A 143,176-nucleotide genomic window follows, 5' to 3' on the forward strand; every position below is an offset into this window, starting at 1 on the left:
TCATGTTCACCCCTGTCACCATGACCTTCCCATTTTGTGGATCTCGGAAGATTTATCACTTCTATTGTGAGGTTCTTACTGTGACAAAGCTCTCCTGCTCAGACACCTGGCTCTATGAGACCTTCATGTATGTGTGCTGTGTGATCATGCTTCTCATTCCTGTGACAGTCATTTCAGGATCCTACTCATCCATCCTCCTCACTGTTCTCAGGATGAATTCAACAGAGGGCAGGAAGAAGGCTCTTGCAACCTGCTCCTCCCACATGACTGTGGTCATCATCTTCTATGGCACTGCTATCTATAACTACATGCTCCCTGCCTCCCTCCACACCCCTGAGAAGGACATGTGTTTTACACCATACTCACACCTCTGTTGAACCCACTAATATATAGTTTTAGGAATAAGAATGTCACTGAAGCTATGAGGAAATGGTTGGGTTTGAGCACCCTCTTCTAAGAAATTGTAAAGTAACTCATAATTCATATTCCCTTTCCTTGTCACTATATATCTGTTGATCCAGGTCTCATGCTGAGGTTATTCCTGATCCATTGTCTCATTTCATATTCATCCTTTCTTGTAGAACTCTTTCTCTATTCTTAAATTTCTTTGTTGATATACTTCTTGTCCATTCAGAAATCTTATTGGAGTTGTGCCACTGTTACATTTTATGAAGTTCATAATGACTGTTTAATTTTGTGGGACAAAAGTCTTACCACTTGACATTATGTCATATTGTAAATTAAAGAGTCATGAAGTGTTCAATTTATAAAAGGTAGCGTGAGACAGAAGAACAGTGTTTAACAACATTAACCAGGGGTGACCAGAGATCATTGGCATATTGAAAGAATTCTGTGTATCCTCTCAATAATTAATGTAAAGTTAAAATTATGTAAAAAACAAAGAGCAAGATACAGTTTTCTCTCTTCAGCTCCTGTACTGTGATATAGTAAAGATAATGTTTTAGAGACTTAAATTTGGATAGTACAATTTGCCCCAAGGGTTTCAAATGGTCAGGGTACCTGCACTTGCATATAAAGATATTCCCCAAAACCATTCACACAGTATATTCAGTGGAAATGACAAACCACTTATTCTTGAGTCAAATGTGAATGGCCATGGGCCAGGCACTTGAGTTCATGTTTTTTCCCAGTGGCATGTTTCAAAGTCTCATGGGCTGTTGCAAAGCACAAGCAAGTCATAAGCCATAACTCACAGCATTTTCAACTACACTTGTGGAAACCTCAGGATTCAGGTTGTGGCAAAGTGGCAAAATCTCTGCTGTGGTTCTCAGATACTGTCTGGTGACATGGCAAGCTTTTAGAGTCAGGGAAGCTAGCATTCTAAGAAGTCAATACACTCCAAAGGTGTCACCTGCTGGTCACAGACCTGCTGGCAGAAACCACAGTGGACAATAAATGGCTCCAAAGGACACTGTAGACAGCCCATAGTAAATGGGCTCTGTCACCGTGATGTTCCAAAGCTCCATGTTCACAGGAGCTCCAATCAGTTTGCCAAGTGTAGAGTCTTTAACATGTGTTTAGCATTGTTCTCTGAGATCCTCAGAGCAGTGTCCCGTGTTTTCCAAGCATAATCCTTGGTTCATGAGGAGGCCAACTACTGTCTTATGACCTGTGGTGAAGAAGCCTATTCTCAGGTATCTGGATAAGCAGGGCAGCAGTCCTTGAGAGAGGTGTCTAGTGCAGCCATTCTGATCTGGGTCTGACTTGCTTCCACTCTCTGTTCTGACACTGGGTTTATATGTGACATATTACGGGAGTGTCATTCGTGAAGCTAAATTAGAGAGAAAGCATTGAAGTTGAAAAAAGCAATAGCAGCAAATGAGAGAAATAGGTTTCTGGATCGACCAAAACTGGAATCATCATCAACCGGGCCTCCTGCATGTTTCCTCTCTGTCCTTCCATTACTCTATGAGTTATTTTGTTTAATGCTTAGAATATTAGAGATAATTCACTTTCTTGTAACTTTCCTTTCACTTGGCCATCTTGGCTATTCAGTTGCAATTTCATATAGAATGGCTAGTTCCAATTCTAAGAAAGTTTGTTCTTCAGCTTCTAAATTTATGTAACTCTTATGGATTGTTCAGGTTTGATTTGTTTTGTTGTATTGGTTCTAAACCAAACTACAATCATGGGAACTAAGTACAAATTCACCTTGTAGAAGATGTCAGACAACATGTTATTTTTTTTTTTTACTTCCCTCCTAGCAGACACCTGATTCCTTCTTCTTTCCCAGAATCAATCTCTCCCTCTCCCCCTCTCTCTCCCTCTCCTCCTCCCCTTCCCCCTCCCCTCACTCTCTCTCTCTGTGCCAGATATCCCACGTCTCACCTTATAATTCTTCCTCAGCTTATTGGCTACCAGATTTTATTGACAAGTGATGCTTCCACATAGTACACAAGAAATTATCTCTACAGCTCTCCTTTTAGTCCAATACAAAGATTTTCCCTTAACATCCATAAACTATAACAATAATAATAATTATGAAAGCCATCAGGTAAGACATATATTCATAATGTCCAGTCCTTATGTATTTGGCAACCTTGGAGAAAGGATTCTATCTTTTCTCCTATGTTGCTGAGTTCAGAGTTCTGTATTTAAATCATTTTCAATTTGAAGGTACATTTATCAATCTAGAAATATCCTTAGACTTTAAAACATTTTCTTAAATACTAAACAGCTTAAGGTTAATTATGAAACTATAACTATCTAGTCTTCAACACCATCAGAGACCCGAGAAGGATAAATATTACCTGAGTATATAGAAAGTGCGGAGCAAGCAACTTTCAAAACTATAGAAATGACAAAAGTTACTGGCTACCTAGAAAGTCCACCAAGGTTTCTCTGTGTCATTGGAGCATCATCATTGGCCTTCTGGCCCAGAATATCTGACATATTTTCTATGATACAGGAATATTGAAGGACTAGTTTACCCTGTCTTGGCAAAACTCAGAAACCCACTTCCCTGCATCCTGTTTGACACTTTGGACAGCATACAGTCAGAAGTTGAGGCAAGGGCAGGGTTTTTTGCCCCATGGAAGCTTTGCCACATTAGAAGCCAACTCCACAAGGTGGTTCTTCAATGTCTATCATCTTCTTTGAGTTAGAATAGGGGTGCTCCCAGTAACAGACACGTCTCACTGTCACAAAAGCTTCTTATTAATAAAACATCTTTAAATGCCATACTATCTAGATCTCTGAAGTTTTTCAAGGCCATCTCTATCTATAGTATATCTGTGCTTGTTTCTAGCTATTCGCTATCTGCTTAACTTTAAAAATATCTACGGGAAGCAAAATAAAGCTTATTTCTGCAATAAACTGGTAGGTACCATGACTACAAGTTTGATTGATTGGCTACCAACTTGTTTTTCTTAATTATCCTAAGCAGTTTGTAATAGTAGCTTTCAAGGACTAGAACTTCACATTACATTTTTAAATTAAATGAGTTGCATAGGTATAATACCTAAAACAATGTTGAAACATATGTACAGTATATTGTAGCAAAACATAATGGTAATTTTGAATCAATACACAAAATCCATACCAAATGTGAACTATTTGGCTTGTTGTTGATTTCTAGTCTAAAAGTAGATTCAATAATCTACACTTTTACTCTATCATTACTATAACCCCCTTTCTCATTTCATCCTTTCTCCCCACGTTTACCCCTAACATTAGACAGGAGAGAATCAACAATTTGTAGTCAAGTCCCCTAAAGCAACGACAATCATCCATCCCCCACCAAACCATCCATCCCATTTATTATGGAAAGACTGTTTTTTTATTGTGCGACCACTAACTGCTGTTTTTCAATAAGCAATGTCCCAAGCAAAGGTGTGGGAATTTACAACTTGGTATCCCATTAACTAAGGGGAACACACAAACTATCTCAGGATTCCTCAGAAAAAAAATATATAGACAGTAAGTGGTTTTAAACAAATGTCTTAAAATTAAAATTTCAAATGCTTACTTTTGGCATCTGGCATCATACTTTTTAAAGTTTTACAATAAAATGCCACCATTTGGGAAAGTAATCACATTTCCTAATGACTGACTAATGACTTTACCTGAATTAACACTGATGGAAAGTACACAAGCAATCGATAATTTACCAACAGCTCCTCAATTTCAGAAACACAAGAGTTAAATTTAGCATCTTCAGTGTTTGGCTTCTTGGGCCAACAAACTACTTCTTAAAGAATGTATGTGCACAGTTATCATTCAGATAAGAGGGCTCCTTTGGCACCTGAGTTGAGCATAATACACAAGGAAAGAATATCTAACATGAAGTTGTTTAAAGGCTATATCTTATCTATCTATACATATATATACATACCTGTACACATACACATATGCACACATATATACAAAAGGCAAACAATTTTTCCTTTTAAAATAACAAAGATGTAAAAGGAACTCAATGTTTAGTCAAACAAAGACACCAATGCTCAATTTAAATAGTTTAAAATTCAAAAGAATTTGGAATTTTATTAACATTTTCAAAAATTTACAGGTTATTAGACTAACACCCACATCAAGGTGGAAATACACAGATTTTTAATTTGTTTTGGCAATGGAGTCTAATATAGTAGCATATTTATGAGATCTGTTATCTTAATATGACATTATTATTTATGAAATCTGTTATCTTAACATGATGTTATTACAGTTTAAAGTGGACACCAGTGGGAAATCTCCAAAGCAGTTCCTAGGCACTCCCATCCGGCCTGAACACGGATATTGATCATTGACAACACTGGACTGTCTCATGTGTTGCTTCCAACAGAACACACACACAGGGAGCCTGAAGGTAGCTACATGTCACGCCTCTTCACTCACTAGAATTTCACACAAGAACTCCAGATGTGCCTATGCTCTAAATGATGGGCTTGCATTCTGAGACTTAGGAGACACCCAACACTAAGTCAGGTGCCTGCACTTAACATTTCCCTTTATGAATATGTCTGACTGAAATTAGAACACATTTACTACTACCTAATTCTCCTCTATTCTAATAATTCTAGAGCATGAAGGCCTCTTTTATTTGCATACCGTGCAGATCTTCTAGATCTTACTAGATGAGATATATGATGCATGTACAAAATGCAGGAGTTGGAAATGATGTCGTGCTTTGGCTCAATTTACAGAGAAACAGCCTGGATCAATCTGGCTTCCTCCCTGCTCTGGTTGACTGTGTTCTCTCACAGAGCACATGGCATAAAAGAAAATCTTACAGTTTCAAGCTATTGCTAACTGGAAAGCATTTTCAATTTTAAAATGTCTCTGGAATATTCATAAAGCAGTACATATTATGGTTTACCCTTGACAGCATTTCTCCAAACAAATTCTCTGTTAATAGAGTTCTGGTATAGGGCTTACCTTAGAGAGAACCTATTAAATTCCTATGTTTTCATTTTGTTCAGTCTTTACTAACCATAATATAACCCCTTTTATAAGTTCAACTGAACTTGAATTCTTTCACTTGCATGTGTATCACATGCACAATTTACATTTTTGTCATATACTTAAATATTTTTCTCTGTAAAACACTTTCAGGGCAGGAAATGATATGCTAGCTAATAGAAGGCTAGCATTTGAACTGTTCCTTAAGTTCTTCTAAGCAAAAGTGCATTTATAATATAAACATATTATGTATGAAGCTACAAACACAATCTGACACCAGAGATTTCAAGTTTCCAAGTCAGTCCGGAAGAGTCACAAAGAGAAATGCTAACAAAACAAATCTGGAAAGAGTTTGTGGGGGCTGGGCAACAAGTTGTTGAATGGAAATCTTTTAGAAACTAAGCTGTCATCCTCACAGATGTTCTTGTCCTCTCTGTCTCTACAGCTTCCATTACAGGACTTAGTGGTATTATCTTCAGAGGACCTGAGAGTCAGATCCTGAATTTAAGAGGATCCTGAAGTTTCCTCAAGATGAAACAAGCTTCCAACGTCCCACTGCTGCAGCCATGATTGGGAAAGGCAGGATTCTGCTGTTGGTCTTTTCTCTGGATTCTTCACTAGAAGGTTCTGGATGAAGTCTGTGGCCAGTTGTGAGACTTCTGAACAATCTCAATCACTTGAGAAATATTCAGATATGTTTCTTGGCTATCTTCTCCTACAGATGGTGATGTATGAGTTAACAACATATATGCTATTATGCCAATAGTCCACATATCTGTTGATGTGGTAATGGAATCATAGTTGAGGATTTCTGGAGCTAAGTATTCAGGTGTTCCTATGATTTCCAGAAGCTCATATGCATTCCCGATTTTTCGAGACATTCCAATATCTACAATTTTTATGTCCCCAAGTAGGTATATACTGTTCAAAAGTATATTCTGTAGCTTTAAATCAAGGTGAACAATGTTATTCTGATGTAGATAATGAACTCTTTCAAGGACTTGTTAAATGAGTCTGATAACATCATTTTTCAGATACCATTTCAGCCAACTCAGGTAAACACAGGTTGAAATTTTCTCCCCCTGAAGCATATTCTAACACCAAAATGATTTTGGTTGCATTTCCAAAGACCTCATGCAGATTAATCACGTGGGAACAAGACCTGGCCAGCTCCAGCTATCGCATGCAGAAGAATCTGTGCCCGGCACTCCTGCCCTCTTTTTTCAGGAATTTGGCAGCATACTCCTGTCTAGTTGATTTTGATATACATTGCCTAACCACTGCAAATTTTCCTCTCCCAAGTTCTTTCAGGGTAAGCGTATAGAAATTATTAAAATTCTCTGTTTTCGTTGGCATTTGAGAGGTTGTAGTTAGTAAGCCGAGATACTTCTGCAATCAAATCTCCTAAGAGACATGTTGATGACTACAAGACCTGCTTCCCTAGGCACCAACTTTTACCTCACACTCTTCCCCACAGTGGCTGGTCGTCGTCAGCCAGGTCCCTGTGAGGAGACTTCTGGCAGTGACGCACAGATGCTGACCTACACTTCTTACCCACCATCTCATTTTTGGAAAATGGGGCATTGTTTTCTTAAAATTGCTTCCTGCTGCCTGAGGGTGATGTTCTTTGGGGGCAGGGAGCTATGAAAATTGGGATATTGGCCAAGTCCTAGGAGAGTTAACTGGGTCATTTGCTGTTCAGTCTCCATGTGATGGTAAAGTATAGTGCTCAACTGAAGTCCTGAGTGGAACAATCTGTGTGCTGGACTAGCTACCTAGCTGTATTGACGTCGTCCTTGAGGCAGATTCTTGAGGAAACAGCATTTGAGGCAGTTTGTAAGGTAGGATTACCTGAGCTACTTGCCTTGTCTTCTTTGGTGTCTAATCTTTTCACTCTGCAAACATACAACCTTTCAAACACAATGTGCATTTCTGCATTGTGTATGGGACATGCAGTATGCAGGAACCAGCAAAAGATGATTCTTTGCTCTGTGTTCAAGCAGAAAAAAAAGGCATCTAACTTTATAAGTCCATTTGGACTGTATGTTCAAACTTTGATATAAATTTCTGTCCATGCCATCTTGAGGACTCCGTAACCAACAAGACTTATTAGCTACACAGAGACCCTTTCATGCCTTAGCAGTCTCAAAACTGTCCCCTGTAGAGGGATCAGCATATAGTTTACCTGTTTTGTTTGTCTTGGTTTCTTCCCTCATATCTGCTGCCAACATTTTCAGAAGATCTCCCTGCTCAAATCTAATCTTTGTTAATTTTTATGGAAGACATAGTTCTTCCTCCTGTTGAAGCAAGGGCAAAACCTCTTCTGCAACACATTTCCCTCCTTCCATTCTGAAGTTCAGGCATCTCCAAGTTGATCTAATCCATCGGTCCTTTCAAAAATCCAGTCTATTTCAGCAACTGTCTCATTGACATTTAAAATTGTTAAGCATCAAGCTTCGATCTCTAAAGGCATCTCAAAGATAGCCATCACCTCTAAAAAATGTGCAATCTCAGAATCATCCTTTTCAGAGTTCAAGGCAGAGAGGCCCCTTGGAATTCTAAACATATATCAACCGTATGGTGTATTAACACATGTACAAATTTTAAATTTTTACACTCTACAAAGTAAAACACATAAGCTATTGTATGACATTGTTCCAAGGTGACTTCATTAAACAGAATCTGCGCTTTTAATTCAGCATACAGACCTTCATCTAGTAACTGCTCCTTGGTGATATCAATGCCTCTAGAGTGATTGTGTGGGTTCATAGCTGAAGCCTCTTGGTTTATCATTTCTATGGATTGCCGTTTTGTAATTTCATCACAAGCCGTGGATTCCTCTGAAGATCCTTTATTCTGAGTCAGGATTCTCCAATCTCTTTTCTATTGCCTCCATTCTAGTATTTAATTTTTCAGTCTTTTTTCAATCTCTAAGTTTGCTTTATTCTGATCTCTCTTAAAAAGGATATACAAAATTTCAATCATTATTGTACATATGACTTTTTATGCTAATAATTGTAACAAAGTTATATGAACCCACATTTTTTACAAAAAATACATAAAATATTTTTCTTTTTAATCTCTGACTTTGTCCTTCAGGAGCTCCCAAGTGTCTTATCAAGCCTTTTGACTTTCCAGCTTTTCCCACCATTTTTCTACATGTCTGTAGCAGGCTTCTGCCAAGTCTCTCTGCTACTCAGCTAGCACCAAGCAGGCTGCTAACTAATGGCTCTGCCCCCGTCTTGTAAGTCCTTCTCTCTGCCCAACTCTAAGTAGTTGGAAGTTTATACCAGCCGGTAGTTCCAAGCCCACACACTCCGCCACATTGGGTTGGGCTTGTCCTCTGACCTCTGCCCATTCTGGGTAGGTGATTTCAGGCCACAGTATACTACTGTCTGTTGTGGCTCTTGAGGCTTTTGGTTCCCTCTCATTGGAAGGGATTTAGCCTTTGTCCCTTGCCCATGCCTCCTAAACACACTTACACCTCCACCCCACTTCATCCCACTGCTAGGAAACTGCTTTTGGCTCTGGGAAGTGCTTGTTCCCTGCCTTTCTACCCAGGCTTTTTCTCAGGCTCTAAGCCAGATTCTAAGAGCCCTTATATTTTATGCCATTTGTAGCTGAGGGTTTTTCCATCTGTGTCCCAATTCCTGAATAACAACTCGGAGGTTTACATTTTATTAGTAAATGCCTGGGCCTTAAACTAGGCTTGTTCTCCAACTAGCTCTTAGCTTAATAACAGATTTAAACTAATCTATGTCTGCCACATGGCTGGTTATCACTCCTTAGCTTCATATGTCAGACTTGCTCAGCATCTTCACTGCCAGGAGCCATCCCCATCACTTCTTTCTTGATTCTGTCTTGAAGGTAAGCGTGTATGGAAGCATCCATCGGTGGTGGTAAGACATGGTGTTATGAGATATTAAGGTTGCTGTATAATAATAAAGCATTTACCTGTCTTAAATCTAAGTCACTTTGCTTCTATAGCTGGCCTGTCTGTCTGAGTTGCTCTGAGGCCAGAAGCTGCAGTCTCTGGCTTAGCACCTCATAGTAAAACAGAAAGAGATTAAGTAATGTAGCCTTTGTCTCATCTATCTCTTCAAGAACTCTTATCTCTGCTTTAACTCCCAGCCTGCTAGTTGAAATCACAAGAAGAAAAAGGGATATGTTGAAAAGTGGTTTTAGCTTTTATTTCTAAGTTCTAAAATATTTCCTATGAAGGTTCTCTAAGAAAAGGGGGAAAAGGCCCATCCCTGCTCCTTTTCCGCAGCAGTTATCCATTTTAAAATACATGATCACATGGTAAAATGTTCATCACAAGGTTGCACACAAATTCAAATCACAAATTGAATAAGAAGTTTACAACAGAGAATGTTTACATGCATGTCTACTAGGAGTAATTATCCAGCTAAACATTCATCATCTGTCACTAGCTCTACAGTTTCATGGAAAGTTTATAAAAAAAATAATAATTCTTCTAAGTTATTAGTAAGTTTCGTATAGATAAACCCAGTCAGTGTTTTATCTTCTGTCCTTGCACCTATAGTAAATCCTTAGTTCACTTTTTATGACCTTCGATTGATTATTTTAAAACTTCTAGGAATGTGCTCTAAGTTGTAGTTCTGAACAAAAAACAAAGCTGTCTCTTCTCTCATATATATTCAATATAGTAATTGATGTTGAAGTTAGAACAGTAAGACAACTAAAAGAGATCAAGGGGATACGAATGGAAAGCAAGTCAAAATATTATTATTTGCAGTTGATATGGTGGTAAACATAAGTGATCCTAAAAATTCTACCTTCTGCAAAGTGGCTAGATACAAGATTAACTCAAAAGCAATTAATTCGGGACACATGAAGACTGACAGTCCTCATTGCAGTTTAGATTATCATAGAGGACTTAATAGCAGTCCATTCTATTATAAAAGAGCTTAATAATTACTAATATAATTTTAAGAAATCTTATAGAATCATCATTAAGAATTAAAAAGCCATCTATTTGTCTATATAGCGTCACTACAAAACAGTACAGTACTTTTCTGTTGCTCTACAGATATCTGCTCAAAAGGGTGAGAATCTTTCCTAAAATGAAATTCTCCTCAGCATTGCCTAGAAGAGAAAATTCCTCATGGATTTTAATCCAAGGCAGAACTATCTCAGGAAGATCACCTGCTAGTTTTTCGCTTCTCTTTGATGACATCTGGCACTCAGTGGTGACTTCCTCACACCTGACTCCTTCCCAGAATTCCTCCTCCTCCTCCTCTCCCTCCCCTACCTTCTCCTTCCCCTCTGTCTCTCTTTTTTCTCTCCACACACACACACACACACACACACACACACACACACGCATGTCCCACCTTCTAATCATGCCTCAACTTATTGGCCATCAGTTTTTGTTGACAGGTGATGGCTCCACACAATACACAAGAGATTATCCCTATACCATATGAAGTTTAGTATTGTCCTTTCAAGGTCTGAGAATATTGTCTTAGAATTTTTCTGGGTATTGCTTTGGATCTGTAAATTGATTTTATTAGTATGGTTATTTTCCCTCTGTCGATCCTACTCACTACTCACCCATGAGCATAGGAGATCTTTCTGACTTCTGGTACCATCTTAATTTTTTTTCTTCCAGGTCTTGAAGTTTTTATCATACAAATCTTTCATTTGCTTGGTTAGAATTGCCCCAAGATGGATACCATTTGTGGCTTTTGTGAAGGGTGCTGTTTCCCTGTTTGTTTGGGCTTTTCCTGAGACTGTTTGTTATTTGTGTGCAGTAGGTCTACTGACTTTTTTTTTTTAGTTAATCTTGTATCCAATCACTTCACAGGTGTTTATTAGAATTTTTAGGATCACTTATGTATAATATTATATCATCTGCAAATAGTGATACTTTGACTTGCTCTTCAACTTGTATCTCCTTGATCTCCTTTAGCTGTCTTATTGCTCTAACTAGAATGTAAATTACTATATTGAATATATGGAGAGAAGGGACAGCCTTGTTTTGTTCAGAATTTTAGTGGAATTGCTATGAGCCTTTCTACATTGAACATATTAGCTATAGGCTTGCTGTAAATTGCCTTTATTTGGGTGAGGTATATCCCTTTTATCCCTGATTTCTCTGATATGTTAGCATAAAAGGGGTGTTAGATTGTCAAAAACTTTTCTGAGATCTAATGAGATGTTCATATGGGTTTATTTTTCTTTCTGTCTGTTTATTTGATGGATTACATTGACTCATTTTCTAATATTGAGCCATCCTAATATCTCTGGGAGGCAGCCTACTTGACCACAGTAGATGATCTTTTTGCTGTGTTCTGGGATTCAGTTTGTGAGAATTTTATTGAGTGTGTTTGCATCTATGTTCATAAGGGAAACTGATCAGTAATCCTCTTTCCTTGTTGAATCTTTGTTTGGTTTGGGTATCGAAGTGATTGTAATCTCATAAATTATTCCTCTTATTTCTGTTTGGTAGAACAATTAGAAGAGTATTGGTGTTAGCTCTGCTTTGAAAGTCTAATAGAATTTGGCGCTAAAACCGTCTGGCCATGGGCTGTTGTTACTGTTCTTGTTGAGAAATTTCCAATGACTGCTTCTATTATAGATCTATTTATATTGGTGATCTAACTTTGGTAAGTGGTATCTATCCAGAAAATTATCCATTTCTTTTAGATTTTCTAATTTTGGGGGACTATAGATTTTAAACTATGACCTAATGATTCATTGGGTTTCCTGGTGTCTATTGTTATGTCCCCCTGTTCATTTCTGATTTTGTTAATTTAGTTATTCTGTCTGTGTCTCTTAGTTAAGTTGGATAAGAGTTTGACTTTATTGTGGGATATTTTGTCTTCTCCATGTATGGTGACTGCAAGTTTTGCTGGGCATAGTAGTCTGGGCTGGTAATTGTAGTCTTTTGATATCTTCAGGACATTTGTCCAGGCCCTTCTGGTTTTTAGAATCTTCATTGAGAACTTGGGTGTAATTCTAATAGGTCTGTCTTCCTATGTTCCTTGTTCTTTTCCCCTTGAAGATTGTAACATTGTTTCTTTGTTCTGTGTGTTGAGCATTTTGATTACTATGTGGCAGGAAGACTTTCTTTTCTGCTCCAATCTATCTGTTATTCTGTAAGTTTCTTGTATCCTTATAGGCATCTCTTTCTTTAGGTTAGGAAATTTGTTTTCTATGATTTTGTTGAAAATATTTTCTGGGTCTTTGAGCTAGAATTCTTTTCTATTCCAATTATTCTTAGGTTTAGTCTTTCCTGGACGTTTTGTGTCAGGAATTTTTTGGTTAACATTTTCTGTCACCAATGTATCAATTTCTTCTATCATATCTTCAACACCTGAGATTCTCCCTTCTGTCTCTTGTATTCTGTTGGTGATGCTTACATCTGTAGTTCCTATTCACTTACCTAGATTTTTCATTTCTACAATCTTTCTGTGTTTTCCTTCTTTTTTTATATGTATTTATTTTTTGTGTATAGAGTGTTCAGTCTACATGTATGCCTGTAGGCCAGAAAAGAGCACCAGATCACATTATAGACAGTTATGAACCACCACATGGTTGCTGGGAATTGAATTTAGGACCTCAGGAAGAACATCTGGTTCTCTTAGCCTCTGAGCCATCTCTCCAGTCCTGTTTGTGTTTTCTTTATTGCTTCTATTTCCATTTTTGGTCTTGAACAATTTTATTTATACCCTTCTATTGTTTTGCTTGTTTCTTTGGCTTTCTTGGCTTTCTTTAGGGGATTTATTTATTCCCTCTCTAAGGACCTGTATTGTCTTCTAAAGTTGGTTTTAATGCCTTTTTCTTGAGCTTCAGCTGAATATTCAGGGCTTGCTTATAGCAGTAGGATATCTTTCCTCTGGTGGTGACATATTGCTTTGGCTATTGTTTGTATTCTTATGCTAGCATCTAAGCATCTGGGTTTGGAGTGATTCTAGGTTTAGGTTCAGATTTTTTAGTTTGTCTTTGTCGGATGGGTGTTTTGTTCTTTGGTTTCTGGTTCCTTTCTGGTTTTCTGGTCAGTATGGCCTGTGGTTGAGTATGGTGTCTCTACTCAAGAAGGGAACTGGACTTCTGGTGCCTGGCTTAGAATCTGGTACAACAAGGTCAAAATGTGGGTGTACACTTTAATCTTTTCTCCTGTGAAAAGCCCAGATTATCAGAACTATGTTTAGGCTATTTTTCCTTATCACATATTAGTTATTTCTTCTCTGTTCTTCTTGGATAACAGCTCATCTTTGGTCAGACAGGATCATTGCCACATGAGACCCTGAAGGAGCTTTGATTGTTCAGAGTCTGTTTCCTTCTGCCTCTGCCAAGCTACTTCCTCCCCATCTCCACCAAACAAACACCAAATACTGGACAGTGAGGTTTGCATCAGAGGTTTCTAGGTGTGTGATTAATTGAAGTCTGGGGACAGACTCCCATGAGACTCCCTGATGGCTCCCTAGTTCCATGGCACACAGAAGAATTGGCAGCTCTTGATCTGGCCAGAACACAGCAGTGAGCCAACACACTGCTCTCAGACCTGAGCAAGGTGTGAATCAAAATGTAGGGAGTCTGTTTCCATGGGCTATGAGGTCAAAGGTCAAGGTTCTCTAAACAAGAACTGATTAATTTATTGAAAAGTGTTATGGGACAGGCAAGAAGGGTGATACAGGCTAACCGAGGTTCACACTGCAACACAAAACAGGAAAGTAAAGCGGGAAAGAAGATCACTACTGAGGAAGATTTTGCTCTTCCTGAAGGAAGTTAATTCTGGTTGATGGCTTGTGCTTGAACCATAGTACCAGGGTAGAAACTCTGCAAAAGCAAGAAGAGGTAAGTCTATGACCTGAGAAAAGACAGAATGTTCTTTATGTTGAAGTCATGATCATGTGAATTGCACTTCCTCCACAAGTGAAAAAGATAGGAAGAAAAAAAAAGGCCACCATGCTATAATCAGTAAGTGATTGACTAGAGGTCAAAGCCTGTCTTGACCCAGTGATGAGCCTGGGTCCTCGTGTTACAACAGCCAATAGGTAAAGAATAGCAGGGCTTTCAGGGAAGCTTAAGAGATTCTCTGGAGTGGAGATTGGTAGAAAAGAACACTCAAGAAAGCAATGTGGATGCTGGGAGAGGTAGCTCTGCAGTTTAAAACACTGACTGCTCTTTGCAGAGGACTGAGTTCAATTCCCTGAACTTGCTTGGCCATTAACATCTGTAGTTCCAGTTCCAGGGGGCTCTAACACCCTTTTCTGGCCTCCATGGACACTGCACACATATGGGATACAGACCTGAATGCAGGCAAAACTCCTAAAATGAAATAATTTTAAAGAGAAAGAAATATTCAATAATTTCAAGAGACTGATGTTCACATGAAATATCAAAGATGGGAGGAAAAGAACAATTGGGTTATAGGTTATAATCAAAAAAACTAATTCTTAAACTGTTCTAGTAAGAATAACTGTAGGCTATGATCTTGCTAAGTCCTGGGTAAAGTATACTTCAATTGGGCAAAACCATAAGATGCTTTTGCTGCTGGACAAAAGGAGAAATATCTCGGCCATTGGAGTGGTTCCTTAGAGGTACCCCAGACAAAACCAAGATGGGCAACAGAAGAAAAGTTAAGCAAGCATTTGGGGAGGGAACAGAGAAAGAGCAGCACACCCTGAAAGAGACAAGGCAGGCAGAACAGGAAAAGAATGAAGAGCTAATTCCTTCTCATGGGGTGACTAGAGCTTTTATGATTTGGACATGAAAACTGATCTGCACAGGGCAGCAGGCATCATCTGAGTGCCATGCTCCTGCAGCTCAGGCCAAGCACAGAAGTAATTAGCCACGTTCTGGTGTAGCTAGCAAAAGGCTGTTGTGTGTGGCCCAAAAATTGACCTGTAGGTTTAAGAAAGGAAATAGCCGACCACATCTATTGCCTGACATTTAGCTTCAGGTCAACTGACAGCTGTCTTCTTGAACCTTTCGGATAACTGCAGGCTGTTCTGTTAGTGTTTTGTAACTTGCCCTAGTGACCGGCAACTTGGGATTTTCCATTATAGCTCCTGCTGCCCATCTCCTCCACAATTCCATATCCCCGTCCCTTACCCCAATTCCTCGCCTGTGGAAACCTACCTGCGAGAGTTCCAGCCCCAGAGGTACTGACCGAGAGACTCAAATTATTTCAGCCAAATGCTTTCTCTGTGATAGCTTTCCTTTTACCTTTGTAGGTTTTCAGTTGATATAAAAAAATTTTTTGAATGAAGATATGGACAGGAGGAATAAAACTACAGCCAGTTTCATCCTGCTGGGTCTCTTTCCCAGCTGCAGGTACCCAAACCTCCTCATCTCCCTCATCCTTCTCATCTACGCCCTGGCCTCGGCTGGAAATTCCCTCTTGATACTCCTCATCTGGCTGGACCCCCGTCTCCACACCCCCATGTACTTCCTGCTCAGTCAGCTGTCTCTCATTGACCTGGCTTACATCTCCTGCACAGTGCCCAAGGCAGCCACCAACTACTTCACCGGGAGGCGGAACATCTCCTTCTTTGCCTGTGCCACACAAATGTTTTCTTTCCTCACCCTTGGCCTTGCTGAGTGCATCTTACTGACACTAATGGCCTATGACCGCTATGTGGCAGTCTGTAACCCTCTGAGGTACGCCATTCTCATGAGCCCCAAGGTCTGTCTGAAGATGGCCGCCTCCACCTGGATCGGAGCAGTTGTTGCAGCCCTCGTTCATACCGCCTACCCCATGAATTTTCCTATCTGTGGCTCCAGGGAGATCAATCACTACTTCTGTGAGATGCCGGCTATTCTGAGAATGTCTTGTGTAGACACATCCGTCTACGAGATGGTGAAGTTTGTGTCAACGATTATCTTTCTCCTGGCCCCATTCACTTTGATCCTGACCTCCTATGCCCTCATATTCCTCACTGTCCCCAAGATGAACTCTCCCAAGGGGAGGAGCAAAGCTTTGGCCACCTGCTCCTCCCACCTGACTGTTGTGAGCCTCTATTTCGGTCAGGCCATCTTCATCTACATGACACCCACCTCTTCCCACACACCGGACCAGGACCAGGTAGGTGCTGTGCTGGGCACCATAGTGACCCCCATGCTCAATCCTCTCATCTACAGCCTGAGAAACAAGGAGGTGATAGGAGCCCTGCAGAAGTGCACGGGCAGATGCTGCAGCCGTGACAGAGTCAGATCCCTCCGCTGCTGCACTCAGAAGTATCCTATCCTTCATCTTAAAAGCAGATTTAAGTCTAACTAAATCCAGATTGGAAGCGGAGCCTTGTGAGAAAGAAATGTGTAAGGTGCTCGCATATGAAGTGGAGTTTGATGGAGTATTGTTGCTCTTAGTTCACATCGTGGTGCCTTCAGTAAAGCCTTAGTGAGTGTTACTTATTTGTAAAATCACATGGGTTTTGCCGATGACATCTGTGCGAAGGCAAAGGGTTTTTTAACTCGTCGAGTCACAAGTCCATACCCTATTTGCTGTTCTATCATCCCGAGTTGCTTGACACTGCTAATCTATCATCCTTGACACTGCTATTTATATCATCCTGTCCCTTAGTCCCTTGAAGTAATCTGTGCAATTAAATTCGTCTTTCTTCTAACTGAAGGCATTACTGATTACACTGGGCAGGGAGAGACCTTTTCTTACTACATTTCAATCCTTCCCGTGAGCCCTTAGTCCATCATTCATATTTATCAAAACAATGAAGGAGCACATTCCCAACACAGAAAGGATGCTCGATGTGCTTTCTGGGGCTATGGTAGGTGGAATTTCCACGCAATCGTGTTGTCTTTAAGAGGAACAATACTAAAGGTCCATGTTTCAGAACAGAGACTGGGTATTACAAGCCCCCTTCTCCCATAATCACCTCCTAAAAATAAATGTGGCAAATTAAAAGTTGACGACATTTAAACCGCAAATAAAAAATCGAAAAAAATCAATTCCTGAAATTTTAGCAATGTGTCAGGCTTAGAAAATGATAGCTAAATTTAAACATAACCAGTGACCGTCCTTAAGCACCCCCTCCCCATTCCTTTCCACTCAGACCATTCTCAGACTTGTGTCATGGTTGAGGTTGCTTTATGTCACAGGAATGTATGTTGACAAACTTTCCCCTTCTAGAGAAAGATCACATGATGACATGGGATTCACTATGTGGGGGCTTTAATTCAAATTGTTTTTGAAATGAAGGACCCCAAAGATCATGAACAAGTTAAAACCATAAACTAGGAAATTTTCACTTCAGAAGCCTAGCAACTGTTTTACAATCAAGTCTCATCAGAACGGTTTCACATCTCCGCACTGCTGCAGGGATTTACAAGGACCTTTCAAAGCAGCCAAATAGCCATCCTTTCAGATACCATAGCTTTCTGTTAGAGCTATGATTTCCTTTCATAGAGGCACACTTGGATGAAATTCTGTTTCCCATATATTTTCCGTTTCGTTGGAGAAATTAATTCTTGACATCTTTAAGTTCTTCTCAGAATTTTTCCCAGCTCTACTAAGATATGCATGAAAAAGTGATTTCATATATTTAGCATGAAAACCATAGCATTGATATAAATGCACTTTGTTTTCTGATTCAAGCAACAAAGTATGGAATAGCCATCATCTCACGGTGCCTGTAGTGATTCAAATATAGTCTCTCAGGAAGTTTTATGTGCGGCAATTACCCTCCTGATCTAGTATCTCTTATTAGCTTTCACAATCTATTTTTCCTTACCTACTACTAATCATACCTGACGTCCATGTGTAGCAATCTGTGACTAAAGGCAGGGTGTTACATATAGGAACTGATAATAGATCCAGATGGCTTCGTGTTCCTTCAAAAAAGATTAAACTTGGTTTTTCTTCTGGGAAATATATTCTTTGAATGACAAACTCTATCACAGGAGTCCAGGGGATAATTTGCCCAGCTAGCAATTGTTATGGGCACTATATACACTCACTGTAAGCTACTAAAGTCCAACCAGTGTGTGATTAGTTAGAGTGAGTTTATTTAAGATCACTAAAAGCCAGAAATAAACATCATCATGCTTTTCAGCCACTGTACATTTAAGCAAATTAGTATGTGCTAATAAAATTTTCTTGTTTATTAATCATTTTATTCCTTCACATTTCAAATGGTATCCCCATTCTCAGTTACCCTTCCACAACCCTCTATCCTCTCTCCCCCTTTCCCCACCTCTATGAGGGTGCTCCTCCACCCACTCACTCATTCCTGCCTCACTGATCTAGCATCCCCCTCTGCTGGGGCATCAAACTTCCACAGGACCAAGGGCTTCCCCTTCCATTGATGTCAGATAAGGCCATCCTCTGCTACATATGGAGCTGGAGTCCTGGCTCCCTCCATGGAAACTCTTTGGTTGGTGGTTTAGTCCCTGGGAGATCTGGGTGGCCTAGTTAGGTGATATTGTTCTTCCAATGGGGTTGCAACCTTCTTCAGCTCCTTCAGTCCTTCCCTGAACTCTTCCATTGGGGGTCCCCAGGCTCAGTCTGATGGTTGTCTGTGAGTATCTGCATCTGTAATGGTCAGGTGCTGATAGAACCTTTAAAAAAATTAATGAACAGCAAGAAAAGCTTTCATGTATTTTGCTAAGTGAAAAGGACAAGTCTCAAAAGGCTGCATGTTGTGTGATCCCAAGAACAGGATTTCTGGGGGAAAGAACTTCTGCATACAGAAGATTGGCAATTTCCAAGAGCATGTGAGGGTGGTGTGAGCAGAGGGTCTTTGCCAGCACAGGGGGCAAAGGGTGTTGTTGGTGATGTAACCACAGGTGAGTGTTAGCCACTCTCCAGAAGGTCTGTATATGTTGTGATCCTTCCCAAATAATTCCCCAAATAATGCAGATGCACAGAGGCTGCCAGTGCTTCCTCAGCCAGCCATGAACATGCATAACTGTCTCGCTCATCTCTCTCACACACTGATGTCTGGGTGGGAGATTTCCCCTTTCCTTGTCAGTATCAGCCACGTCTTAGAATGACTTCAACATTTTGTAAGTGATTTTGACTGCTTTCTCAACAAAGAAAGTTTGCAAAACTGCTCTGACCAAGAGAGCAACATCTGGACTCCCTCATCTCATTCACAGAAGGGCGAAATTGAAGTCTAATTTAAAATTAAGTTTAAGAAAGACCAAGGAAGGAAAGCAAAGCCTTGAAAGTTCAGTCAGGAAATAAACCTGTGGTGACAGTAACCAAAAGGAAAAAAAGAGGTGAAGATATGAGAAAAAATGGCCACTACTATACACACAAACACACTCATCTCCTATATTGAAATTGGTGTTGAGGTAATTATAATAAATGACACAATTCAAAGGGGTGAAAATGAGAGACAGGGGCATGGTGGCACATAACTGTAATCCCAAAACTTGGGAGGTAGAGGCAGGAAGAACATGAATCCCAGGTCCTCCTCAGCTATATATCAAGCTTAAAACTCCTCATGGCTACACAAGAACACTGTCCCAATAATATAAGAGCACAGTAAAGTCAAGCAGTAGTAAAACTGTCCATAGCATTTAAAAATACGTGTTTATTTAACAGGCTGTCATTTGAAGAATGCTTTATTATATTCAAATATTACAAGGGAAGGGGAACATGTCAGAGCATGGGGACCCATCCGAGGAAGAGCCTGAGTTAGTCAAGAGGCAGACACCATGGGCAGAGAATTCAAGTAGCAAGCATCTGTGGCTTCTGCAGGATGGGGTGGATTTAGGACTGGATAATCCCAATCGCTTCGGGTGCATGGTGGCTGTACTTAATTTCCACTGTGTGGACCTAAGATGAATAGGGTAGCTAAACTGAACTTAGGGTGAGCAGAGAGCTCTCTTGCATGAGATACCTCATTAAACATGGTGAACAGGAGGATGACTTCTGGATAGGTAGGTTGCAATAATACATGAGTTTACAGGAGAAGCTGTTTACTGACCTTCACCTGTTACCCCACACTGGGTGTCAATGGAACCCAGATGCCAATATACAGCAATATAGACTAGAGAGCCATGAGCTGTGAGTACTAAAGTCTTTCAGTCTGCAGGGCTCAGATGATTTGGTAATGTGTGGACACTCCAGAAATAATCCTCCATGTCTCTAGGCTCTTTGTGTTGAACTCTGGAGTCACACACTCCAGCTTTTCCACCCCTCCCCAAACACTTGATTTACATATAAGTGCCCATCTCCACCTCCTCTGACTGTCCCTTGCCCACCTATGCTGTTCTACAAAGGTCTCACTTCACTTAGTGCTGTCTGTGAGTGTTGATACAAGCTGGGTGACTTCAACCATGACAGTTCTCTTTAAACTTTTGTCAGTTACTCAGAAATAGTGTTGAATCCATTAACATAACTCTACACTATAATCCATTTAGCTCAATCCCCTCTTTACCTTTGAACTTCCTGCAAAGAAACTGTGAGAAATTCTCTTATTTCTTTGAACTCTAATAGCAAAGAAGATGTGCAAAGAAAGCCTTACAGAAGGTGCCTGTCTTACTTTTGTATCTAAGCATGTATTTCTTCCTTATTTGCAAAATCTACTGGGAATGTGGGTCAGTCAGACCTTGAGTCAGTGAGAACTATTCTGTCTCATGAGTAACATCCAGAGATGCAATGGGGAAAATGCACAGTGAAATGAATCTAGGGTTAAACTCTGGACCACAGATGACACACCAGGACACATTTTCAAGGGAAGGCTATCCTTACACGGAAGTTTAAGAGCTGTTCTCCCAACACAGGAACAAACATTAACTGAGAACCAAGGAAAAACTTTTCTTCCAAAAGTTAACAATTTCACAGTAATTGATTTAAGCATTTAAAAGAAAATAAGTGAAATAGCAAAGAACTCCAAGGAATGCTAAGATCCTAGACCCAGAAAACACCAAACATTCCACAAAAGAACACTTGGAAATAATTAATTAATTAATTAATCATCCGTCGAAGAATCAGAATATAAAATGAGCTGGTGTAATAACAAAGGTAAAATAGCAAAGAACTCTAAAGAATACTAAGATCCTAGATCTAGAAGATATTAAACACTCCTTGAAAGAACACTTAGAAATAAATAATGTGTGGGTGGATGAATGAATGGATCGTCAAAGAAGCAGAATATAAAATCTGCATGGAAAAAATTTCCTGAACAAAAACACCCATGAAAAAGATCAAGAATCAAAATGGGATCTCATAAAACTTTCTGTTCAAAGGACACTGTGGTTAGGACAAAAAACAGATTGGGAAAAGATTTTTACCAATCCTACAACAGATAGAGGGCTTATATCCAAAATATACAAAGAACTGAAGAAGTTAGACAGCAGGGAGGCAAATAACCCTATTAAAAAATGGGGTTCAGAGCTAAACAGAGAATTCACAGCTGAGGAATGCCGAATGGCTGAGAAACACCTAAAGAAATGTTCAACATCGTTAGTCATAAGGGAAATGCAAATCAAAACAACCCTGAGATTTCACCCCACACCAGTGAGAAAGATCAAAACTCAGGTGACAGAATATGTGGAGAAAGAGGAACACTCCTCCATTGTTGGTGGGGTTGCAGATCTACAACCATTCTGAAATCAGTCTGGAGGTTCCTCAGAAAATTGGACATTGAACTGCCTGAGGGATCCAAGTACCTCTCCTGGGCATATACCCAAAGATGCCCCAACCTATAAAAAAAGACACGTGACTATGTTCATCGTATTTATTTATAATAGCCAGAAGCTGAAAGAACCCAGATGCCTTCAACAGAGGAATGGATACAGAAAATGTGGTACATCTGCACACAAAATATTACTCAGCTATCAAAAACAATGGCTTTGTGGAAATTCGTAGGCAAATGGTTGGAACTGGAAACCATCATCCTGAGTGAGCTAACCCAATCACAGAAAGACATACATATATACTCTTGATAAGTGGCTATTAGCCCAAATGCTTGAATTACCCTAGATGCCTAGAACAAAATGAAACTCAAGACGGATGATCAAAATGTGAATGCAGATCGCTCATGAGACACAAGAATACAGCAAATACAGAAAGCAGGAAACCACTGAACTGAGAACAGGACCCTGTTGAAGGAATCAGAGAAAGAACTGGAAGAGCTTGAAGGAGCTCGAGACCCCATATATACAGCAATGCCAACCAACCAGAGCTTCCAGGGACTAAGCCACTGCCAAAGACTATATGATGGACTGACCCTGGACTCTGACCTCAGAAAATGAATATCCTAGTAAGAGCACCAGTGGAAGGGGAAGCCATGGGTCCCAGTTAAGATTGAACCCCTAGTGAACTAGACTGTTGGGAGAGGGCATCAATGGGGGGGGTGGGAGGGAACACCCATAAGGAAGGGGAGGGGGAGGGGATGTTTGCGAAAACCGAAAGGGAATAACATTTAAAATGTATATAAGAAATACTCAAGTTAATAAAAAAAAAAAAAAAAAAAAAAAAAAATTATCAACCAGCCCCATCTAAGTAACATTTATAGAACCCTTACTCCTCTGGTATGCATGCATCTTTGAAATAATAAAAAAAAAAAAAAAAAAAAAAAAATCTGCATGGACTCCATGAAAAAGAGACAAGAAGACAATTCTGTTCACAAAAATTTTACTGAGGCATGAGCTTAGCCAGCAATGTTGAGAGCAATGAGAGGACCTCAGTACCAAAAGCTATATGTCACTGAAGAAAGGAATAGTAGGAGGGATGGAAAGACCACCTGTGTTGCTGGATTGGGAAGATTGACATTGTAAATATGGGTCACTCTTCAAAAAGCATCTCATAGGTTCAATGCAATCCCCATCAAAATCCAAAGATATTATTTGCAGACAAAAATCCTGAAAATTAATATGGAAACAGAAAAGGTCCTGAATAGCCAACAAGATCCTGAGCAGAAAGAGCAATACTATGTTTTACTATTTATTCTACTATGATATTCTATTTATCATCACAGAGTCATGGTAACAAAGACAACATGACAGTAACACAAAGGCAGAAGTTTAAGCCAATGAGAGAAAATCATCAAAATACAACCATCTGGTCCTTGACAAAGGTGACAGAAACAGACACCAGAACAAGGACAACCTTCAACAAAAGGTTATTCACACCCAGAAGAATGAAACTAGTTTTTTATGGATATTATTTTATTTACATTTCAAATGCTATCCCCTTTTCCCCAACCCAACCATCTACCCCTTCCTGCCTCCCTGCCCTAACATTCTCCTATACTGGGGGGTTCAGCCTTGGCAGGACAAAGGGCTTTTTCATCCCTTTGGTACCCAACAAGGCCATCCTCTGCTACATACGCACCTAGAGCTATGTGTCTGTCCATGTGTACTCTTTGGGTGGTGGTTTAGTCCCTGGGAGCTCTGGTTGGTTGGTATTGTTGTTCTTATGGGCTGCAAACCCCTTAAGCTCCTTCAATCCTTTCTCTAAATCCTGCAATGGGGACCCTGTTCTCAGTTCAATGATTGGCTACGAGCATTCGCCTCTGTATTTGCCATGCTCTGGCAGAGCCTCTCGGGAGACAGTTATATCAGGCTCCTGTCGGCATGTACTTCTTGGCATCAGCAATATTGTCTGATTTTGGTGGCTGTATATATATGAGCTGGATCTCCAGGTGGGGAAGGTTCTGAATGGCCATTCCTTCAGCCTCTGCTCCAAACTTTATCTCCATATGTCCTCCTATGAATATTTTTGTTCCCCCTTCTCAGACAGACTGAAGCATCCATACTTTGGTTGTCCTTCTTGAGATTCATGTGGTCTGTGGATTCTATCTTGGGCAATCTGAGCTTTTGGGCTAATATCCATCCACTTATCAGTGAGTGCATACCATGTGTGTTTGATTGGGTTAACTCACTTAGGATAATATTTTCTAGTTCCATCTATTTGCCTATGAATTTCATGAAGTCATTTTTTGTAATAGCTGAGTAGTAAGTACTCCATTGTATAGATATACCACATTTTCTGTATCCATTGCTCTGTTGAAGGACATCTGGGTTCTTTCCATGTCAGGAGCCATAACAGGATAAGCTAATAACTAGCAGGTGATCATCCTGAGATGGTCAGCCTCAGATTATTATATAATCTGTGACTGGTTTGCCCTTATTAGGCAAGGCTGTAAGGGATTCATTTTAGGAAAGATTTCTGCTAGTAAAATGCTTTTCCTGTTATTATTATTAAACACATACAACAATCATTAAGTAATAGCACACCCCTTTGGAGCAGATCTCTACAGATCTACAAAGATGTACTGTCTCATAGTGATGCTATACAAACAAATAGATGAATTCTTAAGTCTTAATAATGATCCTATAAGAATTCCTAAAATTAATCAGTGCTTATTAAGCTCTTTTACATTTTCTGATAGTCAAAACTGCAGTGAGAACTCTGCCAGTCTTCCAGGTGTCACCAGTTAAGTGCTCTTAGATAGTAACCAGACTTTCTCCTACTCAGAGCACATTCGAGGAGGTTGTAAAACAATTAACCAAAGGTCATAAAAAGAGAACTAACAATTTATTACAGGTGCTAGGACAGAGGATAAAATATTGACTGGGTTTATCTATACAAAACTTCACTAATAACTTAGTTATGGTTTTAAACCTTCAGTGAACCTGTGGAGCTGTCACAGGTGATGGATGCTTAGCCAGATAATTACTCCTGATGGATATGCATGCAAACATTCTCTATTGTAAACTTCTATTTCAATTTATGATTTGACTTTTTATGTGAACTTGTGATGAACTTTGTAACATGTGATCATGTATTCTGAAAGATGTTTAAGTGTTGAGGACAAAGAGAAGATATACAGGAGGACTGAGCTGGAAAGGACTGAGCGAAGGTGAATTGTGCTAAGGAGAATGAGCTAGAAAGATCGGGATTGAGAAGAAATGCAGAGTGGAATATCTTAGAGATTATAGGTAACATAAGAGAGCAATGTGCAGAATGCAGAAGGAAAGAGGAAAAAAGAAGAAGCTGAAGAAAGCAGAAGGAGCAGGCAGGCTTTTCCTTATCATGGGACAGAACAGGTCATTTCTTAATAGCAAGGCAGGCTTAGTCGTATTAAAAGGAACATGTCTTTTTTTTCTTATAAACTTAGGTTTAATTCATTTAGCATTAAAAGGGTAGAAACTTTTTCTTTCACTATGCAATGAAGATTGGAGCTCATTTTTCATCCAGAATGAGTGAGTTCTTTCTGTACTGGTGCTTGGTCTTTTGCTCCATATGCATGTGTAAGTATGGATGTGTGCGTAAGTGTGTAATTGTGAGAATATATGCATGTATATGTGTAAGAATGTAATTGTGAGAATGAATGTAAGCCGGAACCAACTGGTTGAGTAGAAATGAATAAATGTGCATTCACAAATCCGTATATGAACTTATATAAGTTTATGCATATTTGCCTATGTAAAAGTTTTTCCTTCTGCAAGCTCACTAGCTATTCACTTCTCTTGGTTCAATAGAAGTTTATTGCTCTAAACTTCCCCCTAGCCTGACAAACAAGAGGCATAGGGACAAAAGGGAAAAGGTCCAGCAATTAATCCTCTACTTTATCTCCTGCTGTTTTAGAATGAAGTGCTAAGTGCCAAAGGCTGCAGTTTCTGGCCTCAGAGGAACACAGAAGGTGGGTCAGTTACAGTAGCAGAGCACAGTGACTTAGACATAGATAAGCAAATCAGCTACAGTAACACAGTAACTAAGACTTAGATAAGTAAACTTATCATTACACAGCAACCCTAAATGTCTCATAACACGAAGTCTTACCCTCCGCCTACACTCTTCCCCCTCGGCTGCTTCAAGAAGAACCAACAGAAAGAAGACTAATTCAGGGGCTAGCCCCCGGCATTTCCAGCTTCTGCCTATTATAAATAAGGCTGCTATGAACATAGTGAAGCATGTGTCCACTATGTAGGAGCAACTTTTGGATGTATGCCCAGGAGTGGTAGAGCTGGGTCCTCAGGTAGTACAATGTCCAATTTTCTGAGAAACTGCCATCAGACTGATTTCCAGAGTGGTTGTACCAGCTTGCAATCCCACCAACACTGGAGAGTGTTCCTCTTTCTCCACATCCTCGCCAGCATGTTGTCACCTGAGTTTTTTATCTTAACCATTCTGACTGCTGTGATGTGGAATCTCAAGGTTGTTTTGATTTGCATTTCCCTGATGACTAAGGATGTTGAACATTTCTTTAGGTACTTCTCAGACATTTGATATTCCTCAGCTGAGAATTCTTTGTTTAGCTCAGTACCCCCATGTTTTAATAGAGTTATTTGATTCTCTGCAGTCTAACTTCTTGAATTCTTTGTATATTTTGGATATTAGCCCTCTTTCAGATGTAGGATTGGTAAAGATCATTTCCCAATCAGTTGGTTGCTGTTTTGTCCTAATGACAATGTCATTTGCATTACAGAAGCTTTGCAATTTTATGAGATCACATTTGTCAACTCTTGATCTTAGAGCATAAGCCATTTGTGTTCTGTTCAGAAAATTTTCTGCAGTGCCCATGTGATCAAGGCTCTTCACCACTTTTTCTTCTACTAGTGTGAGTGCATCTGGTTTGATGTGGAGGTCCTTGATCCATGTGGACTTGAGCTTTGTACGGAGAGATAAGAATGGATCAATTTGCATTCTTCTACATGCTGACCTTCAGATGAACCAGCACCAGCTGAAAATGCTATCTTTTTAACACTGGGTGATTTTAATTCCTTTGCCAAAGATCAAATGACCATAGATGTGTGGGTTCACTTCTGGGTCTTCAATTCTATTCCATTGATCTACCTGCCAGTCTCTGTTCCAATACCACACAGGTTTTTATTTTATCACTATTGCTCTGTAATACAACTTGATGTCAGGGATGGTGATTCCCCCAGAAGTTCTTTTAATGTTGAGGATGGTTTTCACTATCCTGAGTTTTTTCTTATGAATTTGCAAATTGCTCTTCCTAACTTTATGAAGAATTGAGTTAGAATTTTGATGGGCATTGCATTGAATCTGTAGATTGCTTTTGGAAAAATGGCCATTTTTACTATCTTACCCCTGCCAATTCATGAGCATGGGAGGTCTTTCCATCTTCTGAGATCTTTAATTTCTTTCTTCAGAGATGAAGTTCTTGTCATACAGATTTTTCACTTGCTTGGTTAAAGTCACACTGAGGTATTTTATATTATTTGTGACTGTTATGAAGGGTGTCGTTTCCCTAATTTCTTTCTCGGCTTGTTTCTCTTTTGTGTAGAGGAAGGCTACTGATTTATTTGAGTTAATTTTATATCCAGCCACTTTGCTGAAGTTGTTTATCAGCTTTAGTAGTTCTCTGGTGGAACTTTTGGGATCACTTAAATATACTATCATATCATCTGCAGATAATGAGATTTGACTTCTTCCTTTCCAATTTCTATCCTTTTGACCTCCTTTTGTTGTCTGATTGTTCTGGCTAGGACTTAAAGTACTATTTTGAATAAGTGGAGAGAGAGTGGGCAGGCTTCTCTAGTCCCTGATTTTTAGTGGGATTGCTTCAAGTTTCACTCCATTTAGTTTGATGTTGGCTACTGGTTTGCTGTATATTGCTTTTACTATGCTTAGGTATGGGCCTTAAATTCCTGATCTTTCCAAGACTTTTAACATGAAAGGGTGTTGAATTTTGTCAAATGCTTTCTCAGCATCTAATGAGATAAATACTTTGAGTTTGTTCATATAGTGGATTATGTTGATCAAATTCCATATATTGAACCATCCCGGCATCCCCAGGATGAAGCCTACTTGATTATGATGGATGATCGTTTTGATGTGTTCTTGGATTTGGTTTGCAAGAATTTTATTGAGTATTTTTGTGTCAACATTCATAAGGGAAATTGGTCTGGAATTCTCTTTCTTTGTTGGGTCTTTGTATGGCTTAGGTATAAGTATAATTGTGACTTCATAGAAGGAATTGGGTAGTGTTCCTTCTGTTTCTATTTGGTGGAATGTTTGAAGAATATAGGTATTAGATCTTCTATGAAAGTCTAATAGAATTCTTCACTAAATCTATCTGGTCCTGGACTTTTTTCAGTTGGGAGAATTTTAGTGACTGCTTTTACTTTTTAGGAATTATGGGACGGTTTAGATGGTTTATCTGATCCTCTTTTGTACCTGGTGTCTATGTAGAAAAGTGTCCTTTTCTTCCAGATTATCCAGTTTTGCTTTGGTAGTAGGATCTGATAATTTTTTGTATTTCCTCAGTTTCTGTTGTTATGTCTCCCTTTTCGTTTCTGATTTTGTTAATTTGGATACATTTTCTGTGCCCTCTGGTTAGTCTGGCTAAGGGTCTATCTATCTCATTGATTTTCTCAAAGCTCCATCTTCTGGTTTTGATTCTCTATATAGTTCTTTTTGTTTCTACTTGGTTGATTTCATCCCTGAGTTTGATTATTTCCTGCCATCTATTCCTCTTGGGTGTATTTGCTTCTTCTTACTCTACAATTTTAGGTGTGCTGTCAGGCTACTAGTGTATGCTCTCTCTTGCTTCTCTTTGGAAGTACTCAAAGCTATGAGTTTTCCTCTTAGCACTGCTTTCATTATGCCCCATAAGTTTAGATATATTGTGCCTTCATTTTCATTAAATTCTAAAAAGACTTTAATTTCTTTCTTTCTTCCTTGACCAAGTTATCAATGAGTAGAGTGTTGTTCAATTTCCATGTGTATGTGGGCTTTCTGTCATTTTTTTAAGAATGGCCTTAGTCTGTAGTGATCTGTAGAATGCATGGGATTATTTCAATCTTCTTGTATGTGTTGAGGCCTAATTTGTGACTGATTATATGGTCAATTTTGGAGAAGGTACCATGAAGTGCTGAGAAGAAGGTGTATTATTTTGTTTTAGGATGAAATGTTCTGTAGATATCTGTTAAATCCATTTTGGTTCATAACTTCTGTTAGTTTCTCTGTGTCTCTGTTTAGTTTCTGTTTCCATGATCTGTCCATTGCTAAGAGTGCAGTGTTGAAGTCTCCCACTATTATTGTATGAGGTGCAATGTGTATTTTAATAAGGTTTAGTAAGCATTAGTAAGGTTTCTTTTATGCATGTAGGTGCCCTTGCATTTGGAGCATAGATATTCAGGATTGAGAGTTCATATTGGTGGATTTTTCCTTTGATGAATATAAAGTGTTCTTCCTTATCTTTTTGATAACTTTTGGTTAAAAGTCGATTTTATTCAATATTAGAATGGCTACTCCAACTTGTTTCTCTGGACCATTGACTTGGACAATTGTTTTCCAGCCTTTTACTCTGAGATAGTGTCTGTCTTTGTCTCTGAGGTGTGTTTCCTGCATGCAGCAAAATACTGGATCCTCTTTATATATCCAGTCTATTAGTCTATGTCTTTTTATTGGGGAATTGAGTCCATTGATGTTGGGAGATATTAAGGAATAGTGATTGTCCCTTTTTGTTATTTTCATTGTTAGAGATGGAATTATGTTTGTGTGTGTCTCTTTTGGTTTTATTGTAGGGAGATTATATTCTTGCTTCCTGTGTGGTGTAGTTTCTTTCCTTGTGTTGGAGTTTTCCATCTATTTTCCTTTGTAAGGCTGGATTTGGGAAGAATCTCGAACACATGGGCACTGGAGAAAATTTCCTGAACAGAACACCAATGGCTTATGCTTTAAGACCAAGAATTGACAAATGGTAATTCATAAAACTGCAAACCTTCTGTAAAACAGAGGACACTGTCATTAGGACAAAACAGCAACCAACAGATTGGGAAAAGACCAATCCTACATCTGATAGAGGACTAATATACAAAATATACAAAGATCTCAAGAAGTTAACTCCAGAGAGACAAATAACCCTATTAAAAATGGGGTACAGAGCTAAACAAAGAATTCACAGCTGAGGAATATCAAATGTCAGAGAAGCACCTAAGAAATGTTCAACATCCTTAGTCATCAGGGAAATGCAAATCAAAACAACCCAGAGATTTCAACTTACACCAGTCAGAATGGCTAAGATAAAAAACTCAGGTGACAGCAGATGCTGGCAAGGATGTGGAGAAAGAGAAACACTCCTCTGTTGTTGGTGGGATTGCAAACTGGTACAATCTTTCTGGAAATCAGTCTGGAGGTTCCTCAGAAAATTGAACATTGGACCCAGCTATACCTCTCCTGGGCATATACCCAAAAAATGCTCCAACATACAACAAAGACACATGCTCCACTATGTTCATAGCAGCCTTATTTATAATAGCCAGAAGCTAGAAAGAACCCAGATGCCTTTCAACAGAATGGATACAGAAAATGTGGTACATCTACACAATGGAGTGCTACTCAGCTATCAAAAACAATGACTTCATTAAATTCATAGGCAAATGGATGGAACTAAAAAATATCATCCTTGGTGAGGTAACCCAATCACAGAAAAACACACATGGTATGCACTTACTGATAAGTGGATATTAGCCTGAAAGCTCAAATTACCCAAGATGCAATCCATGGGCCACATGAAACTCAAGAAGAAGGATGACCAAAATGAAGATGCTTCACTTCTTCTTAAAAAGGGGAACAAAACCTCCATGCAAAGGGATAGGGAGGTAAAGTTTAGAGCAGAGACTGAAGGAACAGCCATTCATAGCCTGCCTCACACATGGCCTATATATATATAAGTCACCAAAACTAGATAAGATGGGTGAAGCTAAGAAGTGCATGCTGACAGGAACTGGATATAGATCTCTCCTGAGAGACACAGCTAGAACATGTCAAATACAGATGTGAATGCTAGCAGCAAACCATTGAACCGAGAACAGGACCCCCATTGGAGGAATTAGAGAAAGGATTGAAAGAGCTGAAGGGGCCTACAACCCCATAAGAACAACAATGCCAACCAACCAGAGCTCCCAGGGACTAACCCACTACCCAAAACTATACATGGACTGACCCATGGCTCCAACTGCATATGTAGCAAAGGATGGCCTTTCTGGGCACCAATGGAAGGAGAAGCCCTTGGTCCTGCCAAGGTTGGACCCCCAGTGTAGGGGATTGTTGGGAGGTGGTAAGTAGAGGGGTTATAGGCTTATGGACAGGAAACTAGGAAATGGAATAACATTTGAAATATAAATAAGAAATAACTGAGAGAGAGAGAAAAAAAGAGAGAGGAAAAAAGAAAATGCATTTGCCTTTATACAACTTGGGGGAGGAGGAAGGCTAGTTGGGAGGAAATAGGGGATTGGTGGAAGAGAGAGATGGCAAGAGAGATTAATAGGGGAGAATATAATCAAAGCGTATTTTACAATATATTTAAAACTATGAAAGAATAAATTTCAAAGAGACATAAAATCTAATGTGGGAAATTCAAAAGTAACCATGAAGTCAGTTCTATAGTTGATTGTACCTACGTTAAACTGGGAGAATTATCCTTCCAGTGGAAGCTTCCAAGGTGTATCCCTAACCTCTGTCACCTCAGACACCATAATAAGATGTAACCCTCACTCTCTAAAGCCCCTAGCACTTGATGTGACAGTTATGCTGGAATCCCAAAGAAAAGCAAGCATCTATCAAAGAACACAACTAATTGATGTCTGGGGCAAAGATTCCCAGAAGGGAAAGGCCCCAGGAGAGGGAGCTCCCAGAAGTGGTTATGTAATGGAGACATCAGTTTCATCAGGTGCCTCCTGTCTGAGAAGTAGTTTCCCATTAATTCCTCATCTTTGGGCTGTCACAGTTTCTGTTGTGGCACAGTGTGCACTGAGCAAGTTTTCTTTCTTCTGCGTGTCTCAGATCAATCTATCAGCTGAGTGGATTTTCCAGAGGAACCAGACTCCACTCAGGGAGGCGACATTTTCTGAGGTCATTACTCACTGGGAGTGAACAGTCTAATCTAGTCCTTGCCGAAGTGAGGTGAGGCTCCATCCCAGGTAAATCCTCTCAAGATGTAGTCATTTGTGCACTGAAGTAATCAATAAGAGTTTCCTCCCCAAAGCCTGACATCTATAGATGTGAGTAGGGACAGTGGCTCTACCTGGAGTAGGAAATGTGGGGGGCAGGAAGGAGAGAAAGGCCACACAGAGATGTGCTTCCCCACTGGCCCCAGTGGCTGTCCCTCAACAATGTTCCAGATGCTCCATTCCTGACATGGTTCTCAGTCAACGTCAGGGAGATGGGAGTAGCATTGTGAGAGGAACTAGCTTAAATGTACTGGGGAATGAGAGGGTGATCAGACTGTCTGGATCAAATCCAGGGACTGTACCTATATTGATCTTGGGCAATCATGGTGGCTTATGTTTGAGCTACACCAATCAACCTCAGAGTGCTCTTAGAGTGATTTGTGAAGAACTTACCACAAGAATCCCTCCTGCTCAGTGTGGCACACTGCTCCAACCATGAATATCTTTCTATAGGCTGACATTTCTTCCCTTCCAGAAATGTATTTGAATTTCATAATTATCTTTATTACCTTTCTATAACCATGATTTTTATCTAACTGTTCTTTGAATCTAACTGGGCTCAAGAAGAAAGCTGGACAGAGCCCAGTGTGCAGCATCGAAGGCTGTTATGCCAGCCTTCAAGGAGAAGAACGCACCCCTGGCTGTGTGTCAGCTGTGACTTAGGACCTGATCACCCCAGTGTTGGGACCATATGTGGTGATAATCTGAGAAGACAGAATACCAGTCACAGCCACAGTTAACCAGTAGTATCACAAAAGCCATTCACACAGGTAAGTGCTTAAAATAACATCTGTGGGATTCCCAGCCTGGTCTCAGCCAGGTTCGTGCCTCTCTTCTTTATACTTTCATTCCTCCTATCTTTGCCATTCTTGGTATTAGATGGTTTTATGCACCAGTCACCATGTGATATCACTGAGGTACAGACCTGATGATAAAGCAGGGTGTCTCCCAGGCAGACACACCCACAACCAAAAATGCCTGTACCTGGATACATTAAGCCAAACAAAGGCCTGATCAATGAAGAAGCCAATCCTCATTCAGTCACTTGACTGTCAAGTCACCCCCAAAACCTATCATCACAAAGCCTAAAGTCCCTCTTTAAGATCAAAACTAATTTTTTCATGGTTTTAAAAATACCCCATGTAGAATCCAAGTCACTGTTGTCAAGGACCATATAGAGTTCTGAAGGACACTGGGGATTTCCTCTAGCCACAGTGTATATCTTTTCTAAATGCATTCCAACAGGATGGTTGTGATCTAAGGGGTTAACCACCTCATGCTGAGGAGAAAAACATGGGACAGTTAGAGTAGCAAGTGTGCGTTGCTTTTGTTCTGCAAGAGCTTGGTCTTTGCACTTCAGAAATACTTTCTCTGAAGTAGAGATAACTATCATTAAGAAGGCCTTGTCCACACTCTGATAGTTTTAGTCAAATGCAATCAGAAAATGGAAAAAAAGAAAAAAGAAAATGGAACATGTTTTTTCTGGTAACAGGTTCTGTTTGAACCCTGGGCTCTGGTACCTCACTGATCAATTCGTCTACAGGCCAATATGGTAACACATATTAAAATGTACATCTTAAAATGTAATTAGACTATTTACAAAGATGTCCAGGAGCTGGAGTGTATCACAGTGCTTGCCTTGGGTGTTCCAGGATCTGGGTTCAATTTCTAGCATCACATACAGAAAATCTGAACCCACCATTTGCCTCAGCCTCTGCTAACAATCTTACTAAGGTTTCTGGCTGAATCTTGCTAGTTTAAACGTGCTTGGTGGAGGTGTGTTTTAATATTCAGATGGACGAATTACATGTGCAGCTGATGGCTCTGGGTGGTCACCCACCCGATGTGAGTACCCACCTACTCACCTGGGTACAGCAACATCTAGCTGAGTGTGAGCCTGCTTTCCACCACCCTGATTGTAATTATGGGATGTCCTAGAACTAACCTCAAATGAAATTCAATACTCAACTTTGGACTTCTCCCTAAAATTGGAGGAAATGAGATGGGTGATCCAAGAGGCTGGTCTTCGGGGTCTTTGGTATTTCAGTATTGCAGGCTACCTCTCTAACAGCATCAGTTGTAGAGTGTTCCCAGCCCTGTGGCAATACCATTCCAACAGCCCCTCACTCAGGCTCTGCTTCTCTCCCCATAGGGCCTGGATGGGGCAATCGTCCCTGCCCAGAGAGCAGATGAGGCGATTCTAGAGACCTCTTTCATCTCCAAAGCACATTAGATGCTAATGAGAGAAAGGGGATTTGGAAGATTTAGAGCACACACCCTTGATGTGCTCTTATATATACAGCCTGTCCCCCTTACCATAGAGAGATGTTTCTTACAACCAAACTACACATGTAGTGTAGTTTGTAGTATTTTGTCACATACAAAATATTTAACTAACCCTGTCCTCAATCTTAAGACCTCAACATTCATACCTAAATGTATTTTCACAAGAATGAGTTTCAATCTAAAAAATAAGTCTGATCCCATCTGTCTACCTTGTTTTTCTTGGATTAACTAATGATATTCAAAGGAGGTGATTCTGATCACATCTCTAATGTTTTCTCTGCACTGCCTAGCTCAATGCTGGAAGTCCAGGACATTAGCAGAGGGAATGGGACCTCAACAGATTTCATTCTCCTGGGGCTTTTCCCAGAGCTGCGCTATCTGGGCATCCTCATCATTTCTATTCTCCTGATCTATCTCATCGCGTTCACAGGGAACGCTGTCCTGGTCCTCTTGATCTGGGCAGACTCTCGCCTCCACACCCCAATGTACATTCTACTCAGCCACCTCTCTCTTATTGACTTGGCCTTAATTTCCACCACTGTCCCAAAGATGGTTATCAACTTTTTCTCCAGGAAGAAAAGCATCTCCAAAGTTGCCTGTGGGACCCAGATTTTCTTTTTCTTTGCCCTTGGGGGTAGTGAGTGTCTCCTTCTGACCCTCATGGCTTATGACCGCTATGTGGCTGTCTGTAATCCCTTGAGATATTCAATTATCATGAACTCTAGAGTCTGTCTGTGGATGGCCCTTATATCCTGGGGTGGAGGTGCCCTGAATTCTCTCATCAACACCATCTACACCATGCACTTCCCATTCTGTGGCTCTAGGGAAATCCACCACTTCTTCTGTGAGATGCCTGCTGTCCTGAGGCTCTCTTGTGAGGACACTTCCTTGTATGAGACGGTGGTATCCATCATCTGCATCATGTTTGTTCTTCTCCCTTTGGGACTCATCATGACCTCTTACCTGCTCATCTTCCTCGCTGTCCTCCGAATGAATTCCCCAGAGGGCAGGAGGAAAGCGCTGGCCACGTGTTCTTCTCACCTGGCAGTTGTGAGCCTCTACTATGGGCCAGCCATGATCATCTACATGACCCCTGACTCTTTCCACACTCCAGAACAAGATGAAATACTCTCCATGATTAACACCATCTTCACCCCCATGCTCAACCCTCTCATCTACAGCCTGAGGAACAAGGAGGTGCTTGCTGCCCTGAGAAAAGTAATGAGTCAACGATTCATTTTAAAGTAGAAGACACTCACTCCTTAATCCCAGCCCTTTGGAGACAGAGGCAGACAGGTATCTGAGAGTTCCAAGGCATCCTTGTCTATGTAGTGAATCCCAAGCCAACCAGCCAACATAATATAATTCTAAACTGCATTCTACATACTTATCCTCATACCCACAAATATATATACTTCTCATCCCTCATCAAAGAAGCTCCTTTTCTGTGACAAAACAGGTCAAAACAGAGAAAGCTGGTGGTGGGATGCCCACCACACCATTATCTATAACACATGTTCCCCACCTAGGCTCAAGAAACATTGCTCTGGTATTTTAAGAGTGACCCCACCCCATTCATATTCCTTACAACACTGTCAATGGCCAATTTGTTAATAAATGCTTAATGAGGACTTGTTCTATAGGCAATGTTGCCACATTCTCAGGAAGATCATAGGATCAGCCTCTTATTTTTCTGTAGTAAAAAAAATGAGAGAATGCCTCTAGGTATGAAGAATGGTGCATTACAGGAGTATGAAGAATGCATTGTGGGAAAGCAGTGATGCAGACAGAAGCTGTGAGCAGTGGGCGGTACTTTGCTGTCCTTTGAGGAGGACTGGATCCTCCTGAAATGGTCAGTCATAGTGGATGGTGAGTCAGAGAAACTATGGCTACAGCTGGTCAGGCTCGTTAGTTTAAATGAAATACATGTGCAAAAATGTTGAGCTCCTAGTTCTATATCATGGAGCCCCCCCCCAAAAAAAGGGAAAAAAACATTCTATGAACCAACTTTGTTTTCTTATGATAACCTGGACATTACATCAATTTCTGGTCCTCAGAGTTTAATGAAAGCTAATATGATCTACTATTGTAGGATTCCACACAAGGAAAATTCCTCAAGTTCTTCCTCCTTATTTTTTGTCTCTCTCCCACCAGTGTTCTCCACAAAGAAATGGTTAGCAAGTATTACTGACCTAACACATGAAATGATAAATGGCTCCATTTCTCAAAGTAAGCTCAAATGGGAGCATGTCCCTGGGCTATTCTCACTTCTACATGTGAGATGTTTCTCTAATGAAAGCAAGACATGCTCTCCTTTTCAGTATTGTAGAACTCATGATGGAGGTGCACAAGCCCAAAGTCAATGACCTTTTGGGATCACTCCTCAGTTATAAGTAGCTCCTCACTTAATGCAGCAGAAGAACTGAGGTATAGGGAAAATTTGTTGCCCTTCCAGGGATAGAACTGTACCTTCTGACACCCTGAATAAAGTCTCTCAATCAGAACAAAAAGACCCAGGACAACAGATGTTAGACTTCCCTAAGGGACTAATTCACATGCCTTGGCATGTGCAGAAGGTTAAAGTCTTGATGAGGACCACACAAAGTCCAGAGCTGGACAACCAAACTCAGTGGCCAAGGACTACAGGGAGTCTGCAAGGTGTGCTGTTTAAGTTCCAGGACCTGAGATGTCCCAAGCATTAGGTGGTGCATTAGTGACTTTTCTCTTGCTCTGACCAAGTACCTGGTAAGACAGAACTTAAACAAGGAGAGGTGTGTTTTAGCTCACAGTCTGAGGGCACAGTCATGGTAGGAGAAGCACCATGCAGGAGGCTGCTTGCTCACTTCTGGGTGAGAAGGAAAATAGAGAAAGGGGAATTCATTGCTTACACAGCATTATCACTCCATTGCTGTTCAGTCCAGAACATCATTCCATGATGCTGTCCAATGTGGGTGTGTCTGCTCCTAATCCTCTTTGAAAATACCCAGAGACAAGCACAAAGGTGTCCCTCAATAATGTCCTTTAGAACTCTTAACCCAATAGAGTTGATGATGAAGATGAACAAGCATAAACACCATGTTTGAAAAGGTGTTGGTCAGTGGGTGAGGGACCTGATTGCAAAGCTTGATGGTCTGAGTCTGATCCCTGGAATCCACATGGTAGATCTGACTCCCACGGTGTCTCCTGACCTCCACATATGCTGACACACAGACTCCTGTTCACACACACACACACACACACACACACACACACACACACACACACACAAACACGCGCGTGCGCGCGCATGCAAGCACTAAATAAATAAATAAATAAATAAATAAATAAATAAACGTTTCAAAGGTCCATTAAGGAGCACAACACCTCAGCTAAGAGAAATAAAGTGTATTTTTGCCACTTGGGATGTAGTATAACACATTCTGATGAGTACAGCAAATTATTATTACAGATTTTAATTTACTGAGCAAATATTGTCATCATTGAATGTAGTATTTGATGTGATAGGGTATGATTTGATATAAATATTTTGATTAAATCACTTGACATTGTTACAGTACAAAACCATGGCATACTTTTTACCACATGAGCATAAAAACTGTAATTGATTGATTTTTTAATAAAATATTTTATATGTCAAATGCATTCAGTTTTTAAGTTGTTCAGGAGTACTAATAGAAAGAAATGAGGTGTGAATGTCCCATGGCAGTTGAGAGGCAGAGCACTCCACTGAGGAGCGGATGGCCAGAAATGAAGTCTTCCAAAGATAAAGAGGGGACTCTGTTAGGGTCGAGGTGTAGAGTCTGAGGTATGAGGCTGAGAAGGAAGGTTGAAGTGGGATGGATGAGGTAGAAGGGTGGAGGTGTGAGGGCTAAAGTGGGAAGTCAGTGTGGTGTCTGTGATATGAGGGCTGAGGTGTGAAGGCTGAGGTGTGAAGCCAAGGTGTGAGGCTGAGATAGGAAAGCTGAGGCGTGAGGACAAGATGGCAGGGCTGAGGTAGGAGAACTGAGGTGGAGGGCTGAGAAAAAGAAGGCTGAAGTGAAAGGGCCGAGGTTGGAAAGTTGAGATGTGCAGCGTGAGGCCTGAGGTGGGGAAACTGAGGTGTGAGGGCCCAGATATAAAGGTGAAGTGTAAGGACTGTGGTAAAAGGACAAAATGGGAGGGCTGAGGTAGGGAAACTGAGGTGTTAAGGCTGAGGTGGAAGAGCTAAAGGAGAAAGGGTGACATATGAGGCTAAGGGGTGAATTAGAGGTGTGAGGGCTGAAGTATGAGGTTGAGGTTGAACACTAAGGTGGGAAGGCTTAAATGGTAAAGCTTAAGTGTGAAGGGTAAGATGTAAGACAGAGGTGTAAAGACTAAAGTGAGAAAGGTGATGTGTGAGGGCTGAGGTGTGAGGCTGAGGTATGACGGATGAGGTGGGAAGGGTGAGGTAGGAAAGTTAAGTGTGAGGGCTAAAGCTGGAAGGCTGAGCTGTGAGGGTTGATGTATGACACTGTGCTGGGAAAGCAAAGGTGTGGGGCTGAGGTGGACATGCTGATGTAGGAAAGGTAAAGTAGGAAGGTGGAGCTGTAAGACTGAGATGGGAAGGCTGAGGAGGAAGGCTGAGGTAGAAGGTTGAGGTGTGAAGGATGAAGTGGAAAGGATGAGGTGTGAGGGCTGAGGTGTAAGGCTGAGGTGTAGGAATGAGGTAGGAAGACTAAGGTATTAAGCTGAGATGGGAAAGCTGAGGTGAAAGTGCTGAAGTGGGAAGACTGAGGCGTGAGGGCTGTGGTGGGAAAATGTAGGTGTGAGTGAGCCTAGGTGTGAGGGCTGAGGTAGAAAGGCTGAGGTGGAAAGACTGAGATGGGAGGCTGAGATTGATAGGTTGAGGTAAAGGGGCTGAAGTGTGAGAGCTGAGATAGAAAGGCTAAGGTGTGGGGCTAAAGTGTGAGGCAGAGCTGGAAAAGGGAGGTGTGAGGGGCTATGGTGTGAGAGCTAAAGGGGGAAAGGTGGGGTGGGAAGGCCGTGTTGCAGCTGAGGTGAGAAAGCTATGGTGTGAGGCTGAGGTGCAGGCTGAGGTTTGAGCCTGAAGTGGAAAGGCTGAGGTGTGAGGCTGAGGTGGAAAGGCTGAGGTGGGAGGCTGAGGTGTGAGGCTGAGGTGGAAAGGCTGAGGTGTGAGGCTGAGGTGTGAGACTGAGGTGGAAAGGCTGAGGTGTGAGGCTGAGGTGTGAGGCTGAGGTGTGAGGCTGAGGTGTGAGGCTGAGGTGGAAAGGCTAAGATAGGAAGGCTTGTTGTCTGTGACAGATCCCTTAAATCTTCAGATGGAAAAGTCAACACATTGGAAGTTTTCTAATTCTAAGGAGTCCCCATGAGGCCTGGGAATTTTCCCTGGGTGTCCCTCAGGCCCCTGATGGTTGTGAATCCCTAAGAGCTCATGAACAGCGTCTATAGGAACAGGTTCTGATTATCTGAATGTGTACTGAAGACTGCCACTATTTGTCAGAGCTGCCCACCAGGCACCACTCCGCACCATGAGCAGGGCGTGTCAGGAGAGTGATAGAGTCCTCTGGAGGAGCATCATGAACCACCATGGTGGCTTTTTACCCTGCTGGGATTTGGTCCTCCCCACCCTTAATTGAAATCTAGAAAATGATTTCATACCAATAAACAAAAATAATTATCTCCACTGTTGCCAGTCAACATAGGGGAGTTCCAAAGCTAGCACAATTCCTGAGCTCCTTAGGGATGCCATAAAGCACACACACTTTCTGGTAAAATTACAGCCATGGTTAAGTCTGACTCAACAGTCTGACAATTTGAATTTCACTTATAACTAAGTGAAAATAGTCAGTTTACTATCACTCCATGCATCATTATAACTTATATTCTATGATAATTATATTAAGAAAAAAGGTAAACACTGATCATTGACCATCTCACAGTTCAAATTTCCCCCACTTTCTGTATGTGGAAAACACAGTTTTTACCATTGTAATTATAATAAGCTTTAACACTGTATGCTGCACCATCCTTGCTTTCACTACATATGATAGGCATGGTCGGTTTTAAGGATTAATGACACGCCATGGGGTAGACCCAAGAACATGCACATACCTACGTCTCAATAGCTTGGCAGCATCTTAGACTATGCTAGTCTAAGCTACATGGAAGCTATGAGCCTGCGACTTTCTCACCTTCATTCATAACTGCTTTAGCATAAGTCCACAGAAACAAAACTGGAGGATCAAAATGTTCTCTGAACATTTTGTTAACCTGTTCTGTGACCAAATCTGAACACACACACAAAACTTAGCATGTACTATTTGGGAATTCAGGTTCCGTGAAAACCAACTACTTTGAGGTAACTCCTCCATAAACTTATGTGAATGGTCAGGACTCAGCACACTCAGCTCTCTATAGTCTATGAAAGGCTGCTCCTGATGTCCAGATCAGCACTAACCTAGCCAGCTGGAGTCAGCTGCTCCCGAGAATGTCAAATCCCCTCGGTGCTGTCGGGAAAATACTTTTGTGGATGGAGGATAAAGACTACATGTTTCCAGTCATTCATGGTTCCCAGATTCTGCATAGTCATAAAATCATGTACATATATGTGACACAAAAATGGAAGAGAAACTGTGTGGGGACAGAGCAGACTCATGGGAACGGGAGGGAGAGGATGGGAGTGTGCTCGATGTACAGTGCACGTTGTGCAAAAATGTCCTTATACAACACAGCACTGACATCTCAAAGCCTATCCCTAAAGCAAGCTATAGGGCCTGCTACTCCTTGGTTTAAATCCTGGCTCAGTCCCTTGGCCCCAAGACAGTCATGTGCTTGTCCCTGCTGCCTTGAAGCCCATGGATGTTATGATTCATATCTCATGGTTACTGATGTGGGGATGAAAACCCTACATCCACGCCTGACATATCAAGACTATGAGTGGTGACTATGTTGTTATGCTAAATAATAGTAGTCAAACTGTCAGAGGCTTAAAACACTCATTTTAAAATATCACATTTCTTCTCTTACGTATATGCACCTATATATGCATGTATGTGTGTATGTCCTTATGTGTGTGTCCTCATGTGTATATGTACACACATGCTTGCACACACATATGAAGGCCAAAGGTCAACTTCAGATAGTGTGATGGTTTGCATATGTTTGGCTCAGGGAATGGCACTATTAGAAGGTGTGGCCTTGTTGGAAGATGTGGGTCACTGTTGGGGGTGGGCTTAGAGACCCTCTTCCTACGTGCCTGGGGATGCTCAGTCTGTTCCTGGGTTCCTTCATGTGAAGATGTAGAACTCAGCTCCTCCTGCACCATGCTTGCCTGGATGCTGCCATGCTCCCACCTTGATGATAATGGACTGAACCTCTGAACCTGTAAGCCAGCCCCAATTAAATGTTGTCCTTTATAAAACTTACATTGGTCATGGTGTCTGTTCACAGTAATAAGACCCTAACTAAGACATCGTATTCCTTAGGTTCTATCCACCTTGTTTTTGAGACAGAGTCCATCCTTGGCCTAAAACACACTGACAAGACTAGGTTGGCTGGCTAGGGAACCCTAAAGAACCCCCAGTCTCTACCACTCCAATACTAGGAGTAAGCACAGATCAACAAACTCAGCTTTGTTAGGTAAATTCTAGGAGCCAAGCTCAGTCCTCAGGCTTAAAAGGCATACATTTTACCAGCTGAGCCATGTCCCCAGCTCTAAAATAGTACATTAACAAAAATACTCATTATTTTAGGAAAAAAAATACTAGAATGACCACATTTCCTATAACAATATTTAGTTGCTCACCTGGGTAAGAACATTACAGTGGGGTAACTACAGGACAACTACAGGTAACTACAGGTCTAGAACGGTTGATGCCAAAGTGGAGTGGGTCCAGTTTTAAGCAACGATGCAAATAACTAGGGACCGACAGCTGGTGTCACCCAAACAATTATGTTATGCAATGGAATGACTGCAAATAAAATCGACAGAAATTGTATTCTAAATACAATTTAGAGCCCAGAAGTGACCACCACATTTCTATCAGTCAGAAAAGTGTTAGAACCCAGATGACCACAGCATGCATAAAACATAAAGAACTTAGAAGGTAATGAGGAGGGGAGTTCATCAAATGGAGGACAGACTTGCAAAGACGCCATTTAAAATGTATGAGTGTTCAATGACTGGAGACAGGAATTGACTCCTCCTGCTCTGTTCTATGAAGCACCAAGCAGAGGATGCAAATTAAGCAAAAGCAAGCTAAACTGGACTACCAGCCATTCCGTCTACCAGTTCACTGAGTCCAGGGTGCATCCCAGAGCACTCTGTCATGGTAGCTTTAACTCTACATGTGCAGAGAACTGGGTCACATGACCTCATGGAAAACTTCATCTGATGCTTATGGATCAGAATGCTGTTAGGGTAAGCAGTGCTTCGCTAATGCAGCCCAACCTTGCAGGTACTTCCTAAGTACTGTTGGCCAAACAAAGTGTGAGATCACTTAAAGGGGACAAAAAGGCCTAGGGTGAATCTCAGTTGTTACCCTGCTTGCCTAGAACACATGAGGCCCTGGTTTTAACCCTCACCAGATAAAACTGGCATTCGTCATGAATGCCTGGAATCCTAGCACTTAGGAGGTAGAAGCAGCAGGACCTGGAGTCAAGATCATCTTTAGCTATATAGAAATTTTTGAGGCAAGCCTGGACTATATGAGACTCAGGTGGGAAAGGGAATAGCGAGAGAGAACAGCTTCAGTCCCACTGCAAGCACCTGTGTACCTGTGATGACCTCAACCTAAGGATAAGCACAGGTCTGGTGGGGCACACACAGGCCATGTGGAAGACCAGAGAGGGAATGGGCTCCATGGTGACCATTGACCTGTGCCCACATCTCAGATCTGCTGTTGGTTGTGCAGGTCACCTGGGCACTGAACTACTTAACCACCTGTGTTTTCATGTTTTAAAACAATGATTGATCTACCCGTGTCGGGCTATTGTGTAAGTGAGATAAGGTTGTGCATATCTAACACAATACTAGAGGTAAGGGAAGATGAGCTCACTTCCCATCCTAATTTCTTTCAAGTTGAGAAATAAAAACACATTAGAACAGTAAGACTTTTGAAAAGTTATAACTAGGGCTGGAGAGATGGCTTAGCAGTTAAGATCACTGACTGCTCTTCCAGAGGTCCTGAGTTCAATTCACAACCATCTGTAATGGGATCTGATGCCCTCTTCCGGTGTGTCTGGAGACAACTACAGTATACTCATATAGAAAATAAATCAATCAATCAATCAATCAATAAATAAATAAATAAATAAATAAATAAGTAAATAAATAAATAAATATTTTTGTTAAAATTATAACTGGAGTGGGGAGTGGTTGGCACATGCCTTTAATTCCAGCACACAGACAGGTAAATCTCTGAGTTAAAAGCCAGACTGGTCTACCAAGTGAGTTTCAAGGACAGTCAGGACTAAACAGAGAAACTCTGTCTCAAAAAAACATATCTACATACATACATACATGCATATATATATACATACATACATGTTATAACTGAAGCCAACTTCAGTTGACAAAAGAAAAGGATGAGGGGAAGGGAGGGAGGAAGGGAGGACTTGCATGTCTCTAATTGCTCACTGGTGAGGCAGTTTCCCCCAGACACCAAGCTGATGCTCTGTTGATGTCTTTACTTGCATCCAAGATTGCCCAAGCATTTTATGAATATATATGTGATTTAGAACAATAGCCAGAGGGCCTTGGTGCCCCTGAAGGTCCTTAACTACAACTGAGGTGTGTGTGCGTGTGCGTGCGTGTGTGTGTGTGTGTGTGTGTGTGTGTGTGTGTGTGTGTTTTCTTAGAGAAGCCTCCACTTCCCTAGAATCAAAGAGTTCTATGGCAGATTTTGACACAAGTCATTTCCAACTTGAGATCTAGCTTGTTTCCCTTTGCAGAATCACTGAATTTCCTGCTCAGAAATCAAGGAAACACTTGGGATCCTGTGGGATCTCTGGGTTTCAGATTTGGAAGACTCCACCAGCCCACGGACAGACTGGCCTCATATCTGTGCACAGGTGAGGAAAATTTCACTCTCAGAACTGACTGAGGAAGGTTAAAGAACCCAAACTTTACTTCATCTGCTCTTTTAAGGACAAATCCCTCTCTGCTGGGGTATCCTCATTTCCAGAAGCCTGGCTGTCTCAGTTCACTGGCCCGGAGCCTCTCTCTGCTTGAGTACTGAGTTGGGACCCAGAAGAACTGAGAACTATAAGCCTGTTCATCATCTTGTGTGTGTGTCTTCATAGATAGTCCATTTCTTTAGATAGTTCCACCTAGGTTTAGCTTGATCAATGTCTGCAAGTTATATGTCATGAAACATGATGTCTGTAAGTTATGTTTTATCTCCTCATTGTTGTCTCTTAACTGATAGGTAGACTATCATTCACCAATTTTGGAGATGTGAGGTTTTGGAGAGCAAATGTCAAAACAAGACCTGACTTTTGGTCAGAACCCACCACTCTGTCATCTCAGAGTCCCAACTTTCTATACCTGTGAAAGACTCTGAGTGTGGTCCTGGCTTTCAGAAGGCATAAAAGGAAAAGATATTATAGACATTGGCATCCAGAGAGACTAGACCTGAGAAATCCCAGTGCTGTGTGGCTGTGCAGCACAGAGAAAGCAACCTCTCCTCCTGGAACTGTTCCAGCCAGTGACAAAATGTCTCAGAAATTAGTGACTCTCATCATGGCCTTGACAGTCTGCAGAACAATGAAGCAAGAACCATGAACATTCCATCTGTAGGTCAGCGATCTGGGGCCCTATATCAGCTCTAGCTTCCTGGCAGTCTGACCTCATACTCAGAGGAGCCTAGAAAACCCCTGGGCTCTGCAGAGCAAAAGGCTCTGCCTGTTCGCTGTGTGTCTCTCATTCACAAATATTAATCTACCCAGTCAGATGTTTGTACCAAGCTGTTGCTTACTTGCTTAGAGCCAACTATGATTGAATTTCTAGAAGCCTGGGCTGAGGATGTTGTAGTGCTACAAATGATGGGAATCGACATTATTTAGAGGATTTCTCCTGGGCTCTAGAGATAGCTCAGTCAATAAAATATTTATCTTGCAAGCTTGGGACCCTGAGTTTTATCCCCTACAGTCCGCACAAAAAGCCAGGCATTTTGGTGTGCTTTTATCCCAGTACCCTTTCCTCCACGGATGATCTGTAGTGATCACACCCATTGCTACTACCCCTCAACATGCTAATTCATCAATAGCAGCACCCTCGAATGTTTGGGAGACTTCAAGCTCACCACAGACAAGGGGAGATCAGAAGTGGATTTACTGGGCCTCAGAACTGTGTTGAGCTGGCTAACTCTTTGTGGGGAAATCCTTGGACCATGCCTGGCTTCTTCCCCAACTGGATGCCAACAGCATCCCTCTTCCTCCTCATGAGCACCAAATTGATCTTCAGACAGGGACAAAGGACCCCAAGGGGCAAGTAACTTCTGCTCGTGAACATGTGGTTAGGGCAATCGTACTTAGGAGTTCTCTTTTTTTTTTTTTTCCAGAGCTGGGGACCGAACCCAGGGCCTTGCGCTTGCTAGGCAAGCGCTCTACCACTGAGCCATATCCCCAACCCGATACTTAGGAGTTCTCTTACTGGCTTACTTGGAAGGCTGTTGAGGTAGACTTCTAAGATACAAGATTCACTTGTTGGGTCTGAGTTGGAGCCTGAGGGTTTTCACAGCAGACAGATGATGCATAGTGCTTATCAGGAGCCCATGGTGGTCTACCTCTGCCACTGCTGCAGTGGGGTTACCCATCATTCCTGTCCAGGAAGTCTCTAACTCAGTAGATTTGGTAATGCTCTAAACTTTTTCAAAAACCTTCCAAAGACCAAACTATGTCTCCAGACCGGTCCAATGGCTGCTTTTAGGAACATAGCACAAGTGCTGGGGGTTGTGGAGCTGTGAAGATCATTTCAAAATGAAGACCACAAACTTCTAAGTCCCTTAACTTCAGGTGAGGCTGTTTCTAGCCTCTCAGTAAGCTTGTTGTGTAAATCTAAACTGCATGGGAAAATGATGAGCATCCTCCAGGACTGTGGGAAAATGATGAGCATCCCCCAGGACTGTGTGATTGAAGTCCTGAAAGTGGGGGAATCGGGCAGGTCAATCACGGAAGCTTCCCAGTGGTGGCAATCATGGAGGATGTGGACATGCTAGCAATAGCCACCACTTGCAGTAAAGCTCAATAGAATATATGGTGAGGGGAAGGGGCTCTAAGGAGTGTGAGGATTCCTTGTCCTGTGTGCAGGGGACAAATTTCACCCTCAGCTTTCATGGCTCTCCATGCAGCTTCCCAAGAGAGACACTTTGGTCTCTGAACCTCAGCCTACAGCTCTGAGTGAACATGAAAGAAGAGAAGTCAACAAGAGAGGCAGGCTCCTGATGGACAGCACAGACTGGGACGGTGTGAGGTGAGTTGTGGAGGGAAAGACAGTTCTCTTGTCTCTCAAAGTCTCAGCACCTTGTATCTCTGATGGTCAGCAGGCTTTTCTACCGGCAAATGCCTGACGTGGTTAAAATCAAGGCTACCCCTTCTGAGTGTGTGAGTGGTAGGAGGAATGAAATACAAACCCCATCATGAGATTGAATAAGATGTGAAGTGGGCCCAGAAAAACCAGAAGGAGTCTAAACCACCAAGCGAACCCTAGGCTAGATGCAGCCTATAACAGCAACCATGTGAGTCACACCCATATATCCCTTTATTCATAAATTCTCAGTGTCTGAAGTCTATTGATCCTTCTGTCCACGTGCTGGAAGAGACAAGAACAAAAAACCTCATTTCTTCTGGAACAGTATGAGAGAAAAAGAATTCCTTTGAGTAATTCTCTCTCTTACACACACACACACACACACACACACACACACACACACACACACACACACAGAGAGAGAGAGAGAGAGAGAGAGAGAGAGTCTCATTCAGATAAGTGCACAATATACATATAGGCAGGCACCCGTTACAGGCATTGAAGTGCACATGTGTTCATCAACTCTAAAATCCCACCAAGGGAAGAAAACGGTGTTGGAACCAAGGAGGAAGCACTGCTGTGTCAAGCAGGAGTGCCTTGTGCTCCCAAAGGGGATGTCGACCTCACATGACCATAACATGAGGATAGAAACAGAGATGGAGCCTCTGTGAGGGAATGTGTTTTCCTATGTACACACCATCCTATGGTCTCCCCAACATTGACCCAAATTCTATGGAGAAATATAGGAAAAATGCATAGTCCTTCACCTCAGATAATCTTCAGCCTGTATGGAGGTGTGTTCACCATACTCCACCCTGTTTCAGGACAAGAAAAAAAAAAAAAAAAAAAAACAGGGAACCCCCACATGGAATGGGGCCGCAAGCCCTTTGCAGAGAAGCATTCAGTTTTGATGTGAAATTAAGTTGCTTGTATGAAAGGAGTCACTTCCATGCTTGCTCTGGAAAAGGCACACCTCCTAGTTTCCTTCTATAATCCTGGGTAGTGTGCACAGGCACCCCACCTTACATAGGAGTATGTGTAAGCTGTGCAATGGCAACAGCATTGCAGCCAGCAGCAGCTAATGCCCGAGTGGTCAAGTCTCCTACAGACACTCCCGGGCATTCACCACTTCACGCTGTCATTGTTTGAGACTAGAGACCTGGAGTCGGTGGCGCTCGGTTAGGAAACTAGCAAGTTGTAAACATTCTTAAGCACTACACATTGTCCCAGATAAAAAGAGACATTCAGACAGTTCAGAATAAAAATATTGCACTGTGTGAGCTCCTGGGTTTTTTAGTTTGTCTCAATGGAGAGGAGGGAAGGGAAATGCTTTCCTGAAGAGATTCCCTGGGGAGTGAGGGGTGGCTATACCTGCAGGAGGCATTCTATGATGTCCTGAGAGTCTTGAGGTCAGGTTTCCACTGGCATCTAGAGGATACAGTGAGGTACTGCACTAAGTGTTCTACAACACACAGGGCATCGCTGACTGCAAAGGATTACCCAGTCATGAATGCCAGTGGTGCTGAGGCTGAGAAAGGTCGTGGCAGAATAGTTGCAAAGATCCCAGCCGCAGGTGAAGGCCAAGTTTGTTGACCGTGTTTCACATTGCTCCCAAACGGCAACGTTCTTTCCAGATATAAAATCTGACATGTTTGAGGCATAAAGCAAGTTGTGCTTACAAAATGTCAAGACTTCTTATTCTCTTTATGGGAAAGTCTTGAATGCTCCTGAAGCTTCATTTTTATTTTAGTACAGGGTCAGCAGATCAGGAGACCATTGGCAAGATGGCTTAATACTCCCAGTTCCCAACAGAGGGGACATGCCATGCTACACAGGGTCATATCTGAAAGTACCATTGTTGGTCAGGAGTCAGAGGGAGGGAGCAAAAGGTGTAGATAAATTCTTCCTGGTTTGTTATTGGTTTGAGGCAAGTTCTCATGCCTCCCAGGCTGGCCTCAAATTCACTATTGTAGACAGAGACGACCTGGAACTCCTGATCCTCCTGTCTACACCTCCCAGCTGCTGAGATTTTAGGTATATAACACCACTAGGTCTGGTTTATGTAGCACTAAAGATCAAACCCAGGGCTGGTGAGTGCTAGGCAAGCTCTCCCTCAACTGCCCTACAGCCTCTTTGACTTGTCCTGGGTTTCAGTTGGTTGGTTTTGTGTTCTCTGTAAGCATGAATGACAGGATAGGTAAGTGGTGTAGGCATGGTTCAAACGGTCTGAGCTGGCTCTGGGTGTGGGCATCAGTTCTGGTTGCCAAGACTCTCTTCTAGTATCATCTAAGATAAGAAGATAGGTGTCCCAGACTGTAACCCCTGATACTATAAAATGATGGCCTGTGAGGCGAATGCCAGCAGCAAACCACTGAACTGAGAACAGGACCCCCGTTGAAGGAATCAGAGAAAGGACTGGAAGAGCTTGAAGGGGCTTGAGACCCCATATGTACAACAATGCCAAGCAACCAGAGCTTCCAGGGACTAAGCCACTACCTAAAGACTACACATGGACTGACCCTGGGCTCTGACCTCATAGGTAGCAATGAATATCCTAGTAAGAGCACCAGTGGACGGGGAAGCCCTGGGTCCTGCTAAGACTGAACCCCCAGTGAATGTGATTATTGGAGGGAGGGCAGCAATGGGGGGAGGGTGGGGAGGGGAACACCCATAAAGAAGGGGAGCGGGAGGGGCTAGGGGAATGTTGGCCCAGAAACCGGGAAAGGGAATAACACCCGAAATGTAAATAAGAAATACTCAAGTTAATAAAAAAAATTTTTTTTAAAATGATGGGCTGTAGAATTAGAATAGAATATCAAAGGCATGTGCACAGGTCTATTATTAGGAATTAGCCCTGAGAGTCCTCATTCACTTACCTTAGTGCTGTCTGCAATCGTTGGTTGCAACGGCACTTTTTTGTGCTCTACTTCTGAGACCGGTTTCAGAGTAGACCCTGGGACCCTGAGACAGTCGAGGTCTGATCTTCTTCGAATTGTATCTGAGATCTCGCATTCCCAGCATGAGGAGTCTGGGAATGGTGAGGTTGAAGTTATAGACAGGGCCCCTTGGCAGAGCTGTAAGAGCAGAGAGCTGCTTCCTGTCCCTGTTCCTGTCTTACTGTGGGACCTTCTCCTCCTGGCTTCAGTCAGCAGTGAGATGCTGAGATTCAGGCTGGGGTCTCGTTAGCGGATCTCAACCCAGATCACCCATCAAAGCAGTCTGAGACAGGATGGTGCTATAACTCAGCAGGTAGAGTGTTTACCTAGCATGCAACAAGCCTGGGTTCCACCCCCTGCACCTCAGAAAGCCAGGCGTCAAGGTGCATGCGTATAATTTCACCTGGGCCGTGGAAGCAGGAGCATCAGAAATGTTCAAAGTTGTCCTTGGCCACATAGCAAGTTTGAGGCTGGTCTGATTTTTGTCTCAAAAAAATTTTTTTAATTAAATTTTAAAACCAGCAAGCAAGCATTCTTAGAGACTAGATCTCTGGACAAGAAACCACCACTCAGACTGCTGGGGGGGGGGATGTGAGCTATCACTTGTCACATTTGCCTCCCTCCCTGCTGTGTCCCAGAGAGCCATCTGCCAACACCAGGGTTCCCTTGTGCCCACAGCTCCTTTGTGGAACTCTAGGAGGCCCCTTTTACATTTCCTCAGGCCTCAGGCCCTCCACTTAAGTCATTGGCTGTCAGACCCTAGCAGGATAGGGTTTAAGGCATTCCCTGGAATTAAAGATGCTGGGAACATTGTTGCAATGTGCCATGGTAAAAAAAAAAAAAAGAGAGAGAGAGAGAGAGAGATTTGGGTAAAAGGAATTTACCTATAATCCTCATTGTATCAGAGCTTGGCCTGAGCTTGCCCCCTCTCCAGCCTCCAAACACTGCCTTTGGGTGGCTTGTTTCCCAGAGTAGCTTCCCTGAACTGTTCTTTGAGACTGGAGTTCACCTGAATGAATGCAGTCTGAGGATAGACGAGTTGTAGTGTCTGGTGCTCTTGGGGGGGGGGGAGCTACCACAGCTAGTTTCCCCTTACAAGGGGCCAGTGCATTTATATTTTCAGAGCCCGGTGGGCATCAGAATGTGACAGGGGCTCTGACTGCCAAGATAAAACTCATTTATGAAATTATTGAAGATGAGAAAGCAATTGTATGAAGATGGCCACATAGTGTCAAAGACCCATATAAAGCAGTATCTGCACCAGGGCACAAAAACCCAAATGTGAGTCTCCTGGTGGCCAGGACCACAAAGGAAAGGTGGAGCTGGGCAGGCAGCTTTGGCAGAGGACAAAATGCCCTTTCTCAGGTACACCCACAGCTCTCGCTCGTAAGAAAAAAATGAATCCCACAAACCCTCACATCAGCAAGAACGTTGAACCATATAATTCAAAGGGATATAGATCTAGCCCTCCAGTCAGTCAGAGGTCTGTGAAAAAGAAAGAAAAAAAAAACTTCCCTTTGTGCGTTTGTTTGCTTAGAACTGAAAATATCAATAACAATGTGTATTTCAGTAATGGGGTGGGAGGGGTGTGTTGTGATGAGCTGGGGGTTTTCCTGGTTTGCTCTGTGGAATGGGAGGTTGAGCTGTTAGTCTTTGGCCTTCCTTCTTGCACAGCACACATTCAGAGTAGCGTGTTTCCCTCTGAACACTGCTTCACTACAGGCTGTGGTTCCCAATAGTGGTTTTCCTATGAAATAATGACCCAGAAATACCAGCAAGTACATTAATGACAAAGTATATCTGGTACTCTCTGGCTCCCTGGGTGGCCCCTTGGCCTCCATGGGTGTTCTCTTCTTACCTCAACTCTTCTCTCTCTCTCTCTCTCTCTCTCTCTCTCTCTCTCTCTCTCTCTCTCTCTCTCTCTCCCCTCCCCCCTGACTGGTGAACTGGTTCTTTCTCCCAACAGTGCAGCTCAGCAGGAGATGAGCACCGAGCCCTGGAACCACTCCATCACTGGCTTTGTGCTGACGAGCCTTTTTGACAACAGCCAGACACACCTGTTCCTGTTCAGCATGGTGGTGTTGGTCTACATCCTTGCTATGGTGGGCAACACGGCCATGGTCCTTTTGATTTGGATGGACCCCCGACTCCACACCCCCATGTACTTCCTCCTCAGCCAGTTGTCCTTTCTGGACATCTTCTTTACCTCAGTCACTGTCCCCAAGATGATGGTAGGCTTTCTCTTTGGTTGGACAAGCATCTCTTTCGGAGGCTGTGGGGCACAGATGTTTTTCTTCATGTTCCTGGGGGCTGCAGAGTGCCTCCTGCTGGCCCTCATGGCTTACGATCGTTATGTGGCTATCTGCAACCCTCTGCGCTACCCAGTGCTCATGAGCGGCCGGGTGTGCCTGCTCATGGTCGTGGCGTCCTGGTTGGGAGGATCCCTCAACGCCTCCATTCAGACTTCTCTGACCCTTCAGTTCCCCTACTGTGGATCACGGAAGATCTCCCACTTCTTCTGTGAGGTGCCCTCGCTGCTGATGCTGGCCTGTGCAGACACCGAAGCCTATGAGCAGGTACTGTTTGTGACAGGCGTGGTGGTCCTCCTGGTGCCCATTACATTCATTACTGCCTCTTATGCCCTCATCCTGGCTGCTGTGCTCCGAATGCACTCTGCGGAGGGGCGTCAGAAGGCCCTGGCCACATGCTCCTCTCACCTGACAGTCGTCAATCTCTTCTATGGGCCCCTTGTCTACACCTACATGTTACCTGCTTCCTATCACTCACCAGGCCAAGACGACGTAGTATCCGTCTTTTACACCGTTCTCACACCCATGCTTAACCCTGTCATTTACAGCCTCAGGAACAAGGAAGTTACAGGGGCAATGAAGAAAGCAGTGGGGAGGTGTAGAGTCAGTAGGAATGCCTGAGACCTGAGAGGACTGAGAGACAAGCACCTCAGCTCTCCACAGCATCATATATATGCGTTGAATTCTAAGGCAAGTAGGAGGGCCTCTACCTCAGTAACTTCAGGACCCAATCCTGGGACTCCTCTACAAGCCAGGAAGCCAACTCCCAAATTCATGTGCAGAGAAGTGAAAGAAGAAGCCATCGCTCCTCCCCCCTGCACCCCCAGTTACTGCTTTCTTTCTTCAGACAGTGTCTACACTGCCTCCCCTCCTCCTCAGCAAACACCAGCCTTCTCTGTGGACCATAGCAGTAATCCATCCCCTCTGAGAGCTTCCCCTCCAGTCCCAGTAAAAGCCAAGGACCCACAAACTCCTTCATCCCTGGCTACTTCCTCAAACTTCCCTATCAACACCCTTTCTAACACAGCTTTCTAACACCCCACCATCCTCCCCTCATCCTATTTGTGGATTTGAAGTTTCTTTTTCCCCCATTAGAGTGTACAGAAAACAGACAGAGAATTTGCTTCTTTAATGCCGCACTTTCAGCTTCTAGGTGGGAATCCGGAACCTGTGATCAGTAACAAGTACTGGATAAATAAAAACTACAAAGAACATTTCCTTAACTGATCTCAGTACTGCTGGTCCAGCTTCTTGGAATTTGTTCCCGCCTTGGCTATGATTACACATCCCTAATTCTCCCCCTCTCCTGTGAAATGATAAAGGTCTCTAAAGCCTGAGGCTAGCCCTTTCTCTTCACACACACACACACACACACACACACACACAAGCGCAAGCGCGCGCGAGGTTTAAGGCATGTCTTTAGTCATCACCTGACTACATACATACATACATACATACATACATACATACATACATATATACATACATACAGGTTGGCCAGACTTCCCAACCCCCTCTCTCAGCACACACCATCTGTAACACCACACACCCACCGAGTATTTCAGAAGCGTTTCAAATTCATCCTTCCACAAAGTCCCTGTGAAGCCTGGCCACTGGGTCTCATCTGATATACCATGCTTACCCACCCTCCTCCCCACCATCCTCCCCACCCTCCTCGTCAGAGAACTCTCACTACAGGTGGAGGCTGCTCCCCACTATGATTGATCAACCCTTGGGCTTCCTAAAGTTTCTGATAGCTTAATTACGACCATATATCATAGCAGAGCACAAGAACTCATCCTTCATTTTGGCTAAAGAATGTCCCATGTGTATATATGGCACCTTTTCTTTATCTATTCTTCCGTTGATGGAAAAGCAAAGATTCAACAATGGAGTCAGCAGGTGAGCAGAGCTATTCTGGTACCTTTAAGATCTGTTACTAACAACATGCTCACAGCCAAGGCACAGTGCTAGGGTCTGGCAGTCACATGCCCACACAAAACACACACATACAGCCTTCCAAAAAATGATAGTGACAGACAGGGTGGCATTAGAAAATGCCCTGAAATGAAGGGTTGCTGCTCTCCATGCCTCGCTCACAGGAGGGCGTTGTGGGTAAGGAATAAGCATCAGTTGAAAGTACATGGGTACTTCTCGTCAGAGGGTCTTCCAGACAGTAGCGAAGGCAGAAGCCACAAGAAGACACCTTTAACCGGGGAGTGAGGGGTGGGGAAAAACAGAAGCCCCGAGTGTTCAGGTCTCTAGTTTCTCAGACCTGCAGAAAACTGCTGCCAAGATATCTCTAATCCCTTGAGAGCTAAATCGCACTTGGGAGGCAGTGAAATCTCATTGGCCAAGACTCCGAGAGGGTGGGACGAGTGTAAGATGCAGACCAATGACAACAGGTGATGACCTGGAGGCCCCTCCCCTCTGCACCACACGCTTGCGCAATGCAGTTTGGCCTACTTTAGAAAGAGCAGCGCTTCAGATCCTAGCTCCGGTACTGGTTCTTGGTTTTACCCTGGCCACCCAGCCTTCCCAGTTCATCCAGAAGACATGATGTTCATCCAAATGAACCTCTTAAACTGCCCTCGCCCACCCATTACAGTTTAGCCTTATAAAAAGGAGAAAAATTGGCCAAAGTTCCCTTCAGGCCTTGTAAGTCTAGGTGGTTTCTTAGTCCCGCCCCTCCTCACCCCCAGAGTCCCCTAGAGCCAGGCTGTCACCAGGACCCACTCAGCCCCTGAGCCCAAGGGCTTGCTTGCTATATCCAGCTTACGACACTTAGAGTCCTGGTTCCAGTTGTGAGGAGCTTCAGACTGGGAGGCAATGCTGCCCACGTGGGAGAGGAGGTGAACCATGGTGACCGAGCCTTATTGCTTTGTGTAAACTCCACCTGACCATGCTCTCTCCACAGAGACGGGATCTAATAGTCTGGACCATGCATCCTGCCACCCCGAGCAGGCTTCTCTTGGCCTGTAGCCTCGCCTTCATGCCCTTCTCTACAGGTGAGAGTAGAATGGGGGCCATTCTGTCCCCGCCCACCCGCCCAGCCCATCCCATCCCATCCCAGCTTCCCTTTCTCTTCTGAATCCCTTCCCCTGAATTCTCTTTTGCGTTCTCTACACTACCATCTTGTATTCCCACATCTCCACCTTTTACGCCATTCCCCAACAGCTGTGACCTCACAATCGGAAAGCGTCGCCCCCTTCAGTGGCACCTCTCTTGCACTGTGCTCTCTGCCTGGCACCTACAGTGAACCGGCACACATGATTTCTGCCTGCAGATCGGGTGCAGTCCACTCGACAGTGCTATGGACTGGACAGAGTCATAAGCGTCCCCTCCTGACCCCCTGACTTCAGGGGAACAGCTGGGCCTATCTGCATCCTGTGTCCCTACTAGAGAGTTAGGAATGTGATTTCAGCCCCTTGGGATTGTGGGGCATGCATGAGCTCAGACTAACACGACGACACTGTCCACTCGCTAAGGTCTCGGAACTTTTCACTTCTTTCCTAGAAGGGCCTTCATGTTGAAAGAAGGTGATGTGTTCCGCAGACTAAGGTGCAAGGCTTCCGGTAAGGTGCCTCTGCCTCTTTCCTGTTTGCCCTGAGTGCTGGGTGCCCTGTGTAAGCAGCCGCTAGCGTGCATCCTAGCAGCAGGGGCTCTTGTTTCGGCTTTGAGGCCTCTTTGTGTAGTTAGTGAAGCATGGTCACTTTATGTGTTTTTGTTGTTATCGTTGAGATGAGGTCTCCTTCTGTAACCCAGGCTGGTTTCAATCATAGAGAAATCCCTCTGCCTCTTCATCCCACATGCTGGAATCACAGATCTGAGCCATATTTATTTTTAAAGCAAGTTCTCTCTCTCTCTCTCTCTCTCTCTCTCTCTCTCTCTCTCTCTCTCTCTCTCTCTCTGTGTGTGTGTGTGTGTGCGCGCGCGCGCGTGCGTGCATACACACACACACACACACACACACACACATATTGAATCTAGGACCTCTTATATGTCAAACAACCGCTGAGCCACCCCTAGCTCCTGTGGGGAACTGAGGAAGCCTTGGGTAGGTGTGTGAAGAACAGATTTAGTCCCAAGTGAGTGTGTATTATTGGCATGGGTTTGACCTCAGACTGATGGGAAAATTGGCAGCACCTTTCTTCCTCATCCAGAGGGAAGGCACTGACGTCAGCGCACATATTGACAGTGTGTACAAAAACTGACAACTGCAGCTTCCTCCTCCCATATGCTTGCATCCAGAGACAGCACCCCTACAGAGACCTCTTAGGGAGTCTGGCTGCCTCCTCCCCTCTGTGCTATAAGTAATAATGTCGAGCTTCTGGACTGCTGCAAGGTTGATGTGGCTCCATCAAGGCGCCCTGACTCCAGCTTCTCTGTACTTGTGTCTGGGTGTCTGGGTGTCTGTCCCTTCCCTCGTTCCCTTGCTCTAGACAGTCAAGGCATCAAGTCATGTGAGACACCAGAACCCCGCCTCCTGAACATTTGGCCATTTTCCCCTTGCTAGCAGATCCTTCTAAGCTAACCACAGTCACTCGGCCCACTAGTTCAGTGGTCAGGGGCCTATGCATGGCCTCATCATTTCCACTTTCCACACAATATGGTGGGGAAAAGCTATTTCCACAAAGTCATTTCTTTGACAGGTAAAGGGAGAGACGACTGGACCTGCATGCACCAGCCACCCCTTCTTTCCACTAACAGACCCATTGTCACAGTAGGAAGCAGCCGTCAGGAAGAGTTTGTGAAGGGTCGATTTAGGGTGTCGCTGTGAACCAAAGATCAGCGTAATCAGATCAGTGTTAGCAGAGATTTAGGGCAAAGCCTGCATCTCTGGCAGCCCCAGTAGGCTCAGCCTCCTGCCCCTCTGCTCCAATCAAAGGAGCAAGTCATAGCAAAAAGCAGTTTTGATGCAGCCACACTGGGAAAGGAAAAAACAAAGGGGTCTGTCCAGTTACCCCATATCCATCTACCAGGACAGTGGTAAGAGTTTACATCTAAAGAAAGGAGGAGGAATTGGGGCAAACAGGGCTTGGAGTCTATGTAAGTCAGCAGTCCTGACCGAGATGTGAAGTGGCCCTTCATTGTCTCAGGTCTGGTCCTGCACAGCAGCCCGAAGGTGGCATCCTTGAGGTGACTGACCAGTTCTGCAGCCTTGCCTCCCTGGATCAACACCCTCGTGTGTCCTGCAGTTTTGCTTTGTGGGAATCGAGTGGGGCTTGGGGACAGTTAGGGACTTATCTCTCTGCCTTCAGGGCAAGTAAAGGAGACAGACAGAAGGAAGGCAGAGAGCCCAGATTTCCACCCCATGCTTATTTTCTTCATGAGCTCTCTTAGGAGTCATCCCATTTTAGCAAAGGCAGCTTTTAACGCCTATTACAGCTGCATGTAAAATCCTAGCTGTTCCCTGCTTTAAAGGTTTCCTTGTATATAGTCATTGTATACAGACATTTTCATATATGCGTGCATTGTATATACTTCTATGGTATATAAAGACAATGTATGTATTCGTTGTGCTTACTTCTATGCTGTATATAAGGACATTTGCATACATTGTACACATCATAATTCTGTTATGTAAGGACATTTGTATGCATACATTGTACATATTCATTGTACATCTATGCTATGTAAGGGCATTTTCATACACACATATGTTGTATACATCATACTTCTATGCTATATAAGGGCATTTTCTACATACATACACACACCATATACATCATATTTACACCTTTGCTGTACCCAAGCATTTTCACATGCACACATATGTTTTAGTATTTTTGATTCTTTCACATCATATGTACAGACAAGATTTTATATATCTATATAAGGTAGGTACCACACACTAGAGGAACATATCATTTGTCTTCCTGAGACTGTCTTAGCTCCTTTGATTTTGTTACTCCACTTACCTCCATTTTCCTACAAATAATGTAACTTCTTATGGCTGAAAAAGTCCACATTTTTTTATTTGTTCTGTTGTTGAACACCTAGGTTGACTCCATAAGGTAGCTGTTGTGAATAATACCCATCTTTTTGTTAATCTTTCTCCCCTCCTGCTTCCTGTGAACAGATGGTAGGAAATCACTTTGTTTTCAGGGGAAGAAAAGTCCTAGAAGATGAAACACGCGGGTTGTTATCCCAGTGCACTCTCAAAGCCTCTTGGCCTTTCCCGCTCTGTCAGGTCTTGCCTCACCCATGGCCCAAAGCCATCCTCACTGAGGGTTTCCTGTCAAGGCTCATCTGTGGTAACAAGAGGCAGGAAGGGTGTTGTCTTTTTTGTACAAATATCCCTGTGTGCTCAGCATCTCAACAGAGCCCAAACCAAAACCCAAACTTTAAAAAGAAGCAAGCATTTAATATAATAATTGGTTGATGGTAGTGTGACATGTGCATTTGGCTGAGGGAGCAGAGACACTGCTACCAATTGATCTGCACAACACATTGAATGGTTCCATTTCCGGGTCAGGCACCAATGCTTTGAGAGCCAGCATCCGTCCCAGAAAAAGGCTAATAGGGACAGCTTCAAAGGGATGGGGAAGAAATGATACATGCTCTTGTGTTTCACAGAAGCAGGATAGGAGGTGACCACTTATGTTCTCAGGTATGCTCCTCAAAGGTGCCTTTGTGGGTGTGTTTTTCAGAGATGTTTTCTTGAATATTTGCTACGTTAGACCTTTTTTAAAAATGTGTATGGGTATTCTGTCTACGTGCATGTCTTCATACTATATGCATGCAAGACCAGAAGAAGGCAAAAGACCCCCTGGAACTGGAGTTACCAACAATTGTGAGACACAACATGGGTGCTGGGCATCAAGCGGAGGTCCTCTGAAAGAACAGTGGGTGCTCATAACCACTGAGCCATTTCTTCAGCCAAAAAAGGCCCCTTTCCCACCAAGAGCAAAATTCTATAATCCTTATTCCCCTTTCTCCCATTTTAATTAATCGTGCTTATAGCCTTTAAAATAAATAATAGATGGTTAAAAGTCCTCTCTCCACCCCAGGTCGGCTTCTGATGACATCACTGCTATACCTTCAGATGTATTTTTCCAGGGGTAGACACTTACTGAAAACCTACACTAGCTTCTCCTCTCCTTCCTGGGCAGAATTGTACACCAAGTGGGCAGTATCTTGCCCACACCCATCAAAAGCATGTCCCTGGAGCTTCCTCTCTCAGTGCCTGTAATGCTACCTCTGCTTACCTCCTGCCTCCTAGCTCAGCCTCCCTGTGGGGACATAATCCTCTCCAGCCACTCACCCTCACAGACAGCTGCAATAAGAGAGCTGAGGTGAACAACATTTACAGAGCAGAAAGTGCGTAGGTACTGCTGGGCTTAGGTACTGCTGGATTTGGCAGTTGATACCTGTCTCACCTAGGTTTTCCAGTACTGTGAAGAGACACCATGACCAAAGCAACGCTTTATAAATGAGAACATTTCATTGGGACTGGCTTACAGTTTCAGAGGTTCAGTTCATCGTCATCGTGGCAGGAGCAGCTGAGAGTTCTACATCCCAATCAAAAGTCAGCCAGGAGGAGATCAGCATCCTCAGGCAGCTCATAGGAAGTTCTCTTCCACAGTGTGTAGAGCCTAAGCATAGGAAGAGACCTCCAGTGCCCACCCCCAACACTGACACACTTCCTCCAATAAGGCCACACCTCCAAAGAGTACCACTCCCTATGGGCCAAGTACATTCAAACCACCACAGTACCTATGATAAATTGATTCTACATCATCAAATTCTCCCCCCAAAAGTAATGCTAAGGTCTTGTTGGCTTTTGATGTTTGGGGTCTGTCTGTCTGTCTGTCTGTCCACTTATCAGTTTGTTTTTAAACAGAGTCTATGTTACCCAGCCTGCCTTGAAGTTGCTTCAAATAACTCTCGTCCCTTAACAAGTAGTCCCAATACGACCACCAGAGTTAAATGCTGCTGCGAGCTGTCATTCACCGTTAACTTCTGTTCATTTGTGCATTCCACCAGGATTGGTATACACAGAGGTTATAGCTTTGCGAGCCTGCAGCACTCCCAGGACACACATTTTAATTATATTTCATTTTGATTTTAATCAAAATAGTCACATTAGATGTAGTAGAGAGGTAATGAAAATTCACAGGAGATAGAAGGAAGAGAAATTTCCATATTTGGGGAGTTCTGTGAAGTCTCTTCACTGTTAATGGTTGGCATTCTTTTTGAGATGTTTTTCTCAGATTTTTATTGCTATGGTTATGAAGCTTTTGTGTTTTTATAAATTGTTTCTCTCTTTAGTTCTCCTTTTCTCTTTGTCTCTGTTTTTTTTTTATTTTAATTGCTTCAGACTGGGCTCCATCCATACTCTAGAGGGAAACAAGGCTAGGCTCACCCTGGGTGTCTAAGGATTTCAGTGCCTGGAGCATTCAGGCATCTAAGGGTCCCGCTGCATTAGCTCCTGCTTCTGCCCAAATTGGAGAGGTATAGACCCTCCCATCAGCTGGTCCAGGGCAATGTGGGCAGTAATTGAAAAGCACACATTAAGCAGAATTATTAAAATATTTTGCCTCATGTGTGTATGTGTATATACATACATATATAGTATATATGTGTATATACATATATAATATACATATATAGTATATATATTATCCTTCAGAAAAACAAAGGCCCCAGTATTTTCACATTTACCATAGTTCCTTGCCAGGGAACAAAGCTCTGAGGTATCCACATCTGCCGCCCAGCCCATGTCTTCTCCCTACATGACCTTCTTCACTGTGGCCCAATCCTCAAGGCCACCTGCCCATTCCTCCTCGAGTTATATGGGCAGTCTTCATTCTTTCTAAACATGAAATCCCAGAACTCTTGGTATGCAAGAAAGGTCAGGAGACAGTGTGGAGGCTCCAGTGGGCATACCCTTATGGTTTTCTTGCCTCAGCTCATGGGGACACAGAGCCGTGGAGAGGTAGCACTCCTGAGGAAGGTGGCCAAGAGCACTTCTGCAGACAGCCCTGGCTCTCCCTCTCTCCTTACCCTTCCTTCACCATCTCAGCTTCTCCATTCCTAGCTCCTATCACTCTCTCCTCTGCCAAGAACCTCTCTCTAGAGTAGCCAAGCCCTGTCATAACCCATGACGGCTGTGGAGGCATGAGGGAGACACAGATTTGCTGCCTGACAATTAAGAAGAGATTATGAATCCCCAGAGGCAGAGGATGCAGGAAAAACAGGCTCTACCTTATCACTTGGAGCCCATTCTGAGGTCATCCTGTGCTTCCAAGGCCAAATCCTTCCTGCAAGTGTTTGGAACTAAACCGCCTCTGCGACTGCACTCACAACATGGCCTTTTTTTTTTTTTTTTTCTTTTCTTTTTTTTCGGAGCTGGGGACCAGACAGGGCCTTCGCATGCTAGGCAAGCGCTCTACCACTGAGCTAAATCCCCAACCCCACAACATGGCCTTTCATTGAGGGCTTCCCTGAGCCCTTGCACTGCAGGCCTCCCTGAACTCTCTGACACACTCATTTCTCTCTGTAACATTAGTGTTGCAGATGTAGTGCCTTCCCTGTCAGAGAGCATGTTCCTCGAAGGCTGGGGACTATGTACTGTGATTCTAGTATAACTGGGCAGAATTAGAAAGTGTCACTTGAGGATAGCAAGGGTGGAGCAGAAGAGAGGCTGAGGGCGAAGGACCACTCCACTAATCTGTGGCTCTTTGGGCATATGTATTTCTCTCACCTGTGACCAGTGGCCAGCCAGTTTTCTGTCTTGTCTTGTCCTCCCCTGCTACCCCTGACAGACTCCTGGGAAATTACATTGAACGAGCTAGAGGAGAAGGACGTGGATGAATTCAGCTCCAGTGGTCTCAAGTGTCCCACATGCTTCTCTATGAAGGGGAGAGAGTGCAGACCAACTCTCAAGTGGTGCTCAACGGACAAGATAAATTGTGTGGAGTTCTCCGGCATCGTAAACACAGGTGCCTGAAAGAATGGACCCAAAAGCACGTTGAAAGGCATAGAACATAGTCACAGGTGATAACTCTGGGAGCTGTGGCTGTTATAATAGGCAGCTCAAGCCAAGAACAAGAGGTGATATCTTCATGAGCCTAAAACACGTGGCTGGCTGCAGCACAGGTCTGCACAGCTCCCAGCAGCAGCAGCAGCAGCAGCAGCAGCAGCAGCAGAAGCAGAAGCAGAAGCAGCAGAAGCAGCAGCACACAGGATGCTCCCAGCACAGCACAGGTGTCTGCCCACCACTGCCACACAATGTCAGTCAAAACACTACAGCGTCCCAGTGCTAGCGGGTCACTACAGGATGGCAAGGGGACTGTCCACTGATGTGTAGAAGACATACCAGTACTTGACTGACATAGCTTGGGGGAAATTTAGGGATTGGAAGACCCTGTGGTAGGAGAAAAACATCCCGACCATTGCCTGACTTAGGCCTAGAGAGCAGAATGAGTCCTGTGAGAAGGCAGCTGGTCTGCCACCATCTACAGACCGGTCTGTGTGGGTCAAAGTGGGATCTAAGGCCAGGGAGGGAAGTGTCATGTGTTTTTCCCACAGGTGTCGACAACATACCCATTCAGATGATGAAATGCATAACCGTAGAGCAGTGCAAGGACACAGTGACCACTTATATGGGTTTTTCCATCAGTAACAAAAGTGAAATCTGTAAGTCAGCCGTCAGAAATGGGGCCAGAGTCAGAGCCCCGACCCCCATCTTCCTTATTCTCTTCCTGAAGAAACTGCTTCACTGAGCAGCCGTGGAGGCTCAGCCACCATCCCCGAAGAATTAAAGTTGCAGTTTCTGTTTGTTGATTGCACTGATTGTCAATTTTGATACAAGTGTATTCAGTTACCTCCTTAAGGGCTCTCCAGAGCCTTGTGCATCCCCAGCCACGCAGGGAAGGAAGGGAACAGCACCCTCACATGGCTTCCTGGGGACTGATGAACAAGCAAGCATCCGTTCATTCACGGAAAATGGGTCACTGATGGCAAACCAAAGGAATGGTTCTGCCCATGCCTGATTTAGTAAGTCAGTGAGTTTGGGGTGTTGTTTATGGAATGTGAGGGTGTCAGCAGTGGCATTACCATCTCCAACAAGACAACCTCCAGCCTGGGTAACAGCTCAGAAAAGTTGCATCCCAAGAGCTCCCTGCCCAACTGGCTGATGGTCCCACCAGTCTCCCCCTCCCCAGAAGCTGCAGAACCTTGAGAGGCCCAGTCGATCTTGTAACTTTTTGAGTTTCCTGGGTCTAATGAGCCTCCTTCCTCCCTTCCTAGGAAAATGCTTTAGAGTAGCAGAGGGCAGTGACCATCAGAAAGCATGTATTTCTGATGGCCTTAGGAACTGACACGTTGCTCAGGAGCAAAACTATAGTTATGAAGTAACAACAAAAGTAAATTTGTGGCTTGGAGTTCCTAGGACATTGAGAAATGTGTGTTTTCTGATGGTCACAACCCATGGGTCGAGAACCGCCATTTTAGAGGAAACAGCTACAGCGGGGCCAAAGCCAGGTCTTTAAGGTTTCTGAGCATTCAGAACAAATTAGATGTAATCACAAACATGATTAGAAACCGGTGTAAGAAGTATGAATGAACAAGGCTCTCCCCACTAACCCTGGATCCGGCTTAGACACTGGGTGGAAGTGGAAGACTATGGCTATGACCAGGGAAAGGCTGAGCTAAGCCAGTGGGTAAATGTGAGGTCTGTGCTATGTCACCTGGGAATGGTTGGGACACAGAGATGAAGATGTGAAGAGATTACATGTCTGAGGTTCCCAGCAGGGGCTGGGCCAAGAAAAAGAAGGCAAACATATGATTGGTGTTTGATGCTCCGTGGAGGTGCTGCCCAGTGTTAGGCACAGTGGAGGTCCCTGAGCTGAGCGTGGAGTTGATGTGCAATGGAAAGCTGTCAGCTGCTCTTCATTTAACTGGAGAGAGAGCCTGACAGAAGTGTCTCTAGATAATGGAGTCTCTTCAGATCTCTTCTTCTAATCATTAGGATAGCCAGGGAACCTGATGCTGGACCACTCATCCCAGGCCAAGTACCAGAAACTCTGGATGGATTTCTCTGAAGCAAGCTTTGCCACGACCACCATCTCTCTTTCCGAAATCTGCTTGTTTTAATCACACACGCACACAGCCCCAACCTATGTGAGTCTTCCTGTCAGTTGCTTTGGTCTTTTTTTTTTTTTAATCTCACATGATCTTGCTAAGTAATAGAATTTGTCGAAGGTGAAACTTTCCATAGGACAAATAGTAATGACTTTACACATCCTTCTAAAAAGTTACTTGTGGTGTGACCGCAGTGTCCTAGAAGACCACGAGAGGGTGCAGCGGGAGTTGGATCCCTGCAGCTGGAGGTGCTTACAGCTAAATCAGGGCCTCAGCAGGAGCCATCAAGTGCTTTTAAAGCCAAGCTACCTCTCCAGTATAGTACTGTTCCCAACATTGTTGCTTACAAGGGATACCTAGTGAACCCAGGAATCAGTGTCCTTAACTGGATCAATCAGCTCTGAAACGGATACACTTCTGATTCAAAGTCAGATCGCAAATCATCACCACCAGCTTTCAATCTACCATGACAACACAACCCCATAATTAGCCATAAATCAGAATGACCCCAAAGACCCATTACAGAATCTACAGCCACTCGGTGGAGAACATTATGGAGCATACCTACAGACTGTATCCCTAGTTAGATCAGATTAGGTGATTTGCCCCCCACTCTCCATGCGTCCACTCCTGAGAGGGAGCCGGATGCAGTGTACCGTCACCGCCAGTATAATCTACCTGTAGCAAATCGCTAAGGTCCCCAGGTGGCTTCCACCAGCAGATACATCATCCTTCCCCACTGGGTAGCCAGCAGTCATTCCTGTAAGAGCCCACAGAGCCCATGTGGCTAAACACCCCAGGCCACGCCCACCAAAGCAGAAATTGCTGTTAAACCATGACACAAAGGAGCTGCCGCCACCCTACAAAGTGGCAGCAGCGTACAGGTAAGTTCTGAGGCCTTTTTCCCAGGACCCTCCCAGACACTGCATCCATACCCACAGCAGCTACTTGGCCCTGGAGTCTCCAGCGCAGAGTATAAATGGCAGCACATCTGAATCGAGGCACAGCGGAATGACGCAGAGGGCTAGGCTACACGCCCAGGTTCTTCCCCTGTATCCCCAGACGGTGCAAGACTGTGCCTGACTGTGCCTCCATGCTTGGCTCTCTACTGCTTCACACCTCAGGAGCCCCTGAGTCTCAGCGCCATCTGCCCATCCTAATCCTGCCTTCAGTCCCCACTAAGCTGTGTTTCAGGCTTCAGAGTCAGCCAGGGCCAAGAGACCCACCTGCCGACATCACTTCCCCTGTTGGAGGAACAACAGGAACTGGGAGGACCTATCACCCCTGAAGACGTCAGCTGGCCTGTCGCCGCTACGGACATCCACTGAGGGCTTCAGGGGTCCCTGAGGCATCATCCACATTGACCTCAAGTGACAGAGCTGCTCAGAGTTGCCATGGAGTCCAAAAGGCGGCATGGTTAGAGCGAATAGAATGAAGTGAAGGAGGAAACCAAAATAGGCTAAATTATCAGTTATGCCATGAGTGGTCACTAGGTGGAGATGCCCCCTTTCCCCCCGGCCCCTCAAATTTTGTGCCGTTTGGTTGGTTAGTTTCGTTTCCCTGTGTAGCCTTTGCTGGCTTGGAACTCACTATGTAGATCAGGCAAGCCTCTAACTCACAGAGATCTGCCTGCCTCTGCCTTTGTAGGCCACCACGACTGCATCCCTTTTATCTTGATATGCCTCTCCCCTCACCTTGGGTCTCTCTAAGATGTATTTCCTCTGATTGTGTGTGTGTGTTTCTCTTCCTTTTTTGTATTTTTTTTTGTCATTTCTTATAGCTATGAATGCATTTTATTGAGATTTCCATACATGTACATATTACATTTTAATTAACCCCCCCATTCCATCCCCCCAGTTCCTCTCCTATTCCCATCCCTTTCCCTCCTTTCACAGGCCCCACTTTTTGGTGATACCTGTACACACATGGATGCAGGGCTGTCTACTGGAGCATGCATAGCCCCTCAGAGGCCATATCCCTGAAGGAAACTCAGTCTCCCTCCCAAGAAGACTTCAATTGCCTGTGGATACTTGGGTAGGGGTGGTACATTATGATCCCCTCTCCCATCTAGGTGGGGATTTTGGCTGGCTTGATACTGTGTGACATTCAAACACAGGAAGATGGCTCAGTGGGTAAAAGCATTTGCTGTGCAAGTCTGGGGACCTGATTTCAAATCCCCAGCACCTACATGGCAGGTGGGGGGTGGACCTAAATATGACTGGCCATCCAAGCCTGTAATCCAAATGGCTGGGGGTGAAGTGGACCTTCAGATACATGAAAGGAAGGAAGGAAGGAAGGAAGGAAGGAAGGGGAGGAAGGAGGAGGGGAGGGAGGGGGGAGGGAGGAGGGGGAGGGGGAGGGAAAGGGAAGGAAGGAACTGGCAGTCCTCTTCCCTCTCAAGCACCACTAGAAACCAGTTCCCTCAGATTCTCACAACTTTTTATTATTCCCCACCCCACCCCCGCCATTCCTGCTTTCATGGTGGGGCAGTGGCTTCTTGACTCCATCCTGCTGAGGTGTTTTCCCTCTGACTCTTGAGGTGTCCATCATCTGTCCACTTCAAAGCCCCCCATGTTGTTTATCACAGAAGAGAATGGGGTACAGGGGAAGATCGGTGAGAGTGGGAGCCAACAATGGAGAGTCTGAAAGGAAACAGGTTGGGAAAAAAAAAGATACAAGCAGACAGTGCATCAAGAGGAGAAAAAAGAAAAGGAAAATGGCGTATACAATCCACTGTATTCTGGCAATCTGAGTTGTGCCAACTGTTCCACACTGGAGCAGCAGCTGGACTGTACCTTCTGTAAATTTTTGTTCACTACAGTCATTCACTGTGAGCTCAGTGAACCCCCCTATTTGATAATGATTACTCTAAAAGTGCTGTGACAAGACAGTGTTCTAGATTGCTTTCTACTGCTGTAATAAATACCATGACCCAAAGCAACTTGGGAAGGAAAGTCTTTATTTTATCTTACAGGTTACACCATGGAGGAAAGCCAGGGCAGGATCTCAAGGTAGGAACTTGGAGACAGGAAATGTAGTATCATGGAGGTGCACTGCTTACTGACTAGCTCCTCAGGCTTATGTTTGTCCTCCTTTTTTTTTTTTTTTTTGGAGCTGGGGACCGAACCCAGGGCCTTGTGCTTGCTAGGCATGTCCTCCTTTCTTATTCCTCCCAGGACCACTTGCCTAGGGATGGTACTGCCCATAGTGGGCTGGGTCCCACATCAAACATCAATCAAGGAAATGCTCCACGAATTTTTCTACAAACCAATCTGATGGAGGCATTTTTCTCTGTTGAGGTTCCCTCTTCCCAGGTGACCCTGGTTTGTGTCAAGTTGACAAGACAAGATTATATATGTGGGTACACTGTGGTTGTCTTCAGACACACCAGAAGAGGGCATGGGATCTTATTACAGATGGTTGTGAGCCACCCTGTGGTTGCTGGGAATTAAATTCAGGACCTCTGGAAAAGCAGTCAGTACTCTTAACCACTGAGCCATCTCTCCAGCCCAAGGCAAGATCTTTATAGAAATGATCAAATTAAAATGAGACCACTTTAGCAGGTTCTGATTCTTGCTATTCTTATTTAAAGGGGGGTTTTGATGCTACTACTTTTCCAGAAATGATGTCTTAGTTTCTTTTCTATTGCTGTGAAGACACCATGACCAAGGAAATTTCTAAAAGAAAGAGTTTACTGAGGGCTCACAGTTCAGAGAATGACTCCACGACCATGATGGCAGGGAGCACAGCAGCAAGCAGGCATAGTATGGGAGCAGTTGCTGAGCTTATCTTTTGATCCATGCTGAGAGAGGGGGAGTACCTGGAGTACAGAAAGAAGAAAGAAGTTTCTCAGTTTAAAATACAAGCAGCCACTGGCTTTTACTTCTGCTCTGTTGGGTAAAGGAGTCACAAAATGTTGTTGATGTGTATAAACAGGAAGAATCGTGGGAGTGACAGTAGCCGAAGGATCAAAACAAGGCTTTCATTAGGAAAAGACTAGTCAGAACAGATAAGACAGACCTGAGTGGGGGGCTCCCAGGGACACAGGAGGTATCGATTTGAATATTATTCAAGATGATCACGTTCTTCAAGTTGCAGGCAGTCTGGGTTGCACAGCCCATGGCGTGTATCTTAATGGAGTCCTCCCTAGTTCCTGTTAGTGAAAAGACCCAAGAATCACTTTTTCTCTCTCATTTCATCTCCCCTTCTCACCCACATCCTTTGAGAGGAAACTGTGCTCAGAATGGCCCAGAATCTGTGACTCCCACCTCTGGGTGAGGTTATGAGCACAGCTCCATCCGTGTGGAAGTCGGGCCATCTTGTTCTCTGGCCCCACTGTCTCAGACACAAGGCGAACAGTGAGACCTCTGGGTAGCCATTCAGTAGGAGCCTGATACGGATGAGGAAGAAGGCCGATGCAGGGACTCGATTGTTGGCTAAAACCCTTCTTGTGAAACCTGCCTTCCCCACTCTATCCTTTCTCTCCTTCCCTACCTGGAGGAAAATTTGTGGATCTCTCACAAACTGATCCTTCTTCCGAGGTCTCCGAGTTCCCTATGAGTATAGCTGTAGAATACACCAGACATCTCTTTCCCAACATAAGCTGAGGTAGAAGCCTGTCCCACTGTGGATGGTTTTAGTCATCTTTTGAATTCTGGGACACCACATTTTCCTCATTAACATCAACTCATCTAGACAAAGAGCCCTTCCCTTGCTTGCCCCAGAACTTCTGTCAAAATTCTTTCCAAGTAAAGTAAAAGCATAGCTTGCCTCCAGTCCCACCATTCTTAGTCTACCATTCAAACAGCACCCAAAACACCACTCATTCTATGGCTCCATGAGATTTTCCAAATATTGGTCAGGAAAGAGTTACCAGCCCCTCCCTCTGGCTGTGCATTCCAGAAAGAAAAATTCTACAGTTGTTTTCCAAGTTCCTACCTCAGTGGTTTGTGGGGCCTATGAGGAACCATCTAGGAGAGGCTAAGGCTAACAGATGACTTTTATGAATTCGGCCCACCATTTTTGCTTTGGTTTGGTTGGGTTGGGTTGGGTTGGGTTTGGTTTGGGGGTTTTGTTTGTTCTGTTTTGGGTTGGGGGAGTGTTTTTGTTGTATTGTTTTGTTTTGTTTAGCATGGTCTGTGATAGGTGAGCTCTGAGAGGCAAGGCCCAAGAGACTTCATCCTTAAATTGCTTCTTGCTATTGATATGCCTTTTCTATCACTATTACATAGTCTAACAATTCCTGGGCCTCAGCACACCCTCTTGGGCAAATTTCCTGCAGATCAACATGAAGATGAGCTTTCATAAATTAATGCTGTTTAGGTAAACTAATGATTTTATAGAATTCCTGATTTGATTCAAATAAATTTTAAAAAGAAGGTATTAAGAAATGTTTTTACTTGTTTTTCTAGAAAGATGTAATAAGGTTAAAATCAAGAATAGAATGTGCCAACTCCTCATAAATATTAAGTAAAAGCTGCATAAAAAGAAATACAATGAGCTTTCATAATTACACTAAAAAGAGATATAGGCTTGGGACAAATTTGTGTTCAAAGAAAAACATTCAAGTCCAAGGATGAAGCTACAGGTGTGCACCATAGTGCAAGGCCATGTAAAACCTGTTGCCTTGAACTTATAATGAGCTTATAGAATGAAACATTGCTTTGAACTTATAATGAACTTATAGAATGAAACATTGCTTTGAACTTGTTATTGATACCTTTCTGTAACTCTTCTTTTTTTGTAACATTTTATCTATGAGGTAATTCTTTTTTTTTTAATTTTATTTTATTTATATGAGTACACTGTCACTGTCTTCAGACACACCAGAAGAGGGCATCAGATCCCATTACACATGGTTGTGAGCCACCATGTGGTGGCTGGGAAATCAACTCAGGACCTCTGGAAGGGCAGTCAGAGCTCTTAACCTCTGAAGCCATCTCTCCAGCCCCCAAGGTAGTTCTTTCTTACATAGAGAACTTTTTGTCTAAAAACTACAAAAAGCTGAAAGCAATAAAGAAGGTATTGTAGCCATTTCTGTGTTGTCTGCTTTTTTTTTCCTTTGCTTTCTTTTCTCTCCAGTTCAAAAGAGTCGATGAGCTCCGAGCCTCTTCTCTTCTCTAACCAGTCAGGGACTCCTGTCTGACTTGTCAGAAAAAGGAGCACAAGCAATAAATCCTTACCGAATTTCCAGCTCCTACACAGCACATGTTAATCACCAGGAATCAGAGATTAAGCACAAATAAGGAGAGAATGGCAGAGTAAGATGTTATTAGCACTTATTTAAGCACAGAACAGTAAGAAAGAGTTAAGTTTTCAATGTTTAATAAAGGACAGAGAGTTGTAAGATAAAGATACAGTGCTTACTAAAGCACAGAGAGTTATGAAGCAAAGATACAGAATTTAATAAGGTACAGAGTTATAAAATAAAGATACAGTGCTTACTAAAGCACAGAGAGTTATGAAGCAAAGATACAGAATTTAATAAGGTACAGAGTTATAAAATAAAGATACAGTGCTTACTAAAGCACAGAGAGTTAAGGAGAACAGAAGCCAGTGGTTTTCAGCCACAGAATAAGCAAGAGAGTGTTAACTTTCCAGAGACTGTCAGCTTCTGGCCCCCAATCCAGTCAGAGTCAGAAGGCTGGAGGTCATCAGTCTTTTGGCCTTCATCAGTGCTGTGTTCCACCTCAGCTCTGAACCCTAAAAGGCCAGGGCAAACCCCTGGCAGGACCATTTATAATAAATATATATTTTTCTCTTAGTAAGTGATTACATGTTTTTCTAAATTAAGAGTGACACCAGGTAAAACTTGAGCGCTTGTGCTAGGCTTTGGTTGCCACAACGGCAGTAGTGGTAAAGACATCTAGTACTGAAGCGCCATTAGCCTACACTTCCAGGACGTCATAGCAACACAGGTGCCCAAATCTGACTCTTCCATGACAAACAGTTACATTCCTTCATGCCCATCCCTTCCCTTCCCTCCTTAACTCTTACCTCCCAACAAATGACTCCTTCCAAACCTTAGGAGCACTTAGCCCCATACGATCACTTTCTCCGTGTGGAGACAGGTTCCAAAGATGCCCCAAGCAGCCAATTGGCAGCTCCCACCTATGTCCAATCAGGGTTGATCTAAACTACCAACAGTCTATAAGAGGAAATGATGTGTCACTTCTGAGATAGAGCATTAAATCCACAGCTCCCCGTCTCTGTCTGTGTCTCTACTTTATATCTGCTCTGAGGAAAGCCAGCAGTGAATCGTGAGAACATTACAGTAGACCATGAAGAGACCATAAGAAAAAGAATTGAGACGAGTGAGCTGGGAACAGAAGTTGACCAATGAACAGAGCACCCTAGGAACACTCTGTGCCAGGCCCATGCACCTGGCCATTCCCAGGTTACAGACTGACACATTCTGAGATATAGTATATATTCACTGTTTTTCAGTTGCTACATTTGGCATAATTCACTACATAGTGATGAATGACCTGCTGTGCCCTTAACAAAACATTTGAGGGAATAATCATACCTTGGCCAGTGACATTAACACACGTCGTCTGTGCCCCTGTGCACTTTAGGGAGACTGGCCTACACGTGCCAAGTTCACTGTAGCAGGTTGGACATTCAACACCATTGGGTTGTAAAGACAATGGAGACACTGAATGGAAAGAGAAAAGTTTTCATCTTGGGAAACAGGCAGAAGAAACATGTCTATCCATGACTCATCTAATGCAAGGTTTTCCCAGGATTCTACCAAAAAGCGTTGCAGTGGGGATGAACTGGGAGGAGGCGTGGGAGAGAGGCACTGGGGAGAGAGCACCATGGAGGACCTTGTGGGAATTCAGAGCCATCCTCACCTTCATCAGTTACTCTGCTCTCTGCCATGGAGAAAAAGTCCTAGGTAATGGGAGAGGAGATGATCCGTTTTCTAAAAAGGGTTCCTCTCGTAAGTTGAGAGGGATGGCCCAGGTGTGGTCCACACACACCTGTGCTCCCAGCTACTCTAACATGGGAGGCTGAGGCAGGAGGACTGCTTGAACTAAGAAGTTAAAGACAAGCTTCCAAAACACAGCAAGACTACTTCTCAACAAAACAAAAAATGAACCGTGGGGATTAAATAGGTGAGAAAAGGCCGTCAGTCAGAGGGGCAGAGCAAAGCTGTTAAACCATGAGAAAATTTAGAGAAAATCCCCAAGACCAAGTCCTGCCATCTAAACCCCACTCAGTCTGCCTCACAGGAGAAGAGTCTATGTGTAATTCAAACCATTTCCAAGGAGCGCTACAAGAAGACAAGCATCTGTGATGAGCCCCCATGGAACAGCAAAGGAGATGTGAGCAGAGAGTGGAGGTACAGAGACAGCTACACTCACCATTAATGGGCTTGTTGTTGCACTGTTCACTGTAGCAGCATTGATGGTTATAACTAAACATCCAATCAATCCCCAGTGTTGCCGAGAATGCTAGTTCAGTACAACTGTCTTCAGAACAGCCTCTCTGCTCAATTCTTTGGTTTAATGGAAGTACTGTGAAGTAAACAAACACCCCCCCCCGCCCCAAGAATTGTTATCTCCTGAGACAGAGGATGAAGCATCCAGTGGTAAGAAGTCTGTCCCTTCATTCTCTCTGTCTTTGTTTCTCTTTCCTCCGAGTCCCTTTGGGAGTGTTTCAGAGAACCAATCAACAGAGGGACAGTTTAGTGCCATGGAGACAGTGTCCAGTAGTAGATTGTTCACTAAGGATGCATGGTGCCATGAATTTGATCCCTTGCATGGCAAAAAAAAAAAAAATGTGTGGGCTCACTCTTCACTCTCCAGTAGCCCTGTGAGGTTGATTTGAGAAACAGAACCGGAGTCTCTCAGATTTATTCCTAGTGACTACACCCAGTATCATCATCCCCACTACCTCCCAGAAGCCCACATTCCCAGCTCCATCCTTGAAGGAGCTGAAGGTAAACTAGAAGTGAGACTGAGGAGTGGCTTACGTGGGACTGCAAATTCCTGCAGTTGGGAGAAACAACCTTTGGAGAATTCACAAGAGCTTGTAGTATTAGGTAAACATCTTCCATCAAAGCATGTTTTTCTTATACAACCATAACTCTCTGCGGAAAAGAAATAAAAATGCTCAGAAAGCTGTCCCAAGTCTCTGCAGCTACCGACAATGTTTCCCAGGGGTCAAGGAGCCACAAACGTTGAAGGGACTCCTGGAGGCTTGAGGTCTATGAAATTCTCCTAAGGCACCTTATTGCTCAACTCCCACTCTTCCCATCCTTGAAACGAAATGTGCCTTGCTCCTCTTACCTGTAGAGCTGACAGATAAGTGAGAGATGATGCAGACAGTAAGGAGGCACTTCAGGACCAAGAACCAGGACATAGCAACTCCCAAGACCACTGCACAAGGAACAAGTAAGAACAAAGAAATCAGGGCTAAGGGGCTCAGCTTTTGTAATCCAGCAAACCAAATGCCAGGCAATATTGCATGCTCATCATGTTTGTATGTACGTATGTATTTATGTATGTATGTATTATGTATGTATGTATGTATGTATGTATGTATGTATGTATGTATTCTACAAGCTAAATTTTATCAAACACTGACTTTATGCTAGATGTGGCCATTTAGAAAGACGCAAAACTTTGACAGCACACCTAAAAGCTCTAGAACAAAAAGAAGCAAATACACCCAGGAGGAGTAGAAGGCAGGAAATAATCAAACTCAGAGCTGAAATCAACAAAGTAGAAACAAAAAGGACCATAGAAAGAATCAACAGAACCAAAAGTTGGTTCTTTGAGAAAATCAACAAGATAGATAAACCCCTAGCCAGACTAACGAGAGGACACAGAGAGTGTGTCCAAATTAACAAAATCAGAAATGAAAAGGGAGACATAACTACAGATTCAGAGGAAATTCAAAAAATCATCAGATCTTACTATAAAAGCCTATATTCAACAAAACTTGAAAATCTGCAGGAAATGGATAACTTCCTAGACAGATACCAGGTACCGAAGTTAAATCAGGAACAGATAAACCAGTTAAACAACCCCATAACTCCTAAGGAAATAGAAGCAGTTATTAAAGGTCTCCCAACCAAAAAGAGACCAGGTCCAGACGGGTTTAGTGCAGAATTCTATCAGACCTTCATAGAAGACCTCATACCAATATTATCCAAACTATTCCACAAAATTGAAACAGATGGAGCACTACCGAACTCCTTCTATGAAGCCACAATTACTCTTATACCTAAACCACACAAAGACCCAACAAAGAAAGAGAACTTCAGACCAATTTCCCTTATGAACATCGACGCAAAAATACTCAACAAAATTCTGGCAAACCGAATCCAAGAGCACATCAAAACAATCATCCACCATGATCAAGTAGGCTTCATCCCAGGCATGCAGCGATGGTTTATTATACGGAAAACCATCAACGTGATCCATTATATAAACAAACTGAAAGAACAAAACCACATGATCATTTCATTAGATGCTGAGAAAGCATTTGACAAAATTCAACACCCCTTCATGATAAAAGTCCTGGAAAGAATAGGAATTCAAGGCCCATACCTAAACATAGTAAAAGCCATATACAGCAAACCAGTGGCTAACATTAAACTAAATGGAGAGAAACTTGAAGCAATCCCACTAAAATCAGGGACTAGACAAGGCTGCCCACTCTCTCCCTACTTATTCAATATAGTTCTTGAAGTTCTAGCCAGAGCAATCAGACAACAAAAGGAGGTCAAGGGGATACAGATCGGAAAAGAAGAAGTCAAAATATCACTATTTGCAGATGATATGATAGTATATTTAAGTGATCCCAAAAGTTCCACCAGAGAACTACTAAAGCTGATAAACAACTTCAGCAAAGTGGCTGGGTATAAAATTAACTCAAATAAATCAGTAGCCTTCCTCTACACAAAAGAGAAACAAGCCGAGAAAGAAATTAGGGAAACGACACCCTTCATAATAGACCCAAATAATATAAAAGTACCTCGTGTGACTTTAACCAAGCAAGTAAAAGATCTGTACAATAAGAACTTCAAGACACTGAAGAAAGAAATTGAAGAAGACCTCAGAAGGTGGAAAGATCTCCCATGCTCATGGATTGGCAGGATTAATATAGTAAAAATGGCCATTTTACCAAAAGCGATCTACAGATTCAATGCAATCCCCATCAAAATACCAATCCAATTCTTCAAAGAGTTAGACAGAACAATTTGCAAATTCATCTGGAATAACAAAAGACCCAGGATAGCTAAAACTATCCTCATCAATAAAAGGACTTCAGGGGGAATCACTATCCCTGAACTCAAGCAGTATTACAGAGCAATAGTGATAAAAACTGCATGGTATTGGTACAGAGACAGACAGATAGACCAATGGAACAGAATTGAAGACCCAGAAATGAACCCACACACCTATGGTCACTTGATTTTTGACAAAGGAGCCAAATCCATCCAATGGAAAAAAGATAGCATTTTCAGCAAATGGTGCTGGTTCAACTGGAGGTCAACATGTAGAAGAATGCAGATCGATCCATGCTTATCACCCTGTACAAAGCTTAAGTCCAAGTGGATCAAGGACCTCCACATCAAACCAGACACACTCAAACTAATAGAAGAAAAAATAGGGAAGCATCTGGAACACATGGGCACTGGAAAAAATTTCCTGAACAAAACACCAATGGCTTATGCTCTAAGATCAAGAATCGACAAATGGGATCTCATAAAACTGCAAAGCTTCTGTAAGGCAAAGGACACTGTGGTTAGGACAAACGGCAACCAACAGATTGGGAAAAGATCTTTACCAATCCTACAACAGATAGAGGCCTTATATCCAAAATATACAAAGAACTCAAAAAGTTAGACCAAGAGGGAGACAAATAACCCTATTAAAAAATGGGGTTCAGAGCTAAACAAAGAATTCACAGCTGAGGAATGCCGAATGGCTGAGAAACACCTAAAGAAATGTTCAACATCTTTAGTCATCAGGGAAATGCAAATCAAAACAACCCTGAGATTTCACCTCACACCAGTGAGAATGGCTAAGATCAAAAACTCAGGTGACAGCAAATGCTGGCGAGGATGTGGAGAAAGAGGAACACTCCTCCATTGTTGGTGGGATTGCAGACTGGTACAACCATTCTGGAAATCAGTCTGGAGGTTCCTCAGAAAATTGGACATTGAACTGCCTGAGGATCCAGCTATACCTCTCTTGGGCATATACCCAAAAGATGCCCCAACATATAAAAAAAAGACACGTGCTCCACTATGTTCATCGCAGCCTTATTTATAATAGCCAGAAGCTGGAAAGAACCCAGATGCCCTTCAACAGAGGAATGGATACAGAAAATGTGGTACATCTACACAATGGAATATTATCAGCTATAAAAAACAACGACTTTATGAAATTCGTAGGCAAATGGTTGGAACTGGAAAATATCATCCTGAGTGAGCTAACCCAATCACAGAAAGACATACATGGTATGCACTCATTGATAAGTGGCTATTAGCCCAAATGCCTGAATTACCCTAGATGCCTAGAACAAATGAAACTCAAGACGGATGATCAAAATGTGAATGCTTCACTCCTTCTTTAAAAGGGGAACAAGAATACCCTTGGCAGGGAAGAGAGAGGGCAAAGATTAAAACAGAGACTGAAGGGATACCCATTCAGAGCCTGCCCCACATGTGGCCCATATATATACAGCCACCCAATTAGATAAGATGGATGAAGCAAAGAAGTGCAGAAGTGTAGATCGCTCCTGAGAGACACAGCCAGAATACAGCAAATACAGAGGCGAATGTCAGCAGCAAACCACTGAACTGAGAATAGGACCCCCATTGAAGGAATCAGAGAAAGAACTGGAAGAGCTTGAAGGGGCTCGAGACCCCATATGTACAACAATGCCAAGCAACCAGAGCTTCCAGGGACTAAGCCACTACCTAAAGACTATACATGGACTGACCCTGGACTCTGACCTCATAGGTAGCAATGAATATCCTAGTAAGAGCACCAGTGGAAGAGGAAGCCCTGGGTCCTGCTAAGACTGAACCCCAGTGAACTAGACAGTTGGGGGAGGGCGGCAATAGGGGGGGGTGGGGAGGGGAACAACACCCATAAGGAAGGGGAGGGGAGGGGATGTTTGCCCGAAACCGGAAAGGGAATAACACTCGAAATGTATATAAGAAATATTCAAGTTAATAATAATAAAAAAAAAGAAAGAGGCAAAACTGGAAAAGATGCTACATCAATCATCGAGGCAGCAAGGCAAGTACCATCCTTCCCTAGGAAGAACTTTTGCTCATGGAAGCATTCTTCTTGCATGAGTCTGGAAGGTACTAGCTCTCTATCCACTGCCGAAGTGGCTGAGTTGGTCAAGAAATGACTCCTCCTGGGAGCAGATAGAGGCTCTCTGTGTGCTAGAAAGTTCTGGGTTGTTGTGCTCATCAGCCCTTTAGCTAAGGACATGGATTCGCCACTTCCAAAGCCACCAGGTCACAAAGACATGGTCCCCACCACCATTCGTCACAACCACACACTAGAAATGTTCACCAAGAATTACTCCTGATTTTCTGAGAAGGAGAGAAAATCCAGTGTTCTCAGCTGGAGACAGAAGGAAAGGGTGAGTGTTGAGGACAAGCTCTTTCTGTCCTCACTGCTGCTGACTTCAATAACCTAGTGATCATTGTAAACTGTTAAGAGTTTGTGCATGCAGTCAAGTGCACTAAATTGCAACTGATCTCCCAGAGACAAAGACCATGAGGACAGCTCTTCCTGTGCCTCTCTGGTTGGCAGAGGAGGGGAGGGAGGTTATATAAAGGCCCTGAAGCTTCTGTGAGCTATGCAGGAGTCTCCTGTGTGCAAAAGTTATATAATGGAGCTTGGCCATGGTGAGTGTGGCTAGCATTTCCTCAGGAAAAACCCCAGCATTGCTTCAGTAAAGTCCCATCCCTTCCTTTCTCCTGGACTCATACGCAACTCCGCCAGTGTGGGACTGTGTTTCTCTAGATCTTCGTCCTCTTTCTGCCCATTTTTATGCCAAACTCTTTTTAGGACAGAAGCACTACATTTCTTTGCAATGGAGAGAAACAATAAGCTATGGGGACTCATGCATCCTCACCTTACTGCAATCATCCAGATTTTTATCACATACTCTCAAAGTCCGGGACTGTATGCTGGATGTGCAGGCAGTGAGGACCTTCCTGGGAACCCAATGTGCTAAATGTGGAAGAAGGCAGGGGCTGCAGGAAAAGTACATCGGGGGTGTCCAGACACCTCAGAAGTTGGTGTGTAGAGGTATAGCAGGAGGGACACTGGAATTCTGGGCAAGGGAAAGGGTCCTGTTGCCCACACTAAGTTGATAAGAACTTCGGCGGACACAGAAGCATGTTCTTGGAAGTTTGCCACACCCCAGGTGTGGCAGGTGAAGATGGTCATGATGCCTGATGAGGAATCCACTATCCATTCCAAAGAGTACTAGTTAGGGAGCAATCTATTTTCCAGGCCTATATGAAGATGATGAGCGAGGTTTGCTAGGCTGATCCTGATGGTCTTTCTAGAATTATGTCACCAGGACCCCCTTGAATTTTGCCAGCCTAGAAAGGAATCGTGAGTTTCCCAACAACCCAGCCTCCAAGCCACTTACCTTGATATCCTCTGCAGGACCCTTTAGTCAATGTCCAAGACTGTACATCTCTTACCTGCTCAGATTATTAAGGCTTCTAGTTCTGGACCAAATCTCCCTGACCAGCTGAGGAAGCTGGAGATAGGGAAGGATCCCACAAAGAAGATGTGAGGCCAAGAGGCCAGACTTACAGCAGAGCCTGGGACGAGACCTCGATTAACCTCAGCTGGGCTGTCACCACTGCCAGTGGTCTAGATTCTGCACAGCAGGCCAGTCAGAAATAGGCTTGTTCTGTCACTATGAACAGCAATCTGAGGCCACTGCCATTTATCAGTGAAGAACAAAGCATACCACCCCCACTGGCCAGGAACTACCCAATTGTACCACAACTTCCTACTCCTGAGCCAAGGCATGGTGAAATCTCCATGATGGCAACCAATGAGGTATGTGCTAACTTGTGATTACTGTGGGGAAAGTGGCAGATGCAATTGCACAAACACGAGTGCTTTCTGGAGACCTGAAGAATTCACCATCTTTGTTTTCTATCCCATGTACATTTGGAACGATCCCACAGACCCCCTCAAGGACTCTCCATCCCATGCTCATTCTTGGCCAGAAGCATCATTCTTCAGACTGTGGCAGCCAACAGGGCATCTGCAGAGACCTAGATGCCCAGAGGTGACAGTCTTTCTCATACTGTGGGATCATCCTGCAATCTGACAGCCCTAAGTTATAGGTGACTTTATCCAATGGGAGCCTTAAGAAGTCTCTCTCCCCGCTATGGGTCTCCTCTCATTAGAAGAATCTGATACCTGGGTCTAATGTCTGTAAGAGAAGAGGGCTGGGCTTCATTTTAGGAGATATCGGACTTCCAGAACACCAGCGCCACACCTGCTGAGAGACAGAGTATTAATCACAGACTTCAAAATATAATTAGAGTTATTGGAAGTCAGAGCCTGGGCACAACAGCTCTAATCAACCATGTCTGACACCTATTAATAAAGCCAACTAAACAGGTAAAAATAAAGAACATAAAAAAAGAGATGTATTCAATGCAGCCACACTGGGAAGAGGGACAAAGAGGTTTGCTGAACCATCTCCCAAGTCTATCTTTTGGATCCTGGCATGAGGTTAATTCTTAAGTATAAAGCCAGTTACATGCCTACATAAGTAGTCCTGGCCAAATCAGAGGAACACACACACACACACACACACACACACACACACACACACACACCCTACTTGACATAATAACAAAGTCAAGTCTCATCTGAATTGCAAACCTGCATTCTAAAATCTCATCAGGAAAATATAATAGGTCTGAAATAGGCCAAAGACCACAGAATGGAGACTACTGTAGCATACAAACTGTTAGTCACTCACTAACCCACAGCCATAAAAAGAAGGGAGGATGTGGTCAACATTTTGAAATGGAAGAAAACCAATGCAATTGTTCTTGAATTGATGAAATAGTGAAAGGGAAGTGAGATCCTAAAAAAACCAGAAGACTTCTAATGTTCTTACCACAAAGAAATGGCCAGTACTTGAGAAGATAGACATGATTATCAAGATGTAAACATAAAACAGTGTATACATGTGTTGAGATACCAACCTCTTGCTCCACAGATATAAGTAATTTTTTGTCAAAACATACACATTGTGTGTGTGTGTGTGTGTTATGTATATAACAAACAGCAATGAAGAGTATGAGAGCAGAGGGGATAACAAAGGCATCAAAGATCACAAACTGTGTCTAGATAGCATTCTTAATCTTTAGCAGCCACACTATCAACAAGGTGACCAAAGAAAGGGGAGTGCTGTGGTGGAGGTAAGTTGGTAGAATACTTACGTAGCACACATTTGGTTTGATTCTCAGCATTTCAAAAACCTGGGCATGGTGACAAAGGCCCATAATCCCAGCACTCAGGAAGACCATAAGTCCAAGGTCATCCTCATATACCCAGCAAGTTTCAGACCAGTTTGGATTACATAGAACAAAGTCATAAGAAAGGCAGAGTGGGAAAGAGGTTCTTGACTTTAAATGGGAGATGTCTTCACCAAGGTTTAGAATTTAAATAATCAGACAATATCTAAACAATTTGATGCCGAGAAATTGATCTGTATTTCAGAATATGTCCTGAGCCCCCCAAGATTATTGTAATGAGGGACATGGTGGGGGGCAGAGTCCTGCCTGGCTTTTGCTCCTTGGGAGAACATCTGGTGTGTTCCTGGGAAAGAGTCACATCTCAGAGGATTCTGGAATTTCTGATCTACATAATCACATGAACCCTCTCCAGCTGGATGTGCAGTTCCATCATGTTGTGAACCACAGACAAGAGAGAAAATACAGATACAGACGCAGGACCCAAACATACAGGAATAATGGAGACAAACCATAAGGTAGCTCCCAGTGGCATCAGCAGAAGACACAGGTAACAGAAAGTCATGTTCTCCAGGCATTCACATGTCTGGGATCACTGGGTCATCCAATCCCTACAGTTCAACACCACAGCTCGGACTGCTAGCCCTCCTCAGCAAACTTCCATATTCAGAATGGTTACAGAAACTTCAGCCTATAGCAGCAAACCACTGAACTGAGAGCAGGAACCCCTTGGGGGGAATTAGAGGAAGTATTGAAAGAGTTGAAGGAGCTTGCAACCCCATAAAAATAACAATGCCAACCAACCAGAGCTTCCAGAGACTAAACCACTACCAAAAGACTATACATGGACTGACCCAGGGCTCCAACTGCCTATGTAGCAGAGAATAGCCTTGTTGGGGCACCAGTGGAAGGGGAAGCCCTTGGTTCTGCCAAGGTTGTACCCCCAGTACAGGGAAATATGAGGGGCAGTAGGGAGATATATGGGGGGAATACCCATATGGGGGAGGGGGAGGAGAGGGGAGAGGGAGCTTATGGACAGGAAACCGGGAAGGGGAATTGCCCCTGCCAGCGGGGACCCAGTTATTTGTGAGTGTCGAGGGGGACCCATACCTGTGGGAGAACGGGCGAGAAAAAGGAGCGAGACCAAGCAGTGTCCTTGTCAAGGTCTGTTTATTGAGAGGAATGTACAGCATTTAAAGCTCTGAAGCAGGAATTGAAGCTTAGGGCAGGGGGGTACTGAGAAGTGCCCAAGGACATAAGGTGAATCATTAAATTCCAAGATATCCTCCTTAGACAAAGAGGCAACAGTCTTCCGGGGACATGTTCTTTCTTTGAAAAGGTCAAGCCCTTAAGAATCTGCTCAGGGCAGGGTGCCTAGTCCAGCAGTCTGGTCCCGGTCCCCAACAGGGAATGACATTTGAAATGTAAGTAAAGAAATATATCTAATAAAAAATTTTTTAAAAAAAGAAACTTCAGCCTAAATACCATGCTGACAGACATACTTTCATTTTCCCACACTCTCTCTCACCCCTCGCCCTCCATCCCCCCTCTCTCCCTCCTCCACCAGTACAAGGAGCTATAGGGGAATTTGATCTCTTTTCTGCACAAATATACGCAGTTACATGTAGAATGGCACCTCAGTTTAACCCCACACACATTAGAGACCCTGTGTTCCTTCACAGGCTGGACTACAGACCCTTCACCTTACATCAAACTCAATCATCAAAAAGACAGATCAGCATCCAGGATTCTTCTTACATCGACCTGCTCATTAGCTAATGGCCCAGTCCATAGCCATTAGCTCATCCTTCTGGAAGCATGCAGCCTTCTGACCATGAACCAATATAGCATTCAGAACTTTAAGAAAAAGAACAAGCAAACCTGAGCCCCCTTAAATGAACCAGTTTCTCCATTAGTTAAAAAACAGACTTCATAGTACTCAGCCTGCAATTGACACAGGCACCAGGCCCTCAAAATTAATGAGGGGATGGCCACAGCCAACTCAAGTTCTTGGTTTCAGTTAAGTCCCTGAGATGGGCAGACAATGCAGCATTGGCCACATTCCTCCTGACACATGCTGGAGCATCCGCCTCCACTAATGTCTATTGGCCTGTCCTGAGAGCCTGCTTCTACTCATTGCACCACCCCCACACCAGACAACAGGCAGAAACTCTCCAGATCTTCCTCAGTTACAGATTTTGAGTTGAAGGTGGTGTCCCCTGACTTGAACATTCATAGCATCTGACTGTTTCTAATGGCCAGCCTGTGGACCAATATTCTAACATGTGGATAGACTAGAAGCAGAGAAAATAAGCATTATTGGTTATTAAGGAAAGAGCATGACTCCAAGGTTTGTTATTAAACTCTTAACCATCCATATACTAGAATGTAACTGTATTTGAGGACACAGTCTTCCCACACACAAAAAAAAAATCAAAGCAAGGCTGTGTGGCCTCATCTAACACAGCAAGAACAAGAGGTCGGGACCTGACATAAGCAGAGAACAAACCATATAAAGATAGAAGAGTGAGTCACCTGCAGTCATCAGAGAAAGAAAAAATGCTGACACTGGATCTTATACTTCATCTTCCAGGATCCCAAGAGCTCCTACTGCGAGTGCTATCCCTCTGTAGTGTGTTGCAGTGGTAGAGCTTGCACACTCAAACTTTGGTAGACCAGAAGGCTAGAATAGTTCAGCTTTACAAAAGCCCTGAGTTTGCTTTAAGAGAATTTTAGGCAAACTACAATGTGGGATCAAGGAAGGAACCACAGGCTAGCTCACAGGGTCCTGATAAGTTCCTATTCAACATCAAAAATATCAATACTCAAAGATAGTCCATGTTACCACATGCTAGACTCTTATAGACTGTCAGCTAAAGCCTTACCAGAGAGTGGACTGTTTCAAGTCTGAGAATCAAGTTCTCATCCCAATGGGGAGTGTGAATCTGTAGGTTTCTATGTTTCTGCACCTCAATATCCAGAATTCAAGGATCAGGGTCTGAGAGTTCATTGCGATTGTTCTGCCTCTACGCAAATGACCACAGCAAGCAGTGTAAGCTTCCAATTGCGAAACACAAAATGTTCTCTAGATTTAGAAACAGGACTGGGAGAGGCCAGTAGCTAAGTGGAACACACACCTCAGTGTAATTTCAAGGGGATCTAGTGGAGACATTGCTGCCTACACAGAGTTTCAGCATGAAGGTTTTAAGTTAATTTTGACACATGCAAAGTCAGTGTTTAAGATAATGTTCGAGGTACCCGTGGCGTGTAGAAACTTCCCGAGCCTGTGGGATGCTTGACCATCCCTGGAGATGCCTCAGCTCTGTGAAGCTGGTGTCTAAAACACTCAATGGCAGTAGTGAACCATCCTGTCTGTTTGGTGTGCAAGAAAATGGGCCCATACTTCAGGAACAGGAAAGGCTTTTGAAACCTGATTTAGACAGCATCTTTACTTCTTTATTATCATTGTATATTTCAACATGTACAGTGTAACAAACAGTTTTTGAAACATTTTTATTGACTTAATCCACACACTATATAATTCAACTGAAAAGGGGGAAAGTTTCAACAAATTGAGTTTTTCCCATAAGTTCTTCTACTGTTGCCACAGATGAAGGGAAGACACCTTCTTCCTTGGGTAGAGTCTTCCAGCCACCATTCCAGATGAGCTATTATTACAGGCAATACTTTCAAAATAAACAGAACACTATGCAAAGATAAAATCTAAAAACCATAGGTAGAAAAGGATAATTTTATTCTAAAGACATAGAAAATATCTTTAACATAATTTTATTAATTATTTGGGGATTTCGCATTATGTAATCCAAACCCCCTCATTTCCCAGTCCTTCCATACCTGCTCTCTACCCTCCAAAAGTAAATGAAAAAAATTTTAAAAAGAAAAATTAGAAAAGAAAAAATCTCTATCACCCTCAGGGTTCTTGTACCATTCAGCTCCTCCATCTTCCCCCGTCTCTATCACATACCCCTCAGTTGTAGGGGTATTGGAAGTTGCAGTGTATCATGCAGTACATCCTTTTGTCCAAATAACTCAAACAGCTCTGCTTGGAAATGTTTGTTGCAATGAATCATCAGGCCAGTTCCAGACCTCTGACTTCTCCTACAACATCAATATCAGGCCCTCACAGAGACTCTCAGATATCCTGCCATTGCCCTGAGTTGTGGGGATCAGCAGGACTTCTCCCTTCACATACTCTAGCAGATGTTAGGTGGGTGACAAGATCTATGCAGAAAAGGCTATGACAAGCAAGCGAGGTCTCTGGAAATGGTCCACCAGTTTGCATGACTACAATGGGTGTGCTGTGAGAGACATGGACACCAGAGACTTCATCCCAGGATTGCTTCTTACTGCTGATATACCTTTCCTGTCACAAATACACAGCCTAATGAATCCTGAGCATCAGGATTGGACAAATTTCCTGTAGATCAATACAAAAATGTACTTTCATGTAATAATGCTGTTTAGACAAATTGATGGTCTCATAATTGATAGTGATTTTATAGAATTCCTGAATTAATTCAAGTAATTTTAAGCCCCCTGTAGAATAAAAAGCTACAAACAGAGTTCTGTGTCACAAGCTAATTGTACTGGGAAAAGAAAATAGACTTGGAACAAATTTAAAATTAAGGGAAAACATTCATTCCAGGTCAAGTCCAAGGATGAGGCTGCAGGTGTGCACTGTGATAAAGCAAGGCCATGTAAAACTATTGCTTTGAACTCATAATGAGCTTATAGAATGAAACACTGCTTTGAATTTATAATCTACATTCTGCTGCAACTCCCTTTTGTCTAACATTTTATCTATGGGCACTTTTTTTCTTACATAGAATACTTTTTGTCTGAAAAGCTATAAAAGCTAGAAGAAAAATAAAAGCTTGGTGTAGCCCTTTTCTGCTTCATCTAGTGGTATGTGTATGCTTGTGTATCTATCTGTGTGTGTGTGTGTGTGTGATGTGCACGCATAACTTTCTTTCCTTCTTTTCCTTTCTCTCTAGTTAACAAGGAGTTGATGAACTCTGAGCCTCTCCCCTGGTCAGTCTCCACCCCTGAACATTATCAACTAACTGGACCATCCAGAGCTCTCAGGTACTAAACCAACAACCAAAGAGTATACATAGAGGGATCCATGGCTCCAGCTACATGTGTAACAGAGGATGGCCTTATCTGGCATCAATGGAAGGGGAGGAAGGCATGATGCCCCAGTGTAGAGTAATGCTAGAGTGATGAGGCAGGAGTGGGTGAGTGGATGAAGGAGCGCCCTCATAGAGGCAAAGGGGAAGGGGGATGAGCTGAGGAGGTTGGGGAGGGGAAACTGGGTAGGGGGGATATGATTTGAAATGTAAAAGAATAAAATGATTAATAAAAAAAAGAGTAAAGAGCCCAAGTAACTAAGTTTCTTTTCCTAATCCCCTACTACTATCAGTAGGAGTCAATTGCCAGAGCTATCAGCTCCAGCCCCTCCGGAACAGTAAGAAAGAGTTAACTGCCAAAAGCCATCAGCTTTGGCCTCAGAATAGAAAAAGAAAGTCAATTGCCAAAAGTCATCAGCTTTTGGCCTCAGGGGAGCAAAAGAGAGTTGAATTGCCAAAAGTCATCAACTTCTGGTCAGTATGATGATGCATCTCACTCATTTCCTGGGTGTCAGGATGGGACCTTGACAGGGGGGCCACCTCAAAGCCCACACCACTAGCGCTTGCTCTCCTGCTGGCCAGGTGAGGGACAGGCTCTCCCATGCCCTCACCATCAGGGCCAACTCTCCTGCACCCATGCCACCAGGGCCAGCTCTCCCACATTGCCAAGGGGAGGAGTAGGGCCAACTCTCCAGAGTGTGTCAGCCGGTGAGGGGCGGCGAGAAGATATTTTAGTAAAATAATGTCAGTAAGTTTTCTAACGTTGGGGAAACAGTAGTTAGGCAAGAGGGGAGTAAGGAAACATTAAACACTACAGTTTCTACAAAATGCTGTAAATTAATCCATACCTTTCAACAATTTATCTTAATCTTAATATTAGTGCTCTTAATTCCACATTTTAAAAAAATAGTCTATCCAGTTGAATTAAAATACAGGGTTTATATATTTATTACCTCAAAGAACAAGCTTTGTGATGAAAGACAGGTACCAAACTTGGAGTGAGAACATGGAAAGAATGTTCCAAGCATGTAGCTAGAAATCAAGCAGGTCATCATTATTTTAAAATCTAACAAAATAAACCTTAACACAACTAATCAGAAAAGATAAAAGTCACCTCACTACAATTAAGAAAATTATCCATCAAGAGGGCATTGAAATTCTCACCATGTACCCAGAGTAAGCATGGGTGTACCAAGTTTTGTAGAATAAATACTATACCTGGAAGATCAGAAATAAGATTTCTTCTTCTTTTCCCAATTCCAATCTAGTATTTGTTTTCTTGATAATAACCTTCTAACTAAGCTAGTTCAAAATAGCTTAAATTCTAATTTCTATGATAGCTAAGGATGTTGAATACTATTTGCATCTCTTCTCTTCAGAACTCTGTTCAGGTCATTAACCCATTTTTTATTTGTTTGTTTTATTAATGTTTAGTTTGGGGGGATGGTTTGTCTGTCTGACCACCTATCTGATTGTTTGTGTTAGATCTTTGTAAATTACAGTGTTAATCCCCTGTCAGATATAAAAGTGCAAAACTCTGGCAGTAAAAGAGAAGAATATAGAGGTTTAAAAACCATGCCTGAGAACGTAACTGCATTTGGAGACAGTCTTCCCAGAGGTCATTAACGTGGATCTCCATTCAATAAAGCAGGTGGCCTTGTAAGAACAGGAAATGGGACCCAGATGTACACAGCAGACAGATGGCACCATCCTCAGAAAAACCAAAGCTTACAATACCACACCGCATTCATCCAACATCAGGGTGAGGAGAATGTGAGGTTACGTTTCTGCCCTCCATCCGTGGAGCTCAGAAAAACTAAAATCTCCAGACAGACACAATGTTTTTGTCAGGGATATATAACAAGAAGCCATATGAAGTCCAGGTCACATGGCCTATGGCCTGCTCTAGAGCTAATTCTAGGACAGCCTGGTCCACAGAGAGGGACCCTATTTCAAAAGAAAAGATAACAGCATTATGTACTGGCGTGTCACGTGGTTTGGGGTGATAAAAGGCTATGCAGCTATTGGCTGTGGAAGTTGCAAACACTGTGAATGTACCCAGTGACACACCAGCACACAAAAATGGTTGCTCTGATCTGGACGAATAAGTGCTTGCTTTTTGGTTATGTTTTCTCAGGGGATGGTGAAGGAAGCAACAGTATGTGCTGCAAAACAGTGAGATGTGGAAGGCACTAAACTTGAGCCTGGATACAGCATGAACTCACCGTGGAAGCAGAGCAGTTCCAGCATTTTCCAGAGTTAGTAAAGATTTTATTGTTATGATCGAAGATGCTAATGTATTTAGGTACATTTTAGAAGTCATCAGGAATTATATCCTAATCCCAAGTCAAAATGTATTTAATGGTGTGTGTGTGTGTGTGTGTGTGTGTGTGTGTGTGTGTGTTTGCAACTTGAGTCAGCAACTCTAAAATCAAAAAGTCTAACACTGTCCTGTGTAACAACTTACATCTGAAACATCTAGCGGAAGAAGTATTTCTTGAGGGAACAATCTGGTTCATATGAAATAACTGTTCCTGCTTGAGGGACAAACTTGTGGGGTAACTGCTTCCGTTTAGGGGCTGATTGCATGACAGGTTAGTCTGAAAGTCTCTACTGATGCTGGAATCGAAGGTGATTCCAGGCTCTGGACAACAGCTGGAGAAATGCCCTTTGGGGAACCTGAATAAGATGGGAAAGCTGACCATCAGAAGTCTCAGTTATTCTTCGTGTCTTTCATTTGAAGGGGGGAAAGTGGGTAAATTTAGGGCTAAAAATATGTACCAACAGTTCTGAAACTCCCCTCCCTAGACTAAATGTGATATGCTGAACTGAGCAAGATTATGACCAGAAGAGTTAATATAAGGGACACAGGCAGAAGTAGAAGGCTAAAAGCTCCAGCTTTATCCTCCTTTGACCTGTGAACAAGGTGTCCACAAGCTTCACGAGACAGCTATACAGAGCAGTGGGACCCAGTACAACCAAATAAGAGATTGCTTTCCAGCTTTCAGCCACATGATGTAAATGCAGACACAGCCAGACCAGAGGAGTCCTAGGATCAGGAAAGAAGAAGGCTGAGGAGCTGAAGTGCCACGAAAGGGACTACAGCAACACGTGTGAGCATGCAGGCAGCAGAGAGAGGGCAGATGCCAGAGCAGGTAGCATATCGTCGCACACAGACCCAAGGACTGGTAAGTCAGAGGGGGTTCCGAGGAGGATGTGGTAGCCACAGAGAATGGGCAAAGGTTTCTGGTGTCAGGTGTGGGCTTGCTAGAGTGGGGCAATAGTTACAGGAACAGAGGGAGGTCCTGACTGCAGCCTTCATGAATTGTTTGACAAACAAGAAGAGTGTGATTGGGCCTTAGAGAGTGCCAAGTCTTCATTATAGAAACACACTCAAGGAAGAGCCAGGAGTAAGGACAGTGAGCCAGTTGGTTGCCACCTCTATGTCCTCTGTGCAGAGAGGAAGGAGTAGCTACTACCATGGACAGCTACAGGCCAAGAAACTCCTTCGCTGATCCTTAGACTCACAAAGCAGACTGTGTCTCACCAACTTCTTGACATGAAGGTCTATGACATGCTACACCCTATTGCACTGCTTCACCAGGAGGCAATGGATGGGCTTTCCTTATTTTTGCCCAGCATCCTATGGAACACCATGCATCATATCCAGAACTCCTTGAAGAAAGGCTCCTGTAATAACTCTGTCAAAGGACTACTCTCTTGGCAATCTAGCATGCTTTGTGTCAGTCGAATCCTCTCCCAAAGACAGCCACAGCCCTCAGTGAGTTCCCGAATGCAGAGCTATTTCTCTCCTAGAGTCTCCTTGCTTCACTGGCGTCACAGGAGGAGGGCTAGAAGTTTACAATGGTCCAAATCCTGCCATGAGAGGGGCCAGCTTTCAGGGATCTTGGAACTACTATCTTCATAACTTCAAACGAGTATTTAAAACTTCATTGACAGACAGCGTCTGCCTGGCACCCATCTCTCCTGAGCTACAGAAGTACAGAGTGAAGGGAGATGATTCCATGCTCATGGCTCTGAGGTGAGAGAGCTTCGACAGTGCCTGACACCTCCTCTTTTTATATGTACCTTGTTTTATTTTATTCTATTTTTTTCTTGGAACAAGGTCTTGTTATGCAGTCCTGGCTATCCTGAAACAATGCCCTTGAAACCCTTCTTTATTTATATTATTATTATGATTAGAATTAAGTATGACTGGGTTCATGGAAAATCCCTAACCAGCTGCAGAAGACTAATACAAATCTGGTGGTCAGGATGAATAATGATATGATAAAGTTGTGACCTTGCTGAGAAATACATCTGACATCAGGATGTCCATTGTGATGACCTGTAGCCTTTCTGAGAAACCAGCATCCTGTTGACATCAGCTGACCACAGGAATACTGTGTCCTAGGCCTGCGTAAATGTTTCCCACTTGCCCCCTCCCTCTGTTACCCCTGTTATGGTATAAATTCAGCCTTGGGAAAAAATAAAATTGTTGCCTTGATCAGACTCTTGCCTTGGCGTCCTTCTTCGTGTCTCTTGTCTCCCGTTCTCTTCCAGGTACCCTCAGCCCCATCATTGACACTCGCTGTGAAACCCATGATGACTTCAGACACACAGTAATCCTCCTGCCCAGCATCCTGAGTGTTGAGCTTGTGTACCACCACATCTAGCTATACTTGAGCTGTGCTATTATAAACTGTGAGAAATGATCCTCCTGGGGCCTAAATTATCCATTCAAACTCATCTTCCTTAGTAAGGATCAGTTAGAGATTTTTAAGTAGAGATTAACAGTCAGAAAAGACATGTTCCAGGATGTAGGGCTCAAGGAATGGTGGAAACAATAGTAAGTGTAGAGAGACTCTCATGTCATCTCAGATGCCTTGGACATGCTACACATAAAGAAGAGGTTGCTACAGGGGCCTGGAGAGATGGCTCAGCAATTAAAATCATGTCCTTACAGAGAACAGGAGTTCAGTTCTTAGCACCCACATCAAACATTTCACACCTGTAACTCACAAACACACATGCACACAATTTTTTAAATTAAGTAAAACTCAAAATGGATTGGAGTTTTTTAATGCTGAAGTACAAAAACATCAAGCACTCACCAACATTGAATTCTCACTAAAGGAAGCCCTCCAAGTGTGTGTGTGTGTGTGTGTGTGTGTGTGTGTGTGTGTGTGTGTGTGTGTGTGTGTGTGACTGTGAGATGGCCTGAGCCTGGAAGATCAAAGCAAGACTTTCAGCAAGAGGAGACTAATGAGAACTGGTACTGTTGAGATGAATGCAGGTCGAAGGCCCGTCCTATTCGGCAATGACGAGGTGGTTGAAAATACAGGTAACCCACCGGAGCAGAAGGTACGGATATTTATGTTGTCAAAGACGGTCATATTCAGGTTGCAGGCACTTTCTGTCGCACAGCCCATTCCAATCACCACTAACGAAAGGGGACTACTGCTCCCAACAGCTGAGAAAAAGACCCAGGAGTTAGTTTTCCCTCTTTCCTCTCTTCAGCCCTCCCCGCCCGCATCCATTAGGAAAGGAAACTGTGCTTAGATGGTCCAGAATCCACAGCTTCTGTCTCTCTCCTGAGATGCATGCATCCAGTTCCATCCCATGCATGCAGAGGCCCAGCTTTAGTGTCCTCTAGTCCTATTGTCCCCCCAGTGTAGAAGAAACATTGTAGGGACCCTCACATCTCAGACACAATACTAACACTGGGGCCTCTGGATGCCCACTCACTAGGAGAGATAATCTTGAGGCACATAGGGAAGACGACCAGATGTAGGGCATCAGGTTGGCTAAAACCCTTCTAAGGTACCTGTCTACTCTATCCAGGCTCTATTGAGGAAAATAGACACACTTGACATCCCTTCTTCTGAGGGCCTTGAGTTCCCTACGAGAATAACTATGGAAACAACTGGATGTCTCTGTTTCCTAAGGTAAACTGAGGTAGAAGTCTGTCCCACTGTGGATGACTTCAGTCCTCCTCTGCATTTTGTGACACCCCATTTTCCTCATTCATTCAACTCATCTGGACAAAGAGTCCTTCCCTTGCTTACCCCATAACCTCTGTCAAAATGCATTCCAAATTAAAGCATAGCCAAGCTCTCAGTCTACCACTAAATCAGCTCCTAAAACACCAATCATTCCACACAACTTCTCATGTTTTCATCAGGAGTGGCTTGCTCATCTCAACAGCATACAGTCCAGAAGAAAAACCCTGTGGTTATTTTTACAGTTTGCCCCTGGAACGTATCTGTGTCTCTCATGACCAATACATGCATTTCTCCTACATAGGAAATTATAAATATTTTTACTAAAGCCAGTGGCTTTAAGTAAAACTTGAGGGCTTATTGATGGGCTCTGAGTCATCACAACATCAGTGACAGTGGCACCTGGAGATCAAGTGTTGTCACTGTACACTTCTGATCAAGGTCCCATTCCAGAATATCCCAACAACACAAGTGCCCAAACCTGACTTCTCTATGGCAAGCATTTAAATTTTTTTCTCTGCTCCCCTCAATACCCAGCCCCTACTTCTTCTCCTGAGGTTTAAAGGGACAACACTTAGCCCCTTGTTGTCCTTGTTCTGTGGAGAAAACAGCTTCTAGGGTGGTCTGCCCCTATCAGGCCCATCTCTTGACAGAGGTGTCCAAGTGTTGAATCTGTCAAATTCATGTATGTCACATCAAGGTTGATCTATATGACCAACAGGGCACGAGCTGAAATGGTAAGTCAGTTCTGAGATGAGGGCTTGAAAGAAAAATATCAGCTCCACTTCTGGGGCCTACTTCCAGTTTCTCTTGGGTTGCTCTGAGAGGGAAGCAAGAGGATACGCTAGGAGAATACCTGCAGCCTTCGGGGAGGCTGCAGGAAGGGAAAGTGAGAACCACCAAAAGCCAGGAATGAGCTGGGAAGCAGATCCTCCATCTGACCGTGAAATACTCTGGGCATCTGACAGACTACAGCTTACGCTCACAACAGAACTCAGTGTAATGAGATACCCTGAGACAGCCATGAGGCAATGCTGTTCTCAGAGTATAGACTTGCAGATACTGAGTGCTGGTAAACGGTTCCCGTTTTCACCCATTAGGTTGTGGCATAATTGGCTGTGTGGTGATAAATGGCTGAAACACTGTGCCCTTATCAGTACGAACATCATGATGCTTGAGGAGGTAATCATACCTGTGCCCATAAATGAAACGCACTTCGTCTCGCTCCCTGTGCACTTTAGGAGAGTTGGAATATGTGGCATGCCTGCCTCCATATACCAGGCAAGACACTGGACACCATTGGCTTTTGCAGGCACCTGAGATGCTGAGTGGGAAAATTTTTAAAAAAGTATTAATCTTGAAACAATAGCTGAGAACATCACTACTTCACCCGATCTAATACCATTGTTGTTTCATGATTGTACATAACAACACAAAGATACAACTAAAATGCCGGTAGAAGGCAGGTTCCTGAGATCCTTTGGTAATGGTTGTACACCCAAAAATCTTCACATTTCTTCAGTCACTTGCCTCTCTACCATGGCAGGAGAAAAATTCCTAGATATCGGAAAAGAAGATGATCTGCGATCTTTAAAAATAAAAATGCTAATCAAAGGGTAGGGAATTAGCTAGGTGCAAAACACTCTCTCTCTCTCTCTCTCTCTCTCTCTCTCTCTCTCTCTCTCTCTCTCTCTCTCTCTCAGACACCCACACAGAGAGATATATACACACAGAGAGAGACAGACACATAAAGAGAGAGACACACACAGAGACAGACCAACAGGACAGGATACACAGACACACGCACGCCCACTCAATTAGGAGGCTGAGGCAGGAGGATTACTTAAGTCTAGGAATTCAAGACAAGCCTGGGAAAGACAGCAAGATTCTATGTCCATAACAAAAACAAATAGGTGAAAAGTAATCTCTCAGCTGGAGGATGAGGGGAAAGCACATTTAAATCAATAGACTCAAAAGAATGAGTTCCAATCCAAGGCTTTCAACTGTCACTCATTCTCCCACCCAGGCACAGGGCTTCCAACTATTCTTGTGCTTCCAAAGGACAGTGGTCTCAGACAAAAGGAAAGACAATCGAGCAGACGTCCTGTATCCCAGTGCAGGAAGGAGTCCCCAGAAGCCAGAGGAGCCATGGAGCTGGTAATGAGGGGCCATGGAGCAGGTATCAAGGGGGCATGGAGCAGGTATCAAGGGGGCATGGGGCAGGTATCAAGGGGGCATAGGGCAGGTATCAAGGGGGCATAGGGCAGGTATCAAGGGGGCATGGGGCAGGTATCAAGGGGGCAAGGGGCAGGTATCAAGGGGGCAGAGATGAACTTCACTCACGTTGCGTGTCCAATTGGTTACACATATTACTACTACAGCATTGCTGGTCATATCTAAATGTCTGTTGGTCCCCCAATGTCGCCGAGAATGCCAGTCCAGTACATTCATCTAGAGAACAGCCTTTCTGGTGGACAATTAGGCTTGTGGATGGCTCTGCAGAGAACCAAAATCCTTCATAAAAATGTTCCTTCTGAGCCCCAGAGAGAATGAAGCCACCAGTGTTGAAAAAAATTCTGCTCCATCACTTGATATTTTTACTTCTCCAGAAGGGACCCTATGTTTCAGAGAACAAAGCTACAGAGGGATGATTTGTTACAGAGTTTCCTGAGGTAGAGCTTAACATGCAAGATACTGTGAGATTGATTCCCCAGTGTTTCAAGGAAAAGTAAGGTAGGGTGGGGTGAATGAGGCTGATGGAGGAGCCAATGTCTCTGAGACCTTCGCTTTGGCTCTGTGCTTCATTCCCACCACCCTGATGCAGCTACACTCCCAACTCCCAACCTAAGAGAAAGGAGGATAAGTTGAAAGAGGAGTAGCAGAGGTGGCTTACGTGGCACTTTAAGTTCCTGTGTTTGGCTGAAGCAGCTTTTCGAAGTTTCACATGCACTGAAGTTCTGACAGAGTCCATTTGTGCAGTTAGACTTTGCGCAAGTGAAACTGTCTGAAGAAAGACATAAACATGAGCAAAAAGCAATCGGAGGGTACTGCAGCCACTATCTCCAGCATGCAAAGAGTCCTAGGAAGCAAGGGGGGCCATGAAGCTCTACACTTGGGCAGCCCATGATATACCCACCTCCTCTTCCCATCTTGGGAGAAAGGAATGTCTTGTTTACTCTCTTTTCTTAAGATTTATTTATCTATTTTCATTTTATGTGTATTAGCGATTTGCACACATCCGTTTAAGTACATCACATATGTGTAAAACCAGAAGAGTGTGTTGGATCTCCCAGAACTAGAGTTACAGACAGTTTGGAGTCCTGTGGGTGCTGGGAACTAACTGAACCCTGGTCCTCTGCAAAGTCAGCCAGTGCTCCTAAGCTCTGAGTCATCTCTTTGGCCCCTCTTTTTGACTCTTACCCACAAAGATCGCAGCAAACTCGGTGATAACACAGACAGCAAGGAAGCTCTTTGAGACTGAGGACCAGAGCATGATGACTCCCAAGAACCCTGCATGAGGCCCAGATGAGGATGGAGGCGTCAGAGCTGTGGGTCTCAGCCACGGAATCCAGTAACCCACACACCAGACTGTGTGCTTTGTCCATGTGTTCATTCATTCAGTTCATTTACTCAACTCTTCTATAAACCAGAATTTTAAAGTCCTAGCTTTGTGCTACATATTTCCCTTTGAGGGGGTAAAAAACACAATAAAAAAAAATGCTGTATCAATCATAGAAGCATCAAAGGAAAAGTCTTCTTTACTTGGGTGGGTCTGGAAGATGGTAGATCTCCTTCCACAAAGCAAATGGCTGAATTAGCCAAGAAAGTACTGGCAGGGGAGGCCAGTAGAGAGGTACTAGAAAGTTCTGGGCCATGCTGTTCAAGAGCAATCAGACCCTTATCTAAGGACATGGCTTCACCACTTCACCACCAACAGACTCCTTCCCCCTAACAACAGGTGTCACGACCCACACTGGAAATGCTCACCAAGAAGGACCCCTGCTCTTCTGAAAGGACTGCTGGGAGCTGGAGAGGAAGCGATCTCACCTAGAGAAAGGGTGAAAGGAGCACTTTCTCTGCCTCTCTGTCACTTTAATAGTGCAGAGGACTATTGCCTGGCAATTAAGACACTGTAAATGGTATCTCGGCATGAAGCCAAGTGCACACTAAACTTCCTGATCTTCTAGAGATAAATTGATACTATCAGAGCAGTGCTTCCTGACCTCGCCTGCTGGGGGTGGGGAGGAGGTTATGATGGTCCCGGACTGAGCTACAGGAGACACTTTACCCAATCACACATTGCAGAGATCATGGCCTGTGGCATGTGACTACCATCTCCCACTTTTCCTCCGGGCAAATTCCCAGCATTTCCTCTCATGGACTCCATTCTTCCCACCCAATCAGAACCCAGGACCCACATGCATCTTGGCTGGAAAGGAACTGGGTATGTTTCTCTACAACATATTCTTTTTCATCCTTCTTGCTTTTATGCCAAACTCCTGCTAACTCAATACCAGTCTGTTTATATAATGAAGAGATAAACAAGAGAGAGTCACAATTCATCTGCCCTTCTGCAGTCATCCAGGTCTTCATTACATTGTCTCAAAATCCAGGACTGTGTGGCAGAGAGAATCCACCTAGCCAACCATTATGTTGAAGAGTGCTGGGGCTGCAGGAAAGGGACAGAATAGCTATCCAGACTCCCTGAGGCTGGAGTGTGGTGATATGATAGGAGATATTTTGACAGGCAAGGCTGGAGTGTGGAAGTATTGGAGGGGACATTTTGACAGACACAAAGATCAACCAAGCCTTGACATGGAGACCCAAGGAAGAAGAACGCTGAGCTTTGCCCCTGATGGTCAAGAGTGTTGTCCATCATGTCCAAGAAATAAACAGAGATGGAGTCATAATGCAAGTCTACAAGAGCAGTGAGGACACCAGCAAGGTGTCTGTCAGTGCCCAGACCTAACAAGTGTCTCCAGAAAGCAATGGTGATCAGAGGTTCTCCAGGCTTTCAGGTGCCTAGGAAAACAGCTTACCTGTCCAATATATCATTAAGCACCACAGCTAGGCATTTGCTCAATCCTGACCATTCGCTCAATCCTTACCATTCGCTCAATCCTTACCCTTCCCAGATTAAGACTACTCAAATAACCTGAGCTCTAAAAGGCCTAGCTGGCTGGCATGATTTTACATGACCATACATACATAAATGCTCTTCGTCCATCCGTGTACTGGACTGTGGGGAGGTTTGATCTCTGTTGCATACAACTATAGCCAGCTTTGTGTTGGCTGGCGCCACACCAAGGAGCCTATCCAACTCCCTAACCTGGTCAACAGACTACAATTAATTCAACTGTCAAGGAGGGATTAGTAGTGCCAGCATTTTCTCATCTAAACTGTTTGCATATGGCTGGGTCGGTTAAGCATCCAATCATCCATCTGGAAGCTCAGGCTTTCTGAGCATTAGCCAGCAAAAACATTTGGAACACTTCAGCAAATTTTACAGGGAAAAAATGAGTATGACTTAACAGTATGACACGTGCCTTTAATCCCAGCACTCAGAAGGAAGAGACCGGCAGATCCTTGTGAGTTCCAGACTCACAAAATTTGGTTTACAAAAAGGCTTCATTCAGGGATTCATAATATAATAAATTATGAATCATAATAAAACCCTATTTAAAAAAAAACCCTATTTAATAAAGGGGGAGAGAAGAAGAAGGGGAGGGAAAAAAAGGAGGGGGAGAAAGAGGAGGACAAAGAAGAGAGGAGAGGGGGGAGAGAGGGAGAGAGGGAGAGAGGGAGAGAGGGAGAGAGAGAATGCAAAACTTCCATAGAGGAATAATTATTTCTTCTGGTGTTCCCTGGGCTTTCTTTTTTTTTTTTTTTTCCTTTTTTTTTTTCTTTTTTTCGGAGCTGGGGACCGAACCCAGGGCTTTGCGCTTGCTAGGCAAATGCTCTACCACTGAGCTAAAGCCCCAACCCCTTCCCTGGGCTTTCTATCTCAACATTTACTCTTTGTGCCACAGCCAAAACTCAGAACTCAGCCCACCAGGCCTCAAACATTAGTGAGAAATGCCCCACAACCAGCTTAAGTTCTGGTTTCAGCTAAATCCACTGAGAAAATAAGCAAATGGTGCAGAATCAGCCCACACTCTTCAGTTCCACAAACGCTGGCACATGCTTTTCTTTAAACAGAAATATCTGAGTGTTTTGTGAACCTTCCTCTATTTAGTGCCACTACCTTTGTGTCAAGAAACAGGCAAGAACTCTCCAGTCCTTCCTCAATTACAACTTCTAACCCAAGGGTGGTGTCTTGAACTTTCAACATTTCTGACCCTCCCTGATCTGTGGACAGGGCATATTCACCAGCCCATGGGCCAATGTTCAAACATGTGAATGAACTAATGGGAGAGACCACGATCTACTTGTTGTTAGCAGTAAAAGAGTCTCCAATATTAGAAGACAGACGTTAGAAGACAGAATCCCTGCACCCTAGAATATAACTTTATTTAAAAAGCACTGTCTTTCTAGAAATGGGAAGTCAAGGCAAGGTCATTCCTGTGGATCTTTATCCAACAAGAGGTCAGAACTCAACATGAGCTGAGTACAGGCCAGGTAAATACAGGGGAAGATGCTGACCACAGTCCAAAGACAGAGTCTCAGAGACACCAGACCTGCTGACCCTGGATGTCACATTTCCAGCCTCCAAGATTATGGGAGCAGACGGTGTGTTGTGTGTTATCCCACTGTGGCATTCTATTGTGGCAGTGCTTTCAATCTTACACTTAGGTAGACTAGAAGATGACTAGAACAGCTTGAAAGAAACATTGTCCTCCCTAAAGAGAATTCTGGGTAAGTTACAATGTGGGATCCAGAACCACAGGCTAGCCCACAAGGTCTTGATAGACTAGTCTATGTCAGAAACAGCAATGCTCAAGCATGACAGCCTTACAGAAGCTGGCAGTAAAGGTCTTGTCGGACAAACTGGATTCTTTCAGGTCTGAGAGCCACATTCTCATCCCGGTGGTGGGTATGAATCTGCAAGTCTGTGTCACAAGATCTCACCACCCAAACGGCAGAACTCGGTGACGTTTGTCGAGAGCTCTGGCAACTACTCTGCCTCCCCATAAGCAACCACAGTGAACCCTGTAAATGGTGAAGAGCCATAAAACCTCATATGCTTTCTTTAAAACATTTGCAGGGTCTAAATGGGAAAGTGGGCTGGGACAGTCAGGTTGCCTAACTGGAAAAAAAAAAAAAAAAAAAAAGATAAGGCTCTGCAGGAGCCTCATCAGTCCCCTCAGTGTGATTTCAACAGTACCTAGTAGAAACATGGCTGACTTGGCAGATACATCAAGGAAACTTTAAACTCTATCCACACATACAAACTACGTTGAGATGCTATCACATCCTAGTCAAAATGTCACTAATCGAGAAAATAAATAATATCAAACGATGTCTGGAATATGTGCTAAAAGGAATCCCAGAGTCCTGAGCAGATTCAAGCTAGCACAGCTACTATGGAAAGCAATGCAGATAGTCCTCAAAAAACTAAAAATAGACATTTCATATGGCCCAGCTGTGGCACTCCTTTGGGACTCTGACTTAAGGTACTACAGAGGGATCTATGCATCAGTGTTCATTGCAACATTGCTACCAATGACTGAGTCATATAAACAACATAGATGTCCCATATAGGAGAAAAAAAATAAAGAAAACATGGTTGGATTTCTCAGCCATCTAGAAGAGTGAAGTTGTCTGCAAAAAACAAATGGATATTACTGGAGATGATCACACGCTGTGAGATATCAGCCTCAGAAAGACAAGTACCACATACCTTCTTCCATTGAGGGCCATAGGTTTAGTAGACACATAAAACTATGTATGTTGAGGATTTGGTCTAATGCTGCTTATATTATGTTAATTTGGTCCCTACACTTGCAGAAGAATCTGCACTTCCACACATAAGATGCTGAGGGACCCTGCCCCCAGTTGGTTTTGATTGGTAAATAAAGTTGCCAACAGCCAATGACTGGGCGGGAAGACAGAGGTGGGATTTTAGGATTCCTGGGCAAAGGACTGAGAAAGGAGCAGGAAGGGAGACAGCCGACATGCAGGGAAAGGAATAGAGGCCATGCCTAAGAGGCGCAGGACAGAGAACATAGCTGTTATGTAGATGCTGGGGAATTCAGAGAGGACTGTAGGTCTGGGTCCGGGCAGCCAAGATGGAACATAGGTGTTAGTAAGTAATAACTCAGGAATATCAGAGGGGAGTGTGTTAGCCACATGGGGGGTGCGGCTGACAAGAAAGCAGGAGAGAAGGAATATAGGGGGACAGGGGACTAGAGAGAGAGGGATAGCGTGGTATGGAGGGAACGCTAAAAGTACAATATACACTTGCATGGAATTGGCTTTACATAACCCCATAAAAGAAAAGCGAACAGATCCAATTATTCAAATCTGTTGTTAGGATTAAAATGTGACACTTAAGTGGGCATTGTGGCAGAGGGAGGGCAGATATTTTCATGATGCCGGAAGCTGGAATTTAGAGACCTAGTGTTGGCTGATTCTTCAACATCTGCCCAATTTTCAATGGCTTTGGTTAAATTGAAGAACTTGGAGCTCAGTACACAGCAGCACCTCAATACTTCTTGAGGACGGGTAGCTGTGTCCGCAGCACGCTGCACACTATAATGATCTGGTTAAAGAGGGAATGCTGGGGATCTTAAATCCAGACACCATTTGAAAGGATTGTTCTTTTATTTGCTTTCAACTTGACCAGTTGGGCTGATGGGTTGGTTAGTTTGCTGGTTGGTTAGTGGATTGTGAGCTCCCAGATGGAGGAGACGGTGACTCTGGTCCAGACCATGAAGTGATAGATAGGTAGATGTGGGCAGAATGTTGGATGCTGACTTCTAGGTTAGATGTAGGGTAGGGAAGCCATGGACTATATTGGGAAGGTAGACAGGCTCACTGCAATAAATGTGGTTAGACTGAGGTGCTAGCCAGCTCTGACACTCTACAGATGTGCAGAATAGAGATCCAGCTTCCCCACAATCCCTTAAACAGGCACAGGGAAAGCATCTAGAGCATTTCGTATAAGAGCATAGCAGATCGCCCTAAGCATTTAGACCCAAAGCTATGACAGTAACCTTGAACCTGAGAGTTTGAGTGTTGTCAAAGTGAATTCCAGGCTGTGGTTCTGAACTGCACGTATTAGAGAGATGAACTTTTATCCCAAGACATCTGACGACCTGGAGAACACGAACTTCTGATACTTAGAGCTCCACCTCAAGTCATTTTCCAGGAGCTAACACCTGGCAGCTGTCCCCAGTGCTCCTGCACATTCAGTTCCTGTCTCCGTTTCTCAATTTTTTTTGTCCAACATAGACATCATTCAAATTGCACATACAACTGGAGAGTCCTCATAAGATTGTGTAGAGCAAAATCTCCGGTCAGCTGACACTCCTAAGGAGCCAAAGGATAGCAAATCCATTGTCACCTATCACATGTCACATGAAGACAACAGCCTCAGGGACTTCCAGGCATGTTCGTGATTACCCTGTAGGAACTGAAGATTAAGTTTGTGGCTTTTGAGATTCTTTGCATATTGCCTCATCAGGCCTGTTTTTATGGTGGGCACTTAGCTTTGGTGGGACCAGTATCATCATTTGTTATGTACTAAAACAATCTCATGCCCATCTAGTACAGACCTCTGACTGAGTTGGCAGGTCTCTATATGAAAGGACTTAAATGAGTTTCTGAATGTGAAGAGAAGGTAAAGTCCCACTGGCTAAATTGCTGCTACAGGGACATCAGGCACAAGGAACTTCACGAATGTGTAAAGAGAGCCAGGTGGAAGACGGTGTTCAGTCATAAGGAACTAGGTCCAAGGTCAGATGACATCATCCACTAGACTAAGAGATGTTATGTTTTCTTGTAGTTCTGTTTAATGTCAGTGTTCAGAAAGTTTCAAAGACGTTCCTGCACAGAGGCATCTGGAAGAATAAAGGGTAGAGTTAGTATGAAAGACGACAGTGGTCACATGGAACATTTCTCCATTTAGGTTGTGATATCTGGGGAAGCCCATTGGCCCTCTGAGACGAAAGAGAGGCTACAGCTGGAGGATCTGGGTTCTAACAATGAAATTGTTTCTTTTTACAATAAAAAGATAAATAGGGCTGGAAAGATGGTTCGGGAGATAGAAGTGCCTGTCACACAAGACTGACAACTTGAATTTGATCACCAGAACCCATATTTTAAAAAAGCCATATATTGAGATGTGCATCAACAACTTCATCTGTAGGTAAGATGGGAGATAGAAGACAGGAAAGTTGTCCAGAACCTCATAGCCAGCTAAAGGAGTACTCAGCATAGCATCAAAACCAAGGGATACCCTGACTTGACATGGTGGAAAGGGGGAACCAACTTTCAAAAATTGCCCTCTAACCTCATCTTAGTCAGTGTTCTATTGCTGTGAAGAGACACAGTGACCAAGGCAAATTTTATAAAGAAAGCATTTAATTGGGGCTTGCTTACAGATTTTAGTCCATAATGACTGTGGCAAGAAAGACGGTAGCAGGGAAACAGATATGATGCTGGAGTAGTTTAGAGTTCTGTATTCAGATCCACAGGCAGCAGGAGAAAAGCCCAGCCCCAGTGACACATATCATCCAAGAAAGCCACACCTCCTAATCCTTCTCAAATCGTGCCACTCTCTGATGACTAAGCCTTCAAACATGAACCTACAGAGGCCATTCTTACTGAAACCACCCCAAAACTCTATACAAGCACCATGGCACACCTGTACTCACATGAACATACACAGGTAGTGCAAGATATATAGCATCTTCAATACATCCAGAGAGATTTTATTATCATAAATTCTGAGAAGGCTGCTTCTCCTAAATACATATATTTAGGGGCATTTCAGAATTATTGGAAGTTCTGCCCTACTCCAATCCAAAGCTGATTGAATTTTTTCCTATGAAACAGGTCACCAACTCAAACATTGACTTTTTAATTCAAGCATTCTAATAGACTATAGTCAACAATTGGCTACCTTGATAACTATCACGGTACATAACTATGCTTATAAAAGATGCTAGCAAATAGTCAAAAGTCTCACTGGTGTAGTTACATGTGTTTCTAAAGGAGTGGAAGACTTGATGTGTATGAAGAAAACACCCCATTCATAGCATACAGTAGTCTTGATTTGAGCTGATGTGTTTCAGGCAGAGTTTGTTAGCGTCATGAGGCATGGCAGCCAGAGCAGAGCACCTATGTGTCCAGAACCAAGGTGTCAGTAAAGATGTGGGATACAACATGGGTAAGTGCTCCTACACACAGCCTAGACTCAGGGCATTTTAGATTTTGAATTAGCTTTTTGTCATTGTATAATGAGGAGTCTTTCCTTTTGCCAATGTGTTGGTTGGATAGTTGGTTGGTTGGTTGGTTAGTTGGTTTTTACAACCCTCACATTCAGTTACATAGCTCCATTGGAGTCATGATTGACAGTTTACGAAGCTATGGTTCAGACATAGCATGGTTCTAATCTCCCAGCAGGAATTCACATCATGAGGAGTCCAATTAAAACCTATTTTCCTACCTTTTCAAGATAGAAGGGGTAACAAGGTCTGTATACCATAAAAGCCAGCTTTGGTTTACAAAAAAAAAAAAATGGCATGATTAGGAGGCGAGGCACTCTGAACAGAGGCTCACTGTGGTGAAAAAAATAACCACAAAGTCTCTGTTGCATAGACTGAAGCTGTTCCTGACCTATACTTGAAGTCACTCGTGTACCTAAAAACACAGCACAGGAATGAAGGCCTTGAATTAAACTGCTCCAAATTATAAAGCCAGAATGTGTATGTTGCAAATTCACAAACTGTATGATTGACATCCTGAGGAAGTAGGATCAGTTATTCATAGGTTAAAATCCTGGCCCACGAACGGTTGGAAGTGAAGAGGAAGTCCACAGGCCCACAGCTGCTGCCCCTCACAAACCGTGTGGCCTGTCATCACAGCCCATCAGACAGGGCAGTTATCAGCACTCTGTCCCAAAATTCTCCTGAAAAAGGAAGGCTTCCCCTGAGAGCTGGAGAGTTTATGGGCCTGTAGTGAACATGAAGTCACCATGTGTTGATTGTTAGACAAAAGTGGTATGTACCCTTTGAGCTGCAATAGAAGCTTGCATTCCGGGGGGACAATGGTAGATACTGCAAGAGTAGTCCTATCTGTCTCTTTGGTATCCGCACTTCTGCATTTTATCTCTCGGTCCCAAGATGTAATAGAACAAATCACTAGATCCAGTGACACCGTAGATTCAAGGCCCTTGACAGGATTCTTAAAGATGAACTCTGTAGTTCGATCGGTAGCGGGAGCAGAGAGCGGACCCCAGAGAGCCCTGATAACCCCACCACAGCAGTCACCGGCCTATTCACCATCACACCCGGGAGGAGCCACCGTAGCCATCACCACAGTCATGCAACCAAGAGCAGCGAGGCCGAGACCCAGGAGCTACTGGCCCGCCCCTGCCGCCCCTGCCGCTGCCCTCAGCGCCACTGACACCAAGCCCAGGGCGGCCTCACGATGACGGCGCCTGCCGGCAGGGACAAGAAAGTCAGGTTTTGGGAATAGTAAAATGGTTCAATGTAAGGAGAGGATACGGTTTCATCAACAGTAATGACACCAGGGAAGATGTATTTGTACACCAGACGGCCATAAAGAAGAATAAACCCAGGAAGTACCTTCGCAGTGTAGGAGATGGAGAGACTGTGGAGTTTGATGTTGTTGAGGGAGAAAAGGGTGTGGAGGCAGCAAATGTTACAGGCCCTGGTGGAGTTCCAGTTCAAGGCAGTAAATATGCAGCAGCAGACAGTAACCATTATAGATGCTATCCACATTGTAGGAGAGTCCTCCGTGCAGTTACCAGCACAATTACTAAAATAGCGAGAGTGGGGAAAAGAATGAGGGATCAGAAAGCGCTCCTGAAGGTCAGGGCAACAACGCTATCGCAGGCGAAGGTTTCCACCTTACTACATGCAGAGACCCAATGATCATTGACCACAGTTTTCCAACCCTTCTGGCCAAGGAGAAATGATGGAGGTTGCTGACGGCAAGGGTACAGGAGAGCAAGGTAGACCAATAAGACAGAATATGTATGGGGTTTCAGACCACTATTCTGCAGGGGGGGCCCTCCTCACTAAAGACAGCCTAGAGAGGATGGCAATGAAAAGGACAAAAAAAATCAAGAAGATGAGACCCAAGGTCAGCAGCCATCTCAACGCCAGTATCGCTGCAATTTCAATTACCAACGCAGACGTCCAGAGAACCCTAAACCACAAGATGGCAAAGAGACAAAAGCAGCCGATCCACCAGCTGAGAATTCATCCACTCCTGAGGCTGAGCAGGGCAGGACTGAGTAAATGCCGGCTCACCATCTCTACCGTCATCCTGTTTGGTCATGCAACAAGAAGAAATGAATATGAAATTTCAGCAATAAGAAATGAACAAAGAACGGCCTGTGGAGAAACATGCCTAGGTTTTATTGTGACTACTGTGATACGTATCTTACCCACGATTCTCCGTCTGTGAGGAAGACGCACTGCAGTGGTCGGAAACACAAAGAGAATGTGAAAGACTATTGCCGGAAATGGATGGAAGAGCGGGCCCAGAGCCTGATTGACAAAACAACGGCTGCGTTTCAACAGGAAAGATCCCTCCAGCGCCATTCTCTGCTCCTCTGCCTGCAGGGGCCATGATCCCACCTCCCTCCCAGTCTCCCAGTCTCCCAGGTCCTCCTGGGAGGCATGATGCCATGATGCCTTCCTTCTCCTGGGATGATGCCTGTGGGACCAGCTCCTGGGATGAGACCACCCTTGGGAGTCCACACGCCCATGATGCCCGGGCCTCCAATGATGAGACCTCCCGCCCGCCCTATGATGGTGCCCTGGCATGACCCGGCCAGACAGATAAAAGCAGAAGCACTCTTTATCCTTTTGTATTTCTTGTGGTTTCACCAGGAGATCGTGGTGCTGAACCTGAGTGTTTCCTAGATGCACCACAAGGAACTTCCCTTCCTAACAGAGAGAATGCTGCTGGAGGGAGAAGTGATACCAAAAAAGTGAAGTTTTCATTTACATTGTGGAATGTGAAAATAAAGTCATCAGCTCTTTTAGTTTAAAAAAAAGAAAGAAATGAACAAAGATAGGAGCTGAAGACCTTAAGTGCTTGCTTTTTGCCCATTGACACTAGAGCTGTCTGCATTATCTATGCAGCAGGGGATTTTTATTATTTTTACCTAAAGATGTCTCTTTTTGGTAATGACAAATGTGGCTTTTTTATTTTTAAGGGGAAAAAAAAGCCTAGTTTTTCTCAATACACCTTTAATGGTCTTTAAATTGTTTCAAGTTGAAATTTTTAAGAACTTCAGTTTTCATTTGTAAATAGTTTACAACTTGATTTTTTTTTCAAAAAAGTCAACAAACTGCAAGCACCTGTTAATAAAAGTCTTAAATTTAAAAAAAAAAAAGGAAAAAATGGATGAACTCCATTGCCTCAGCCTCCTGCCCTCAGAAGCCCCCCATGAACAACTTCGTCTATAGCACTCGATGTGGGTGTGGTCAAACACCTGTCTGGCATGGGAAGTGGTGAAAGGAAACTGGGCTTCATTTGCTCACCGCGCCTCTTATAAATTCTGATACCACAAAACAGCTGCAGCCTCTCTGATTCCCCAAGCCAGGCAGCTACCCTGCCGTTGGCATCAGTAGATCGGGTGCCACAAATCCAGGGTAGATATCTTAGCTTGAGATGCACAACTTCTGGTCAGGTACCTTCAGACTTCATAGACGTCTAGAGACCATGATGATTTTATACTCTATTATGTAATTAAATCTTACCACACTAGGAAGAAGAAGGAGGAGGAGGAGGAGGAAGAAGAAGAGAAAGAGGAGGAGGAGGTGGCAGTGGTGGCAGCAGTGGCAGTGATGCTCGGACTTGAGAATACATGCCTATTACACAAGCTCTCAGTACACTGAAGCAAGAAGAGTACTGTGGTGGTCAACATTACATTTAGGGTTTGAATTACTATGTATAAGATGATATCATGTATTTTTTAAATGCCTCTAACACATAAACCCCTAACTTATACAGGCTGTACATTAGCAGCCCACTTCCCTTTTCCTTCTACATTTTTGTTCAAGTAAAAATAACATAAAAAGTAATCCACGGTGTGGAGGGAGAGAGACGCTCCCTAGGCATGGTGACAGTCTTCAGTTGGACCTTTGTGCTTCACCAACAAGAAAATATCTCCAGTTCCTAGAGCCTATGGCTGTAGCCCTAACTCTTCCGTTATGTATGCATGTGTGATCATCAAGCCTTTATTAGCTTTTATTAGAATAATAAAGATCTCAGCCATTTTAGTCTCTCCAAATCCCTGGCCAGATTATAGCTCATGACATTGGAGATAAAGTTGACATTCAGAAGACCTGTTGTTATTTAGTCCTTTTTCCAAAAGAGAAATTAGTGATCCATCATAGTAAATAAAACCTCGCTTATGTTAACTTTGATTAGAGAATAAATTTATTAAAGGTTCTAGAAAATAAAGCTTAAAAATGATACTTAACATTAAACGTTCCAAAGTTCAGCGATTTAGTGTATTAATCAACAGCCACTTTAAACTAAGAATCACCTTTTGGATCCTTAAGCTTTTACTGTGACTCAAGGCATGAGTCTGCTGTTTTTCTCTACAATCTAAATTTTAGTACAAATCACACAAACATTGATAATACTAATATACCTAAAATTTTTATCTCTTTTTGTAATTTTAAAAAAAATCGTGTAAGCTTTAGGAAACACAACTTGGATCCACCTGTCACAGGTCAAATGGAATCAAGGTAAATACTCCTGTCAATCAACAGCGTAAGCTTCCCGCCTACTGCTTGTACCTGAGGGGGAAGTTCCAAATGTAAAATTCTCCCTTGAGTTCTTAAACTTTAACTTCTGTCCCTACTCTCTATCTGTCCCAGAAGACTTCCACTCAGCTGACAGACACCATCGTAAGTCATCTGCAGACTGCAAACTGCTCCAAAATCAGGGAGCCCTAAACTCTCTGAGAGCTGATAAAAGCCAGTCCGATCTATGTGATTGATTCCTGTCTCTCCATCTGGGTCAACAAACCAGATGTTTGTGATGATTCCCCACCTATCCTACCACTGGTTACTTGAATCCCCTCCTGGCCTTTGGCCAGTTTTCCAACTTTCCTAGTCACTGAAAAGACACCCTGAGAAGCTGAGAAGCAGTTACAGGAGAGACTACATCATCTCTTGTCTTCAACAAAAGGCTGGGGTGTTAGGTCCAAAGGAAAGTAGTTACCTCTACCAGAAGGTTAGTATATGGCTTAAGAAATATGAACAAGTCATCCACCAGCAAGTCAAAGGCTTGATTCAGGAGACAACTCAACATTAGGTTTTAATTGCAATGTTTAAGTGGGGGTGTGTGTGTGTGTGTGTGTGTGTGTGTGTGTGTGTGTGTGTGTACAAGTATATATACACATATGATTTTATATACATATATACATATACATGCATGTACATATATGTGTATTCATATACATACATGTTTGCATATGCATATTTATCTCTAACATGTAATCCTCTAACTTGTACAGGCTGTACCCTAGCAGCCCACATTTCTTTTTTCCCAGAAGTTGAAGGTTATTTTTTTCTCCATCTTTATTAAATTGGGTATTTCTTATTTACATTTCAATTGTTATTCCTTTCCCAGTTTCCAGGCAAACATCCCCCCAATCCCTCCCCCTCCCCTTCTATATGGCTGTTCTTCTCCCCATCCTCCCCCCTTTGCCGCCCTCCCCCCAACAATCCTGTTCACTGGGGTTCAGTCTTAGCAGGACCAAGGGCTTCCCCTTCCACTGGTGCTCTTACTAGGATATTCATTGCTACCTATGCAGTTGGAGCCCAGGGTCAGTCCATGTATAGTCTTTGGGTAGTGGCTTAGTCCCTGGAAGCTCTGGTTGGTTGGCATTGTTGTTCATATGGGGTCTCGAGCCCTTCAAGCTCTTCAGTCCTTTCTCTGATTCCTTCAACGGGTGAAGATTATTCTTAAATTGACTGATCTTATAAAATTTGCAGTTCTTGCAAGACAATAGTAGGTCAGAAGACTAACTGCTACTTCTGCTTTTGCAATCAGACTTGTTCACTCTGCTCAAAAAGATAATTGCAAGACCCAAAATTATAACTTTATGGGTTTTGCCTTTATAAGCCCTGGGCTACCATGGCTAGGTGCTGTATCTTGGGAGGACTCTTAGGTGCAGACTTGGTGCCAGGTGCCTGGTGGCAGTCCCTAAATAAAAACCCTCTTCAGGGTCATAGTGAATCTCTGAGTGACTCATCACTACCATGCACTGGGAGACCAGCCTGGGCTATCAGTGAGTTTTAAGCCAGACAGGACTACATGAGGAGCCCTATCTCAAAACAAACACACATACACACACACGCACATGCACATGCACATGCACATCAATAGAATATGTTAAGACACCACATCAGAATGTTACAGGGAGAACTGAAATAACATAAGAGCAAAGCATGTCCTCCAAAATTGCCTGCTTTGGGCTCAGAGGGTGACAGAGACGCCACAAGCATTTGCGTTAGGGCCTTTAATCCAGTTGGGGGAGAAGGGGCATCCTTGCCCATGCCTACACTGAAATACTATGGCAACTTTTGTTCTAGCTTCCATCTGAAAAGGACACTAACAATCCTTAAACTGAGCAGTAGGGACACCCACTCACCAGCTCCGTACACTTTCCAGTCACTCCCAACCGTTCAGTTTCATATCTGTCCGGGAGGCTCCTTCCCAATGACTGGATGTGAGCCCAGGTCCATAAAAACCAGATTGCGATCAGCAGATCTTGAAGAGAGAGAATGGCCTGTGTAATGAGAGCAGAGATGGGTCCACCACATCACCTCCCAGGCCCAGCATGGAGCTGAGCGCTTATTGTAAGACTTAAAAGCAAGTTTAGAAAAGTTGACAAAGAAAATAACTATCATAAATTACTTAATCAGGTCATTATCCTTGACTCTTTACTGAAACTTAAAACGTCATTTTGGGCTCTTTCCAAACCATTTAAAATCTACTACATACTTTGTTCCCTGGGAACCACTACACACTGAGGGCATCCCACTCCACCATTCTCCCGGTAATTCCATCACAAGAGGAGGAATAGAATTGAAGACCCAGAAATGAGCCCACACACCTATGGGCACTTGATTTTTGACAAAGGAGCCAGAACCATCCAATGGAAAAAAGATAGCACTTTCAGCAAATGGTGCTGGTTCAACTGGAGGTCAGCATGTAGAAGAATGCAGATCGATCCATGCTTATCACCCTGTACAAAGCTTAAGTCCAAATGGATCAAGAACCTCCACATCAAACCAGATACACTCAAACTAATAGAAGAAAAAGTGGGAAAGCATCTCAAACACATGGGCACTGGGGAAATTTTCCTGAACAAAACACCAATGGCTTATGCTCTAAGATCAAGAATCAACAAATGGGATCTCATAAAACTGCAAAACTTCTGTAAGGCAAAGGACACTGTTGTTAGGACAAAACGGCAACCAACAGATTGGGAAAAGATCTTTACCAATCCTACAACTGATAGAGGACTTATATCCAAATATACAAAGAACTCAAGAAGTTAGACTGCAGGGAGACAAATAACCATATTAAAAGATGGGGTTCAGAGCTAAACAAAGAATTCACAGCTGAGAAATGCCGAATGGCTGAGAAACACCTAAAGAAATGTTCAACAATGCAAATCAAAACAACCCTGAGATTTCACCTCACATCAGTGAGAATGGCTAAGATCAAAAACTCAGGTGACAGCAAATGCTGGCGAGGATGTGGAGAAAGAGGAACACTCCTCCATTGTTGGTGGGATTGCAGACTGGTACAATCATTCCAGAAATCAGTCTGGAGGTTCCTCAGAAAATTGGACATTGAACTACCTGAGGACCCAGCTATACCTCTCTTGGGCATATACCCAAAAGATGCCCCAACATATAACAAAGACACATGCTCCACTATGTTCATAGCAGCCTTATTTATAATAGCCAGAAGCTGGAAAGAACCCAGATGCCCTTCAACAGAGGAATGGATGCAGAAAATGTGGTACATCTACACCATGGAATATTACTCAGCTATCAAAAACAATGACTTTATGAAATTCATAGGCAAATGGATGAAACTGGAAAATATCATCCTGAGTGAGGTAACCCAATCACAGAAAAACACACACGGTATGCACTCATTGATAAGTGGCTATTAGCCCAAATGCTTGAATTACCCTAGATGCACAGAACACATGAAACTCAAGAAGGATGACCAAAATTCAAATGCTTCACTCCTTCTTTAAAAGGGGAACAAGAATACCCTTGGGGGGAATAGGGAGGCAAAGTTTAGAACAGAGGCAGAAGGAACACCCATTCAGAGCCTGCCCCACATGTGGCCCATACATATACAGCCACCCAATTAGATAAGATGGACAAAGCAAAGAAGTGCAGGCTGACAGGAACCGGATGTAGATCTCTCCTGAGAGACACAGGCAGAGTACAGCAAATACACAGGCGAATGCCAGCAGCAATCCACTGAACTGAGAACGGGACCCCCGTTGAAGGAATCAGAGAAAGGACTGGAAGAGCTTGAAGGGGCTCTAGACCCCATATGAACAACAATGCCAACCAACCAGAGCTTCCAGGGACTAAGCCACTACCCAAAGACTATACATGGACTGACCCTGGACTCCAACCTCATAGGTAGCAATGAATATCCTAGTAAGAGCACCAGTGGAAGCGGAAGCCCTTGATGCTCCCAAGACTGAACCCCCAGTGAATGTGATTTTTGGGGGGAGGGCGGTAATGTGGGGAGGATGGGAAGGGGAACACAAATATAGAAGGGGAGGGGGAGGGATTAGGGGGATGTTGGCCTGGAAACCGGGAAGGGGAATAACAATCGAAATGTAAATAAGAAATACTCAAATCAATAAAGATGGAAAAAAACAAATGTAAATAAGAAATACTCAAGTTAATAATGATAAAAAAAATTTTTAAAAAAGAAGAGGTCATCTTCCAAGCAAACAGGCAGGTGTTCTGTTTATGTGCACTTGGCCTAAAGCTGTCGCTATAGGTAGTAAACTGTCTCCTACATTATTGCATAAATTTAACTGAACCAAGGACATATTCTTTTATTTGTACAGACTTCTTAAAATTTGTTTTTAGGTCAGCATACAAGGCGATGGGCTTCATCATGGTGGTTTTACCGGTATCTGTCATTACACTCTGCTCTCTTTCATTTCCCTCTCCCAGTTACTGTTCCCTCTGGGACCTCACACTCCCTCCCAGTTACTGTCCTCCTGGCTAGTCTCCTCATCTGATTTTCTATGACACATATCTCATTGCCACCCCTAGGTGCCATTTTCCTAAAACCTCCTTCTTCCTTCTCACGGTCCTTCTTCTAATGACCAACACACTCATACATATATAAAAGCATGCTCAGGCACACGCGCATGATGTTAAATTCATGTTTGACACAGAGAAGAACAATTTTCCAGCTGAAACCATGTTCCTGCAAACAGTCTTGCCTAATGGCTGAATGAAAACTCCATTGAGTGTGTGTACCTCACTCCCATTCGCTGCTTATCTGTTATTACATGAGCAGTTTCCATCTCATGGCAGTTTTGACTAGAGCATGGATAGACACAGGCATACAAGTGTTTCTGTAAAAAAAATTCTGTAATAAGGAACTTGATGTCCTTAGAGTAGGTATCCAGGCTTGGTATAGCTGGCTCACATGGCAACACCAGTTTTCGGAAGACGTCCATGTTGATTCCCCCAATGTCTACGTTAGTTTCCATTGCCATCAACAGAGTGGGTATGGTTCTTTCTGTACATCCTCACCTGTATCATCTCTGGGATGGCCTTCCTGACCGGGGTAAGATGGCCCCTCAAAGCAGCTTGATTCTTCATTTTCCTGATGGCTAAGTATGTTGAGCCCTTTTAAAAATATTTATTGGCCATTTCTATTTCTAATTCTAGAACTAATTTTATTGCTAACTCAGCTTTTGATTGGATGAGTCTCTGGTTTTTGTGGGCTTTTTACAATTTCTAGATAGTAATCTACAGTCTGATACATAGCTGGCAAAGCCTCCCCAATCCTACAGCTGTTATGTCACCCCAATTGCTAAGTCATGGGTTCTTATCTGTACTTAGAGGGTTTGCATGTGTGTGTGTGTGTGTGTGTGTGTGTGTGTGTGTGTGAGTTTTCCCCAGAAACTCCACTTATGTCTTTATCTTGAAAGTTTTTCTCTATAAGTTTCAAAGTTTCAGGTTTTTACCTTAAGGTCTTTTACCCATTTTGAATTTTTGTTTTATTTTGTTTTGTTTGTTTGTTTGTTTGTTTGTTTGGTAGACAGGTGTAAAGTCAGAGGTGTGGATCTAGTTTCATTCATCTACATGTATGTGATAGTTTATCTTCTTTTAAGATTGACTTATTTAATGTATATGGGTACACTGTAGCTGTCCTCAGATACACCAGAAGAGGACATCAGATCCCATTACAGATGTGAGTCACTATGTGGCTGTTGGGAATTGAACTCAGGACCTCTGGAAGAGTACTCAGTGCTCTTAACCACTAAGCCATCTCTCCAGCCCACATTATGTGATAGTTAAAATGAAAATGGCCCCATAGGCTCATAGATTTGAATGCTTGGTCACCAGGGAGTGGCACTATTAGTAGATATAGTCTTGGTGAAGTAGGTGTGGCCTTGTTGAAAGGAAGTGTGTCACTGGGGGTGGGATTTGAGGTTTCAGAAGCTCAAGCCAGACCCAGTGGCACTCTTTTCCGCTGCCTGCAGATCCAGATGTAGAAGTCTCAGCTACCTCTCCAGCACTATGTCTGCCTGTGTGCCCCCATGCTTCCTGCTATGATGACAATGGACTGAACCTCTGAATAGAGTCTCTTCACAGCAAGAGAACATTAGCTAAGACAACATGGATATCCATGTCTAAAAGCATTTATCAAAGAGTCTGTCTTCCTTCAATGAGCATTCTGTGAAAGTACCACATTGACATTGTTACTATGGAAATTGGATATTCTGTTATTCAATATTGCTCTTTATGCGCCAGCTGCTTTGGCTGTTCAGGGTTCTTGGTGCTTCTCTATGAATGTTGGGACTCTTTTTAAGTTCTGTGGAAAATGTTGTTGAGATTTTGATGGGGAATTACATTGAATCTATAGATTGTATTCAGTAATCTAGCACTCTTTGGAATATCAATTCTGCCCTCCCAGGCAAGGATGGGTTTATCAGCCATGCAGCTGCCTTCAACTGAGCCATATTGATGTAAGCCAGTGGAACTCAACCAGCTGAGACCCCTTTGGAAACCACGTATCAGATATTTACAGGATTTGAAGCAAGAAAAAAATTAATCCAAACAGAATCTCATTTTCATATTGTGACTTGAGATACATTTTACTCTTTGAGAATTTTAGCGACTGTGAGTGTTTTTGTGTGAGTGTATGTGTTGGACAAAAGCAATGATATTCTTAATCTTTAGCTTGCAGTAAAGTAATTAAGCCTTTGTTGAATAGATTAAAATCTATACTGATCAGAAGGCATTTTGTCCATGGTTAAGATGACTGGATCTGAGTTTGAGAAGATGCCTCCAGAAAAAAAGCATTTGCTCCACAACCATGAGGGTCTGAAACCCCAGAACCCACATAAAAGCTAGGCATGTGTGGCACACCTGTGCCTCTCTCTCTCTCTCTCTCTCTCTCTCTCTCTCTCTCTCACACACACACACACACACACACACACACACACACACACACACACACACACACACACACACACACACACACACACTGGATGAAAGGCTCTAATACAAACACTTGTAGACATCGCTGTCACCCTCTGAGGCCACAGCAGGCATTTTCACTGAGGACATTCTACTTTGTTCTTGTTCTGTGTCCACCTCTACTTTTTAACAATGCCTACGAGTCACACTTGCTCCTAGTTGAGGAACCCAATACACTCATTGCTTCACTCAGGTAGACTTGAGTGGGGCTATTTCTTTGGTCTGTATCAGTACACTTTCTGGATGAACAGATACTTACTTGTTCAAGTCTCCTCAGAAAAAGTCAGGTAACACATTCCCGGTGTCTCCTCCTGGTATTTTCCAAGAAGTAGATCTCAGGGTATATGTATGAGCTGTTAGAAAGCATCATGTAGTGATGCCAGGGGTTCTACATATTCTATTTTTTATGGGCACACTGGTACTTCATTCTGAAGGAAGTAATCTCCACACACTGGAGTCATCTGAGAAGGAAGAACCTCAATTGAAAAACATACGTCCATCGGACTCACCCAAAGGCAAGTTTGTGGTGCATTTTCTTCATATATGATTTATACAGGAGGGCCTAGCCATGGCGGGGGATGCCATGATCAGGATCAGGTGGTCCTGAGTTGTGTAAGAAGCCAGCAGAGCAAGCCATGAGGAGCAAACCAGTACGTGGCAGCCCTCCCTGGGTTTGGCTTCAGGACTTGCTCTGCTGTAACTCCAGCCTGAGTTTCCTGAATAATAGAGTTTAGTCTGCAAAGGAAATAAACATTTTCCTCCACAAGTTGCTTTTGATTATGGTTGTTCATCACAGCAGCAGAAAGCAAACTACAGCAATGGCTATTCAATATAATCCTTATATAATCTCTCTCTCTCTCTCACACACACACACACACACACACACACACACACACACACACACACTACACTAGATGATGAAAAGGCTTAATACAAACACTTGTAGACATCGCTGTCACCCTTGTGGTGATACTTTTGTCCTGAGGTTGTCAGAGCCAGAGATATGTCTGGTGTGTAGGGAGAAAAGGCCTGGGATGCTGCTCAAGTCCTTTAACACACGAGAGAGTGGACACCTCAGGGATGCGTCCGGCTTCCAGTGTCAATAGCACAAGACTCAGTACAGTGTCCTCAAGGAAATCAAGAGTCTCTTGGTGGATTATTCACTGACAGTGAATATGAAATAACATGGAAACGTTATCCAGGGTGTCCGGAAATACCTTACACCTTGACATGTGGCATTCAAGCCCACTGAAGAGCTAGTATGGAAAAGCACATCTGTAATCCCAGCACTGGGGAAGTAATGCCAGGAGGACCAAGAGTTCAAAGTCATCCTCTTGCTCTACACAGCCTGAGCTAAATAAAACCCCGTCTCAGAAATCCAAGAGAACAGTGGGACTGGACATCTTGATTTCTTGCACAGAAAAATATAGCTCTAATGGTGACCAAAGAAACAAATGGGGAAAAGGGAAAACAAACTGCACTGCGGTACACAGTTCACCAGCTCCCCCTAGAGGCGTGACTCCAAAGGACTCTTGCACATAAACGTCAGTACAAGGAAACACTGCACTACAAGGTGGTGACCCCAGCTTGACTTACAGGCAGATGGAGCCAGGGCTTCAGAGAACTGTAAACAGAGATAGAAACCTATCACATCTCAAGAAAACAATCTCTCCTACTGCCTTGTCCCTGCCCCACTCCACCCCGCCCCACTGCTTTTCGACAAGCCATGCCAAGGAGGTGGGGGGCGGGGGCAGGGGTCAGGCGGAGGGGTTGCAAGGGAGACTGAGAATGAGCCGAAGACACTGACAAAAAAGATCAAGTCAGTCCTAAATTGAAAACTGGTCAGAGTCCAAGTATATCCAATGGACTCCTATTAGATGGCTCAGTCAGTGTGATCAGACAGAAAGACTTGAAGTCTAAGAAAGGCTAAAGTAGTAGTAGGTATAATTATGAGTGTGTGTGTTGAAAAACATTTAATTCAGAAAGAAGGTATGAGGCGGGGGGGTGGGGAGAAGAGAAGAAAGGAAAGAGAAAGAGGAGGAAAAGGAGGAAGGAAGATAAGGAGGGAGGAGGAGGGAAGAAGGAAGAAAGGGAGAAGAGAGAAAGGAGTATTCGTCCTATATTTTCAACAGAATAAGAATGGGTCTCACCACCCCCTCCCATTTACTCTGCTTTTTGAAGCACAGAGTTTGAGAAAGTGTTTTAATATAGATTTGGGGTCATCAATACACAGACAGACACATACAAGGACAATGGCTGATGCTTTATAACTTATGTGGGCATCTAAGAGAGTCACGTTGACTCACCTTAACAACAGTTATACACATAAGATATTGTGACTTCCTTACACACCGTTCACAGGACCTAGACTATTAAAATCTGCTGGAGCCCTGTTCTTAGCTAAGGGATGGCTCTTTAGTAAATGAGCTGTAAGGTTTATGGGGTGCATTCTATGTATTTATAGACTGGTGATATAAAAACACAGCTCAGCAACAGCATCATTACTGTAGGTCATAAGGAAGTGGAGATATGTGCTTTCATATGCGTGGCCTACATCTTTTTCTACCCTTTCTCGGTTTCTCCTTCTGAAACATAGATCCCTTCATCTTAAGGGTTGATGATAGCTGAAACTCCCTGTCCTGAGGTTTTTGGTTTGGTTTGGTTTGGGTTTTTTGAGATGTGTGTGTGTGTGTGTGTGTGTGTGTGTGTGTGTGTGTGTGTGTGTGTGTGTGTGTGTGTGTGTTGTACATAACCACAGAATCCAGAAGAAGAAACCAGAGCTCCTGGAGCTGGCATCATAGGCACTTGTGAGCCCCTGTATGTGTGCCAGGAACCACAAGTGCTCCTAACTGCTGAGCCATCTCTCTAGCCCCCTGAGGCTTCTTCAGGCTTGACAGGAATAGGGATGTTGCTTATACAGGATTGGAAGTCTCCATCTGCCTGATCTATTTTTTTTTCTTCCTTTTTCTTTTTTTCGGAGCTGGGGACCGAACCCAGGGCCTCACGCTTCCTAGGCAAGCGCTCTACCACTGAGCTAAATCCCCAACCCCTCATCTGCCTGATCTAAAGAGACACTGAAGGCCTGTGCTTAGGTAGTGAAGGATCAAAATAATTACATGAGAATTTGAAAACGATTTCATCGGTGAGACATCAAATTACACAAGCCGTAAAGCTTACAGCAGATTTTTGTGTTTAATTCAAGATTAACATAAAAAATAAGACGTTTTTCTTCCATAAAGACCTGCAGATGATTCTTAGAAATTATAAAAAACTGAAGTAAAAATCTGGCAGGTTTAACTTGGACACGAAGATCTGGAACAGATGATACATTACCCATGTTGGCAGATATACACACACGGCACTCTCCCTTAATAATGACAACGATTCTCCTGTGCTGTCAAAACACCAAGCAATGTTTGCTGCCTCTTAATGAGGGAAGCAGCTTTGCATACTAAGGTGGATATGCTTGAGAATCTTTGCAAAAAGAATATAATTTTGACTGAGTATTTGGAATTGAGAGACGCAGGTCATCTGCAGCATTTTTCAGAGATGATGTTTGGGTTTTATAATCATCAATGCTAAAAGATCCCCTGAAAGGACCAGCTTCCAAACTGCAGTCCTCTACCTACCACTAACATCGATATGCACAACACATCTTGGGAACCCTCTACTCCTCTCCTGACCCCATACTACAGGCATGACTGTTCCCATGGCAGGGGTGGCAAAGCTAGGACATGAGAGGTGAGAACCCGGGTTGGAATTGAGAACCATACTTTCAGATTTCAGAGGTCCAGTCCCTGACCACTGAGCAAAAGTGCTTCTGATGTATAGCCTAAAGAGGTGCACATGGGTAAACCCCCACAGACCATGTGTCTGAGATCTGGCTGCTGAGGAATGAATACAAATTGTGGATGTTACTGCCAACTCTGTCTCCTCAGGAACACTGCAATGAACCATAGATTCTCTCTCTGTCTCTCTCTGTCTCTCTCTCTCTCTGTCTCTCTCTCTCTCTCTCTCTCTGCCCCATCTATCTCTTTCTCTCTCTCTCTCTCTCTCTCTCTCTCACACACACACACACACACACACACACACACACACACACACACACACAGAGAACTACATGCATAACATTTATTGAGTATTTTAAAAGTCCCAAGGGATGGTAGGATAGAAAGACCATGGCCTCTTTACTCTCAGAGAAGAACTAGTTAGGAAAACTGCCCAACCAGGGCCAACTGGTACGTAGCATCTTCACCAACTGGCCAAGGATGAGAAACACAACCCATTGGTATCAAATGCCTCCTTAAACCCATAGCACTGCCAAAATGTATGACTTCTATAAGAAAGTTCAGAGACGGGCTCAAACTGAGATTCCTTTTAGCAAACAGTTGACAGATAACATTCTTAATTATCCAGGTCTTGAAAGATCCCAAAACTGTCATAGAATGGAAGAGAAACATGAAAATTGATTGTAGAGAACTAGAAAGCAGACCTGAAAGAGAATATTAGAGAAAACTGTAAGATACAAATGAAATGTGCTGGCTGTTGAGGCCTGCTCCTTTTAACATAACTGTAGCCATTTTATCTTCAGTGGCTGTTTTGTTCATAAGGTGAAATAAAGTTCAGATTCTCAGACTCCTCTTCCTAAAAGTAATTATCCATAGCTGACACTAAAAAAATTTCCTAAAAGGTCCTAATGCTACAGTTGTGTTACTTATGCTCTGTTGAATCTCAGTGCTCTGAAACTCCTCTGTTCACCACTCATCCATCACACCTCTTCCCTCACTTAGGATCAATCAGCTTAAAAGCCAACTGATAATATTTTATCTAGTTAGCCAAAATGTAGTGCTGTCTTCACCCTTGCCCTCTGAACACCTGAACATGTTGTTTCCTGTAAACAAAAGTCTGCCCTAAGAACAGACCAGTACCACAATTAGGCTCCCTAGTCCTTTTGTGTGGTCCTGACCAATCAGTCTTGGTGTCATGTTCAATAACTTATCCTTGCTTAACTGAGATTGGTATTCCTATGGTTCATGTGGTGATTCCTGAACCCCCAACATTGACCAATGATATTGTTCCAATGCTCATTTCCTCTTCAGTGCTGTATTGAGGTGATGGGAGATATGTATCTAAATAGAACCTAGGCATGATGGTTAGCTTTAATTGTCAACTTTACACAACCCAGACTCACTTGGAAAGAGAGTGTCAATAAGGAGTCATCAATATTGGGTTAGTCTGTGAGTATGTCTAAAAGAGATTGTCTTGATTGAATCAACTGATGGGAGAAGGCCCAACCCACCATAGATGAAGGGAATCCTGAGCTGAGAGTTAGCAAGCAATAAAGTAAGATACATATATATATTTCTCTCTGCTCTCGATTATAGATGTGGTAGACCAGTTGTCTCAAGCTCCTGCGCTGCATGGATAAGCTATAACTTGGAATTGTGGTCTCAAACAAATCCTTCCTCCCTTAAGTTGCTCTTTTGTCAGAGTATTTTATCACAAAAACAGAAATTAAACTCGAGCAAAAGTTATACTGAGGAAGTGGCTTTATTGCCGTAGTAGACTTGATATATAGTTTTTATGTTTTGGATTATTTTATAGGCAAGTGAAAGCATTTGGCACATTGAGCTAGAAAAGCCACAGGATACCGAAAGCAGAAGCATGGGACATTTTAGTGGCAACTTGGAAGATAAAAATTCTGTAAGAAATGTAGACAGTTGAGACCCAGATTATGGGTTTTAGAAACTATCTAAGACTCTATCAGGAATAGAATGCAGTCATTCTGTTTGGTATTTTGGCTAAGAATCTGTGTGTGCTGATCAGACTGGAGCTAAAAAAAGCAGCTATTACTATCTATCTTAGTTAGGGTCTCATTGCTGTAAATAGACACCATGACTAATGTAAGTTTTATAAAAGACAGTATTTAATTGGGGCTGGCTTGCAGGTTCAGAGGTTCAGTCCATTATCATCAAGGTGGGAGCCTGGCAGCATCGTAGCATCCAGGCAGGCATGGTGCAAGAGGAGCTGAGTTCTACATCTTCACCCAAAGGAAGCCAGGAACAGACTGAGCATCCCCAGACAGCTAGGAGGAGGAGGGCCTCCAAGCCCACCCCCACAGTGACACACTTCCTCCAACAAGGCCACACTTTCTAATAGTGCCACTCCCTGGGCAAACCATCACACTATCATAAAAATCAACACCACTGAAATGAAATTCTGAGCTTCAATGGAACAAAGAAAAGTATTTCCTCAGGGTCAGCACACAGATTCTGGCATAGGTGTGATCCAAGAGGAGCAGGCCGCATCTCAAGCTGTCAGCAGGTGTTGGAGATATAAGTGTCATCCACATGGTACTGGTTATAAAAGCATAAAAGATAACAAGATTTAGGGTGTCGTGAAGAGGAGCTGAGGAGAGACTAAGACCATGTAAAGTTGCTGGCATAGAGTTGAGCCACCCTAAAAAAAGAAACTGCATAAGTTGCAGGAGTCAGAGCTGGATGGGTGGGACCTTTGGAGCAAAAATTCCATTAGGAGCTTCAGATACTGGACATTGGACCCACAAGATTTGGAATGTGCCCTGCTGGATTTTGAGTTTATTTATATCTAATTGTATAACAGGACCCAAGACTTTTGTAGATCCCAAGGCCTTCGTACAACTGATGCCATAGTAAAGACACCATCTTGACCTTAGAACTTAGCATGTAGGCTCCAACCCCTGCCAAAATGGGAACAAAGACCTAGTCCATAGTTCCAGGAACTGGGAAAGTCTCTAAACTTACCAAACTTGCTTTTGGGCTTCTGTAATTTTGCTTCTCCCTAACTGTTCTTCCTAACCAAAGTATGTCAACCAGGATGTGGGTTTTGTGCATAAACACCAAAGAATAGGGAGGCTTGGGGACACGCATTTTGGGCAAGTTCCCCTTGTAATCCTCCACATGGCAAATAAAGACTTTCTGTTGGCTTCAGGAGGAAGTCTGTATTCTCTAAAGGAGCTGGTGCATGACATTCTGGAGACCCCAGCAAGATTCCCAAAGACACTAGGTCCTCAGATCCTCTGGGTTGATTGCACAAAGGACTGGCGTTTCCTAGGGAGTGTGCACCCTGAGTCGCTCCAGAACCCCTGGAACTTCTCCCACCTCTGCTCCAGATGTCTCCACCCTAAACAGGAAGCTACAGAAAGTCACCCGGATCTGTCCTCTCTGAAGGTGAGTCTGTTTATGACACCTATTGCATAGGGCACTTACAAAAGTCTGGACCCAGCCCTAGCTCCGGCGTCTAGGATTCTCATGAGACATCACGAGAGACCCTAGTTTGAATCTGTGTGGTGGCCTCCTCTGCTTGTCCTTACTATGTATCTCTCTGCATTTCCCTTTGTGTGTTTCTGTTCAATCTATTGGTTGAAGAAACAGATCTAAAATGAAAGGGGAAATGAGCCGTTCTGGGACACAACTGTAGCTCCTGTTCCAGATAATCCAATTCTCTCTGCTTTGCTTGGGCAGGCACTAGGGGCATTCACGTGGTGCACAGACATGCTTTCAGGCAAACATCCACACACATAAAAATAAAAAAGAGTATGGTTTTAAAATGTTGTGTTGTATGTCAAGCTGACGAAAGGTGGAGTGTGATGATTGGCTTTCACTATCGACTTGGCTTAGAGCAACCTAGGAAGAGAGTCTTGATGAGCCATTGCCTATATTAGGTTGGCCTTGTTGTGTGGGGGGGAGGGGTATCTTAATTAAGTAATGGATATGAAAAAAACACATTCCACTATGGGTGGTGCCATTCCCTGGGTAGGGGGTCCTGAACTGTATGGTAAGAAATCAAGATGATCAAGGTGGTGCTGTGCATATATGCCCTCTCTGCTCTTAACTATGAACACCATATGATCAGCTGCTTCACTCCTGCTGCTGTGACTTCTGAGTATTATAGCCTGGAACTGTGGTCTGTGATAAACCCTTTATCTCCAAAAGTGTGTGTGTGTGTGTGTGTGTGTGTGTGTGTGTGTGTGTGTGTGTGTGTGTGTGTGTGTGTGTGTGTGTGTGTGTGTGTGTGTGTGTGTGTGTGTGTGTGTGTGACCTGATTCTGGAGTACTGGATGATGCCATTCAGCCACTTCTAGTTTTTTTTTTTTTTTTTTTTTTTTTTTTTTTTTTTTTTTTTTTTGAGCTGGGGACCAACCCAGGACCTTGAGCTTGCTAGGCAAGCACTCTACCACTGAGCCAAATCCCCAACCCTGTTTTGTAACTTTTCAGTAAACATGAAATTCAAAATAAAAAGCTAAAGTGGGCCACGGAGAGTGCTCCGCATTTAAGAGCAATTGCTGTTCTTGCAAAGAACCTGGATTCTCTTCCCAGAAGCCACATCAGGATGTAACATCACCTATAACTCCAGCCTCAGAGTGTATGGCACTCAAGCGTACACACACACACACACACACACACACACACACACACACACACACACACACACACACCATGTACACAGAAATAGTAAAACTCAATGGTTTTAAAGATCTAAAGTAAGTCAGAGTGGGCACAGTGATGTGTACCATCATAGTCCCCATGGTGGCTCGCTTCTGCTTCATTGTCAGCAACTCTGAACAATAAAGCACTTGCTGGCTTACCCCTTTTGATATCATTATTACCACCCTATTTATCCAAAACTAGTCCAACACCCACCTTAGTATTAAACCTGAACCCTGCAAGCTTGGGTCTGTGTAGCTGTCTTGTCCCCTGGGTGTCTGCTTTAGAATGGCTGACCAGGTTCAACTCTCTTAAGTGAAGGGACCAGGCCTCTCTGTGGCTATATTCCACCCTGCACAGTACTTCCTCCTAATCCCAGGCTCTGAGCCCCCCTTCCTGAAGACTTGATCATTCAACCAGTGGGAGCAGTCTGGTCCTCTGAAGTCCTTCTGCAAATGCTCTTCTTGTGTCTTCACAGTGACAGGACCCTGGGATGACATTTTCTTCTTCATTTGCTATGGGTTCTGGACACAGCCAGAACACTCGATAAATACCAGATTAAAAAGCTGCTGAACTTCTGTGTTAGTACTAGGAGCAGCACAGGACATAACAGGGCTCAGCTTGGGTGCTTCTTGCATGTGACTGCATAAGCAGTAGCAGGTTGGGTGCTGGAGTGCAGGGATGATGGAGTGCAGGGATGTGGAGTGCAGGGATGGTGAAGTGCGGGGGTGCTGGAGTGCAGGGATGCTGGAGTGCAGGGATGATGGAGTGCAGGGATGCTGGAGTGCAGGGATGTGGAGTGCAGGGATGATGGAGTGCAGGGATGCTGGAGTGCAGGGATGATGGAGTGCAGGGATGCTGGAGTGCAGGGATGATGCAGTGCAGGGATGATGCAGTGCAGGGATGATGCAGTGCAGGGATGATGCAGTGCAGGGATGATGCAGTGCAGGGATGATGCAGTGCAGGGATGCTGGAGTGCAGGGATGCTGGAGTGCAGGGATGATGGAGTGCAGGGATGATGGACTGCAGGGATGCTGGAGTGCAGGGATGCTGGGCTGCAGGGATGATGGAGGGCAGGGATGGTGCAATGCAGGGATGCTGGAGTGCAGGGATGATGGACTGCAGGGATGATGGACAGCAGGGATGATGGACTGCAGGGATGATGGACTGCAGGGATGATGGAGTGCAGGGATGCTGGAGTGCAGGGATGATGGAGTGCAGGGATGATGGAGTGCAGGGATGATGGAGTGCAGGGATGATGGAGTGCAGGGATGATGGAGTGCAGGGATGATGGAGTGCAGGGATGATGCAGTGCAGGGATGATGCAGTGCAGGGATGATGCAGTGCAGGGATGATGCAGTGCAGGGATGCTAGTAGAAGGTACCAGCAAGGCTATGGATTTAGCTTCTCAGAAGCAACATGGACCAGGAACAGAGATGTCATTGAGTCCTGAGACAAAGAAGCACCTATTTCCAGAGCAAAGACCCCCCCCACTTCCACTCAGGGATGAGAAGGGCTAGATAGTGACTTGAACCACAACCAGCCCCAAACATATGAGAACAGATTGTCTAGACCTCAAGCAACACTTTAATAAAGGAGAGAACATGGCTGCTAACATTGCCTGGAGTCTGTGACTTTCAACCCACTGAACAATTTAACTGGAAGGTATGGGAAGAGAAAAGTGTTTACATCCCTGCGACACTGGATGGGGCAGAGCCCAAGGACCTCAGAGCAGCAGCTTCAGAAGAAGGAGGCTCCCAAATATAGAGGAAGTGAAGGAAGCTTTGATGCCCATGCTGGTCGATGGGGTAACGGAGGTTTGTGAAGTAACGGTGGCTCGTGGAGTACCGGTGGTCTGTGGGGTAACGGTGGTCAGTGAGGTAATGTTTGCCGGGTTCGTACATTGAACCGACTTGAAAATGAACTCTCCAACTGTTACGTTCCCAGCAGACAGGACTTGACAAGTAGAGTTGCTGATATCGGAACAGCCCTTCAGCTCCACCTTGCCACTGCCTGAAGATGTAGATGAGACCATCAGAACTTTGTACAACCCCTCTGCCCCCGTGCAGTTAGTTATTCATCTGCAAGAAGCTCAACAGTGTGCAACAGTCCCTCTACTCCTGGAAGGCCTCTTTAAGGAAGACGTCCAGGGTTAAAAAGACCACATGGTAGCAGTACAAGAACTATGGCGGTCAGAGCCCAGGCCCCTCCTCATCCAACCCCAAAAGCAACTGAGGCTGTGAGAGATTGATTGCAAACCCAGTCTTAAAAGAGAGATGGGAGCTGGACCTTACATGCCCTGATCTCTTGTGCTCCTGTGGAGTTTCCGATGAAAAAGCCAAAATCAAACCAGGCGTGGTGGTATACACCTGCAAGCCCAGTACTTGGCAGACTGTAGCAGGAAGACCATGAGTTCAAGGCCAGCCTCTGCTAGGTGGCAAGACTCTGTCAAGAAAGATACAAAGGGGAGGGAAGGGAAAGAAGGAAGGAGGAGAGGAAGTGGAGAGAGGGAAGGAGGAAAGAAAAGGAAAAAGCAAGCATGGATGACAGTTCTTTCTCTCAACTCTCCATTCAGAAAGGAATGAGTCAGTTGGGCACCCTAGGCTCCACTCTGCCACCCAGCTTTTCTTTTCAGATCTTAGTCTGGATCCGACTTCTTCCTGCCTGAGTTTTTCTTGAGAAAAAAAAAAAGAAAGAAAGAAAAGCCAACAGAAAGTCTGCAGAAAATTCTCAGCATCTCCGTCTTAACTCGGAGTTCTGTTTATTTAAACGTAGTTTCAGATTCAAGTTGTAGGGAAAGGTCCACTGCTCTTTTCAAAGACAGAGCTACAATAGCAGCTACTCCTGAGTGGCTGTGCCCTCCCACCCCCCGCAGGTCTGTCAGCTGCAACTCAGCTGTCCCTAGGAAACAGGGAGCTCCCTGAGAACTGTGTGAAGGGACTCAGTACTGTCAGAGTGCGTTGTGTAAAATAGACCACCGGATCCCAGGAAGAAAGCCTTTGCTCTTGCCTTCATCCCAGGTATCAGTACTGAGACCTGAGCGACCCTGAGTCTGGAAGTAAGGTGCCTGGCACATCTTGACAAGCAAGAAAAGTTCCGTGGCTTTGAGCACCGGAGACACAGGGACAAGGTGAGCATAGAAAGTCTTTGCTGCTGTCGCTGCCTTTAGGCACAACTTCCAGAATTAAAAACCAGGGCAGTATGTTGAGATTCAAAGGGAAAGTGACCTTTTGCAGTGGTAGAATGTATGGTTGGCCTCTGGAACATAGAGAAGACAGAGAGACAGAAAGACACAGGGAGACTGAGAAAGTGAGAGGGAGAGGGAGCAGACATTCCGGGATATGAGCATTTATAGAGGCAGTTAAAAAAAAAATAGAAAGACTGGTGGCTGCCAGAGACTTGTTGGGCAGAGGAAAAGCTTGAGCAGGTGGATCACAGAAGTCCTCAGGACAAGGGCCTTCCTCTATGTGACACTGTCATGGTAGAATGGACCATATCAGGAGTGACCCTGAGGTAAACTGGGGGCCTGGGTGACAATGAGTTCCTGTGTAGGCTCACCACTGTGGTGAGCGCTTTGACAATGACAATTACACACGAGCCAGGCAGCAAAGGTTCATGGAGGGTGTCTGTGCCTTTAACTCAGCTTTACTGTAGGTCTAAAGTAGCTCTTAAAAACAGTCTTTAAGGCTTTTTTAAAACCAGAATATGGGGATACACTGAAAACTCCATGATTCTTGTTAAGCTTTGACGTCAACGTTAAGCCGAAGCCGAAATGAAATTTGTATCTGGGTGCAGGTCTTAAACTCGTATTAGTCTGAGCAGTGTTTTAGCTGAGATTGGTTGCTTATTTGGTTTTTAATGGGCACCTATTTTTTTTTTCCTTCTTGGACATCACTAGACCACATTCCCAAGAGTTCCGTGAGCCAGAATGGGCACATTGGTTCCACCCACTGTAGTGTGTAGGAGGATGCTACACATTCACTTCCGGCTCCGACTCCTGAGATGCCCCCAGCCTTGCCCCACTGTCCTCCTCTCCACCCCCACCACAAAGGACCAGCAGAGATTCACTCTCTTCTGGGAAAATAAGGACAGAGCTACAGGGCGGTAGTGGCCCCAGGGCTGTTCCTTTAGCAAGAAGCAAATATGCACTGCATGCTGCTGTCAGGTTGGTTGGGTACTCTGGCAAAAATGATGGCATTCTCCGGTGAGTTTTATAGAAGAAAAGAAATAGCCAGATGGCCCTTGCTGCCCCAAGCCAACACCTCTCAAGATGTAGGAGGGGAAAGTGTATATAGGTATAAAAACAAATAAAAGTCACACACATCCACACCTGAAGAGTAATAGCCTAGTAGAGAAGCAAGTGCCAGGAGGGCGGATGCAGTCAGATGACTGAAGCTGGGGTGTGAGTACAGAAGGGCAGGAGAAAGGCAACCACATAGTCCTGCATAGCCCTGGACAAAGAGCCGAAGTAGCGACCAGCAGAAGGCTTCCCAGCAATCTCTAACTGAAGAACATCCTGCCCTAATCTTCCCTCTGTTTCTGCCATTCCCAGCTCTTCTGCCTCAGCTCGGCACTTGGATCAAGGCCTGGTATGTTTCAACTTGAGCCCTGTTAAGGAACCAAGACTTACCATTTTTAAGCTCCATAATGACATGGACACATTGTTCTCCTTTGTAGCACTCCTGGAGTTTCTCTGTGCAGTTTGGGTTGTTGTTGTTGTTATAGCAAGACCCACATTGCATGCCAGTGGAGTCCTGTGTTTCAGGTTCTGGGTAGAGGAAAGCCATCACTTAGAACCATGTTATCACACTGCCCTGAGAGGCAAGGACAAGCAGGCAGAAAAGCTGGTGGAAAGTCTACATGAGGGGAACCCCAGGTCTAGCCCTAAAGTCACCATGCTTTGCCCAAAGGTTTCCTATGCACAACTCCTAAGACCCACCCTTGCGCGCCATCCAGTTGGCAAAAACGATGACCCACAGTGCTGTGGGGTAGACATAAGCAAGAAACAAAAGAATACAAGCTATAGACGGTGTCAGCAGCAGCTGGCTGTTAAGAGCATGTGGCCAACAGGTGTCTGATTGGCATTAAGACTTGTTCTGAGCAGACGAAAATGGTTCATTTTCATATTGTGATGGATGAAAAAAATGTTTAAATCACATTGAGAACCAGCCTTACTCCTAACTGCCTTTATTTTAGGATGATGGACCTCGCTGTCTCTACTCATGTTTTTTGTTTGTTAGTTTTGGGGTGGTTCTTCTTCTGGGTTAGAGATTCTCAAGATCGTGACCATCAGAAAGATACATATTTCCCATGGTCTCGGGAAGGGAGACACGGCTCAGTAGCAAAGTTAAAGTTACGAAATAGCAATAGAAATAAATTTACGGTTGGGGGTTCTTATGGTTGTGGCCCGCAGGTTGAGAACGGCTGCTCTACATGAAGCCTAGAAAACCACTTCTCAAATTGTGGCCCAGGAACTCCTGGGTCCCTAAGACCCTGCAGAGATTACAAATGGTTAAAGCCACTTTTATAAAACACGATGACGTTATCTGCTTCTTTTACTACTCCTGTCACCTTGTGTGCATGTGGCACAATTTTCCAGAGGCCCCACATAGTGAATGAGGTCCAAGCAGACTAAACACACAAGCAAATCTGAGGCCCCAGCTTCTTTCTCCGCCGGGAGTTAAACACTCTGGGAAAAGATGTATTTGGGTGTTGGGGCTAGAGAAATGGCTTAGTCATTAAGAGCACAAGCTGCTGTTCCAGTGGAGCCAGGTTCAGTTCCCAGCAACCATGTGGCACATTACATACAACCGTAGAACTCCAGCCTCAGAGGAACTGATACCCACTTTTGGCCTCCATGGCCATTGCATATGTGTGGAGCATATAAATGCACACACATATGCTTAATATATATTTTAATAAATAGTGTATTGATTAGTATATATTTTATATTAGTATGTGTATACATATTAGCATATATTATACATATTAGTATATCTATTTACCTATATACTACTCTAAATATTTTTGGAAGTTATTTCTAAGTAAAACTCTTACTAGTATTAATACATACAGTTTATTATTTGTTTTGGGGGTTTTTTTGAGACAGAGTCTCATTATGTAGCCCAGGCGGACCTTGAACTTGGTAGAGATCTAGGTACCTCTCCTGTCTCCCAAGGGAGTGCTAGGATTCAAAGCATGTGTAACCACACTTGGCTAACTGGTTTTACTTTTGAGTATTTGAATTAAGATTCATGAATTTGCTTAGCTTTAACTTCTAACCTGGTAGATGTTAGCAGATGGAGACCATAGAAATAAAAGACTTGGAGAATCTTCAATTGTTACTGAGACTTAGAATGTTGCCAGGCGTGGTGGTACACACCTATAATCCCAGCACTCCGGAGGCACAGGCAAGGGGACTGAGTGAAGATCATCCCTGGCTCCATAGCAAGTTTGAGGTGAGTCTAGACTTCAGGAGACCTTGTCTAAAAGAAACTCTTAGTTTGAGGCCCTGAGATCACAAAACTTAAAAATGACTAATGAGCATTTGCTTTGCTTGCCACAAAAAAAAAAAAAAAAAAAAAAAGACCCATGAAATCCCTATCTTCACTGAAGGGGAAAGCATAATATTTGAGCTGGTTTAGTAACTCCCATGTCTCTTGTGTGATTGCTTTAAGTCAGATGCTAGCATTATCCAGCTGTGCGCAGAAGTTCCTAGACTTGAGACAGCCACCCCCAGCCAAGCAGAGCAGGCAGGAAAAGCAAGGGTGGATGGTGGAGGTGTGACCCAGGACAGGCTGCGGGGCCCTGTACAAACCATAGTGGGTGCCGTTGCATTCCTTTCCCTGGCAGCACTGGCTTGCAAAATGGTATCGTTGGTTATCAAATACACGCACAGTGAAGGCCACCTCCGTACTGTTCTCGCTGCAATTCAATGCAGAGCAGAACTTGTTCTGGTACAAATGGAGGAACCCTCCTACACCAAGGCAAACACAGACTGTTAGTACCTGGAGAAGCTTCAGGGAGAGCAGCATCCTGAGAAGACAATGCTTCAGACAGGGTCAGTTGACATAAACCTCTGCTCGGCATAGTTTGGGAGAGACTAGAAAAGGATTCTTATACCGAGGAAAACCCAGCCGGGTGGTAGGGGCACGTCTTTAACTCCAGCACTTAGGAAATAGAAGAAGGTAGATCTCCCTGAGTTCAAGGCCAGCCTGGTCTACATAGTGAGTTCCAGGCCAGCCAAGACTACATAGTGAGACCTTGTCTTGGAAAAAAACAACAACAACAAAAAAAACGGGGTTGGGATTTAGCTCAGTGGTAGAGTGCTTGCCTAGCAAGCGCAAGGCCCTGGGTTCGGTCCCCAGCTCCGAAAAAAAAAGAAAAAAGAAAAAAAAATGAATAAAAGAGAGAGAGAAAACAGCTCCCCATCAGAGAACTCTTTCCTTCATCAGATAAAGAGAGATGGGGTTAAACTCTGCCATTAGTTAACCTACCCTTGTGAGCCTCACTCTCATGGTCACATGCAACCCAGAAGAGATATAAATGTGCCCAGCACAAAGTTGTAAACTTACATACTGTTAAAAAGTTTTCATGATTTCATTGTTGCCGTTGCTAACTACATCTCTTGTTGTTGGACATGAGTTTTGTGGTGACAATGTCGTATCATGATGTCAAAAGGTTGGGTAAAACGCTTAGCAGGAGGGACACCAGAAAAATGGTGGTCTAGTTCTAATATATAAACATCAGGCCACTAATTTGTCTTGATGTCTCAAAAAAATAATAAAGCAGACACAGTGGGATGTTGTGTATGGTACAACACCGCAGTAGCAGCTGTGGTTCCTTCCGAGAAACTGCACAAAGATCCAGTCAGCACTATGCAATACGGAAACATCAGCTCCATGCGGCTGTTACATTAAATGTGGATTAGTCAAAATAAATAAAGTAAGGGATTGGGAGTGTGGCTCTGTGGTAGAGTGCTTGTCTGCTGCACACAGAGCCCTGTGTTTAATAATGCCCAGTCACACACACAACACACACACAACACACAACACACACACACACACACACACACACACACACACACACACACACACACAAACCACCAGAAAACATTAGGAAAAGTTAGCTGGCCATGTTGGCGTATAATCATAATTCCAGCACTCAAGCAGTTGAGAATGGCATCAGTTTCCTCGATGGCTCTCTGCCTTATTTTTTGAAAAAGGGTCTTGAGATGGTCTGGACCTGACCAGTTTTAGGCTGGCTGGCCATCAAGCTACAGGTTCCTGTGGTCTTCGCCGAGGTGAAAGGAATACACTACCATGCCTAGCCTTTGCGCATAGATACTGAGGGATACACTTGGAGCCTCGTGCTTTGTGGGGCAAGCGCTTTGCTGATTGACCCATCTCCTGAGTGCCCTTGCTTAGATGTCAGCTGTTGTGTATGGAAGACCACAGGGAGCCCTGAGACGTTCCCAGAGATCAGAATGCCTGGGGAGGCATTCAATGGCCAAAAATGCATTTGATCTAGAAGAGAAAGGAGCGGGAGCTGTGCTGCGGAAGGAAGAGATGGCTGGAAAAAAATACAAATGTCTCAGGCAAAACACCTGCCTCTTATTCAGCCCTGAGTCGCTCCTGCTGTTTACATCTACAAAAATGGATCTACAGTGAGGTTTCAATCAATGGAAGTGATTCCCTCGATGCCACAGGCCTCATCTGATTGCTTGATTCTGTGTCTGTTTTCCTACCCAGCTCCTGCTCACCCTGCGCACTGTACAACCCAACCCCACCTCACGTATCCTTCCTCCGTGCCAACCGTCTTTAGCTCCCACCTCCCACAAGTCCCAGAGACAGCAGCCCCACTCACCTAGAGTGGAGTTGACAGAGGACTCCACACAACTTAGGGACTCCTCTGCGCATATAGTGGCATTGGCTTCACAGGTGCTATTGTATGTGTGACACTGTGCACAATCCAGGGAGTCTGAGAGGACAATGGATTCACAGAAAACAGTCAAAAATCATCAGACATTCACAGAGTACCACACCAGGAACTCTGTGTACAACAGTACAACAGGAAAAGATCCAGATGGGACGCCCAACTGTTCTCTGAGGATCCCCGAAACTGACGTTATGAGATGAAGCCATACCCATTATTTAGCCTCATCATTCATCATTCCCCGACAGGAAAATCCAACCCTGACCAGCCACAGAGTTGTTCTTCTGAAGGCAGAGTGGACACATGGGTCTCACACAACACAACAGAAGATGGTAGGTACCATGCAAGAATGTTGGGCAAGGTGGGAAAGAAGGCTGTATCACGAAAGGGGCCGAGTGGCCTCTTACCTACAACCATGATGGCAAATGCCGCAATGATACCAGCAATGAAGATGCCTTTCATGATGCTGGGGCTGGCTTCCCCAGAGGATGGGGCCACAGAGCCTCAAACCTGGAGAAACACAGGGGGCAACCGGGGAATCTTAGAGGAATGCCTACCACCAAAGAGTGTTTTAAAGACACTGAAACAACATCAGTGCTGGCTCTGTCCTTGTGTCTGGGGGAAATATAAACCAGAGTCCTGTATGGGTGCACAGGGCTGTGTCCCTGTGGTCCTGATACTGGGTTAAATTAAAGCTGCAGATGGGCAGATGGGCTGATTTCCAATTCTGCCGGGTCCAGAGTTTGTGCCTATCATATTTCTGTCACTCTGGCAAAATGCTTGTGATGATCAATTTATAAGGAAGAAAGATTCACTGTGACTGATGGCTTCAAAAGTGTCAACCGGACTGGAGAGATGGCTCAGTGGGTAAGAGCACTGACTGCTCTCCCAAAAGTCCTGGGTTCAATTCCCAGCAACCACATGGTGACTCATCTGTAATGGGATCTGATGCCCTTTTCTGGTGTGTCTGAAGACAGCTACAGTGTACTCGTATACATAAAATAAGGAAATAATTTTTTAAGGAAGAAAGAAAAGGAAGGAAGGAAGGAAGGAAAGAAGGAAAGAAAAGAAAGGAAATGAAGGAAGGAAGGAAGAAAGAAGAAAGAAAGAAGGAAGGAAGGAAGAAAGAAAGAAAGAAAGAAAGAAAGAAAGAAAGAAAGAAAGAAAGAAAGAAAGAAAGAAATGTCGGTCACGTTGACCCATCATGTGGGGCTTTGTGGAAGAAGGTCTGTTCCCCTAATGGCAGCCAGGGAAGTACAATGAAAGAGGAGAATGCCCCAGCATCTCCTTCAATGAGCTAACTTCTAGGAACCCTCCTAAAGGCCCCAGCACCTCACTGTAAAGCTATATAGGCTGATGACCAGACCATGGACTTTTGAGGGATACTTGAGATTCAAATTCTAACAGGGTCTCAGATAAATAGAGCTGCCCTGGGTTCTGTGTCCTCCTCACTTCCCTCGGATTCTGTATTCCCCTCACCTCCCCACACACAGATCCTGTGTCCCCTCACCCCTCCAGAGTGCAATGGGTATTCTCCCTCCAGGAGTCTCCTGCACTCCTTCCCCTTGGTGTTCAGGGGTTTAGCTGCCACCACCTATGCAGATACCTGTGAGCCCTCGCTATATTCCAAGCCCTTATGTACTCATCTGCCCAGACACCTTGGCAGCCAGGTACTATTCTTAGAACCTGACCAAAACTGAGACGAGCGTTATGCGCTCGAAATCAAGCTCTTCCTCCTGAGAGGTGTTAGAGTTGGGACACACCCATTCCACTCTGCCGTCCAGCACTCAAAACCCCAGGCCTCAACACATCAAAGTTCCTGAGTCAGATTAGAGTGTCACCAGTGCTAGTGTACCTAGCATTCGTGACCTGCAAATCGTCTGACTTAGCTCTTGGAGGCTTGCTAGGTGTTTGCCATGTTTGTTAGGAACCTAAGTCACAGCTCTGGGAGTTTCCCTTTGCCTGAATAGCAGCGTGACACAGAAAGCAAACATTTGCATGTAGCCCTCCCTGGTCATGATTTATCCTATAAATGGAAGTGTGGCTCCTCAGGTTAATCCACTCAAGATAGATAACGACACACCTGTCTGTCCGTACAGGAACCACATATGCTCGATAGCCACATATGCTGAGCAGCTGCCCCTAGCCAGGGCAAGCAGAACTGTTGCATTTCATGGAGCTCCCCCTAACACCACCACCCCGGTCAGGCTGGTGCCTGCACTTCTCAGACATGCAACCACAGGGAATAGCAAATGCAGCCTAGGCCCAAAGCAGGACACACTCCAGGTTCTTCCCATGACAGCTGCCACAGGCTGAGGAAGAGCTGACCTTTTCCAGGGAGAACAGCCCTTTTCCTGCTTCATCTAGTACTACAGCTCAAACACACATCCCATCACACTGCGCACGCACACAGCAGTATAGCCTTCTGGTTGACTTATAAGTGGCTAGGGAAAAATAAAAAAATCAAAGGGAACTAGCCTTGTCAGGGGAACAGGAGATCAGCATGTTTCCCAAGTGACTGTGAAATTTAGAAACCCCAAAGGTAGAGAGAATATGTCTTGGTTAGAGTATGTGACACGCGAGCTCTGCATTCAACTGTTTATTCATTCACATACCAAGAGGCACCTCTCCAGGCCTGGAACCCCAACGGCTGGGAAAAGATTTCTAGAACCAATTACTGTGAAGGAGGAGAGGAGGGGAGATAAAGGATACGGGGAGAGACAACCGTAGGACAGTCATAGCACTGATCACCTCAACTCCACCACCATCCTGATGGCGAGCCTTATCTCCAGACCCAGAGAAGTCAGGACCTGGCTAGCAACCCGCAGAGGAGCAGAGCCTAAGGACAGTCCTATAGTGGGACATGAGACCCGTCAATCACTTCTATGGGCCAGAAGGACAAGGGTGTAGCCCAGGCTAGCCTCAAACTGACTTTGTAGTCAAGGATGACCTTTGACTTCTAATCCTCCTGCCTCTGTATCCTGAGTTCTGGGATGTCAGACATCTACCGTACCCAGTCTATGAGGCACTAGGGATGGGACCTAGTACGTACGCAGCACTTCCTGCGTCTTAGGCAAACACTCCACACTTGAGCTCCATCTCCAGTCCCCTTCCTGACTTGCAACATTCAGCAGTCTGGTAATATGCTTCCAGAATTGCTGGCATCTGCCAGGGAAGCCAGAGCTCAGAGACCACGCGACACAGACAACAAAATAGCATGCAAACAACCCCACTCCCCCAGCCTCAACCTCTACTACAGCCTGCCCACCTTGAGATCGGGGCAGCAGTGGGCAACACTAGCAGAAAAGAGCCTCAAGAACATCCTGGACACTAGCCAGAACAGGCCTGAGTTCTCCGAGTGCCCCACCCCCACCCTCCAGGATTCAGATTCTCCCAGGATTAGGCTCCAACCTCAGAGGCCCCTCACCTTCTGGATCCAGCCAGGAACACTATCCGGAGGAAGATGGAACCTGGCAATGGGTTGGAGCAGGTGTAGGGAGAGGTCTTATATAGTAGGTGGCTGTGTGATCTGAAAGCCCAGCCGCCCTCTGGGGAGGGGCCTTTTTGTAAGCCAGGCCCCAGCTTTGGGCTGTTAGACAGTGCCCTGCCCAACCATAGTGATTAGGCTACTTAACCCTTGGCCCCTATGTAGGTGGTGTTCTCTCTGAGATCTGCAGGAATTGGAAGTACCTGCCTTTCCCAAAGTGTGTAAGAGGACACAGTGCATTCCTGGCATCTTCCAGTGTCTGCCATAGCCTCCTGACTCACTTCCATAACCTGGAAGTAGTATTCCTGAATAACAGCTTGATTTACAGTAGACTTTCAGTTCTGGAAAAATCCTTGTTTATAGATGAGGAATCCTGGCTATGGAAGGAAAATGTAACAGGCTCAGCCCCTGGCAGGTCACAGAGCAGGGTCAGAGGGATCACAAGAGGGCCATACCACACAGAAAAGTTTCAAGTCTTTTGGCAAACGACTTAACTAGACTCAGTTCCAGGATTTTTCCAACCAAGATAAAGCTAAGCTAAGCCCACTGTACAGCTGCACAGGTTAGTGGGTGAGCCTCAAAGGGAAACTTGCTCTGCTTGAGTTCTCCAGCAGGGATGATTGGCTCCTCGAACAGCCAGGGTAGCCTTCTGTGCTCCGTCTGGGCAGCCAGCATGAACTAGAGTCCAGGGCAGGTGCACTGGCACCCCCCTCCTCGTCCGTCCCTCATGTGATGCTATAATTCTCTTCATCTTTCTGTTGTCCTATAAACAGAGAGAGAGAGAGAGAGAGAGAGAGAGAGAGAGAGAGAGAGAGAGAGTGTAAGGGAGCAACTCCGCCAAGAATGAAATTGAACAGTGTACTCACACCAATGCCCACAGCCTGAATTCAAACTAAGAAGTTTTTTTTACTCTTAAACATAAATATCTCTTAGCACACTATGGTAGTGCCCACCTTTAATCCCAGAATTTGGAAGGCTGAGACTGGCAGATCTCTATTAGTTCAAGGCCAGCCTGGTCTACATAGCAAGCTCTGGGCAGTCAAGGCTACATAGTGAGAACTTGTCTCAAAAATAATAATAATAAATATACATAAATACTTCTGTTACCTCTCTCTATACACACACACACACACACACACATCTAGACACTCCTGTAGCACCCTCCATATGCCATGCTGGCTAGGCATGTGGGAGGGTCTGTGACCTTTACTCTCCTGAAATGTTCTCTGAAGAGGAAGACAGAACATGAATACATATACAATCAAGCAAAATAGGCATTAAGATCAGGGTCAATGCATCAACCAAGTTGGGGGTGCAGACCTGAGTTTTAAATAGAAACCTCAGAGTCGTCTGGTAGAGAAGGCCCAACCTGAGTCAAGTTTCAGAGTCCCAACTGCACATGGAGGACTTTGAGTGTTTGTGATTTTGTTTGACAGCTCTGGGAAGCCCTATCAAGTTAGAATGAGGACGAACACGGGAAAACTAGACTAACCAATGCTAAGTCTCTTCAAGAGGCATCAGATACCCAGGATAGAGAGACAAAAGCAACCAAAAATATATGGTCTGAACGCAGACTTTGCACCTCATGGCACATGTTACTTATTAACCTTGCCCATGACACCTGCGTGAAAGCCCAACAGCCCTAATAAAATGAAAGCCCTAATAAAATGAGAACTGCTGGTTATTTGTTCCCGGAACCCTCACGTCATTTCATCATGTGTTTTCCAAGGCCATCTATCAGGAATGTTGGAGGGGTGTTAGCCTTTGGTGTTACTCACACAGATGATCTCGACCTTGCTCCCCAATTGGTGTCAACACTGAAGGCCACAACAGCCTTGGACTAGACTAGGCAGCTCTATATGACTACCCATCACAGCCCTGCAGTTAGCACCCTTGAGTGTCCTGAGCAGTACACAGATGGGTGTCACATTGTCTTTGACCGATGAGGAAACTGAGGCTCAAAGAGGCTTTTCCTCTAGACCTTCAGCTGCAAGCCAGTTTTCCCTGCATCCCAACATAGCTCAGGTGCCCTGAGCCTCTCTACCCAAGGGCTGGACACACTGACTCCACCTACTAAGACCCTAGAGGTAAGGTATCTGTCACCAGACATCTAACATCTCATTCCCTCATGTTGTGAGAAACCACCTCCCTAAAGCTGACCCTCAGTCTAACTAGCTAAGATGCCCAAGGGCCCAGTCCCAGTGTTTGTTCAACTTTCACTCTTGAACTGAGAATCATTGAAGAGTGGCTCAGACATGCTGGTTCCACCATTTCTGGGGAACAGAGTGAGGTCACCCCTTCTTAAACCAAGTACTGCTGAGGCAAGCCTAGCTGGGTCCCAGAAAGCTAGCTGTGTGTATGTATGTATGTATGTATGTATGTATGTATGTATGTATGTATGTATTATGTATGCATGCACGTAAACCTGGAGCAACTACGGGAAGAGGTTTCCTCCCAGAATTTCTCTGAGCCCCAGCAAAGCTTAGATGTGAGTTCCTCCAAAGAGTCCCATTGTAGTCAAGTGCGTGGAGTCACCAGGGAAGAGTTCAGCAGGGGATTCCACCAAAAGCAACCACCTTTGCCCCATCTGCCCTCTACTTGCTTCTGGGAGCTCTCATTGGCTGCCTCTCCCCTCTAGTTGTGACCTCCCACTCACTTCACAGAGGACCAATCCACAACCTCAGATACAAGCTTCACCAGGGTCCACGCTCCTCTTTGAGATGATGATCCTCAAGTTCCATTCCTGTCTTCTGAGTAAGACAGCCATCATCACTCACTTCTTAAGTTATTCTAAGAATTAAACTAGAGCATAGCAACATGGGAAGATGACTCAGACATTAAGAGCACTGTCTGCTTTTGCAGAGGATCCCAGTTCAGTTCCCAGCACCCTTGAGGTGGCTCATAACCACCAGTAACTCCAGTTCTGGTGGATCTTGTGACGTCCTCTGGCCCCCAAATTCATTTCATGTGTGTGGTGCACTAATACTTCTATACATTAGAAGAAAAAAATTAATAAATTGGTTTTAAGAGGAAAAATATCACAGGGAAAACATTTGGCATACATGCATGCAGGTCATAAGGGGCCACAGGAACAACAGCTAGGTTTGTTGCCATGAGCTCACATCTGAGATGGCCTTGGCCTAGAGGGAAACACAAGACCACACGGGATAGTTATCTGGGTGAAGCCCAGCCTCAACGTGCACCCTGCCACCTACAAGACAAGCAAGCTTGGGAGCTTGCACAGTACTTGAATCTCTGTTTCTCCACTTGAAAGGAAAACAGCAGCTGCAACACCTAATTGGTTGTAAAGATCAAGAGATTTGGGAGTTAATCTTTATCGTTTCTATAAGCTCTACCAAAATGCTGGCTTATGTTCTGTTGTTCAAATAAAGTACAGTAGTATCAAAATCAAATAAACCGAAAAGATTAAGGGCAAAAGATCTGATGAATGATCGTCATGCAGTGGAGGCTCTAAGGCTGGCCTAAGAGCCTTTCTCACAATGGTCTCAGTGACTCAGGCAAAGCATCTCAGGTGAACGTCTGTCTAGGTGCAAATTCAGTAACCATCACGGGGAATTTTCAGCATTTTCATTTCTACAAAACCAGATCCCAGCATTCATGTCAGGCTAGCTCACAGCCACTTCTGCACCAAGGGACTGGACGTCCTCTTCTGGCCCCTTTGGGCACCTGCACACATATGCCATACGCCCATACAGACACACACACACACACACACATACATGTAAATAAAACTTTACATTTGAGAGGTGGCAGCCCCTTTCCTCCATTGACTTTTATTTTTCCCCATGCATCCTCACCCCCAATCTTTAAATTTACTCATTTATTCATCAAGGAACTAACTTGATGGATACCTGCCCTCCCTAGGTTGTTAAAAATCTAATGAGAACAACTACAAGCAGACGGCCACGTAGAGATCGAAGCAAACTGCCATGTCATGGTAGAATTAAAACAGAGCAAAACGCAATAAACAACAAGGCAACTCCATAGACACGCAATATTCCAGCGAGAAAGAATCCCTACTGAGAACTGAGAAGAAACCAGGCAGGAAGTTAGAGAGGCAGGATGGCCCAAAAAAGTCTCATTGGCTTTGGAACCATGTGTCTTGCTTAAGGAATCGAACAAAGCTTTCTAAATTAGGATTGCCAGTTCACAAAAGTAGCCAGTTCATGGAGAATTTACAAGGCTGGGCTCACACCCTCCTCCTGAGCTCATTTTAATATTCTATATTTGTCCTCCTCATAAGCTTCTTAGATGACGGGCAAAGAGGACCTGGGCTGCTTGCAACATACTAGAACCATTTATGAGCTGTGAGTCAGTGCTCCTTCCAAGGTTACAATTTCCTTCTCCTTGAAATGGTGTGTTCCAGAATTTCCATTTTTACATGCCAATAATAAGCACACCTAGAAAAAAAAATGTAAGAGACCAACCACACTCACAAGCCCACCAAGAAACACAGTGATGAGATACTTGAGGATAACATTTACCAAGTAAGTAAAGAACTCTGTAGCAATTGATATCGGTCATCAACTTGACAGGTTCTAGAGCCACCTAATAGGCAAACCTCTGGGCGTGTCAGTGAGGGAATTTATAGGCTGAGTTAAGGTGTAAAAGTCAAGGTGTAAATGTGGTTGGCACCCTTCCGTGGGTTGTGGTGTTATACCAAACAGAAGGAGGAAATGAACTGAACACAGCATCTCTCTCTCTCTCTTTCTCTCTCTCCTCTCTCTTTCCTGGCAAGCCCTGTTGATACCTTGAAGCATTCCCCCTATATTTTCTTCTAAAATTTTCATGTCTTACATGGAGTCCTATGATGCATTTTCTTTGACACATTCCTTTTGAGACCTGCCACCATGACTGACCCACTAGACCCTTGAACAGTGAGTTGAAGTAAAACCATTTCTTCTTAAGTTGATTTTTATTGGGTATCTTGTCACCACTGTGAGGAAAGTAACTAACACAGACTAACAGAAATGTGAACTACTGATGAAACCAAAAAAAAGCACAAGGAATGGGCGATCATGAACTGGAGGGTCTGATATTAGTAAAATGTCATTATTCAGAACAACTCCAAATTCAATGCTATCCCCATCAAAGTCCCATCAAGGGACTTCTTGGAGCTAGAAAAGATGCCAACATTCATACAAAGGCATAACATACTTCCAATAGCCAAATCTTGAGCAGAAACAAAATCTAGAAGAATCAGACTATTTTATTTTAAACCAGAGCAACAATGTAAAAAATAAAATGCCACTAGGATCAACATCAAGACAGGGATCGCTAGAGAATGATTGGAACCCAAGAAATCACCCATGCATCCAACAACTGATCTTCAATACAACTGCCAAAATAAGTATTGGAGAAAAGAAGATATGTTCAATACGCAGTAATGGGGAAAACAGCAGCTTCTTACTGTACTTATTTGTGTGTGTGTGTGTGTGTGTGTGTGTGTGTGTGTGTGTGTGTGTCTGTGTGTGTGTGTAGGTCAGAGGACAGCTTGTTGCGTTAGAATGGTGGCACATTCGATAGATCACACCAGGCCAGCACAGTTCCATGGGAGAGGTTTATTTGGGGAAGAAAAGGACGAAGGGGGAAAGGAAGAGGAGGAGGAGGAGGAGGAGGAGGAGGAGGAGGAGGAGGAGGAGGAGGAGGAAGGAAGAAGAAGGAAGGAAGAAGAAGAAAGAGGAAGAGGAAGAGGAAGGAGAGAAGTGCCAGCCATGAGCACATGGAGAGAGAGGAGGGAAGGGAATGGGGAGAAAGGGAGGAAGGAATAGGGGACAGGGGAGTGGGAACAAGAAAGGAAGAGCAAGAGAGATCAGAGCAGAGAGGGCTAGCAGCCCCTTTTATAGTGAGGCAGGCATACCTGGCCATTGCCAGGTAACTGTGGGGCGGAGCTTAGACAAAATGCTAACTCTATCACATGGGTCCCAAAGATGGGACTCGGGTCATCAGCTTTAGCAGCAAGTACTTCACCTGCTGAGCATCTCACCTACCTGAAGCAATGCTGAGCTCCAAAAACATAGGAAGCAACAGCAGAAATTTGACAAGTGGGATCCTTTCTTTGGTTCACAAGCATGATGTTTGAATGTTCACTCTGTTGAGTGGCATGCGTCACCTACAAACCTTGTTACCACATAGGAACGATACCCATCTGATGAAGAGTGGGGCAGAGGGGAGTTAAGAAGAAAGGAAAATAAAGGCAAAAGAAAAACTAAAAAAGAAGAAGAAAATGACTGATGGAGTCATTTCAATCTGAAAAGAATCTGGTCGGCAAAGGCAATGAAGGATGAGAAGACAGTTTACAGAGTGGGAAGGAAGCTGTGCAACTCATCCATCTGAAAAAGGACTGGACTCCAGAATACAGGGGCCCAAATATCCAACAGCCAAAAAAGTAATCCAGCCCAAAACAGGCAAATGGCCTGAATACACGTTTTTTTTTTAAATAATGTATTAACAGCGTGACTGATCGAGAAAATGTGATGAAAACCACAATGAGACATCCTCCAACCCCAGCTGGAATGGAATGGAATGATAAAAATACAAACAGATACTAAAAGCTACCCACCATGAGGAAGATGGAGAATGCAAACATGGGTGCAGTTACTATGAAAAACCGCATGGAAGCGTCTCAATAACTAGAAATGCCCCTACCCTGTACCCAGATGCCCCTAGGTGTATCTGCAAAGGAGGCAAGATGCCAAGGAAGTACCGGGCCATACTCAGGCAGCACTGCTTAGCCAGTGGACAGAGTCCCCCACGTGGTCACAGTGGATAAAGGGAATAGGAAAAGGCAGTATGCATACACAATGGAACGACAGCCGGCCATGAAAAAGAATGAAATTCTGATATTTGTGGCAACCTAGATGGAGGACAGTGTGTTTAATAAAAGAAGCCATGCACTCCGTGCTCTCACTCGCACGTGGGAGCTTACCGAACTGGTTTCATAGAAAGACAGAGTAGAATATGGGTTCCTGAGGTAGAGAGCTGAGAGAGGAGGTGAAGCTGGAAAAGTCACTTCGGTTAGGTGGAGGGCCAGCCCTGGAGCACTGCTACTTTGGGGAATATCGAAGTTCATGATTATCGTGTACCTCAAAACATCTAAACAAATAAGGTTTAAAGGTTTCCGAGACAAAGACATGGTCAGAGAAGAGATAGCTCAGTGGTTAAGTGCATTTGCTGTTCTTCCAGAGCACCTCAGTTGGGTTCCCTGCAGCGACATGATAACTCACAACCACTTGTAATTCCGTCTCCAGGGGGTC

At 43.8% G+C, this 143,176-nt stretch overlaps 8 protein-coding genes, 1 non-coding gene and 3 pseudogenes across 9 annotated transcripts in view; 8 read left to right on the forward strand and 4 right to left on the reverse strand.

Moving 5' to 3' along the window:
- Window positions 1-377, forward strand: part of LOC116909604 (olfactory receptor 2T4-like) — an 858-nt gene extending 481 nt beyond the window's left edge. The window contains exon 1 of the mRNA XM_032913226.1: window positions 1-377. This exon is cut by the window's left edge and continues 481 nt beyond it. Coding sequence (XP_032769117.1) covers window positions 1-377 — 377 coding nt within the window.
- Window positions 378-5,748: 5,371 nt separating this feature from the next.
- LOC116910480 lies at window positions 5,749-6,836 on the reverse strand (annotated as a pseudogene).
- Window positions 6,837-15,667: 8,831 nt separating this feature from the next.
- On the forward strand, window positions 15,668-16,675 carry LOC116908635 (olfactory receptor 2T27-like). Its single transcript, XM_032911890.1, has one exon. The coding sequence runs from the start codon at window positions 15,668-15,670 to the stop codon at window positions 16,673-16,675; it is 1,008 nt and encodes a 335-aa protein (XP_032767781.1).
- Window positions 16,676-34,872: 18,197 nt separating this feature from the next.
- On the forward strand, window positions 34,873-35,826 carry LOC116910612 (olfactory receptor 2T2-like). Its single transcript, XM_032914559.1, has one exon. It carries the CDS (start codon window positions 34,873-34,875, stop codon window positions 35,824-35,826), a length of 954 nt encoding a protein of 317 aa, XP_032770450.1.
- A 16,178-nt stretch (window positions 35,827-52,004) lies between these two features.
- On the forward strand, window positions 52,005-52,952 carry LOC116909832 (olfactory receptor 56-like). The gene has a single exon (XM_032913549.1). The coding sequence runs from the start codon at window positions 52,005-52,007 to the stop codon at window positions 52,950-52,952; it is 948 nt and encodes a 315-aa protein (XP_032769440.1).
- A 1,859-nt stretch (window positions 52,953-54,811) lies between these two features.
- LOC116908567 lies at window positions 54,812-63,119 on the forward strand. Its single transcript, XM_032911770.1, has 4 exons — window positions 54,812-54,831; window positions 55,249-55,339; window positions 62,102-62,278; window positions 62,868-63,119. Exons 2-4 carry the CDS (start codon window positions 55,273-55,275, stop codon window positions 63,059-63,061), a joined length of 438 nt encoding a protein of 145 aa, XP_032767661.1. The 5' UTR covers window positions 54,812-54,831; window positions 55,249-55,272; the 3' UTR covers window positions 63,062-63,119.
- A 4,247-nt stretch (window positions 63,120-67,366) lies between these two features.
- On the reverse strand, window positions 67,367-79,329 carry LOC116909958 (protein RoBo-1). The gene is made up of 7 exons (XM_032913733.1): window positions 79,238-79,329; window positions 73,718-73,807; window positions 73,402-73,518; window positions 72,791-72,943; window positions 71,950-72,078; window positions 68,442-68,574; window positions 67,367-68,241 (listed from the first exon to the last, which is right to left on the reverse strand). The coding sequence occupies exons 2-7, from the start codon at window positions 73,788-73,790 to the stop codon at window positions 68,124-68,126; spliced, it is 723 nt and encodes a 240-aa protein (XP_032769624.1). The 5' UTR covers window positions 73,791-73,807; window positions 79,238-79,329; the 3' UTR covers window positions 67,367-68,123.
- An 11,795-nt stretch (window positions 79,330-91,124) lies between these two features.
- Window positions 91,125-96,175, reverse strand: LOC116909886 (protein RoBo-1-like). The gene is made up of 6 exons (XM_032913625.1): window positions 96,068-96,175; window positions 95,501-95,590; window positions 94,974-95,084; window positions 94,424-94,576; window positions 93,273-93,404; window positions 91,125-91,551 (listed from the first exon to the last, which is right to left on the reverse strand). The coding sequence occupies exons 2-6, from the start codon at window positions 95,571-95,573 to the stop codon at window positions 91,313-91,315; spliced, it is 708 nt and encodes a 235-aa protein (XP_032769516.1). The 5' UTR covers window positions 95,574-95,590; window positions 96,068-96,175; the 3' UTR covers window positions 91,125-91,312.
- A 7,167-nt stretch (window positions 96,176-103,342) lies between these two features.
- Window positions 103,343-105,510, forward strand: LOC116910281 (annotated as a pseudogene).
- Window positions 105,511-105,618: 108 nt separating this feature from the next.
- LOC116908990 lies at window positions 105,619-106,060 on the forward strand (annotated as a pseudogene).
- An 18,982-nt stretch (window positions 106,061-125,042) lies between these two features.
- Lypd8 (LY6/PLAUR domain containing 8) lies at window positions 125,043-135,947 on the reverse strand. The gene is made up of 6 exons (XM_032912706.1): window positions 135,840-135,947; window positions 132,820-132,922; window positions 132,344-132,457; window positions 130,296-130,454; window positions 128,109-128,246; window positions 125,043-125,491 (listed from the first exon to the last, which is right to left on the reverse strand). Exons 2-6 carry the CDS (start codon window positions 132,872-132,874, stop codon window positions 125,205-125,207), a joined length of 753 nt encoding a protein of 250 aa, XP_032768597.1. The 5' UTR covers window positions 132,875-132,922; window positions 135,840-135,947; the 3' UTR covers window positions 125,043-125,204.
- A 6,022-nt stretch (window positions 135,948-141,969) lies between these two features.
- Window positions 141,970-142,074, forward strand: LOC116910739. Its single transcript, XR_004389253.1, has one exon. It is a non-coding gene; the product is annotated as a small nucleolar RNA U13 (small nucleolar RNA).
- Window positions 142,075-143,176: the final 1,102 nt, after the last annotated feature.

This window comes from Rattus rattus, chromosome 9, assembly GCF_011064425.1.
Source record: "Rattus rattus isolate New Zealand chromosome 9, Rrattus_CSIRO_v1, whole genome shotgun sequence".
NCBI classification, from domain to species: Eukaryota; Metazoa; Chordata; class Mammalia; order Rodentia; family Muridae; genus Rattus; species Rattus rattus.

What these genes read in the sequence shown, in the direction of transcription:
- LOC116908567 (XM_032911770.1), top strand. Translation starts at nt 55,273, where the DNA reads ATGCATCCTGCCACCCCGAGCAGGCTTCTCTTGGCCTGTAGCCTCGCC. An exon ending in CTTCATGCCCTTCTCTACAG is followed by an intron (nt 55,340 to 62,101) that starts GTGAGAGTAGAA and finishes TACCCCTGACAG; the next exon opens with ACTCCTGGGAAATTACATTG. An exon ending in CTCCGGCATCGTAAACACAG is followed by an intron (nt 62,279 to 62,867) that starts GTGCCTGAAAGA and finishes TTTTTCCCACAG; the next exon opens with GTGTCGACAACATACCCATT.
- LOC116910612 (XM_032914559.1), top strand. Translation starts at nt 34,873, where the DNA reads ATGCTGGAAGTCCAGGACATTAGCAGAGGGAATGGGACCTCAACAGAT.
- LOC116909958 (XM_032913733.1), bottom strand. Translation starts at nt 73,790, where the DNA reads ATGTCCTGGTTCTTGGTCCTGAAGTGCCTCCTTACTGTCTGCATCATC. An exon ending in CAACAACAAGCCCATTAATG is followed by an intron (nt 72,079 to 72,790) that starts GTGAGTGTAGCT and finishes CTTTCCATTCAG; the next exon opens with TGTCTCCATTGTCTTTACAA. An exon ending in TGTTAATGTCACTGGCCAAG is followed by an intron (nt 68,575 to 71,949) that starts GTATGATTATTC and finishes TTTCACTAACAG; the next exon opens with GAACTAGGGAGGACTCCATT.
- LOC116909832 (XM_032913549.1), top strand. Translation starts at nt 52,005, where the DNA reads ATGAGCACCGAGCCCTGGAACCACTCCATCACTGGCTTTGTGCTGACG.
- LOC116909886 (XM_032913625.1), bottom strand. Translation starts at nt 95,573, where the DNA reads ATGCTCTGGTCCTCAGTCTCAAAGAGCTTCCTTGCTGTCTGTGTTATC. An exon ending in TAACCAATTGGACACGCAAC is followed by an intron (nt 93,405 to 94,423) that starts GTGAGTGAAGTT and finishes TTTCCCACTCAG; the next exon opens with CATCTCAGGTGCCTGCAAAA. An exon ending in CGTTTCATTTATGGGCACAG is followed by an intron (nt 91,552 to 93,272) that starts GTATGATTACCT and finishes TCTTTTTCTCAG; the next exon opens with CTGTTGGGAGCAGTAGTCCC.
- Lypd8 (XM_032912706.1), bottom strand. Translation starts at nt 132,874, where the DNA reads ATGAAAGGCATCTTCATTGCTGGTATCATTGCGGCATTTGCCATCATG. An exon ending in CTCTGTCAACTCCACTCTAG is followed by an intron (nt 130,455 to 132,343) that starts GTGAGTGGGGCT and finishes GCCTTGGTGTAG; the next exon opens with GAGGGTTCCTCCATTTGTAC. An exon ending in ATGCAACGGCACCCACTATG is followed by an intron (nt 128,247 to 130,295) that starts GTTTGTACAGGG and finishes TCCTCTACCCAG; the next exon opens with AACCTGAAACACAGGACTCC.
- LOC116908635 (XM_032911890.1), top strand. Translation starts at nt 15,668, where the DNA reads ATGGACAGGAGGAATAAAACTACAGCCAGTTTCATCCTGCTGGGTCTC.